Source organism: Castor canadensis, chromosome 14 (genome assembly GCF_047511655.1).
Source record: "Castor canadensis chromosome 14, mCasCan1.hap1v2, whole genome shotgun sequence".
Taxonomy (NCBI): Eukaryota; Metazoa; Chordata; class Mammalia; order Rodentia; family Castoridae; genus Castor; species Castor canadensis.
Window position 1 is genome coordinate 50,146,451 of NC_133399.1, and position 141,072 is coordinate 50,287,522.

The 141,072-nt window shown below is 49.1% G+C and overlaps 5 protein-coding genes across 8 annotated transcripts in view; 3 read left to right on the forward strand and 2 right to left on the reverse strand.

Moving 5' to 3' along the window:
- Positions 1-7,897: 7,897 nt before the first annotated feature.
- On the forward strand, positions 7,898-14,392 carry Adat3 (adenosine deaminase tRNA specific 3). Its single transcript, XM_020183287.2, has 2 exons — positions 7,898-7,993; positions 13,043-14,392. The coding sequence occupies exon 2, from the start codon at positions 13,060-13,062 to the stop codon at positions 14,113-14,115; it is 1,056 nt and encodes a 351-aa protein (XP_020038876.2). The 5' UTR covers positions 7,898-7,993; positions 13,043-13,059; the 3' UTR covers positions 14,116-14,392.
- On the forward strand, positions 7,904-37,345 carry Scamp4 (secretory carrier membrane protein 4). Of its 2 annotated transcripts, none has more exons than XM_020183288.2 (7): positions 7,904-7,993; positions 15,878-15,929; positions 17,721-17,852; positions 18,277-18,433; positions 19,996-20,097; positions 34,096-34,213; positions 35,786-37,345. In XM_020183288.2, the coding sequence occupies exons 2-7, from the start codon at positions 15,923-15,925 to the stop codon at positions 35,963-35,965; spliced, it is 696 nt and encodes a 231-aa protein (XP_020038877.1). In that variant the 5' UTR covers positions 7,904-7,993; positions 15,878-15,922; the 3' UTR covers positions 35,966-37,345. The 2 variants fall into 2 exon arrangements, with proteins under 2 accessions (XP_020038877.1, XP_020038879.1); XM_020183290.2 differs by having other exon boundaries at positions 17,724-17,852.
- Positions 37,346-47,926: 10,581 nt separating this feature from the next.
- Positions 47,927-75,599, forward strand: Csnk1g2 (casein kinase 1 gamma 2). Of its 2 annotated transcripts, none has more exons than XR_012441427.1 (12): positions 47,927-48,153; positions 67,455-67,895; positions 72,448-72,488; positions 72,579-72,648; positions 72,732-72,880; positions 72,989-73,223; positions 73,297-73,382; positions 73,458-73,542; positions 73,649-73,772; positions 74,010-74,093; positions 74,222-74,328; positions 74,434-74,476. XR_012441427.1 is itself a non-coding variant. In XM_020183292.2 (12 exons), the coding sequence occupies exons 2-12, from the start codon at positions 67,709-67,711 to the stop codon at positions 74,486-74,488; spliced, it is 1,248 nt and encodes a 415-aa protein (XP_020038881.1). In that variant the 5' UTR covers positions 47,931-48,153; positions 67,455-67,708; the 3' UTR covers positions 74,489-75,599. The 2 variants fall into 2 exon arrangements, 1 of the variants encoding a protein (XP_020038881.1); XM_020183292.2 differs by having other exon boundaries at positions 47,931-48,153; positions 73,649-73,797; positions 74,434-75,599.
- A 28,762-nt stretch (positions 75,600-104,361) lies between these two features.
- Btbd2 (BTB domain containing 2) lies at positions 104,362-126,348 on the reverse strand. Its single transcript, XM_020183293.2, has 9 exons — positions 125,972-126,348; positions 114,681-114,800; positions 112,336-112,492; positions 111,565-111,670; positions 110,794-110,991; positions 107,122-107,314; positions 106,764-106,851; positions 106,056-106,202; positions 104,362-105,886 (listed from the first exon to the last, which is right to left on the reverse strand). The coding sequence occupies exons 1-9, from the start codon at positions 126,346-126,348 to the stop codon at positions 105,725-105,727; spliced, it is 1,548 nt and encodes a 515-aa protein (XP_020038882.2). The 3' UTR covers positions 104,362-105,724.
- Positions 126,349-141,030: 14,682 nt separating this feature from the next.
- The window catches only part of Mknk2 (MAPK interacting serine/threonine kinase 2), a 13,699-nt gene continuing 13,657 nt past the window's right edge, over positions 141,031-141,072 (reverse strand). For both annotated transcript variants that reach the window (XM_074054551.1, XM_074054550.1), the window contains one exon: positions 141,031-141,072. This exon is cut by the window's right edge and continues 2,378 nt beyond it. The gene's annotated coding sequence lies outside the window, so the exon portion shown is untranslated.

Genomic DNA, 141,072 nt, shown 5'->3' on the forward strand with positions numbered 1-141,072 from the left:
CAAAAAGGGCTAGGGATGTGGCTCAAGAGGTAGAGCCCCTTCCTACCAAGCTTAAGGCCCTTCAGTTCAATCCCCAGTACCAAAACTAACAAAAAAAAGAGGCCATTTAGGTAAACTGAGACCATCGGCATGGGCACTAATCCAACCTGAAGGATGCCTTTATGAAAATATTATGGCTAGAGGTAGATCATGTACTGCTTAATACATGACAGGCCCTGGGTTCTATCCCTAGCAACAAAAAAAAAAAAAAGAAAAAAAAACAAGCCAGTTAAATGGTGCATGCCTGTAATCCCAGCACTCAGGAGGCTGAAGCAGGAGGCTCACTTGAGCAGAGGAGTTCAGGGCCAGTCTGGATTCTGCCTCAAACAATAAAATAATTTTTTTCAGAGAAAAAAAAAAAGCCGGTGGAGTGGCTCAAGTGGTAAGAATGCATGCTTAGGTGTCAATATGCTTTCCTTATTTTTATTTTTACCATCCCTCTCCCGTTAGTGACCTCCCCTTAGGGTGACCTATTTAATATGCTTTTAATGTGTCCCTTTGTTCCAGAAAAACCTGGTCACTGTGTATGAGGACCAATGTCAAGGTGACAAGAGACAGAAGGGAGGGGTAACAATATATTGGGAATTTACTGACACAAGCGTGGGTCACAAAGCCAAACAGATCCCTGTAATTTGGGTTACAAAGAGGGGCACATGTATTGGTTAGGACGAAAGTGACTTCCTTCTGGCAGGAATGTTGATTTATCTCAGGATGATATCAGAGTGCAATGTCCCTGAAGCCAGGCCTGCCCAGTTGTAAAGCTCCACAAGCCACATTCATGGCTTTGCCTATTTATAGCTTTCTGGGAAACCATGCAGGAAAACAGGGTCACTCTGGGGCAATCACGATGACTCAAGATGACCGTGGTTATGAGTCTCCACACCCAAAAAGTTCACATGCTGAAAGTCTGGTCCACAGGTGGTGGTCCTGAGGTGTGACCCTTTCAGAGAGGAAACCAAGTGGAAGGTTATTATGTCACAGGGGCCCCCCTGAATGGATTAGTGCATGTGTTTTGAAAAGGGTTGAGTCTCACAGGAGTGAATTAGTCCTGGAGAGAGCAGGCTGACATAAAGCAAAGCCACTACAACCAAGTGCTTGGTTCCATCTGCATGTAGCACTTTCTGCCTCTCTGTCATATTGGGGACCCTCACTACAATGCTAGTGCCATATTTTTTGTTCCTTTCAGTCACCAGAATCATATACCAAATAAATCTGGGTATGTATAAATTTACCCAGCCTTGGGTAAATTATTATGGCACCAGAAAATGGTCTAAGGCAATTCGCACACAGGAGTGTGCACAAGTCTTAACTGTGCACCTCACTTCAATTACACACACATATGTACCCACATCTTAATATTGTCCCAATTTCCAGTGCCCCAGGAGGCTCCCACTGAGCCTTTTTGTCAGCAAATGGACTCACTATGAAATGTTCTTTCTTTTTATTTTTGGTGGTACTGGGATTTGAGAAACTTTTTTGGTGGTAGTGGAATTTGAACTCAAGGCCTCACGCTTGCTAAGCAGGCACTCTACCACTTGAGTCACTCTGCCAGCCCTTTTTTTGTGTTGGGTATTTCAAGATAGAGAACTATTTCGAGAACTATTTGCCCTGGCTGACTTTGAACTTCAATCTTCTGATTGCTTCCTCCTGAATAGCTAGGATTATAGGCATGAGCCATCAGCGCCAGCCAGTGTGTTCTTGTGTACTGACTATGATACTCCAATCCACTTGTGAGAGTCATCCAAATGGTTGTGTGTGGCAGTTGACTAGATCCTTTTTCATTGCTGCATACTATTTCACCATAGACCCAAATTATTTTCTTTTTTTGGTGGTACTGGGGTTTGAACTCAGAGCTGTGCCTTGTGGTAGGCAGGTACTTTACCACTTGAGCCACATTCTCAGCCATTTATTCTTATTTTTTTGAGACAGGATTTGTTATGTGTCCCAGTCTAGCATGGCACACAAACTTGAGGGCCTCCTGAGTGCTGGGATTACAGACATGCCCCACCATACCTGGTTCCTTTTTTTTTTTTTTTTTTTTTTGCAGTACTGGGGTTTGAACTCAGGGACTCTTGAGCCACTCCACTAATCCTTTTTTTGTGATGGGCTTTTTAGAGATAGGGTCTCATGAACTATTTGCCCAGGCTGGCCTCAAACCTCGATCCTCCTGATCTCTGCCTTCTTAGTAGCTAGGATTCCAGGCATGAACCACCGGCACCCAGCTCTGGCTCCTTTTTTTTTTGGGTGCTAGGGACGGAACCCAGGGCCTTGAATATATTAAGCAACAAAATTCTACCACTGAGCTACACACAGCAATAATCTTTTCATAAAGACAGTCATCAGGTTGAATTAGAACCCACACTAATAACCTCAGTTTACCTTATGACCTCTTTAAAGACCCTGCTTCCAAATATAATAATATCCTTAGGTCATGAGGGTTAGGGTTTCAACGTGGGAATTTTTCAGGGAAGGGCATAATTCACTCCCACACACTATCAAAAAGCTCAATCGAGCCAGGTCTGGTAGCGTAGGTCCTGATCCCAACACTTAGAGGCTAAAACAGGAGGACTACAAGTTCAAGGCCAGCCTGGGCTACACAGAGAGACCCTGTCTCAAAACAAACAAACAAGCCAGGCACTGGTGGCTCATGCCTGTAATCTTAGGTACTCAGGAGGCAGAGATCAGGAGGATTTCCAGCCCAGGTAAAATAGTTCCGCAAGACCCTATCTCAAAAAAATCCTTCGCAAAAAAGGGGCTGGCGGAGTGGCTCAAGGTATAGGCCCTGAGTTCAAGCTCCAGTACTAAAAAAAAAAAAAAAAAAGGCTGGGCATAGTGGCTCAGGCCTGTAGTCCTAGCTACTTGGGAGGCTGAGATCAGAAGGATCACAGTTTGAAGCCAGTTGGAGGGGGATAGTTCTGGAGACTCCATCTCCAAAATAACCAGACCAAAATGGACTATAGGTGTGGCTCAAGTGGTAAAATGCCTGCTTTGCAAGAGCAAGGCTCTGAGTTCAAATCCCAGTACTGGAAAAAAAAGGGGGGGTGCTAAATGACTTTCCAAAGTGGCTGTAGCATTTGCATTTCTGCCTGCTGCCTGATATTGAATGAGGTTCTCCCATATTCACTTTGGGGACCCAGAGCTGCAGGCACTTGCAGCAAACCAGAACAACAGTGAGATAATACTTTGCATCTAGGACCACTGTATCCAAAATGTGTGAGAACCCATGAAAGTCCATTATTGCATTATTTTTTTTCCAAATAATTATTGTAAGATCTTCCCTGGGCACTTTGGACACTGGGCCATGTCATAATCTGGGGTGGGCCTTGTGACCTGGGTGTAGGGTGAGCAGGGTCCCTGGACTCCATCCATTCCATGCCACAAGCTCTCCAGTTGTGACAGCCACCCTACTTATCACTCAGGGTTCTCTGGGGGGCAGAATCACTCTAGTTGAGACCCCTTGAGTCAGGGGATGTCATGAACCCCAGGAGACTGCACCCATGACTTTCTGCTCTGCTTAGGCCACACTGATGCCCACATGCTAAGTGGGAGGAAAGAGGGGGTCAGCCTCAGAAGCTGGGGTCCCCTGGCTCTCAGTTTCTGCTCCTCAGGACTGTGTTCTGTAGTCTGATGGGATCTGAAGCACTAACTCCATATTGACCCCCAAATAGGGAGCACAAAGTCTTTCAATTCTGACACCAGTGACATATGGCACAGCGTTCTTTTTTGGGGCTGTAGGCGGGAATGTTCTAGAAGGGCACAAATCATTGCAACTGCTTCTCTATAGGTGACAACAGCGTCATTTGAACCTTGGAAAGCTGAGCAGGCTGATGGAGGCCCCCAGGAGGCTCACAACACCCCCATTTATATTGATAAACATTGAGGAACATTGTTCTGGGAGAGTGGGGACACTGCAGTGACAAGTCCACCTGGTGGAGCAGATGTCCTCCATCAACTTACCATTGCAGACAATGAAATAAGGGATGGGTCAGGATTGATAAAAACTGCTTGATACAGGCTCCCCACACTCAGGCTCATGAAACCAGGGCTTCACAATAAAAATCACTTCAGCCTCACAGCTGGGATGAGTCCTTGCCACGGCTGCAGCTCTCAGGGATTGTATCTGTATATTTTATTTTATTATTTAATTTTATTTCTTGATGTTGGGGATCAAAACCAGGGCCTCATGCATGCTAAGTACATGCTTTCTTCCACTGAGCTAAACACCATCTTTTGTGTGTGTGGTACTGGAGTTTGAACTCAGGGCTTACACCTTGAGTCAATCCACCAGGCTTTTTTTTTTTTCAAGATAGGGTCTCTCAAACTATTTACTCAGGGCTGGCTTTAAACCGCAATCCTCCTGATTGCTGCCTCCTGAACAGCTGGGATTAAGGCGTGAGCCACCAGCACCAGGCATACACCCCATCTTTAAAATGGGACTCACAATAAGGCGTAGTGGCAAGGCCTATGATCACATCTCTTGGGAGGCACAGGCAGGATGATCTCAAGTTCAAGTGGAATGGGTCTAGTTAAGTGGCTCAAGTGGTAGAGCACCTGCCTAGTAAGCCTGAGGCTCTGAGTTCAAACCCAATACAGCAAAAAAAAAAAAAAAATCCAGGACTAGGGGTGTGGCTCAAATGGTAGAGTGCCTGCCTAGCCTAGCAAACCCCAATACCTCAAAACAAACACACAAACAACAAAAACAATAACAACAACATGGAAATAATTGTAGATTTACTGTGACATTATGATATGTGGTTCTTGGTTTTTATTCACTGTTCCTGGTTTATAGCTGCCCTCTTTCCCAAAGACAGGCCAGAACAAGTAGGATTTTTCTTTTCTTTTTTCATTTTTTGATGTTACTGGGCTTAGACCTCAGGGACTCACACTTGCTAGGCAGATACTCTACCACTTGAGCCACTCTTCTAGTCTTTTTCTATGTGTATTGGGTATTTTTGAGATAGGGTCTCACTTTTTGCCAGGGCTAGCCTCAAACTACAATCCTCTTGATCCTGAGTAGCTAGGATTAAAGATATGAGCCACCTGTCTTTCAGGATTCTCTTTTCCAAGGCAGGTTATATAAAGTCCAGTCTTTCTCTGTCTATCTGCCTTACGGCCAGTCATAAAGAACTTCCTTGACCTCCCTGTCTGATTTGGTTTCAGAGGGTCCTGGCCCCCTCAGGCCGAGAAAATCTGGACAGGCCTGGCTGGCTTCTCCAGTTTATTGGCATCACAATCTCTCGGTCCACTCATGTTTCAAAGTGGCCATACATGCTTCAATTGTGTCTGTGCCCAAATGACAGGGAGAGCAGGGAAACCACAACCCTTCCTCAAATTAGGTATGTCTAAATCCTTTACAACACTTTCTTTTTTTTTTTTGCATATGGAATTTGAACTCAGGTCCTCACTCCATGCTTGCTATACCACTTGAGCTACTCTGCCAGACCTTTTTTGTGTCAGGTACTGGGGGTTGAACTCAGGCCCTACACCTTGAGCAACTCCAGCAGCCCTCTTTTTGTGTGAATTTTTTCTGGATAGGGTCTCTTGTACTATTTCTCAGAGCTGGCTTTGGACCTCAATCCTCCCAATCTTTGCCTCTTCAGCAGCTAGAAATATAGGCGTGAGCAACCGGCACCCAGCTGCAACACCATTTTTTTTGTGATGGGTTTTTTCGAGATATTTGCCTGAGCTGGCTTTGAAACTCGATCCTCCTGCTCTCTGCCTCCTGAGTAACTAGGATTATAGATGTGAGCCACCAGTGCCTGGCCTGTGTTGGATATTTTTAAGACAGGGTCTTGCTTTCATTTTGTCTGAGCTGGCCTTGAACCGCAATCCTCCAGATCTCTGCCTCCTGAATAGCGAGAATTACAGGCACCTGGATGCTTCTGAAGGTTTTTGACACTTCAGCTTTCTTTTTTTTGTTACTGGGGCTTGGACTCAGAGTCTCATGTACACCATCACTTGGGACACACCCCCAATCCTTTTGCTTCTTAGTATTTTTGTGGGTTTTGCCCAGGCTGGGTTTGGACAACAATCCTTCTACCTTTTCCTACTAAGTAGCCGGTACTACAGGTGTGTGCCACCATACTCAAACTGTGAGTTTGTCTTTCATTTTTTTTGGGGGGGGGGAGGAAGGGCAATGCTAAGGTTTGAATTCAGGGTCAGCAGGCACTCTACCACTTGAGACCCTCCAGCAGCCCTTTTTGCTTTAGTTTTTCAAATAAGGTCATGCTTTTCTGCCCAGGGCTGGTTTTGAACTGGGAGGCCTACATAAACCTCTTGTGTAGATAGAACCACAAGTTTGTGATACCGGGACTACCTTGTTGGTTGAGATGGGGGTCTAACTTTTTCCCCAATATAGCCTTGAAGAGCAATTCTCCTGATCTTCACCTCCCCATTAGCTGGAATTACAAGGGTAAGCTTCTGCACCTGGTCTGAGTTTCCTTTTCATAAACTCATGTTTTCTATGCTGGGGAAAGTGACAGATGGTTGGTAGTTGCTGTGTGTGAGATATGGTTGTGAAGTTGGGTGGGTAGGCAGGACTCATCTTTGGCAGACCTACTAAGGGAGGTAAAACTCCCTGCAGACCGACCCTGAGACAAACACAGCAACATTATCCCTTCCTGTGTCAGGGTCTAGTAGGGTTTGAATTCAGGAACTCTAGTTTGCTAGGCAGGCACTCTACCACTTGAGCCACACCCCAACCAAATTCTTTTGTTTTTGAGATAGGTTCTTGCTATGTAGCTCCATGACCTCAAACTCAGGATTTTCCTGACTCAGCCTCCCAAGAGCTAGGATTATAGGTTCTTGCCCTGAGTCCTATGCCTGGCCTTGTTACTTTTTTTACTTTTGAAAGGTACTGGATAATGAGTAATGTCAATAAAAAGGAACCCTAAGCCGGTGCCAGTGGCTCATGCCTGTTATCTTAGCTACTTAGGAGGCAGAGATCAGAAAAGATCACTGTTTGAAGCCAGCACAGGCAACTAGCTCATGAGATCCTATCTCCATGAGTTCAAACTCCAGTACCGCCAAAAAAATAAAGAACTCTAGAGTGACTTAAGTGATAGAGCGCCTATTTAGCAAACATGAGGCCAAGTTCAAACCTCAGTACCGCCAAAAAAAAAAAAGAAAAAAAGACTATCAACAATTGAGATTCTTGAATTGAAATCATAGCCAGGCGCCAGTGGCTCATGCCTGTTAATCCTAGCTCCTCAGGAGGTAGAGATTAGAATGGATGGAGGTTCGAAACCAGTCCAGGCAAATAGTTCATGATACCCTATCTTGAAAAAATTCAACAGAGGGCTAGCAGAATGGTTCAAGTGGTGGAGCGCCTGCCTAGCAAGTGTGAGGCTCTGAGTTCAAACCCCAGTAACATCAATAATATAAAGATAAAATAAATGTGCATGTTGCCCAGAAGAGTCAAGGCATCCCCTTCGCCCACTGTACAGACGTGGAAACTGAGGCCTGGAGTGGGCCCAGTGCCCGTAGACCGTGGTCACCTCTATGCAGTGAAGAGCACTACAACATGGGTCCATGAAGGTATTCAGGGGCTAGGGCTTTCAGAGTGAATGAAGACGGCTGTCGGGACCCACGTTTTCCTCAGGCTCCCCACTTCGCTGATTTCCCAAAGGCCTTCAGGTTCCGAGTTTCCGCCAGTCGCTGGATAAGCCTCGAATCCACAACTCCGAGATTGCCTGCGGGTAGCACAGCTGGTCACGTGAACGCCTTCATGAATGCCTGCGGGTAGCACAGCTGGTCACGTGAACGCCTTCATGAAGAGGGGCGGGGCCAGGAGGCCGCGCGAGTGGCTATCTGGAGATTGTAGTCCCAGCTCTGCATCCGTCGTACGCACGCTCCGCCCCCGGAACTACGTTCCCATCGTGCTCCGCGGCGACAGGCGGGGCGGGCCGGTTGGTAGGACTTGGCGAAGTGGGTCGCACGGACGGATGTCCCTGAGGTGAGCTGCCGCCCGGGGGTTCAGGATCTCTTGGCCCAAGCTCCCACGAAGGGTGGTTAGGGGGAAGGCGCCAGGGATCTGGACGATAAGCGGAGAATGGGGTGTACGGGGTCTTGGGGATGAGCCTGACTAGGCTCGCGCGCGTCCCTGGCGGGCGTGTGGGCGTGCGCGTGCGGGAGCAGGAAGCGCTATTGGGAGTGTGCGCAAGGCCGCGAGACGCTGCTCCCTTGCCGGTTGCTTTTCTGCGCATGCATAAGTGCGCTGTGGCGGAATTCGAAGACCCGTGTGGCCCAGCTGTTTCCGGTGTGCCCTGCTGTTTCCAGTGTGCCCTGCTTCGGGTCATCACAGGAAGTCCCCTCCGGCCTAGCTGCCTGTTTACTAGCTTCCCGAAGCTGTTTTCGCTCCTTATTTCCAGCTTGCCTTTAGACGAAGGTCCTACCATCCTTTTATACAGTGTTAGAAATTGACTGTCTTTGCCAGTAGTTATCGGAAGTCTGAAGTTGTGAGGCCTTTTTATAAATTGGCTCCATTCTCTCCCATATCCCTCCCCATGGCCTGAGGTTCTCCACCTTGTTGGGTGGGCAGGACACTGCGAAGTTCGAATTCTGTTTAAACATACTTTTGGTGGCGTCAGTACTAGGATTTGAACTTAGGAAGGACCTGGCGCTTGTGTCTTACCATGCCCCCAGCCCTTTTTACTTTATTTTTCGGGCCAGGCTCTGAACTGAATCCTATCTCTGCCTTCCTAATAACTGGAATTACACCACACCTGGCCCGACAAATACTTTTAAGCAGAAGTATATCCCAAAGACTGCATGGGACATATTTACACTAAAAAAAAAAATTACTTCACTTATCGGAAATTCATGTTCATCAGGGCAGCCTGTTTTATATGGTGACCCTACTCACTTGGGCAGTAGCCCCCCTCATATACACAGTGAACCCTGAAAACTACATTTAAAACCAGCATCCCCCCTCCTAGGGTGAGGTGTGTTCTAAGACTAAGCATTGGCCATTCCCTCTGTTCAGGGCCTTCCATACCCACGTGTGGGTCACTACCTTGGAGAAGGTCTCCTGAACTCCACCATGGATGGTCTTGTGGAGCATCGTGTCCCATGACAGTGCTTGAGCTGTCATGCATTTTTTATTTTCTGCTTATGGTCCCATGCCTAACAGTGGTTCATTTCGCACTGCACAGGGGTAGATGCTGAGGCTGGAGGGCTTATTACCAGCTGGGGGCCATCTGTGTTGGGCTGAGATCCTCTGAGGCCCAGCCAGCACCCTGAGTGCTTCCTAGCCAGGCATTCTTGGGCCAAGCCCTGACTGCTTTGGCTTTGGCTTTGGCTTCCTCATCCCTGGGGTAAGATGAGGCCTCTCAGCTTAGGTGTGCTATCACCAGGCAGGCTCACCCACCCTGAATAAGCACCATTTTCTGTCCCTTCTGTAGCCAAACCAGGCTGGGGTACTAATCCACTCTTGTTGGATCCCAGGCCCCCAGCCCATTGTCTACAGGGTCTTTGCTTAAGGGAGTGGCTGTCAGGTCCTAGCTCTGTGTCTAACCAGACCTTCTGGGGATTGTGGCAGGTGGAGAAGGAGCTGCTGTTGGGCCCATTCCGCCTCACCCTGGACAGCTCTCATGGGATAGCAGTAAACCTAAAGGGACCTTTCTCCCCTGTGGTCATTGCTAGCATGCCATGACTCTTTCAACTGCCCTTGCCAGGGGCTGGCAAGCCTAGACAGCTGTATCCCCATGCAGCCTCCTTTCTTTGTCATTTGTTTTGTGTTTCCTCAGACAAAGGTTGTAGTCTTGGGGTGGGGATAGAGACAAATGAGACTCTGTTTCTGTTTGTCTTTTTCCCTGGAGACAGTGAAGCTTTTGTGGCCCAGCCAGGCTGTATGGGCCAGAAGAATTGGTGCGTGGGCCAGGGGGATCCAGAGGGCAGTGCGAACCCTCCTGTGGGCCCTGCCTGCCATGACACCAGGCCTTCAAGGCATGCTAAGTATCACTCTCATTTCCTGGTCTCACCACCCATCTGCATGTTTTGTTCTGTGTGGTCACCAGCATGCAGAGTAGAGGTGAGCTGTCCCACAGAAGGCCTCAGTGTGTCTGCCCAGGACTGGGGTTGGTCACATCTGCCAGGGGTGGTGGAGGCTGCGTGGGTGCTATGTTTGAGACCATCCAGAAAACTTTAATACCGTCTGTATTTAATGTCATCTAAGGTAGCAGTATCTGATAGAAGAATAACAGCAAAAGAACCACATAGATAACCTTTCTTTTTTCTACTGGGGACAGAACTGAGGGCCTAGCATATTAAGTTTTTTAGAAGCCACATTTTAAAAAAAAAGTAAAACAAAAAGTGTTGAAATTCACCTTAATAATATACTTTAATTTAAAACATGCATAGTGTTATTCTCTCTCTCTCTCTCTCTTCCCCATCCCCCACAACTGGGGATGGACCTCAGAGCCTTGTGTATACTTGGTAGCACTCTGCCACTACTGAGCTACAACCTCATTTCAACGTGTGATCGACGTATACAGAAAACTTAACAGAAATGTTTACCTTCTTTCATCTTAAGTTTCTGAAATCCAGTGTGTGTTTACACTTATGGACCAGTGCGGATGGGACCAGGAGGGTCCTGGAAGGACATTCGTTTTCTTCTTTCTGTCAGTTTATTCTGTGTGTATTCCCAGCCTGTTTCCCTTCCCAGGCCCTGGTCTTTGTCCAAGCCCTGTCCTGATCTCAGGTCCAACACATGGGAAGTGTCTCAGGCCCCACCTCCCCCAGCTCCTGGGGTATAAACTGAGGCAATTTTTTCTTCCTTCCTTCCTTTCAGAACTGGGTTTTGAACTCAGGGCTTTGTACTTACAAAGCAGGTGCTCTGTTCTGTTTATTTTGAAGGTGGGGGATCTCATAAACTATTTACCCATGTTGGCCTTGAATGTGATCCTTCTGATTTCAGCTTCCCAAATAGGATTGTAGGCGTGAGCCACTGACACATTTTTATTTATTTTTTAAGACTATGTCTTGCCCAGGCTTGTCTTTAATGCCGTGGTCAAGCAGTCTTTCTACCTCAACCTTTGAGACTAATGGGCTTCTGGAGGGGGGTGAGCTGATTGAGGGCAGATGTGGGCCTGGGAGTTTGGGGCAGAGTGCAGTCTGCCAAGTTGGTGGCTTCAGGGTGGCAAGATTCAAGAGCCAGAAGTGCCATCTTCCTGTGTTGCCTGTGTGTGAAGCCTCTGGTGGAACTTCCCATCCCCCACAGGCCTGAGTTCCTGGCACCTGGCTTTAGTGCCCTGGCTGGTTGTGACCCTAGAAAGTGATGGAGGAGGTTTCAGGTTCTGAGAGCCAAGAACCAGGGACAACTGGCCAGTGCTGCTCCTTTCCTTCGAGTGACTCGTACAACTTCACTTTCCTCATCCATACTGTGGGGATAATGATGCCCCTGGCAATGTCACGTCAGGCTTTAATAAGTGCTTGGTGTGGCAGGGCACAAGCTTTGGCAGAAGGTGCTGGTGGAGTGGGTGGGTGGGCTCCTAGGTTAGCCCAGGTCACAGTAGTCGTGTCTTTCAGGTCCTCTCCTGTGACCACAGCAAGAGATAGGGAAAACTTGGGGGCAAGTTTTACTGAAGGCCAGAGTCTACCATGGCTGCAAAGATGTGTGGAAGGACAGGAAGCCTGGGCCCATTATAGGGTGCATTTGGGGTTCATGTTTCATGGACTTTCCTTTGTCCAGCCCTTTACAGACTCACCTGAAAAGTCTTTTATAGAAACAGCCTGGAAGTGGATGTTCTTTGTCAGCACAAGGCTGTGCAGTGTTCTGGGAGGTGGGCCCAGATCTCCTAGACCTGGTATGTTCATTTTCTGTGACTGCATAGGAGACTTTTGCAAATTTAGCAGCTTATAAGTGATGCCCACTGGTAAGCCCCCCCAGATATGTGGTCAGGAACCTGGATATAGCATGGTAGGGTCCTCTGCACAGGTCTCTCCTGACTGGAGGCTAGGGGTTGGCCTGGGCTGCATTCTTACTGGAGGCTTGACTGGGAATGGGTCCATTCCAATACTTTGGTCAGAATTTGGTTCCACCCAGCTAGAGGACTGAGGTCGCTATAGCTAGCCTTCGCATGTCAGCAACTCATGCTTCCAACCTCTTGATTTCTGGATGTACAGATGGCAGAAGTGGTTACCTAAGGCTGATGTGTGTGCAGGATGATTATGGGCTTGTTCTGGGGGTAATGGAAGTATTCTGTGATTTGATAGTGAGTTTGGTTGCACATCCCCAAACATACTGAGCTGCACCCTAAAAAGTGATGTTACGGCTGAGCGCTAGTGGCTCATGCCTGTAATCTTGCTACTTGGGAGGCTGAGTTCAGGAGGATTGCGGTTCCTGGCCAGCTCAGGTAAAAATGTTTGCAAGGCTCCATTTCAACAGAAAAAGCTAGGTGTGTTGGTGTGTGCCTGTCATCCCAGCTATGGTGAGAAGCATAAAATAGGAGGATTGAAGTCCAGGTCAACCTGGGCAAAAAGTGAGACCCTATCAAAAGTAACCAGGGCTGGAGGTGTGACCCAAGGAGTAGAGTGCCTACCAGCAAGTATGAAGTCCTGAGTTCAAACCCTGGAACCGCCAAAAAAGAAAAAAAAAAAAAAAGTAATGTTACTGTTCTGGGTGTGTGGTACACATCTGTTATCCTAGCACTTGGGAGGCTGAGATAGGAGGAGTCACAAGTTCCAGGCCAGCCTGGGCTGCACAGCAAGAAAGAACCTGCTTCAACATAAAACAAACTAAAGCAGTGATGTTATTTACAATACATAAATTTCAGTTCAATTTTTTTAAAGAGCCAATGGATTAGACTGTACAAGCCCACAGTTAGTAGGACAGGAGCGAGAATGTGACTAATGGTGCATGGTACCTGGGCTGGAGCTCTTGGATGAGCCTCCAGATTCAGCATGCTCAACCTTATAGAGCCCTCAGCCTCCTGGGACTCCTGTAGCTCACCCAGCTCGGCCAAAGCTGACGGATGGTGCTCTGCTCCGATCTCTGTCTCCACAGTCGAAGCCTTGTCGAGGATGGAGCCTACCCTGGGCCTTGTGGAACAGCATGGGCATAAGAAGGCCAAGAGCCCAGAGCGTGAGCCGGTGCCGTGGCAAGCCTTCCCAGTCCTGTCTGAGCAGCAGTCTGGGGATGTGGAGCTGGTGCTGGCCTACGCTGCCCCTGTCCTTGACAAGCGCCAGACTTCACGCCTCCTCAAAGAGGTGTCAGCTGTCTATCCGCTACCTGCCCAGCCTCACCTCAAGCGGGTGCGGCCCAACCATGATGTCAGCAGTCCCCATGCCCTGGAAATGCTGCTATGCCTGGCAGGGCCAGCTGCAGGCATGTGCTCACTGACTGAGCTCCTTCCGAGGCCTGCAGTGGACCCTCATGGCCTGGGGCCACCCTTCCTGGTGCCTGTGCCTGCCCGGCCACCCCTAACCAGGAGCCAGTTTGAGAAAGCTCGGACCCACTGGCCCACGTCCTTCCATGAGGACAAGCAGGTGACCACTGCCCTGTCTGGGCAGCTCTTCTCAACACAGGAGTGGGCTGTGATGCAGAGCCACATGGAGCGAGCTGTGCAGGCAGCCCAGCGCGCAGCAGCTAAGGGCCTGCGGGCTGTGGGTGCTGTTGTGGTAGATCCGACCTCAGGCCATGTGCTGGCCACAGGCCATGACTGCAGCCATGTGGCCAGCCCCCTGCTGCATGCTGTCATGGTGTGCATTGACCTTGTGGCCCAGAGCCAGGGCCGTGGCACCTATGACTTCAGGCCCCATCCAGCCTGCTCCTTCACCCTGGTCACTGGTCCCCAGGGTGCTCGAGCTGGCAGTGTGCGCAAGCTGGATGAGGACGAGGATGGCTTGCCCTATGTGTGCACCGGCTATGACCTCTACATCACCCGTGAGCCCTGTGCCATGTGTGCCATGGCCCTCGTGCATTCCCGCATCCAGCGGGTCTTCTATGGGGCACCCTCTCCTGATGGTGCCCTGGGCACACGCTTCCGCATCCATGCCCGGCCCGACCTCAACCACCGTTTCCAGGTGTTCCGTGGTGTCCTTGAGGATCAGTGCCACCAGCTAGACCCTGACACATAGGCCTGGCGCCCTCCCACTTCCAGAACTTTCTCCATTCCTAGTCAGTCAGCCATCATCTGCCCTCATCTCCTGTGTGCTTCGTCCCGTCTCTGTTCAAGGACGTTTACTGCCTGCCCACGTGTGGCACCTTCCAGTTGCTGCCATTCCACTACCTGGTGGGAGCCCTTGGGGGCTCAGATCTGCTTTGGATGAGTGACTGTTTCATAGTCCCTGTGGTCTTCAAGGTCATATCAGGAAATAGTTTCTGTCATGTGAAAATAAATCATCTCAAAACCAAGCTCTTGTCTGGATAGAAGTGCCTGTCATAGCAGCTGGGGTCTGTATTTCCGGCTGGGCAGCTTGTTACAGGAAGCTAAGTGCACTCAGCACTGGTGTGTGTTCAGGGACAGAGGAGACCCACATGACACCTCTGCTTGCTGAGTGTGGAAAGTTCTAAGTGTGTCTGGACACAGGCCAGTCTGGGGTCAGTTTACCCAAAGACTCCTTCAAAGCCATTCTGTTTACGTCTTTTACGGGTAGCTAGGGGGAACCCTAGAAGGGACTAGCACAAGTGTTGTAGGTTGGTTAGTTCAGTTGGCCTTGGAGCAAATGCCTGCTGTCTGACCACTCTGCTGCTGGTGTCCTCAGATATACTTCCCTTGAGGAGTCTCAGCCTGGGAGTAGGCCACACACTAGACAGGACACCAGGGCTGGCCATGAACCCACTGAAACCAGGAAAGAGGGGCCAGGCTGGGGATGGATGGCAGGCCTGTGGGGCCATGGAGTGGATGTAACCTGAAGGAGGCAGGAACCACAGGCCCAGCCATGGAGGAGGATGGGGGCTGAGGACTCATTGGTCTTAACGGGCCTTTTCTGTGTGAGGCAGGTCAGGGTCCCTCCTGAAGGAGATGCCTGCCGTCCTGGATAGGCAACTGGACCAGGGAGTGGCAGAGGGACAGAATGTTCAGGGTCCCATCCTGAGATCCTGGGGAACTGCCACCTGCCTGGTGGCACCTGGTTGAGCAGGGAGAAACTTGGCATCCCTGAAACCTTCCCACTTGGACTGGTGAGAGCCAAGTCCCTGCCTCTGCCTTAGTGCCTGCACCCATGTTACTCCTGGGCCAGGCTCCTTAGGGTACCATGCATAGACACTCTGGCCTGACCACTTCCTGAAGGTGGCATATCTACCCCACTGGCTTCACAGAGCTGGCTTGGGAGCATGGCTTCTTTGGGACATGAACTGTGTGAGAAGTGGCTCCAGGTGTTAGCTGTGTCACGTCTGTGATAGGAGTCCTTTGCCCTGTGAGAACCAGGGGCTAGAACTGCAGCCCACAGGGGTGGTGTGACTTGCCTAAGGTCCCATTGTAGTGTGTTTGAGCTCTGTTCTCAGTGATTCAGTGGGAGGTAGGGCTTCGCAGGGGTCAGGAGGTGCTTGGAGCCATATGGGCTCATAGGCAGAAATTGCGTAGGAGTAAATACTAGGACATCCTGGCTCCTGGGTCATGAGAGTGGCCTGCAGCCTGACCCATCCCCTCCCTCTAGTACTCATGGTACATCTTGGCTTTGAGGGGAAGTGACTACTGGTGGCCCCACATCTGGTCTGAAACACCACCTGAGGCAACAGCCAAGTGGCCAGCCTTTCTGTCAGAATGCAGAACACTGGGCACTGTTTGTGGTTTTTGATTATAGTGGACACCCCCCACCCCCAGGATGGCTCAGGCCTGCAGGTGCGCATTGGATCACCAGTGGCCATGGGGGTCCCTGACGTCCTGTCTCCTTTCAGGTGGCTGCAGGCTTCAGCCCGGGCACCAGGTCAGCCAGAGCAAAAATGTCAGGTGAGTTCCACCAGGAGAGCAGTGGCAGCAGGAGGTCTATTCTGTTCCCCAGGAAGTGGCCTCAGGTGGTAGGGACATCAGCAGAAGGCTGACGTGTTCTCCCCAATCCTGAAGCCAGGTTCTGCCTTGTTACGCTTTGGGTGCTCATGTGGCGCAGATACGTTCACTTGCAGTTACTGGTGGCAGACCCACAGATTGACCTGTTCTTTCTGGTTGGGAAATGAGAGGGTGCAAGTGAAGCAGGCCAGGCCTTGGAGGAGGACTTGGGATCCAGGGCTATGGAGGCTTCTGTGCAGCTGCCCCACCTCTTTCCATACCACCCCCTCCACCCACCTCCCTCCCCATGGGTCTTCTCACCACTCCTAGACCTGCCCCAAGGCCTTGTACGGCTGTGTCCCTCACCTGAATGCCCTCATCTCCAACCCACAGTGCACACAAGCCTGGAGTCTCCTGAGCTGATGTCTCATGCTCTGCATCTTTTTAGCTGCTTAGCTGCTAGCTTGCTGCTATGCTGTCTGCTCCCCACCTTAGTGGGAACCCTGGGGATGGGTTCTCATCATCTGACCCTCCTGGGTGCTTGGAGTGTGTCCTGGGGAGTGTCACTGAGCAGAAACTGCTAGAAGTCTGTTTGCAGATGCAGTGGAGTGTCCCCCAAAAGGTCCATGTCCAGACTTCCAGTACCTGGCAATGGGACTTCACTTGTGAATAGGTCTTTGAAGATGTCATTAGTTTAGGTCACCTGCGGTAGACTGGGCCTTAATCCAATGACAGGTTCTTATAAATAGGGAAGCTTGGGCCAGGCGCTGTGGCTCATGCCTATAATTCTAGTTAGGAGGCAAAGATCAGGAGGATCATGGTTTGAAGTTAGTGTGGGCAAATAGTTCGTGAGACCCTATCTTGAAAAAACCATCACAAAAAAGGGCTGGTGGAGGCTAGGCACTGGTGGCTCACGCCTGTAATCCTAGTTACTCAGGAGGCAGAGATCAGGAGGATTGTGGTTCAAAGCCAGCCTGGGCAAATAGTTTGTGAGACCCTATCTCAAAAATACCCATCACTAAAAGGGCTGGTGGGTGGCTTAAGATGAAGGCCCTGAGTTCAAGCCCCAGTACCGCAAAGAAAAAAAAAGAAAAAAGGAAACTTGGACACAGGCACACAGGATTGTATGAAAATGGAAGCAGAGACTGGAGTGGCATAATCCCTGGGATGCTTGGGGTCCGAGATGCTAGCATAGGCAGGAAGGACCTCATTAGAGCCTGGGAAGGAGTATGACCCTGAGGCCTGGCCCTCGCCTCTGGCCTGGAACTGGGAGAATAAGTTCCTGTGGTTTCAAGTTACCCAGATTTTGTGAACTTAGAGAAGCCCAGGTTCCACTTTCTGGAACCTTCCCTGGTGTCATAGACACTGTGCCTGTTGAGCATGCGTGAGTGTCTGTGACCATCATGAGTTTTTTGTTGTTGTTTCTTGGTGGTATTGGGGTTTGAACTCAGGGCCTCATGCTTGCTAGGCAGGTGTTCTACCACTTGAGACATTCAGACCAGCCCCAGTCATAAGAAACTTTAAACAAAATTTGCTCCTCACTTTCTGGGGTCAGGAGAATGACATGGGCCTTCTGGACTCCAGTCCAGGGTGGGGCAGAGCTGTTCCCTTCTGGAGGCTCCAGGGAGAATCTGCATCTTGGCTTTTGCAGCTTTTAGAGGTCTCGTATTCCTGGGCTTCAGGGAGGAGGACGGGGGTGACTTGGGGCTGCTTCAGGCAAATTGTAGTTGAGGTGTTCTGTGGGTTTCCTTCCAGCAGGGAAGGAGAACAACTTCCCGCCCCTGCCCAAATTCATCCCGCTGAAGCCCTGCTTCTATCAGGACTTTTCCGACGAGATCCCCATTGAGCACCAGGTGCTGGTGAAGAGGATCTACCGACTGTGGATGTGTGAGCTCTGGGCCAGGGGCAGCAGGGTCTGGGTGGGGCTGACAACCAGGGAGCAGAGGCCCACTTGTCCTCAGGTTGCAGGAACCTGAGCTGTGTCCTGTCTGAAATAAGGTTGTCTTCAGGCAGCATCATACAGTGTACAGAGAATTAGGGTGGCCCAACTTGGCTCTCCCTGAGGGATCAAGTGGCCCAGCAGGAGTTCTCTGTCTACCTTGGGTTCTTTCTGAGACCCGTGGTCCCTATGGTGAATGGGGCCCTTGTTCTGAGCCTGGCCTGTTGATGTGGCTCTCTCAGCTCATCCTTAAGAGGTCATGAGGCCAGGGAGGTGGGTGTTTGACCTAGGAGGTTACATGCCCACCAGGGGTTCCCAGTAGTCCTTGCCCTCCCACTCGAAGCTCAGCTCCCCCCAACCCCCCTTTCCCAGTTTACTGTGCCACCCTTGGGGTCAACCTCATCGCCTGCCTGGTCTGGTGGATTGCTGGTGGTTTGGGAGCCAACTTCGGCCTGGCCTTCGTCTGGCTGCTGCTCTTCACCCCTTGTGGCTATGTGTGCTGGTTCCGACCTGCCTACAAGGCCTTCCGGTGAGTAGGGGCTGAGTAAAAGGAGCCAGTTCCTGCCTCAGAGTTTGTCACACCTGCTCCTTGTGGGGCTTTCTGGACACCTCTGGTGCTGATGATCTGTTCAGAATTGGGGGTGACTGAGACACCCACCCATGTGAGTTCTGTCTCTAGTCCCCTCACATTAGAGGGAACCTGGTCCTGGCTGCCTGGGATGGGCCTGGTCTACAATGAGCTTTGGCTCAGTTATTAGCAACTCTCCCTTCTTCTCATTTGGGTGGCAGTTTATATTGGGGTTGGCAAGCCACAGCCCACAAGGCAAATCCAACTGCTGCCTGCACTGTGTGCTTTTCTCCCTGGTACTGGGGATGGAACCCCGAGCCTCATTATTGCTAGGCAAACACTCACCCAGTTAGCTATGTCCTTGCCCTCCCACTCCAAGCTCAGCTCCCCCATGCCCCTCTCCTGCCCCCTACCCCTGTTTACTGTACCACCCTTGGGGTCAACCTTGTCGCGTGCCTGAGGCTACTGAAACTCATGATCCTCTTGCCTCAGCCTCCTGAGTTCTGAGTTCTGAAATTATAGGTGGGCCCTGTCAGAACCCCATCCTTATCAGCAGTTACCCTATACCCTCTTCAGCTCCTGGCACACATAAGTCAACTTCCTATCACTGAATTCACCTGTTTCTGGATGTTTCCTATTAATGGAGTCTACACTGAGGTCTTATGTGCCTCGTTCTGGGCATGGTGTCCTCAGTGTCCCTCCATGTGTGTCACAGTTTCATTCTTTTTCATGACCGAGTGATGTTTCCATGCATGGAGAGACTATGCTGTGTGTATCCATTCATCCACAATGGACACTGGGCGGTTTCCACTCTTGCCCATTGTGAATCATGCTGCCGTGAACATCTGCCGGCTCATCTCCCATTACCAGGCATGTGTCATGGTCATCCCTAGATGGTCCTTGAGCCCCAGACTCTGAAAGTGAGTCAGGAAGGTCCTAAGGCTCTCATTGAAGACAAGACAAGACACATCAGTAGAGGCTACAGGGATGACTTGCACAGTTGAACAAGAGCATAGGTAGGGCAAGAAGGAGCAGGTCTACTGGTCTACTAGAATCTTCTCTGCCTCCCATACTGTTCCCCAGAGCCTGTTCTTCGCTCCGCTGAATGGGAGCTATGTAGGTGAGGTCCCTGCAGCTAGCACAGCCCATGGCTGAATGCAGCAGCATCTCCAGGGTGCGGGGGACTGCAAGGTCTTTTCACTGATGACCCCATGAGGCTGTGGTGTGCTTTCAAAGCTACAGTGTTTTGGCCCTCTGGTTAGAGCTCAGTCAGCCCAAGCACATGTGGGGTGAATTCAGAAGTGTCAGTGCCTCTCTCTCTGTCTAGAAAAGTAGGACACTTCGAATTAGAGGTGTGGCTCAAGTGGTAGGATGCTCACCTAGCAAGCATGAGGCCCTGACTTTAATCTCCAGTACCACCAAAAAAAGAAAAGTAGGACACCCCTTTTGCTTTCTTGGCCTTGCTTCTTCCTGTCTGGGAGTGTCCAGGGCCATGATCACAGCTGTTTTCTGTTTCCTTGTAGAGCTGACAGTTCCTTTAACTTCATGGTGTTTTTCTTCATCTTTGGAGCCCAGTTTGTCCTGACTGTCATCCAGGCGATCGGCTTCTCAGGATGGGGCGTATGGTAAGCTCTGTTGACCAATGCCATGTGGTACATATTGCCTATACACGTGTGCATGTGTCTGTCAGTATGACTGGGTGCTGTTACAAAGAGAACCCAAGCTTACAATGACTCAGAGGGAACAGAAGTTTGCATCCTGCACTTGTCAACAGTCTCCCTGACTGGCTGTGGTCTAGGTTAAGGCGGAGTGTCTGCTCCCAGTGGTGACTGTGGCTCCTGGTAGATTGCTCTACCTGCTCTGCAGGCATCTGGCCCATGTTCTGTTGGCTGGAACTGACCACAGAGGAGGAGGAGGGTCATGGTGAGGTGTGATCCAGCCATGTGCCATGAGAAAGGGTTGAGGAGAGTTGGCAGGCTTTGCACAAGAAGCAAGTCCTCCTGTTAAACCACCTTTCACCCTTGAGAGAGGTGCTCCATAGAGCATCACTATGCCTATGCCCAGCTTCTGTCCATTTGTTTCCGGCATATTGTGTGAGGTCTCAGTGGCTGCTGTTAAAAATGCCCATAGACTTAATGGATGACACCAAAACATAATCTCACAGTCTGGAGGTTAAAATTATAAACTGGTCCATAAGACTGGTCCCTTTCTGTGGCTTCAGGGAAGATCTATGTCCTGCCTGTTCCAATTTCTAAAGGCCCTGCACCCCTTGGGCACAAGGCCCCTTCCTCCCTTTCAGAGCAACATAACATCTCCTAGTCTCTCTCTGCCTCTGATTTCTTATGAGGACCTTGGGGTGACTCTGGGTCATGGATGATCCAAGAAGATCCACAGCTCAGGATCCTGCAGGGTCCCTTTTGCCCTAGCAGATGACTTGTCCTCAGGCTACAGTCACGAGGACAGATAGGCCTTTTGGGAACTAACCCAGCTAGCCACAGTTGTCTCTTCTTCTCTTCTCTTCTTTTTTCTTTTTTTTTCAGTACTGGGACTTGAACTCAGGTTTCACCTTGAGCCATTCCACCTGCCCTATTTTTGTAAAGGGTTTTTCAAGATAGGATCTTGCAAACTATTTGCCTGTGGGAGGAGGGAGGCTGGGCAAGTGCATGGCACGTTTGTGGGCTCTTGGCCACTTTTTTGTAAATCTCAATTTATTCTAAAATAGATTTGTTTTTGTTCTTTTTGGCACTACTGAGGTTTGAACTCAGGGCCTCATGCTTGCTAGATGACAGGTGCTCTACCACTTGAACCACTCCACCAGCACCTAAAAATAGTGTTTGTTTTAATTTTCTTTTTTAATTAGGGAGGCAGATTTGAGATGTTTGTTTGTTTATTTATTTATTTATGTTTTGTAGTACTGGGGTTAAACTCAGGGCCTACACCTTGAGCCACTCCACCAGCCCTTTTTTGTGAAGGTTTTTTTTGAAATAGGGTCCCATGAATTATTTGTCTGGGCTGGCTTCAAATCGTGATCCTCCTGATCTCTGCCTCCTGAGTGAATAAGATTACTGGCATGAACCACCAGCACCCGACTGAGATATTTATTTATTTATTTAATTTTTTTGCGCTGGGGTTTGAACTCAGGGCCTACCCCTTGAGCCACTCTACTAGCCCTTTTTTGTGATGGGCTTTTTTTGAGATAAGGTTTCATGAACTATTGCTTCAAATTGCAATCCTTCTGATCTCTGCTTCTTGAGAAGCTGAGATTATGGGTGTGAGCCACCAGTGCCCAGCTGAGATGTTTATTTTTTAAAAAAAAAAAAAAAGAAATGGCCAGGAGACATGGCTTTAAGTAGTAGGGTGCCTCCCTATCAAGTGCAAGGCCCTAAGTTCAAACCTCAATATTACCAAAAAAAAAAAAAGAAAAAAAAAACCACACAAAAAAAAAAACAGCCCTGGAAACCTGAGATGCTGTGCTGTGGAAGGCTCTGAGCAACATGATGGGGAGGCCAATGGACAGGAGCTGGGAGGATGTGCATCCTCTTCACAACTCTCTGGGACAGCCATAGCAGTTGGATAACATTGACTTACTGCAGGACAGAGAGGTACAGGACAGAGACCAGTGCTTGTATGTTCTAAATTTCCTGAGGATTTTTTTGTTCTGTTTTATGCTCCGGTGCTGGGAAATGGTGCAGGGCTTCAGGTATGCTGGATCTGTGCTCACCACTGTGCCACATTCCCAGACTTAAGTTTCTTCAGCTTTGACAGTGGTTCCAACTGTTTAGAAAACATTTTTTAGAATTGGCTGCCTCCCTCTCCAGAGGCAAGAATGGCAGGCAGCTGGATGTCATTCCATGCACAGGCCAGGGTAGCAGCAGCTCTTCTCAAATCCTGCTGTGCTGGCTTACTCATGTTTCTCTCCCCTTCTGATTTTTTTCCCAAATTCCTTTTTTTTTTTTTTCCTTGCAGTACTAGGGTTTGAATTTAGGGCCTCCCACTTGCTAGGCAGGCAATCTACCACTTGACCCACCCTGCCAGCTCCCCCCTTGATTTTTTAATGTCTCAGTTGTGTTCTGTGTGATAGCAGCATTGTCTGTGTTTACATCATTCCCAGCTGTTGGGCATTTAGTAATTCTCAGTTTTCCGTGATTGTAACAGCTGCTTCAAGATAAGTTCATAGAAGTTGCTGGGCGCTGGTGGCTTATGCCTGAAATCCTAGCTACTCAGGAAGCAGAGATCAGGAGGATCGTAGTTTGAAGCTAGCTGGGGCAAATAGTTCTCAAGATGTTATCTTGAAAAAAAATCCATCACAAAAAAAACGGCTCCAGGTGTAGGCCCTTAGTTCAACCCCCAGAACCACAAGTAAATAAATAAATAAAATAAGAAGTAGTGTAGTAGGGAGGAGGGGATAGCATGGCAGAAAACAGAAACTGAATCTGAAAATGGTCATGTAGCACTGAGAATGAAGTAACAAATGAAATTATGAGTAACTATATATGGGTTAGAGTTTGCTTTTTGCTTCTGTAACCTGCTTGCAAGAGTATATAAGGCAAGGCCCCTTTGTTCTTGGGTTCAGCTTTTGGATGTGAATCCGCTGAGTCACTGCCAGTACTCTAATAAACATTGCTTCCCAAAAAGCCTTGATGTCCCGTTTCCCTGCTTGAATATCCCACACCATTTCTGGGGGCTCAGTCTGGGATTCGGAGATGGTGTCTTTTACCTCCTTGTTGCTGGGACTCGGCATCCCCGGCTCGTCAGGAGAGCTGTTCCCACCAGGCACCAGTGGACTTGTTGATCTGATGGAGGGAGTCACTTCTCCAGGCGCACCGGGGAGCGAGTCTTGGTTGCACAAAGGAACCCGGAAAAGGCTTGAGAACCAATTGGGATCTCTGCCTGTCAGACTGGTAAGAACCCAGGTTCAAATGATAGGCCTGAGGCAGAAGACATGTCTCCTGATCACCTCCCAGAGACACCCAAGTAGCCCTCTCTAGGTGAAACCACCGTGTCTTTCAGGTTAAGGGAGCAGGGCGGAAGTGTGTGTGTGAGTGTTAGTCTGAGACATGGCCTGGCTGCGAAGTGAGTGAGGACCCTGTGTAGATGCAGTTCCTGTCTGGGCGACCACATCCAGGTCACCGATAAGGGGCGCATGTTGTTCTTCCCTGTGTGTCAGAAAAGGGAACACCTTACCTTTCCTCCAAAACCACTACTCCTCCATGTCTGTCTTGATGTCTGGTAACGGAAGGAAATGGGTGGAAATCAGAGTAAGAGCACCCCTTGGAGACTATGCTTAAAAACTTTACAAAGGGATTTAATGGAAACTATGGAGTCAAGTTAACTCCTAAAAAGTTTAGGACTCTTTGTGAATTAAATTGGCCTGCTTTTGGTGTAGAGTGGCCCCTGGAATGGTCGATAGACAAAATTGTAGTCAATGAAGTTTATAGGGTAATTGTAGGGAAAACTGGGCACCCAGATCAGTTTGCTGATCTGACAGGATGCAATTCTCAGCTGGCCTGCATGGCTAAGACCTTGTCTGGAAGAAACCTGTAGGATCATGGTAGCTAGTGTGACTGCAACTTCCAAGTGTAGGGAAAAATCAAAGGAACCTATACTGGCCTAGGAGCCCTAGAAAACGCCACCACCCTATGTGTCACTTTTGCACTCAGCACTCAGTTCCATACCCTCACCTTCGATGTCAGATGGGAAAGCTCAAGGAACAGTCACACCTGTAAAATCTGGCCTTGAAGGCTTCTGGGACCTCAACTCCCCTGACCTCCCCATGTCCTGTGGACCTCATGCCCTCTCCAAGTCTGCCAGTTCTCATCCCACATCCCCCAGTTAATTGGGGGCATCCAACCAGTCCCCATGAGGACCCCTCTGTTAGGTCCCTGGCATCCATGGGGCGAGTGAGGGGTTCAGGGGCTGCAAGTGAAACCTGGCCCCCTGACTTAGGACTGCTTGTAAAACTCCCCTGCTTGTTTCCTTGCTTGTAAAACCGCAGGAACTTCCTGCTTCTCAACTAGCTAGGCATGTCCACCTATTCTATCTGGTGATCACAGATAAGCAGGGACCAGTGGCCCAGCTGTTCTCTGGGAGAAACACCCTCCCTCCCTTGCGGTGCAGCCCCTCCTATAAGGCCCACTACTCATTCCAGCCAAGCTGTTGCATTTGGAACTTGAGAGTCAGCACAGCAGTCTGTGCTTCCAATAAATTCTTTTCTACACGTGGCATGGTCTTTGTTCAGCAGTTCCTTACACCCTCCCCTCCTCAGATTCCCACCACCCTGCAGATGCACCTGAGGGAGGTCCGAGGTCCAGTGTATTATGACCAGCATGATCAAATACGAGGAGGGTGGACATTCATCTACCAGCCCTTTACCATCATAGAGCTCCTAAACTGAAAACATCATACTCCCTCCATGGAAAAATCCCAAGCTCTGACTGATTTAATGTAGTCCATAATCCAAACCCGCAGACCCACCTGGACAGGCTGCTGACAGCTTCTTCTAACTCTAGTCAATACTGAAGAGCGACGCCATATAACGTCGGCAGCACTGAAGTGGTTGGAAGATCATGCCCTGAGGGTACCTTAAATGCCCAAGCCTGTGCTCAGGCTCAGTTCTCCAAGGAGGACCCTTAGTGGGACCTTAACAATGACTAAGACTACCAGCGGCTTGATCAATATCAGGAGGCACTGTTGGGAGGCATGAAGGAAGGAAGGCAAAAGGCCATGAACATGAACACAAGCCTTCTGCATGTACACCCCCTTTGACCCAGAAACTGCTGAAAACCAGAGGATGATTAATGCTGCTTTTGTTGGCCAGGACTAGGGTCTGTGCAAAAATTGCAGAAACTGGAGGGATTCGCTGGAATGAACACCGGACAGCTCTTGGAGGTGGCCACAAAGGTTTTTGTCAGTCAAGATCAGGAGGCAAAATGGGAGGCTAACAGGAAGATGAAAAAGAAAATGGACCTCCTTGCTGCAGCCCTCGTTGAATATTTGTCCTGGCCCTGCCGGGCTGGTCTGAGCAGAAGCAGGGGCAATCACTGTGGATGGCAACAAGTGCTCCTTGAACATCCCAGCCCTAGGAAAGAACCGGGGCGAGATCAATGTGCCTATTGTCACCAGGACAGACACTGAAAGAATGAATGTCCCCAATGGGCCAGGAACTCTAAGCAGGCCCCTCAGACCAGAGACAGAAGACAGTTGTTGAGGGGAAGTACCAGCCCACCTGCGGGGACGCCACCCACTGAGAGGAAAACATTGTCAGACAAGCAGCTCTTTAAGGCTATGAGGAAGAATAAGAAACCGGGCTCCATTTTACTGGGCCCTGGGAGCCTATGGTCTGAATGAGGATAGGAAGCCATCCTGTTGACCTCATGGTGGATACGGATGTAGAACACTCAGTTGTGACCCAACCAGTGGGCCCCCTTTCACAAAAACATACAATTAGTATCAGGGCTACAGGGAACCAGCCTGCCATCCCTTCTTAGTGTCTAGACAATGCAATCTTGGGAGCCATGAAGTAAGGTATGAATTTCTCTTTCTCTCCGATTGCCCAGTGGCCCTGATGGGCAGGGGCTTATGCATACTGAGGGCACAGATAACCTTTGATTCTGACTGCACATCAGCCTTAAAACTGAGAGAACCTGAGACAAAGACTGTAACTCTCATGTTTGCACAAGAAGAGGAATGGTAGCTTTATGCTCCTGAGGAAAGGCTTCCTGAGATTCCTGAGCTCCTCTCAAGATTCCAGGTGTATGTGCTGACGACAACCCCCCAGAGCTGGTCTGAAACATGTCCCCAGTAGTGGTGGAATTAAAGCTGGGAGCCACCCCCATCAGCCAAAAGCAATATGTCATTCCCCACAAGGCCCAAGTTGGAAATCAAAAACGTCTTGACAAAATCCTAAAGTATGGGATCCTTCATCCATGCCATTCATCCTGGAACACCCCCTTATTAACCATCCAAAAGCCAGGGACCAAGGATTTTAGGCTGGTTCAGAACCTCCGGGTGGTAAATTCAGCAACTGTCACTCTGCACCCCATGGTCCCAAATCCCTACACACTCAGGCCTTATCCTGGCGAAGGCAAAGTTTTTTACCTGCCTAGATCTTAAAGACATTTTTCTGCATCCACCTACCCCTACAGAGCCAGCCTATTTTTGTCTTCCAGTGGGAAAATCCCAGTACTGAGGAAAAGGGGCAGCTAACCTGGACTCGGCTGCCTCAAGATTTCAAAAATTCCCCCCCACTATCTTTGGAACTGCCTTGGCATCCGACCTTAAAGAATTCTCAGTCGCCCAGTCCAGCTGCACACTCCTCCAGTAGTGGATGACCTCCTGCTGGCTGGACCAACTCAGGAAGACTGTATGGAAGGGACTCCTCTCTCTTTTATGGGAGGCAGAGTACAAAGTTTCTCGGAAGAAGGCCCAGACTTGCCAAAACACCATCAAATATTTCGGCTTCCACCTGTCACAGGGGCAAGGCGGGCTTGGCTCTGACAGGAAACAAGCTGTCTGTTCCATTCTGGCCCCCAAGACCCACCAGCAAATCAGAGTTTTTGGGAGCCGCGGGTCTCTACCAAATCTGGATCCCTAACTCCTCCCTCTTAGCTAAGACCCTCTATGAAGCCACAGAGGAGGGAGAATGGGAACCCTTGGTATAGGAACCATACCAAGGTAGAGGAACAAGGGAAAGCCTTTAGAGAAATCAAGAGGACACTCACAAATGCCCATGCCCTAGGCCTGCCGGATGTGATGAAGCCCTTTTTCTTGTATGTCCATTAGCGAAAGGGGACAGCTGTTGGGGTCCTGACTTAGCTACTAAGCTCTTGGCATTGTCTGGTAGCTTACTTGTCAAAACAACTTGATGCCGTTTCCCAAGGCTGGCCACCTTGCTTGCGTGCCCTGGCAGCCACTGCTGTCCTAGTGGCAGAAGCAGACAGGCTCACCCTAGGACAAGAACTCACTGTCTGGGTTCCCCACTTTGTCCTGACTCTCCTGGAATATAAGGGAAATTATTGGCTGGCCAACTCTCAGATGATCAAATACCAGGGTATACTATGTGAAAACTCACACATCCAGCTGGAGGTTGTTGAGACTCTAAATCTAGCCACCCTATTGCCAGTTGATGCGGGCCCCCCGGAACATGATTGCTTAGAGGTTATAGATGAAGTTTTCTCAAGCCAGCCAGATCTAACCGATCAGTCTATCGGCCACCTAGACATTGAATATTTCACAAATGGGAGCAGCTTTGCCTATGACGGCATGGGCTTTGCTGGGTATGTGGTGATAACTCTGGACTCAGTTATTGAAGGGACTCATTAACTTAGGAGGAAAAAGTATTAAGTATGGGCAAGAGAGCCTCGAACTACTAGATGCTATATGGGCCCCTAAACAGGTGGCAGTTATACGCTGCTGAAGACACCAAAGGGGAGATGCAATAATTGCTTGAGGAAACTGGAGAGCCAACAGAGAGACCAAACAGGCAGCCCTCGGGTACTGGCCCCAACTAACCCTGACAGCTGCCTTGTTCCCATGTCCTTTAGCCAAATGGGACCCACGGTACACACCACAAAAACAGGCCTGGTTCAAGACTGAGAAGGAAAGCTTTCTACTGGATGGATGGTGGAAAGTTTGCTGATGGTTGCATCGCCATCCCTGAGTCACTGGCTCCCATGCTTGTTTAGCAGTTCCATGAAGGAACCCATTCAGGGCGAATGACCCTCGAGACCACCCTGGCCCAATATTTCTATGTCCCCAGGCTCTCCAGCATAAGTAAGGCAGTGTGTGAAAGATGTAGCTTGTGTGCAACAAATAATCGCTGGCAAGGGCCAAGGGCACCACCCCAGATGTAGAGCGTTCGCAGAACTCTTGAGCTTGATTGTGGACTAGACTGAAATGCCACGAGCTTGAGGATGCAAGTATCGGTGTTTTTCTGTACTTTCTCAGGATAGGTGGAAGCCTTCCCCATGTGGACTGAGAATCCTGGGAGGTGGCCAGATGCCTGCTGAAGGAGATCATCTCTCAGTTTGGGATACCCGCATCTGTCGGGTCAGATAATGGGCCAGTCTTTGTGGCTGAGGTAGTTTAGCAGGTATCTAAGGGCTTAGGAATCATCTGGAAGTTGCATATGGCCTACTGCCCCCAAAGTTCAGGAAAAGTAGAATAATTTTAGATGTAATTTCAATTTAATAATTTATTAAATTTAATATTTAATTTAATAATTGTAGATGTAATTTTAGGTATAGGACCCTAAAATTACATCTGGGAAAACTTTGTAAAGAAGCCCATCTACAGTGGGATCAGTTACTACCTATAGCATTACTGAGGATCAGGTCAAGTCCCATGAAGTAGACAGGGCTTTCACCCTTTGAAGTCCTTCATGGATGCCCACTCCCTGTAATCAAGGGTATATGAAGGGACCTCAAAGAAATAGGTGATCTCACCTTGAGACAACAGATGCAGGTTCTTGGGTTGACTCTCTCAAAAGTGAATGACTGGGTCTGGGAGAGACTTCCCTTTAGCCTGACAACCCTCACACACCCTTGCAAACCAGGGGGTGCCATCTGGGTGAAAGAATGGATTGTCCAACCATTAAAACCCCATTGGAGGGGCCATTTTTTAAAATCTTGTCTACCCCCACCACTGTTAAGGTAGCAGAAATTGCTCCCTGGATCCATCACAGCTGGCTGAAGCCATCCTTTCTCAAGTAGGAGTGTGTCCCTGTCCCAATCTCACTGTGCAAGATCACCCTGTGGAACACCCACGCCCTTCCTCAGCAGGACCCTTCAGAATCTTCAGCTACTTCCAGGCAGCCTTGCTGTAGTCACTCCGGAAGATCACTAATCTACGCACGGTGGAAGATTGAGGAATCGCCTCCCTCTCCTAAACGATGGGTCCTTTCTGTGTTTTCCTCTTGTTAAACTTAATTAGTTTTCTGCTCAGAGAGCCTCAAACCTCAAACTGTGAGTTATGTATACTTACTACCCGGGCAGGAAATGTCACCAGGACTTTGCTTTTTCACACCGACTACTCTTATGCAGGCACTGTCATTGGGTCATGCACCTACAACCATACCATCTATTCGGTGTGCTCCCATGGTAATCAGCATATCCGCTTCAACCCCACCTGCTGCCCTCAGGAGCAATGGTCGGAGGCCTGGAGATGTGATGGTGCTATGGGGGGCGGGGAATTTAGGGATGGCATTAACTGTCCACAGGTGTTCAACCCTAATAAGCCAGTGTTGGTGTTTTTTGACATATGTTTGGCCATAGGCCAAGATAGTGGGGGGATGTGGAGACCCAACCTGGGAGAGAGCCTCCATGTCAAATGATAAGTATATGTGCCAGGGTGGCTGGTCCTGTCCTGTGATGATGCGGGCTGGCATTATTGCCCTTACTGGAGCTGTGTTTCATGGGCTACCTGGCAGATGGCAGAACACTCAGCCCTCCTTTGCAAGGGCATGACTACCCCTGATTGTACCCTTGGCACCTTAAACCTGTAAATTTTACAATACTTAAGCCCTTAGATTGGGGACAGGGACATACAGTTGGTATAATGATAAATGGAAAGGGGTCTGATCCCGGTATGTTGCTACACTCCAAGCTCATCACAATCACCCATGAGAGTTCTTCACACCAAGTCTTTCATCCTTTCTATGAGGAGATGCAGAATGAGTTTCCTGTTTCTGTTAGGACCAAAAACCTGTTCCTCTCACTAGCCAAGTCCATAGCCCAGACACTAAATGTCACCTCTTGTTATGTTTGTGGAGGAACTAGTCTGGGAGGCCACTGGCCATGGGAAGCTAAGGAGCTGGACCCACAGGAGCCCTTTAATGAGACTGCCTTCCCCAATCACAGGAAAAGCATTTGGCTCCTGAAAAATGTCTATCATTGGGAATTACTGTATCTCCCGCACAAAAGGCCAGTTCTCCACACTGGTAGGGGATTTAACTTGTTTAGGGTAGAAGTATTACCATGACACCACCCAAGAAACCCAATGGTGGGGAACTCCAAACCACATGGAACCACATCCTGACCCGTTGGCTAACTTCTGTGTTCTCCAAGAAGCTTGGAATAGTTTCACCGCAAACATAGATTGACAGGTGCCCAGGGGACTATATTTGATCTATGGGAAGCAAGCTTATATGGTGCTACCCAGAAGGTGGTTCAGGTCCTGTGTACTGGGCACAATCTGGCCATCGTTTTTCTTGCTCCCCCTCACACAAGGGGAAAAATTTGGAGTTTCCATATATGAGAAAAGAGCATGCAGAAAGAGATGGGGTAACTTACAAATTGGAAACTAGAAAGATGATGAGTGGCCTCCCAAGGGAATCATTCAGTATTATGATCCTGCCACTTGGGCATAAGATGGATCTTGGTTGGGGCTTTTGCACCCTGTTTTATGTGCTACACCTCATTATTTGGCTCCAGGTGGTAGTTGAAATTATAACTAGTGGAACTACCAGAGCCCTTGATATAACTGGCCAAGCAGCACACAAAAGTACGTAATGGAATGTACCAAAACCGCCCAGCCTTAGACTATCTACTTGCCTCTGAAGGAGGTGTATGTGGAAAATTCAGTCTAAGTAACTGCTGTTTACAAATTGGTGATGAAGAAAAGGTCATAGAAGAAATCACAGACAGAATGGGGAAGATTGTCCATGTCCCCTAACAGACTTGGAGAGGGTGGAATCCTGATGATCTGTTTTGGAGGTTGGTTCCCTGCCTTGGGCAGGTTCAAGACCCTGAGAGGGGCGGTGGGTCTTGTCTTGGGAACATGTTTAATACTACACTGCCTCGCTCCCTTGGTATTGTGGTCTATCAGGACCATTATGGAGGCCACTATAGAAAGGAAAACAGCCGCCCATGTAGTGATGCTGTGGAAATACAAACCTCTAAATCAGGATGATGCTCTTTGAATCTAGATGGATCTGAGCATCTAAGGAGGGAATTATGTAGTAGGGAGGAGGGGACAGTATGGCAGGAAACAGAAACTTAAATTGAACCTGAAAACACTCATGTAGTACCGAGGATGGAGTAGCCAACAAAATTACAAATAACCATATATGAGTTAGACTTTGTTTCTTGTTTCTGAAACCTGCTTGCAAGGGTATATAAGCAAGGCCCCTTTGTGGCTCAGCCTTTGGATGTGAATCCGCTAAGTCGCTGCCAGCATGCTAATAAACATTGCTTCCCAAAAAGCCTTGGTGTCCCGTTTTCCTGCATGAATATCCTGCAACAGTAGAGTCTACAGGGGAAGAGGAATGAGAGTTCACTTCTATCATAGCTAGTGCTGCTCCACCCTCCACCATGGTGACTGACTAGCAAGGCAGTGCTTATGTCAGTGAGCTTTTGTGCACTCAAAGCTCAGTCTTTGTGACTGCAGGAGTTCACTGTGAAGGCCCAATGAAGCACTGAAGAGAATAGGCCACAAGTGTGGCCAAGAGATTAGAGTAGGCAGGACAGCTGGAGCCCACCTCTAAAGTTTATGTATGGCAAACTGGCAAGAGCCTAGAGGTGCCTTGACATCAAGAGGCAGGCAGGCCTGGAGAAAAGAGGTCAGATGCCTACACGCAATCTGTGGGACTACATGAGGTCAAATGGCCTCAGCTTCACCACACCCCCAACTGCTGTGTTGGCGTGCTCCAACACAGAGAGTCACTGGCCACTGTGTCCATATGAGGGGGTGCCCTAGAAGGACTGAGCTTCCCTCCCCTTAGCCCCGTGAGAGCTCATATGGAGATAGGCCCTGACAAAAGGGGGATGGGCAAAGCTGATGAGTGCCACCCACAAAGAAGCTGTGATGGGCTCTGTCAAAGACAGGACCAGCTTGCAGTGCAGGCCCCCGCAGCTCTTCCTGAGGTTGGCAGTGCAGGCCTGTGGATGGCTGTTTACATGCTGGCCTCAGTGGTCAGAGCAGCATGGGTGAGTGTGATAGCTACTTCAGTCATGTTTCCACAGGCAGGGGAGAGCAATTTGTAAGTAGGGGAAGCATGGGGTGCATTTTGTAACGGAGTTTGTGTCAGATCTGCATTAAAAAATTACCATTTCAGTGCTTTCTCATGCATACTTTCCTTCTGGCCTGTATACTGGGCAAACTAAAATGGCTTTCTTCACTTCCTGTTTTGGTAGCTTATGGCAGAGTGGTGTTGTCTGAGTAAAACTAGTTTAAGTATGTTAAATGTGCATGTTTGCCAGGTGAGGTGGTGCACACATGTAGTCCCAGCACTCAGGATGCTGAGGCAGGAGGATGGTGAGTTCTAGGGATACAGCAAGTTTTTTTTTTTTTTTTTGAGGTACTGGTGCTTAAACTCAGGAACTACAACTTGAGCCACTCCACCAACCTTTTTTGTGATAGGTTTTTTTGTGATAAGATCATACAAAGTGGTGTTTGCCTGACCTGGTTTCAAACCAAGGTCCTCCTGAGTAGCTAGGATTATAGGCGTGAGTCATCAGTGCCCAGCTAGTTTTTTTTTTTTTTAGATGTGGTACTGAGTATTGAACCCATGGCCTTGTATATGCTATACAAGTGTTCTACCACTTGAACCATGCCCCCAGTTCTTGATTTAGTTTGTTTTGAGATAGGGTCTCACACATTATCCTGAGCCAAGCTGGGATGGTGAGCCTCCCACCTCTGCCTCCTGAGTCCCTGGGATTACAAGTGTGTGCCACCACACCTGATCCAAAATGTGGATCACCACACATATCACAGTGAGAACAGTGGAGAGATAACTTCTTTGGAGAACTCCAAGGTGCTATGTCCGTAATTCTGATTTCTCATGTTTATTCATTCTAGTTTATATTTTCATTTAAAGATTTCATTTAAATCTTTTAGGTTAAGATTAATCTTTTTAATAGTTAATTTTGAGAATTAAGACCCAATATGAACACTGTTGGACTTGGTGAAGCCTTAATGTAAAGCTGTCTTGTACTATTATTTCCTTTGGCGTGTATTTTGCTAGGTGAAACTTGTTAAACTATTTTTGTTCTTAAAAACTTTTTCATTATGAAAAAACAAAAACAAACAAACAAACAAAAACTGCTCTAGCATGGCAGTAGGAAGTGGACAACCTGTTCTGACTTACACGTTCATTGATGGTTCCAGCATCATTTTCTGTGGTTTTAGGTCATCTGGTAGTCCTTGAATGACTGCCCATTCTTCAAAGAGTTACCGTTTTCTTGTTGATTTGTCAGAGTTCTTTGCATAGGAAGGACAGCTGTTCCTTATCTGGTGGGTGTGCTAGAGTGTTTCGAGATATTTAAACAGGGAAACGGGACACTAACACTTTTCGAGAAGCAATATTTATTAGCATGCTGACAGCAGCTCAGTGGATTCACATCCAAAGGCTGAGCCCCAAGAACAAAGGGGCCTCACCTTATATACCTTTGCAAGCAGGTTACAAAAGCAAGAAGCAAGGTTTAACCCATACATGGTTGTATGTAGCTTTATTGGCTATTTTGTCCCCAGTGTTGTGTGACCTTTTTTGTGTTAAGATTTTTTAAGTTTATCTCCCTTTTATGTCACTCCTTCCTCCCTGTTACATTATCAGAACACAGACTTGTTTGCTTCTTTTCTGGCCCTCCTTCCTGCTACATGAGTCCACTCTTTCTCTCTTGCTCCTGCAGTGGCTGGCTGGCAGCAGTCAGGTACTTCCAGACCAGTGTTGGGGCTGCTGTGGTCATGCTGATTCCAGCTATCATGTTCTCCTTATCAGCCGCCATGATGGCAATTGCGATCATGAAGGTAAGGCCTAGGGTCCTGTGATACCCAGCCCTCACTGTTCTCTTCTCACCATCCCAGGTATGTGAAGTCTAGAAGACCAGACAGGGCTTCCAGAATCCTTTCCCTGAGGGTCACTCAGAATGTGCTTTGTCCTTAACAGAAAGCTGTGAGATATGTGGAATACTGCCACCAGGAGCGCATACAGACCACATGCCCAGGGTTTTTAGGGGAACATGTGGCCCTTTTGTCTGGCACGTGCCAACATCCCAAACTCTGAAGGAGAGTGGGACTGAGTAAACAGCATTGTTTAGTGGTTTAGGCCAAGGAGCCCCTCCTGCCAGGGAGGGTGTCCCCCTCCCAGGCCAGGTCCCCAGATGCCCGGAGGGCCAGGGCCAGCGTGGCAGCCACCTTCTCAGGATGTGGCCTTATGCCTGTGGGGGCTTTGTGCTGCACCCTCCCACTCAAAGACAGAAGCTGATCCTTAGGCTGTTCCATAGAAAGAGAGGGCACATCCCACTGGAAGGTAACAAGTGTGCAACTGGGCTGATACCTAAGAATGTTAAGTTAAAACAACAAAAATTCTGTTTTTTTGCAGTGCTGGGGACAAACCCAGGGCTTGATACATGCTAGGCAAGCACTCTACCACTGAGCCACACCTCAGCCTCAAAAGTTGTTTTTTTCATTATTGAAATTACTGTTTCTAGAAATGTAAAGCACAGGGTTCCCAGAGGCATGGCCAGGGGATAGCCTGACATAGCCTCTGGTCAGTGAGGAGCCCAATGTCTCCAGTAGATTGTCACAGCTTTGCCCAGAGACAAGTGGAACCCACAGCCTGATGCTTCCGAGTTAGGCAGCCAGTGTGTCATAGGAGCATATCACTTACTTCCTGTGCTGGGCCTTTTTCAGGGTACCACTCTCCCCAAAGTGCCTAGAGCCACCCTGTGAGACTTGTAGTGCAAGGTGAGGGTCATGGCCCAGGCTCTTGCTCTACAGAGCCCTGGCATGTGGCTACCTACCACCTTACGACAGAGCCTGAATGTGGTGGTGGCTTGGTGGTGACAGAGGAAAAGTATTGGGATGGTTCTCAACAGGAATGTGCCCTAATACCTGCCTAAGGAACGAGCCCACGCCCCAAAAGCGAAACCTGTACCAAAGCCTGGGACTTGACAGACACAAAAGGCTTCCAAGTCCCACTCTGGCTTCTCTGCCTTAAAAATATATTAGCAAAAATTAATGGTACAAAGGAGTTTCACTGTGGTATTTGTAGCAAGTATATAATATACTTTGATCAGACTCACCCCATCTACCTTACTCTTCTTAACCACTCTCCCTCTTTCCCCTCCTGCATCTTCTAAAAAATTCCTACTGGAGCATTTGTGATTAGCTAGTGTCACTGCCAGCTGCAAGCCACTGGTTTCTTCTCTCTGGACCATTGCAGCGTGGAGCGAGACCACTGCTCTGTTGTCACTGTGAGGCCATGTGGACACTTACAAGGAGGAATAGGGAAGCCTTCCTCTGCTATGGTGAGTCCCTGCCACATGCACAAAACTGCTGATCTTTCTGTCTTCTGTCCACTGTCCTCCCACCCTGCAGGTACACAGGATCTACCATGGGGCTGGTGGAAGCTTCCAGAAGGCACAGACAGAGTGGAGCACAGGTGTGTGGCGAAACCCACCATCAAGGGAGGCTCAGTATAACAACTTCTCAGGGAACAGCTTGCCTGAGTACCCCACTGTTCCCAACTACCCAGCCAGTGGCAGCCAGTGGCCTTAGAGGAAGCAGGTGGCACTGCCACCCATCTACCCTCCTTCCCCACATCCACTAACTGCTGCCGCCCTTGGACCCATGAGCCTGAATACTCGCCCTGCCACAGTCTGTGGACCTGTGTTCATCTCACTCCTGCGTTGAGCCCCCTCACAAGCACTGCCAAACAGACGTTGGCCTATTGTCCAGCATAAGGACTCTCTTGCTCCTAAAAGTATGCGCCCACTTGACACCCATTGTTCATCAGCCATGGCCCTTGTCTCCAGGTCATGTAGGGCCAACCCGCAGAAACCCAGGGAGAAGGCTGCAATAGGTTGGCCACCCCATTCCTCTATTCATGCAGTGGTCCTGGGCCCAGGCTCCATGTCTCACCATCTACCCACTTCGCAGGCACCCTTGGCCTGCCAGGAAAAGGTCTCAAGGGCCAGGTTTCAGGTCCCATGTGGCAGCCTCAGGACTTAAGGCTGAGCCATGTCCTCCATGTTGTCCTTCTGAGTTCTAGCACAGCTGCAGCCGGCACCCACCTGTGTGGATGAGGCCCCTACTCACCAGGGACCTGTGCTTCTCCCTGTCTGTCTGTCTATCCAGCCTTCCTCCCCACACTCTTCCCCTTGAACAGGGACCCTAGAAGTCCATTGTCCCATGTGGTTAGGGCAGATGGCCTTCCCCTCCTTGAATCAGGGGCCTTGGGCAAGACTTCTGTCTGCATTCCCTGGGGGAAGGAAAGCTGTGCCTCAGTCACCAGCCTGGAAGGTGGCCAGAACTAGAAGCCAGGACCAAGGACCTCTCCAGGTGTGCATCTGTAGGCAGCAGGGCCTGGCTTTGAGGAGGCACCCTGCCCAGGACAGCTCTGTGCCTTAGGAATCTAGCAACTGACACTACTTTCTTCTCCCCATCCTTCTGACTCCTGGACAATCTTGTCCTCATCAGAAGAGCTGATATATATGTTGCAGGAGTGTTCACAGCACCTTTGATTATATTGGGCCAAATCCTCTTTCTTGGTGACCCTTCTGCACTGTTGGCCAAACCTTTATGACACCTAGGCCACTTCCCTCAGCTTCTAGTTGCACCCCCTGACCCAGCCAGGGCCAAGGCCTGGCCTCCTGCGAAAACACCCAGGCACTAGGCCTATGTTCTCCACCCCAGTATACCCCGAGGCGCTGTGGTCGAAACTAGACTGCAAGTGCTGGCATCAGATGGTATCTAGTGAGCTTCTGCCACAGAGTTGTTGCCCTGCATCTGAGACCTGACTTCACTGCAGTAAGCTAGTTGTAGGGGAAGAGCCTTTGGGCACCAGCAGCACCCATCCATCTCCTGCATATGCATCTTCACATGGGGTGGGTTTTGTTATGTGAGAATATTCGGGAAATAAATCCTCTTTCTGCATCAGTCCAAGCAGGGAATTGCATTTGTGGTGCATGAGCATGAGTGTGTGTGTTGTATGTCTTTCCCCATCCCCAGGTCTGTCCCATCCATCAAAGGATTCCAGAGCACATGGCCAGGATGTACCTAGCTAGCCTGTGTCTGCTCATCAAAGTGGCCTTGCCATGCCCCCTTTCATGTCCCTCAGACAACTTCCCTGATGGGCGTTCCACCAAGGATTCCGCCTGAAGGATCCAGAGACTGGATCTTCAAATGCTTAGGGTCCAGATATGTACCTGACAGCCTTTCCCACACTTCATCCATCCATGAAGTTTCCCTTCATGCTTGCTTTTTAAATTGGCTTATTTTCTCCATGTTCCACTGGCGCAAAGAATCTTGTGGACAATAGAGAAAAAGTGACTGTTACAGAGCTGGAATAACGCCAGTGGCTCACACCAGTAATCCTAGCTACTCAGGAGGCAGAGATCAGGTGGATTGCAGTTTGATTCCAGCCTGGGAAAATAGTTCAAGAGACCCTATCTCAAAAAACCCATTACAAAAAAGGGCTGGTGGATTGGCTTGAGGTGTCAGTCTTGAGTTCAAGCCCCAGTACTACAAAAAAAAAACCACAAAAAACAGAGCTGGAACAAGAAGATGGCCAGGAGGAGGGATGCCTGGAGTTGTGAGGATTGTTCCTATTAGTTACCAGAAGGACCAAAAGAGCAGGCAGGTCTTGCTCCACTGTTGCTCTTTGGGAATGAGTTCAGACCATGGAGAAACAGCCCCAAAGCAGATGATATGGGCTGCATCGTGTCCCTCAATCACATGCTGAAATCAGTCAGGGTGACCTTACTTGGAAATGGGGTCTCTGTAGATGAAATTAGTTTAGCTAAAGTCACTAGGGTGGGGCCTGGGACATCCAGTGTGACCAGTGTCCATACAAAAGGTAAGGTTTGGACACAGACATGTGCACAAGAAGGAGGCCCTGTGAAGATGGAGGCAGAGATGGGGTGATGCTTCTGTAGGCCAAGGACACCAAGGATCACTGGTCACCTGCAGGTGGTGGGGACAGGCCTAGGTAGGAGTCTCCCTAGTGGCCTTGGAAGGACCAGCCCTGCCTACACCTTGGCCTCAAACTTCTGACCTTCAGAACCAAAATAAATGTTTTTGAGCCACTCAGCCTGGACACCTTGTCAGCAGCCCAAGCTCACTGGTGGACGCTTGCATGTGGGTGCATGCGCATGTTTGCATTTGCACATTCAGGAATGACAAATCTTGTAGGGATGCAGATGGAGCTCCCACAGCTCTGCTGTGATATGCCTCCCTCTCCCAAACAGTGGCCTTCCTACCCCCATATTCCCTTCCACCATCTCTGCTACCACCCCATACTCAGCAGTCAGGGGCACTCTTAGCTTCCATCAGATCCTGGGCTGAATGCCCTAGGGCTCTCTAGTGCTTCAGCATAGACTCCAAACTGTGGCTGTGCTCCCACTCTGCTCCATATACACCCATTTCCCCATGGGCCCTTGTCCCCAACACCTGTTCCTCCAAAGCCCCACCTGAAACCCTTATCACAAGCCTCCCATCAGTCCCTAAATTGAAGTCACATTCTGTAATCATTTCTTAATGCTCCATGTCTCTCCTCAGAGGCTCGAACCTGTTTGCCCATTCTGCTTCTGCTAAAGAGCTTGGGGATGGATGAATGGTAGAAGTCATTATTGCTCCATGCTTCGTAGATGTGGAAACCAAGACAGGGCAGTGCCCCCTGCCCAAGATCATGTGGAGTGGCACAGCTGGTCTGCTAGCCCTTAGAGTTGGAGATCTGATCCTCAGCTGTCCCACTCCAAGGGAGATGCCAATTCTCTCCCTTCCTCCCTAACTCCAAGACCCCCAAAATCCCCCTTGGACCTGGCGACACCTGAGCAGCACCATTCTGCTTTCCTCTTGCCTCCACATTGAAGGCTGAGTTATGCTGCTGCCCCACACATGAGGCCATCCACTCTCTACTAACAACCATCCCCCCATTTGTTTTGTTCATACAAAGACCTCTGCAGGACACCTCACTCCAATGTGGATTTATGCCTGAGTCTGATTTCCTGCTGCCAGTGGTCATCCAGAGGAGAGCATGGGGTCTCCTCCCACTGGACACATCCATTAGGGTCCCAGGAGTGGTTCAGGGAATGAACAAAGGGAAAGCAAACTTCAATGATGGAGGACAAGGGCCCAGTGGGCAGCTGGGGCATCCCCAGGACTTTCCTATGGCCACTGGTCCTGGTGGAAACGCTTGGGGAACAAGAGTAACTATCCTGTCTTGCTGTTTCCTCCAGATCCACTGGGGTTAGTGTACACAGAACCCTGGGCTTCCAGCAGGCCCTATGGGGACTTGTACCTGAAGAGAGAGGGTGGGCCTGGGTCCCTCCCTGTGGAAGGCAACTGTCTTTCTCCAGTGGCCCCATCATCTGGGTCTCCTGCATTCTGCCCCTTTAGGCTGAGGGAGGTTGAGCTCCTACTCTTGCTGACCTTGGTGTTTCCACTCTCATGTTGATGTCCCTTCTCCCATCCTTGCCTTTGTAAATCTCTCTCCATGTAAGGGATCTGAGCGAACTGATGTCCACTGGTGAGAGCATTGTAGGCGGTCACATGCATGCAAGAGGAAGCACATTTAGTGGTTTGTGGATGCACTTCCTTCACAATCTTAGGAGGGCATGTGAGAGGCTTTAGGTGTGCAGAGAGTGAACTTGGCTTTCAAGCTCTTTCCACATTGCTTTCCCCAAATGGGTTCTGGACCCAGGAGTGCTGGGGCCCACAGCTTCATGCAGCAATTGCAGCCTTCCCCATGGCATGAGAGGAAACTGAGGCATAGCAGGTGACAGTCCCCAGCCAAGAAGTTGGGAATCAGGATCAAGGGTCTGGCAGCTGGATGCCATACCTCTATCCCACCATTGGTCACCCTCCCGTGACTGGTCCCCCAGAGGGTGTGTAAGACCTCCTGCCAGGAAAGACAGTGAAATTTTTCACTGGCTCAAACCCACGTGTCCATAAATGTTGGGCAAATTGGAGTGCAGGGAACACTGCATCCTGACCAGCTTTGCTCTCCTTCCTGAAGCATCTCTGTGGCTCTTCCATGCTGATGGACCTTGGTGCTGTCTGCTGTATGCCAGAGGATATCCCCATGTCCAGGTTGCTGTGTCCCTGTGGGAGGTTACCTGGAGATAATCAATCCAGCACCTGTCTTGGTTATCAGCTTCTTGCTGTCACTATAGACAAAACTTCAAGGACAATTCTTAGAAGGATATTTTGAGAAACACTCTCAAGGTCATCCATAAACTCAGGGTGACAGGTCAGGCGTTAGGTGGATGTGGCTTGTGGACAGACCTGGAAAGGCCCCCATGACTCATTTCCTGATGGTTGTCCCCTTCTGGATGCCTCCCCCCAGGAGCACACACAGCCTCTGACCTGCATCCAGCTGTTAATGGCAAAAGGTATTTCTAGAAGATTTCAGTCCTTGTGCTCTGCTGTGGAGGAATCCAAGCAGAACATGTGGGTGTGATTGGGGTTTATTAAAAGTTAGGGAAGGTAAATACAGGTGGAAGCTGGGAAGCAGAGAGTGTGCTTCTTTTCTCCACATGCTTTTAAAACTTACATTAATCTATGGGAAGGGAGGAACCAGGTGAATTCCCATCCAATAATGAGTGGGGAGGAGCATGGGTGGTTCCTGAGCCAGGTGAAGGATGTCCCTGAGCCTGAGCTTGATCAATCTGAACTTTCCTTATTTTTGTCTGCCTCAGAGCCACTGGAATGTGGCAGAGGTGATGGACACTCCAACAGACAACTGGTGTCTGCTATTCTGCTATATCTCCTGCTGACTTTGAGACACCAGATGCCTTGAGTTCTTCAGCCACAAGAAATGAATCCTGCTGGCAGCTCTGAGAACCAGAAATTTGCTGGTGTTATATTAGTCCTTTTTATTTATTCTTCTTTTTGTGGTGCAGGGGATGGAACCCAGGTCTTGCTAGGCAAGCACTTACCACTGAGCCACATGCCAGTCCTGGTAATATCCTTCTTGTCAGAGTCCCAAGGTGGCACAGGACACAGGGAGTGTGCATGTGTATTCATGTCTTTTTTTTTTGTGTGTGGTACTGGGGCTTGAACTCATGGCCTCATGCTTGCTAGACTTGCTAGGCAGGCACTCTACCACTTGAGCCATTAAGCCAGTTGTTTTTTATTGGGTATTTCAAGTTAGGGTCTTGTGAACTATTTGCCTCAGGCTGGCTTCAAACCTTGATCCTCCTGATCTCTCCCCTCCTGAGTAGCTAGGGTTACAGGTGTGATCCACCAGTACCCAGCTCATGTGTTTCTTCTGGTCTCTTGCCTTCTTGTTTTGTCCCCCTGGTCTTTGTTATGGAACCTCGAGTCCTCACACCTAGTAAGCACTCAGCACTGAGCAGCAAAATTTTGTCTTTTCATGGGAGGAGCAGCAGAGTCTATGACCATCACATCCAGCTTTTTTTCTTTTTCTCCTTGGCACTGGGGATTAAATTCAGGGTCTTGTGCTTGTTGCTAGGCAGGTGCTTTACCATTGGAGCTACACTCCAGATCTTTTGCTTTTTTGTTTTTCAGATAGGGTTTTATGCTTTTTGTTCAGGCTGGCCTTGGACCTTGATCCTTCTACCTCCATCTCCTGAGTAGCTGGCCTACTTTTTATTTATTTGCAGCACTAGAGTTTAAGTCATAGCTTTATAGTTGCTAGGCAGGCATGCTACCATTTGAGTCACACTTCTAGCCCTTTTTCCTCTGGTTCTTTCTTTCTTTTTTTTTTTTTTTTGGTGATACTGGGGTTTGAACTCATGGCCTCGTTCTACAGCTTGAATCACTCTGCCCTTTTTTTATGTTGGGTATTTTCAAGATAGTCTTCCAAATGTTTTGCCGGTGCTGGCCTAGAATGGTGATCCTTCTGAACTCAGCTTCCCGTGTAGCTATGATTAGAGGTGTGAGCCATAGTTGCCCAGCTTGGTCTGCTTTGTGTGTGTGTGTGTATGGCATGGGGGTTTGGATTCAGGGCCTCAGCTTACTAGGCAGGTGCTCTTACTGTTTGAGCCACTTCACCAGTCCTTTTTGTGATAGGTTTTTCGAGATAGGATCTTGTGAACTATTTGCCCAGGGCTGACTTCAAACCGCAATCCTCCTGATCTCTCCCTCCTGAGTAGCTAGAATTACAGGCATGAAGCTTGGTCTGGTTTTTGAGGTAGAGTCTCACTGACTTTTTGCCACGGCTGGCCTTGAACTTTGATCCTTCTATCTCCACATACCCAGCTTTTAAAAGACTGCCTTTTCCTTCATATTTTAGTGCTGGTAACATGCAGTGATCTTGCCTGAGTCTGTAATGTCACTCTCTATGGAGCTGGGCTGAGGTCTGGGAGCCCTGGGTAGGAGACAATTGGAGGAGCCAAGAGCTCCATGGTCAGTTTCCCCATGTTCTGAGCACTGTGTCCCTGTGTGCTGCCCTCCACAACTGGCCTCAATGAGGAGATGTGAGATATAGTTCAATCACCTCCTGCAATTCCCTATTGGCATTGTGCAACACTACAGGTCACTGAACAAATGACCAGCAGGAGGCCCACTGGAGGTGAAATATAACAAAGGGAAGTTAAATTCTGGTGTGTGGCTGCTTCCACAGGGAGTACCCAGCCTTCCAGAAAAAGCCCAGAATCTTGAGCAAGCCACATTCTCAAGGTCACTTGATGCCATTTAGAGCATTCCCAAATTTACCCCATGCACACATGAACACACACCACACAAAGGCACACTCATACAAAGCACAACACTCACAAACACATGGATGGTCCACACCACTGTGCTGTACACACACACACAAAACACTATAATGAAATAACACAGTCTGGTTATGAAGCAAAGAGAGGTTTATGTTTGCTTATGGTTCTAGAGGCTCAAGGCCATGATCAGGCAGTCCTGTGTATTTGAGTCTCTGGCGAGGTCAGGACATTATGCTGAAAGCATAGAAAGGAGAGAGAGAGAGAGAGAGAGAGAGAGAGAGAGAGAGAGAGAGAGAGAGAGGAGAGTGTGTATGTGTTTGTGTTGGGCTTGGGGGTGTCCCCAGTGACCTAACTGCCTCCCATTAGACCTCACCTCCCAAAGGGACCACCTCCCCATAACTCCACCCTGGGGACTAAGCCTTAAACACATGAAATTTTGGAGTTGATTCAACATACAAATTAAGCACACATTTAACAGTCACAAACAATACACTAAAGGACACTGGAGGATAAGTATACATCTTTGAGGACACAGAGATGTTATGAAGGTCTTCTGCCCATGTGAAGATACAGGTCCCAGGGCCCCAAGCCTGGCTCTCCAGGCCACACCCTCCTCCAGGCTCTGTTTCCACAGAAGCTGGGCCCAGCTAAGACTCATTCTGGGTGATGTAGAGATAGATGAGGGCAGCTCCTGCTCTTTATGGACCCCCTCTTTTCTGTTGTGGGCTGGACACAAAACACAGCCCTGGACTGACTCAACCTCCCAGCTGGGAAAGGGTACCACTGCTAGCTGCAAACTTAGACTCTTCTCTTCCCACAGTTCATGTTTATTTCCTAGCAGGACTGTTTTTGTAATCTCCAAAAAGATCCAGAATGATTTGAAATGGGGTAACAGAGGAAGATTCTGCAACTGCTGAATCACTGCAGTCATAATGCAGGGGCTGGAGGAGTCATCAGAACCACCGCCCCCCAGCCTCAGGATGGCAAGTGACTCAACTGTGCTGCCCACTCCCTCCCTTGTACAGGGCAGTCAGTCAGTCAATGATGCCCTCTTCCATTCTGTGCACAGGACAGACATTGGCAATCAATCAATCAGTGATGCTCTCCCCGTCCTGTGCACGGGGAAGAACAACAATCATGTGGCATAAGAGGAAACCATTTTGGCAGTTCAGTTATGTCCAATTCCATCCTTTTACAGATGAGGCTAAGGTCCAGGGACTTGCTCAAGGACAACTATAGGGAAGATCTCCCCTTCTCCTTCTGCCCCTCCTAAGAACTAGTGTGTTCTCTTGTCACTGGAGCAAATTCAGAAAATCAGCAGGGTTATATGTCCTGAGCTGATTCCTACTTGATTTGGGCCATGAGGTGATCCTTAAAAGGATGGCTGCTGGGACTGGTGAGTAAGACTGAGTGCCTGACCACTTCAGGTTGGGAAAGCTCTTCGTAATTGGAGCTGCTCAGAATGTCACAGCCCAGGATGTCACTGTCCAGTGTCCTCCCCTCTTGCACTGGCAATGTCAGGTTGTCAGCAGAAGTAGAAAAGTATTTACAGGGCCATACTCCCTCCTCTCAGGGGAGGGTCCTTCCTGTCCTTCCAGCTTCTGAGGGTTCCGGGCATCCCTTGGCTTGTGGCTACATTGCTTCAGTCTCTGCCTCCATTGTTACATAGCTGTCTCCTCTGTGTCATCCCATAAGAAAGCTTGTCATTGAATTTAGGACTCACTGAAATTCAATGACAACATCCTAATTTAAGAAATTATAACTGTGACAACCCTATTTCCAAGGTGAACATGTTCTGAGGTTCCAGGTGAACATGAATTTTGGGAGAACACCATTCAGCTCTGTACTAGCCATTTCACTTTTAATATTAAACAGAGATCATTGTCTCCTCTATGTGCAGATCCTGGGAGAGGATCTGATTGGCTCACCCTGGGCCAATCAGAGATGAGGGTCACATGGTACAGAACTCGTGTCTGTGTCAGGGGATGGAAGACCTGGGATGTGGACAGTTCACCCAAATTTTTCTTCACTTTTGCTGCCCATCATGGCCTCTCATGTGTCTTCTGCCCTCATTTCCCCCTCTGTACCTCACAACTTCCAAAGAGATCTTTGACTTGCCCCAGTCATGCACATTCTCTGCCCTGAGTAGAGTCCAGAAAAGGCTGCTTGGGTAGGGAAACTGGGTTCCACTCTACCTGACTCTAGATAGTAGTGTTGTGCACTGATTAAGGGCAGCAGTGTTGGAGGCTCACATCAGAATGGGAATATGCAAATCAGAGCGGAGGAGAAGGTCTTAGAAGTGACCCAAGGCCCCTGGGGTCCATAGCCTGAAATGGATTGCCTGGGGCAGTCAACTGCACTATTGACCTCCCATGGTAAGCACAAGCTCTGCACCCAGTTGAGAGAGAGGCCTGGCTGTAGGGAGTAATAATTTGATTTGGTAGCTGCACAACTACATGTGCCTGGGTTGGTGCTGGACACCTAAACATAGCCTGTAGCCTTGACCTGGTGGTGGGGTGGTCTCTTCAAGGGGAAGGATGGAAGGACACGAATTTCATACAAGTATAGGCACAGAAAGGAAGGGGCACATCCTACTAGGCTCCTTGACCAGATCCACAGCTGTTTGGAAGTCACCAGGAGGTACAATGTTGTTTTCATTTCTTGGGGTTGGGGTGGAGGTGGGTAGCTCATCATCTTTATAATGTTCTGAGATCCCTAAAGGAGCTGTTTCCCACCCACCAGTTTTCCCAAACAACCCTGTGATGAATGTAGAAAGGAATCAGAAATATGTGGAGCAAGTGAAGTATGGAAAACCATTCACTTTTTTAAAGATCTCAGGGTGTTTAGAAATACATTTTTCGGAGGCTGAAGGTTGTACACTAGCAGTTTTTTGATCATTGATTTGTGGATTCCCATAATATACCCATAGGCCCCATCATTAGCTCCAAGTTACAAGGAAGCTGAAGATCAGAGGTGACTACCCACAGTCACACAGCTTCTCCTCCAGCCCCAGCCTCACTCCCTGCAGCTGGACAAACCACCCTTTTGCAGAAGCAAGGCCAGAGCTCAGGCTTAAGGTGCAAATATCCCCGCCTCCACCAGAGGAAAGGCCACATATCCACCCTTTTGGGAGTTGAGTGTCTGGAAAGTAAGAGGGCAGATGGGGCCAGTAACTCTGGGAAAATAAAAGCCTGACCTCCTCAACTTCTGAGATGGCTAGGGTGTTTATTCATTCATTCATTCGTTTATCCACCCATCCATTCACACATGCAGTCACCACACACAGACTGAACATCTACGGTGTGCATGCCCCTGTGCTGACTCCTGCCAGCAAGATGGAGGAGACTGACATTAGATAAACTCACCCCTTCACACTGCAGTCCAGAGGAGAATCAGATGCAGTGAGAAAGAGTAACTTGGCTCTGGCTTGGGCTTCCCCAAGAGTGACATTTAGCGTGGCATAGGACAAGGGTTGGGTTGGGGCCAACACTGCCTGCCTGTCATTTTGCTGCAGAACACCTAGCACCTGTATCTCCTAAGCTGGGCTTGGGCCTTAAAGGCCTTTCCCAACTGGGTTGAATTCTCTCCTGAATCTTGTTTGCAGCTCTAAGTGGCTCCAGCCCTGCAGGGGAGCATGGAATCCTCTCTTATCTTAAATCAGGCTCTTAGCCTTTAGAGTCAGCCCCAGGCACCCTGCCATATACCACCGCAGAACATGATCTGAAACCACTCGCCCATTTCCCTCCCCCCAAGCTGAGGGCTCCCTGGGCCAGGAACCTACTTCCCCCTTCTATTCTGAGCCATTGGCAGGTACTTAATACATATTTGAATGGATGTGTCTCTTCTGATTTTTACAAATGCCCGCACCTGGGAAGTACTAAGGTACTTAGGGCAAGAATTATTTCTGCTGCTGCCTTCTCCCTGCCAGGCCCTGTCCTTTGGTAGAATGGGGCTTTACTTGGAAGCCTTGGCCAGTCACCCCCTCTCCAAGTTTCTTCCTCAGTGCAGGAGGCAGACAGACAACGCATGAGCAAACATTTTGAAAGCTGCATGAATTCAATGTCAACTGGATGAGGGGCCTGTGCTTGGCACGGGAGGCCCAGGACGGTACTTGACCAGCTGCCCCAGGTGCCCCGCTGCAAGTTGGGGGCACCGGAGAGTGGGGCACGCCCGGGCTGATACCCTTTATTCCGTCCCTCGTTGATGTTACCAAAAAGCCCAGGCCTGATCCTCCGCCCAAGGGGAATTTATTACTGTTTTATAAACATTACTTTTTTTTTGGTGGTGCTTGACCAACTATTCTATTTCCTTCAAGTCCAGGAAACCCAATGGAAGCACCCACCAGCCCCTAAACCCACTTACTCCCTGAAGCCGGGGCTGCCCGACCACCCGCCGCCGCCCGCGCAAGCCACTCCCCACGGCGCCGCCCGCCGTGACGTAAGGTGGCGAGACCGTGACGACACAGACTCGGCGGCCGAGTGGCGCCAGCGCGACCGGCCACGCGTCGCCATAGCGACAGCGGGGCGGTGCCCGTCAGGGGTTGGAAGCCCGCCCTCTGGAATGAGGAGAGCCACCCAGCACCTTCCAAGATCGCGTGCGTCTCCGAGGCTGCGCACCTCCGGCTTCCCGGGTACTGCGGTCGGGAGGCCTCGGAACAGCCGCAAAGTAACGACGACCGTTATGCGTCGCCCTCCACTGTCGCAAAGTGGCGCGCCTGCCGCCCGGCTGGGCCCAGGCCCCGCCCCGCGCTGTGACGTATACAGCGCGCGCGCCCCGCGGCCCGGCTGCGCCTGCGTAGTGGCGCCCGCAGGCCACCGCCCCCCGCTGGCCGACGCTGGCGGCGTAAGGCGCGCGGGCCCTGGAGCGGGCGCGGCGGAGTGGTGAGCCCGGCCCTCCCGCCGAACATGCCGAGGCCAGCTCCGGCGGCGCGGGAGCCGGAGCAGGGGCCCGATCGGGCGCCGGAGTCCGAGCCGAAGCGCGAGCTCGTGCGGGGCCCGGAGCGGAGAACGCCGCGCTGCTGAGGCCGGCTACCGCCGCCCGCGGGCCCCAGGCAGAGCGCAGGTAACAACGCGCGTGCCCGCCAGGGCTGGGACCCCACCCCCACCGCGCCCCGACTCCAGTGACTTGCCCCGCGTTCGGGACCCTCCACCCTGGGCCCAGCCTCTTCTACAGCTCGCGGAACCCGAGACCCCCGCCCCCACGCTTGGGACTCCATAGTTCCCTACATCCTACAAAACCTCAACCTCAGACCTCGGTGGCCCCCAGCGACCCTCTGTACCTGCGTTCGACACCCCCACCGACTCCCAGTTCCGGACCCTGGCGCCCTCCCACCCCCCAGTGATCCCCACCCCCGCGCTGGGACCCTATCGCCTCTTACACTTTTCTGAGTCCGCGTTCTGGACCCTGGCGCCCCTCACTCCCGCTCACCATTTGCTTTGGACCTCCAGGCCCTGTCCCAGTGTTCACGACACTTAAAGACCCCACCCCGTTGATCTCCACACTCTGACTCCACTGCCTTCCGCTGATCCCTAGTCTCCAGCCCTCTTGTCCCTTGGTTTCCTGCTCCCCCAGTGCTCAAGATCACTTCCCACCTACATGTGTCCCCACACTTTACGCTGTCGTGTCTTGAGGCCCTCTGCCCACCTGGTCCCATGGCTTCTTTCTGGCTGTCTGGCTCCTTGTTCCTTCTCCTGGCCCTTCCTCACTGTGGTGTATTCCCTCCCTACGTTGTAGATCTGCAGCTTCTGAGGGGCAGAGTTGAGGGACTTGGGGCTAGGAAGGGGGTCAGATGTTGGGGGAACCTGTTGCCGGTGCTGCTTGAGAACTCGCTGGGTTGACTGCGCCCTCCCCCTTCCGCTCTGGCTACAGGCTTTGTTTTCCGGAAACACACGGATCAGGGAGGGAGGGGTGAGATGTCTGAGCTGGCGACCGATCCCAGCCTGGCCTCTTTGTCCCAACTTTGGGGGATGACTTTGCCATTAGGAGGTGGAGGCAGACAAGCCATTCAGAGACTGTCAGGTGTGGATAAGGCCGGCTTTGGGAGCAGTTGGTTCTTATACCCTTGGCCTCGGGATGGCATTTTGCGGGAAGCAGCCTGGAGGGTGGTCTGTAGGTGGAGGCTAGTATTTTCTCCCCATCCCCTCCTTGGAAGAGCCCAGGCCTGTGCAGCTGTCTGCAGGTCTGTCGCTGGGACCCTGGCTGCTGGGGTCTATTGTCCCCATCCCCCAGAGCATTGTCTGGTGTCTTTGGCCTGAGGTTCTGAGAGCTGGTGGGTGTGAGACTGGTGGGAAGGTACAAAGGCCTCACCAGTCTAGGGGAAAACCCAGCGACCCACAGAGCAGGGGAGCTCGCTGATCAGAAATGGGGTGGCTGTAGGGGAGGGGGCTACCTTGCTCATTCCAGGGGCCTAAGGAAGAGAGCAGATTGTGCTCAAGGCCCACAGGCTTGAAAGGAGGAAGTTCTACGTTTTCATAGGTAGTTTGTTTTTGTTCTCAACTGTGTCTTCACAGAGCTGGGCGGTGCTGGTTGATGACTTTTCCATGGAGCACCCAGGGTGCTCACAGGCACAAGGCAGGGCAGCCTGCTTTGGGTCTCCAGTGCCCAGATGTGTTCAGCCCCCCACCTGGAGCTGTAGCCCACCTGGAGTCAGTGGGAGGGAAAGGGAGGGCCAGATGGAGGGACTCAGGCCAGTTGAGCTTCTGTGTTACAAGTGGGTGGGGTGAAATCTGCAATGATCATATCCTCCCCCCACACACAGGGTGGATGAAACCCCAGTGGGTTTGCTGTGGCCAGTATGCCACAGGTCTGGTTCAAACATGACCTGTTTGCACCTGGACCTGCTTGTATCATGCAGCCTCCTGTCTGATTTGATCCCTCTGGTTCCTCTGGGGCAAAAGAGGGCAGATTGTTCCTATGGGCTCTGTACATGTCCCAGAAGCCAGCTCACCCTGGCGCTGTCAATGACAGAGCGGAACTTTGTGCAGAGATTTCTTTGAATTACTGATTACTTTTTTCCTCCTCCTCCTTTTTAATTATACAGTAATTACTTCTGGAGTACAAAAGGAAGTACGTGAGGTTTTCTTGGTATTTGAGAGCCTTCCCTGCTCATCCTAGGCTTTGGGAAAGCCAGTATGCTAGCCATTAATTTGGGAATTAGGACAGGCATTTGGTGTGCCAGCTGGATGTGGAGCCACTCTTGTTTGTGGGATTGTGCAGGTACAGGGGTGCCCACCTGAAAGGTCCTGGGGTCTGGACAGCCTTTTGCTGGACACATGTCCACACAGCCACTTGGGACAGAGGCTGTGCTTAGGGATAGTAGGCATTTCCCCCGGGAGCTTCCATGCAGGGACATGAGAGTGACTTTGCTGTCCCTTTTGAGGTCCCCAGGTCCTCACATGAACAGCCAGCAGCCCTCCATCTGCCATTGTGGTCCCTACCTGGGCTGTGGGGTGGGGAAGACGAGAGGCAGGGTCCTATTGGGGCCAAGTGCAGTGTAGTCTTCAGTGTCCACGTGGGCAGGTCCACTTCTGCAGGTTAATGTCTTTCGTGTAACACGGAGGGCCCAGAGGGCCCATGTGAAGGAAGCGCTGGGCTAGAAGACCTGGGCAGGGTTGTGGGGGCGGGGGGCAGTAGCTGGATCCTTGTCCACTCTTGATGAAGCCTAGTGGAGGCTTGGTGACCGTGCACATACTAGATTGAGACCTTCTCCTTGTGAGCTGGGACATCCAGCTATCTGGATTGACAAGCTGACAGGCTTGACTCAGGTCTAGGCCCAGGGCTGGCAGCAGGAACCACACAGACATCTCCACACTCAGTGACTTGTTGAGCAATAGATTGTCTGAGCCAAGACTGGGGTTCTGGAGGGCACCCTTAATCTGCACCTCATCCCAGTGCCTTTGTGCGACCTGTGCTGTGTGGTTTCCATGAAGTAGTTGCCCTTCCCCATTTACATCACTGGCCCATATGATAGAGGAGGACCTGGAATTAGATGAGGGCTGACTTCAGTAACCCACCAGGACCTGGCTGAAGCCAGGAGGGCCCTGTCCTGAGGAAACCCAGCAGAGTCCTGGGTGGCCCCTTGAGGCTGTAAAGACATGTTACCTCACCCTCTTGGTGTCTCCTTTGCTCCCTTCCTCTCTTTGTGCCCCCCAGCAACTGGGCCAGGCCAGCCCCACCTTGCTGTGCAGGTAGACCTTCAGGAACAGCTTTGGCCTTATGAGGTGGGGGCAGGCCCCATTCTGGTGCCCTGGCAGGGCTCACTCAGTAGGCCCAAAGCTGGGCTGGACCTCAGAGTGAGGTGTTTGGTTGGGCCTTAACAGATCCTCATTTGGCTCCTGAATTGCAGAAATGCATACTCAAAGTGGCAGGGACTGCCATCTGATTGTGTGGGCTTCTTGGTGCTGGTTACCTGGAGTAACAAGACCTCTGACTGTGACATTCAGGTGCAGGCAGGACCCTGAGGCCATCTTGCTCACCTCTGAGCAGGGCTTGGTGTGGCTCCCTCATGCCTGTTTTCTCTTGACCCTCCTATGGAGGTATAGGGCCATCGTAACACACCCACATGCTCCTCCCTTTTCTGTCCTCTGTTATATCCACTGTGTTGTTACCAGGTGGCTCCTGGATATGTGAAGGGCTCAGGATGTCATAGAAGGTGGCTTTGGGGGTAGGGGGAAGTCAGAACTGAGTCTGGAAACCCACAGCCATGGGATTTGCCCCTGCTGCCCCAGGTCCATTGCTGCCCCTCACAAGACCCTGTGGGTTTCTAAGGAAATCAGGCTCCTTTGAGCACCTTTTCTTCTTGCTGGCATCTGGTCACTGCCACTGCTTCTTAGATTTTGTGCCAGTCTTGTCTTTGCAGTTGGGTGGCTGAGGGAGGGGCCATGTGGCCTGAGCCTCTTCTCATACCTGTTAGATGGCTCCAGTATGGCATGATGCCTTGGCTCCTCAGTGCAGCTGCTAACAAGAAGCCCCCCCCGGGGCTGCATTCCTGGGGTGGGGAGCTCCCTCAGAGGCTCTGAGGAACTCTCAGGTGGTGTATAAATAGTGCCACATTTTCTTTATCTGAATATCTCAAGTATCTCCCTTGCACATGAGAATAAGCCATAATTTGAGCCCAGGGATCAAGGAGCAGCCCCCACCAGCCTGCCTTGGGTCCCTTCCTCTGGAAATCCCTCAGAGGGCAGCTTAGGGCCTCCTCAGGACAGTTCAGTACCACAAAGCTGAGACAGTTTTAGTTCTTTTAAGATCCTTTCCACATGTGTCAGGGGCAGGCAAACCTGTGATGCAGTCGGCTATTAAAGTTCATCCACATAAGTTCCAGGAGTGGGTTGGAGGTGTTGCATGAGTCCCTTGATTTCCCCATGAGGGTTCTGTGCATGATCCTCAGCAGTGGGGCAGAAACACTGTCCTTGGCCAGCCTTGAGAATGCCTCTGTGGATAGGGTCATGGGACCCAACCCAAGAGACTTCTATGTAGAAGGGGAGTGAGAGATCCTTGGTCTCTAACTGTGCCTGACCTGAGGGTATAGTGATAATCATTGCCAAACTTCCCTGCCTGGGAGCCTGCCGGCACCCTGGAACCAAAAACCACCAGAGTCTCTTGAAAAGGTAGAGAAGAGCTGAGACCTGCCAGAGGGAGAACTCAGTGCTTGTTGCTCACTGGCTTAGCCTCTGCTTCCCTGAGCCCTTACAGGAGAGGCAAGTGTGAGGACCGTGGATCCTTAGAGACCAGGTCAAGTGCTGTCTCACCTGATGGTTCTGGGTCACTCTGGGTTTCCATGGGATTTGATGATAGGATGGAAGGAGTTGGGGTTGACAGCTGACTAAAAAGGCAGTTTATATGTAATTTACTTTTGAGTCCTGAAAAAGTTGTCCTTAAAGGAAAACCAGTTATTTGGAAATTTTTGCTTCTCAGAATGCAGCCTCGCCACTCCTGGTTTGGACCCATCCGGGATCCTGGTCTTTGAGATCAGGTAAGGACATGGCCTAGAGGCAGTGTTACCTGCAGGACTCATCTTCCCCAGGGACCTTGTTTCTGAGGTGACCTGTGGTGACCTCTGCTTTTTTCCATCTGACTTTTCCCAATCCCCAGGTGAGGTGGTAAGTGTGTGAGATCATACCCACCAGATCCCGGGTGGTTGTGTTTGTAGGGTCCCTGGATGTCACTGGAGGATGTGTTGCTGTGTGTTGCTGTGTGTGTGTGTGTGTGTGTGTGTGTGTGTGTGTGTGTTTAGAAGTACTGGGGGTTTGAACTCAGGGCCTCATGTTTACTAAGCAGGCACTCTACCGGGTGAGCCACTCTGCCAGTCCCTTTCTTTGTTGGGTATTTTCAAGATGGGGTCTTACAAATACAAGCTAGCCTTGGTTTTGCCTGGGCTGGCTTTGAATCACGATCCTCCTAATCTCTGTCTCCTAAGTAGTTAGGATTATGGGTGTGAGTTACCGGTGCCCAGCTTTGAGCTCTTCTGTTTACATGAGGTGAAGTCCAGTCAGGCCTTGGGGTGGCTGACTATGGGGCAGGGCAAAGGCAAAGCCAGGCACATTCCTGGGGACTGCAGCTTAGTGCAGGTGGTTGCAGGGGCCTCCAGTGCCATTCCTCGGCCTGATCAGAGCTGTCTAGCCTTTCTAGTAGGGAGCATCTGCTCTATGAATCTTAGTTTTTGCAGGTTAACCTAGGCCCTGGGGACCAGCAAGCCAAGGCTGAGAAGTCCTGGATTTATTCATTCTGGGAAAGGCTGAGGTGGTTTCCAGAGGCAGATGGTGCTAGGGGAAACCTTCTTCATTGCTGGTAGAAAAGGTCTTGGGACTGTGAGGGCCCAGATGTGCAATGAGGGTGTGTCGGCATCTCTCTGATCCAGTCTAAACTGAGGGGCATCCTGTGCCAGGAGCCCCTGGGGCTTGTGGCTGCCCCATGTGGTTAAGGTACCTACCTGCCCTTTCCCTACCTTCTTAGGGGCCCCTCCCTAGACAACTGGAGCCAGGACTGGGGTGGCAGGTGGCTTGTCAGTTCTGCTTCTCCCGCAGCCCCAGGGATCAGCCCTGCCCCCTCCTCTCCATCTCACTGGTTGCTGTGGCTTGGTACTTCCTGTGGGTACACACCCCTGCATTCTTCTGAAATAAAAACCACATGGTTGAAGATGAACCCCAGGTATGGGTCTGCAGGATCCGGTGGTGTGGGTTGGACTCTTACTCTGCACAGAAAGGAGCCAGTTCCTGAACCTCTCCCTGGTTGTGCAGCCCCACCTCTCCTGGGCACCAGTCAGTGCGAGGCCCACTGCTTGCAGCAGCTTAATTCACAGTCCATGTGTCACACAACCACTTTCCCCAAGTAGAGGCCTGGCATTTTTGCTCTGGCCCTCTGTGCTGCCCCTGCTATGGTCAGCCCTGGGCATAGGCTTGTCCTGGCCCTGCCACACACTGGGCTGATGGGAAACCTCCGGGGCAGGTGATGCCTCAAAATGAAATTTTGTATTTATCTTGGTCTTGATAAAAATAGCCTTTGTGGATTTTTTTTAATTTTATCAACTTCACATATATTATTATTAAATGTGGAACCGGGGTTATAGCCCAGTGGTAGATCACTAGGCCCTAGGTTAAGTAAATACAAAAAAAGTCAGTCCATCACAGGTTTTCATGGCTGTTTGTTCATGATTACACTTCCAGAAGGATTCCTGTTGGATACACTCCCATCTTCAACCTCAAAATCCTACTGGGCTGGGACTAGTAGCTGGGAGTCATACTTGTCTGCTGACTCTTGTCTAACTGCCCCAGGAGACTTGTTCCCACCTGTGGCCAGCTGGACAGGTGTTCCCTAACTACCTCCATCAGCCACAAAAACTTATGTCTACATTTTGATGAACATCTGTGTGGATTGTTTTCTACTGCAAGAGTAATTCATGTTGTATGTATTGTGGAAAATAACGAAAAGCACAAAGAAGGTGAAAACCGCTTATGCATGGACCCTAGTTACTCTCTTTTCCTGCCTGCATGTCTGTTTATGTCCATCTACAGTTCTCACAATGATGTGTTTTAGTGTCTCCCTGCTAGTCTTTGTGGGGCATTCTGAGCCACTTGTATGAGTTTGTGAGTGTGTCACCTTAACCTGTGGTCCCCCTTCACATTGGTCCAAGTCACTGTCTGGTGGGGCTGGGTGCTAAGTAGTGTCATTGGCCTCCATTCACTCCATGCCAGAAGCAGCCCCAGTCCTGACAACCACAAATGTCCACGGACATTGCCCAGTATCTCCTGGGAGGCAGAATCACCCAGTCGAAATCTCCTGGGTTGGGGTCACATGGACCCCAAGAGACTCTGTTCATGTCATCTGCCCTGCTGAAGTCCTAGAACGCTGTCCACATTGACACTCACATGCTGAGTGTCAGAAGCTGGGGTTCCCTGGTTCACAGCGTCTGCCCTGTCAGGGAATATGTTCTAACTAGTGGGAGCAGGGAACAGATCCAGTTTTCTTTCGTTCTTCCTCCTGTGTCCCCCATGGGGTTAGTGTCATTCACCCTAGGTTCTGCCTCCTTTTTTCTTTTTCACTATGGAAATTTTCAAGTGTTCTTAGATGCAGAGAACAGCACAGTGGGCTCCTCTGTCACCAGCCCCCATAGTTGCATCTCATTTTCCCTTTCCTGTACAGCAAAGGACTCCTGAAGGGAGGCAGTTTCTGACAGATCCATGATGTCTGCGGTGTGTCCCACAACATTCAGAGTCAGCATGTGATTCCATCTGTCCTATGGTCCTGAATGTTTGATTGATGTCTGAGTGGTACAGAGCCATCTCTGCATGCGGCTGGCCTGACCAGGCTTGGAGTCAGTAACACCTCCTCTTCATCAGTCTTTCGAACTTTGAAGTAGTTGCACATCTGTTAAAAGAGGCCACATTTGGTGGTCTTGGACCCCTGCCCAACAGAGCCCTCAGCAGGTTCACCTGCCACACCAGCTATATGTGTGCATCTCTTTCCAGAATAATGGCCAGGCACAGGACCTCCCTGTGTATCTTCAGCTCCACTGCTGAAAGCAAAATGTCCCCATGTAATGCAAGGGTCCCGGCATTGGCCATGTCCAGGAATCCCACCCTCCCCCTGTCATCTGGAGGCCAGCTTTGCTGCTCCATTGCAATGGGACTCTCCTTGCCTTGGTCAACCTGTATCCAGCCTGGTCTGCCTCTTTGCCTTTGAGAGCAGTGTCACTGTGGCAGTAAGTCCTGTGTTTGGGAACTACTTTTTCATACAGCTTCTGTTTCCCTAGGCAGGATTGGGGTGAGGTGTGTTAGTACTTTTTGGGGCATGGTGTTGGCTGGATTCTGGACTTCTCTTTCCTCTGGGGACAAGGGCCCTTTCCTTGTGGGAACTGACATGTACCCCTGAGGCCATTCTGTGGGCTTGTGTAAGAGTCCCGCTTAGCAGAACTTTGTCCCCCAGGACCTCACCCTTGCCACCTCCCTTCTGCTCCAATTATTCTTGGTACACTCCTATGAGGTGGGGCTTGTATTTTTTTCTCTCCCAGGCTGACTCCCTACTCGGCCTGTGAAAATCTGCTCCTGGCTTAAAGCACCCTGACATTGGGCTTGCCTAGGTTTGCCACCGGGCTGTGGGTGGGGCCAGCTCTGTCCTGGTTGGAGCCCTTCCTTCCTGTCTGCCAAGATGCTCCCAGTTGGCTGGCTTGTCTGCTGCAGCCTTGAGTTGACAGCATCTTCAGCCAGGGTCACAGTGCAGAAGCCACAGCTGGACCTAGGGCTTGCTCATGTGGGGCCTATGGAGTTGTAGCATGGGTCCTGCTGGCTTGGGCATAAGGAATGGAGAGAAGGCCCGTACGTGTCTTTTAGTGCAGAGGTGACTGGGCCAGAGTGGAAGGGCGGCAGACTGGATTCACACGAGTCTAGGTGCTTTCAGGCTGGGTATTGTCCTAGTCTGTACCCCTCAGATTGACACTAGTTCTGGGCTGGGGTCTAGGCTGGTGACGTCAGCCCAGGGACTGTGACATCACTGAGTGGAGACACAGAGAAGGGGCTCCAGGGCCTCTGGCGGGGGCGCAGCCTGGGCCCTGGCAAGATGGAGGACCCCAAAAAGAACAGGGCAGGTAATGTGCCCTGGGGCTGGGAGTATGCCCCGCCCCCAGAGCTGTCTTGGTCCCTGGTTTTGAGCCCATTCCCTGCCCAGGCTAGGCCAGGCCAGTGGGTACCCTGAGCCCAGGCTCACCTTGTAGGGTAAGAACTTAGGCTATGGGCGTTGTGGGTCAGGCCAAGACTGGGTTTATTTAGAGCCAGGTGAAGCCTGGGTAGCCCCACCTCCTTTATCCCCTCTGGGGTATTTTTAGTTTTAAGCATCAATCTGGGCCAGGACTGAAGGTGGCATTTCCGGGACCCATTCCCCAGGGCAGAGCAGGCCTGGCGGGTGAACGTGCATGTGTTAGGCTCCAGTCTCCACATCCCTTCTTCCAGGGTGTCTTCTTCATTCCTCTGGCTTCCTGCTGGCAGGGTTTGCTGAGCTCCTAGTGATGGAGGCTCTGCAGAATTTGCCAGAGGTCTAAGGCTGGGAGTGGCAGCTCTATTTGCAGAGGAGGAACAGTGTGGTTTCAGGTCTAGAACACCTGCGGTGTCTTTGAGGCCGTGCCCTCCATCTCCCAGAGTGGTGACCCCTCGGCCTACAAGCCCCTGGCCTACTTGTCTTTCCCTGACCCAGTAGGGCTTAGGCAGATTGGGCAGTAACCATTAGGGTGTCCTTGGTTATACTCAGGGATGCATGAGACAAGGAGACCCACCTTGTGTGTAGGTGTATCCCATTTCTCCTGGCTGCTGTGTCCACTCAGGCCATGGCCAGCATGCCCACTGGCCCTGGGGAGGCAGTAGTTGAGAGGTACACTATGCAGTAAGCACAGTGCTGGGTAGGGTTCCCCCTCCACATCTTTGGCTCACGGTGGGTGTGGTCAGTGCCCCATGCAGAGAGTCTTCTCAGACCCCTTGTCCAGCTGGTACCACCTGATGCCATATCCACAGAATGTGTCCTGGCTGGTCTAAGTTCCCAGGATGGGATTATATGTGTTGTCTGCTGCTGTGCTGCATGGCAGGACAGTGGCAAGGGTGTCCTGGGTCAGCCCAGCTTACTGCTGATCCTGGCTGTGAGTGAGGTGCTTGCTGTACCTGGCCTTGCCTTACCTTGGAGTGCCAGGTGCAGGGTCTCTCTTAGCAGGCTAGTATGAGAGTGTGGACCTGACTTGGTGTGTTGGTGTAGCCTGCCGCTGCCAGTGCTCAGCAAGTGCCAGATCTGCCACCACAGAGGACAACCCATTGTGTGGCCCCTCTCACACAGAATTGGGTGAGGATTAGCCTTGGGGGACCCCAAACCAGCCATGGACATGTGGGTCTCAGTAGGCAGCTTTATAGGCACATGAGTTTGCAGCCAGACCATGAGGTTGAACAAAGGGAAGGCAGTGGAGAACAAGGTGGCCCCTACGCTGCTAAAACCAGGGCTGTGTGAAGTTGCCGTAGCAGTAGAGCAGACCCCACTGACAGGGCCTAGGGGGCAGGGTGGGATGGGAACAACTGAATTAAAATGGGCCTTGCACCCAGCCCAGAAGCAGTGGCCTCCCTCAGCCTGGTACCACCTGGAAGAGGAAAACCACTTGACTGAAGGCCTAGTTTTGTCTACCTGATGCATCAGCAGGCTGACAGTGGCTCACTTAGGTCCTCTCCAAGCACTGGCAGCAGGGCCTTTTGCCCTGAAAGACTGGACACATAGAAGGGGATGACCTGGGGAGGGCCTTGAGGCTCCATGACAGGATAGCTACGCCCTGGGCCTGGAGCTACCTCTGACCTTGGGAGGGACCTTGGGTTGGCACAGTGAGGCCAGAACTAAATGGATATGAAGCCTCATAGAGATCACACACCTTCCCAGGACAAGGTGTAGGAACTTCTTTGCTCAGCTGGAAGTTGGACACAGTCTGGATGTCCTCCCACTTGCGCTGGATTTGGATGTATGGCATGCCTGCCTGCCTGCCCTGTTGATCCTATACTGCGGGCCCACAGCTCTCACTTACCATCTGGACACAACCCTGGGAAGTACCCCTGTCACCAGCTTCCCTACATGAAAATTTCAGGACCTTGAGGTTTTTGGTTTTTTTTTTTTTTTTTGGGGATACTGGGGCTTGAACTCAGGGCTTCATGCTCACAAAGCAAAGTTCTACTGCTTGAACCACACCTCCAGTCCATTTTGCTCTAGTTATTTTGGCAGTTAGGGTCTCAAACTGTTTTCGTGGGCTGGCCTTGAACATGATCATCCTGATCTCAGCTTCCCAGATAGCTAGAATTACAGGAATGAGCCACTGATGTCCAGCTTCAAGTATTCTTGCTTTAAAAAAGTGTGCCTAAGCCCAGCACCAGTGGCTCACACCTATAATCCTAGCTACTTAGGAGGCAGAGATCAGAAGGGTCACGGTTCAAAGCCAGCCCACGCAAATAGTTCCCAAGACCTAGTCTTGAAAAATCCCATCACAAAAAAAAGGGTTGGCATGGAGAGGTTCAAGATGTAGGCCCTGTGTTCAAACCCAGTACTCAAAAAAAAAAAAAAAAAAAAAAAGCGTGCCCAGAAATAATTTACATAGAGTAAAATCCACCCTTGGTTGCAGTGTGGCCATTATAGTCAAAGTGGAGAATCTTGTTTCCACAGAAACCCTTCAGATGGTTCTGTGTGGCTGGCCTCTGGCAACCACAAATGGGTAGGTTCTTGCAGGTTTGGCTTTTCCAGAAAGTGGCAGGAACAGGGTCATGCTGAGCCCAGCATTCAGGCATGGCTTGTGGTTCCTTCATATCCCTGCACCACTTTCTGTCTTTCCATCGACTAATGGACACTTTGGTTATTACCAGATTTGGGTGACTTTGAGGAAAGTGGGAAATTGTGTTTGTTGCTCTCAGTCACTTTTGGCTTTTGGTGGTGACAGATCTCATGTGCCTCTGAAGGTACTGAGAGGGAGGGCTGTTTTCCCTGAAGTTCTAGCATCCTACGTACGACCTCTGTATGTGTCCTCACATCTCCTGGGCTGTACCATTTCTCAGACTGCCTTTCATTAGCAGGTTTCTGTTTTATTTGGAATTTCAGGACTGACTGCCACCTTCAGGACCAGCTCCTCAAACTCAGCAGAGCTGGGACTTCCTTGTTTAGGACTGTGCAGTCAACTGTGTTATATCCATCCATTGATCACTCCATCCCAGGGCTCCACTGGTCCCCCAGGTTCTGTGGGGAGGACGTCCTGCTGGTCCTGTGATGCTGGCCAGAGATATTCTTGCCTCCTTCAAGGACCTGTTTTTTTCTTCTAAGCTCCCAGCTTTTTCTTCCCTGGAATACAGTTTATGTTTCTTTGTCCAAAGCTACTTACTTGGTCTAGAGTGGCACATTCTGTGTAAAGCTCAACAACCTTATGTACACAGCAACCTCCCTCCTGACACAGGAGGCCCCAGGGTCGTCTGAGTGGCTTCTGGCAGTGGGTGTCATTTGTTATGTGGCCCCCTCCCGCCTGCCATGTGGTGTGAGTTGGTTTTAATGTAGTATTCTGCACCCCACACAGGTGGCCCTTGGGAGGAAGCAGCTCGCTGCTTCAGTGTTCTCACAAGGTAGCAGACCCATTTCTACACTCTAGTTCAGGACTTCTTATCACCCCAGAAAGAGATTGCCATCTTCCCAAGAAGAAAGGATTAGATTTAGGTCCTTTACTCTGGAGCCTCTCTGCCCATTCTGTTTCTTCCAGTCTCCTGCTGAAGAATCCTGGACCATTTCAAGAAATCTCTTTCCCATTTAATGTGTGTGTGTGTGTATATGTGGCTTCCCACAGCTCTGCTGCCTCTGGTGGCCTGCATGTGCTCCCATGGCACACATCTCTCCCTTGTGGGTACCACATACAGGGTGGGGATGCCATGTCTTATGCTGAAAGTGTTTGATTCTGACACCTGCTGGATGGCCACGATCCAGTCCCCCTCCTGACTCTTGACTGCAAGTCAGAGCAGATGCTGCAGATGGGAAGGCCTTGTCTCCCAATATCCCAGCTCAGGTGCTAGCCTGGGGCCCAGTCCCTGGACCACATGTCAGAAAGCCCCTCCTCAGCTTCTATGATTATCAGTGTTGTAAAGGATGCAAATCCAGGAACAACCAAAGGGAGTGATGCTGGGACTGGGGATAGTTGTGAGCTCCCCAGGTCCCCTCAAGGAGCCTGCCACAAAGACACTCTCATCTGAGGAGCTTCCAAGAATGGCAGGGGCTCTGTGGCAGAAATGGACAAAATCCAGATATCCATTCTTACCACAGGGTGTGCTGTTTGTATTGGGTGGGGGAACTTCTGGCTGGCTTCCTGTGGACCTACATACCCTTCTTGAAGGTCCCCTCCCTGTGTCTGTGTGCAGTCCCTGAGGTGATGGCTCTACCAGGGGACCATGACCTGTTTGTCCCCTGGTAGGCCAGAGTTGTGGCTTGTATCTGGGAAAGCCAGACAACCTCCTCTGGTTGTCTGGACACACAACAATGGGACATGAGTGTTGGCCTCTCAGGGTGGCTGTGTGTATTTTATTTCCTGATGGGGAAGCAGGCCCACTGCCATAAGCAGCATCTGTGCATCTGCTGAAGTGCATAGGTCTCCATGACTCCACCCTGTGGGAATCCAGATGCTTTCTGAGGAAGGTAGTTGCCTATGCTGGCTTGTCCAGTTGTGCTGGGATGGGCAAAAGTGAAGGGCATGGCCAGGCACCAGTGGCTTACGCCTGTAATCCTAGCTACTCAGGAAGCAAAAGGATCACGATTTGAAGCCAGCCCAGACAAATAGTTTGAGAGACCTTATCTCGAAAATATCCAATACAAAAAAAGGGCAGAGGGCTGATGGTGGAGTGGCTCAACTGGCAGAGTGCCTGCCTAGCAAGCATGAAACCCTGTGCCGCCAATAAAAAAGAAAAAAAAGTGAAGGGCATGAGGGCATGGCCATGTAGACATTGGTTGATGGACTTCAGTTTTTCTGCCCCATGGCAGCCTTCACCGTTACAGGCATTCTTGGTTGAAGCACGGACTGCTGTTGACTAGGTCCCCATCTCCTGGTTTGTCCACAAGACCCTCTCAGTGCAGAACCTTCCTCACAGCACCAGCCTCCTGTGTGTCAACTCCCCTCCTCTCCACTTCTGTGCTGTTAGCAGCACAACCCCACAGTGGAAAGGCAGATCGATCGGGAGGTGCCACTTCTCAATGGAGGGACAGAAAAATAGCTATGGCCAGTTCAGTGGCATTAAAGGGGCTGGTCTCACTCATGGCCTTAATGTATGGGGGAATGTGGTAGGAGTGGAGGCAGTAAGTTGCTGTGGCTGTCCCTAGAGTCAGAATCTGAGCTGGGTTCAGCCTGCAGCTGCTGTCTGTGACCTCTGGTGCTGGATAGGGTATGGAATCTAGTATCCTGTGGAGTAGCCTCTGGGGCAGGATGTTCCTGCTCTCTACTCCTGGTTGTACCACTTCGATTTTTCCTCATGAAGGCCCTGTGTCAGTCAGCCAGTGACACATGGAGGTACTGCCAGAATTGGTCTCCTAACTCCAAATGATTGTTCCCCCTAGTGCAAATGCCCTTTGCCAAGGTGCAGAGATGAGCTTCATAGGGAGAGGAGGTCCCTGTCTCTTGGATAAATGGAAAGTACAATTGATGGCAGGAAAAGAAGCCCCCCAAAGTGCCCAGGGAGGAAGCTGACCTTTAGCAGCTGGTTGGTTGGGGAAGCTAGGCTGACTTCCTGGGGTTCCTTTCCACTTGAGCAGCAAGGAGAATAACCATTTCTAGAAAAGTGGTAGCATTGAGGAGGGAGGAGATGTTCCCATTGCTGTTGTGTACTCAGTGGTTGGTCACCTGCATCAGTGGTTCCTGCCACCCTCTCTCTGTCCAGCGTAGGTTTAAATAGGGATGCCTGCCTGCTACAGTTCAGTAGAGGAAATGCAAATAAACCCCACAGTGCAGCATTGTCTTCCACCAAGATGACCATGAGCAGGAGAGCAGCAGTTCCTGAGCCCTTGCTTGCTGCCAAGGGGACAGGATCTGGTACAGCTGCTGTGGAAAACAGGCCAGCAGTTCCTAAAGTGATGAAAATAGAGGTTCCAGGTTATCTGGAAATAACACTTATGTGTGTGCCTAAGAAAAATGAAAACATCCACCCAGAAATGCACACCTGCGTTCACAGACAGATGGACACAGTGTGGTCGTTCCACACTGGAGCAACACTCAGCCATGAACAAGATGAAGCAGTGACACACACACAATATAAGAATGATGCTTTATATGAATCTTGTGGCCCAGTATTTACAAGTAATGAAACATGATACTGTGTTGGGAGGTCCATAGAGCTATTGATTTTTCACAGAATGTCTTGATGATTTTGCCAAGTTTTGTATATCAGCAGCAGGCCTGTGGCTACTTTTAGTGAGGATGTAGTGCCACATGCCCTGCTTCTCCATTTGGGAGGAGGACCTCAGGTGTAGCAGAGGTGGCTACAATACTGAGGGTTGAACTCAGGTCCTCCTTACTAGGTAGGCTCTCTACCACTTAAGCCATGCTTCCAGCCCTGCCCTCTTTACTTTATTTTTCAAATAGGGTCTTGCTGTTTTGTTTTGTTTTGTTTTCCCAGACCGACCTGATCTGGCTCCCCCATAGCTGGGATTGCAATTTTGAGCCACCTGGGACCATTTTTGAATCCATCCTGTGTTACAGTTCCCACATCAGATGTCTGACATCTGGGAGTCTTATTGTTCTCCCTGAGGCTGATGCCCTTGCCCACAAGTGGGAAGCAGAGTTGCTTCCATATAGCCTTTCTCCACTCAGATGCTGGAGGCAACCCTAGAACACAGATGAGAACACAGTTCAGTAAGTGTGTATTCTGAGTACTGATGGCCTTTGTGATGTATCTTATGCAAGTATACACATTGTGATTTTCAGTAGTGGCTTTGCACAGGTAGCTCTTACATCCTTGCTGTTTAGAGGCATCCCTGCAGCCCTTCAGGTGCACAGAGTGGCTGGTGTGGCTTACCTGATGCATGAAGGCAAGGGCTAGAGTCTGCTTTTCAGGCCTAGCTGCCCCACTAGAAGAAGCTAGTGTCTTGGTTGAGGACAGGAGACCATAAGAAAATGTGTTGGACAAATGGGCAGCACAGGGTGAGTGGGGGCTCCTGGGGATATGGGGGCATCTAGGGTGGTGTTAACCTTGTCCCTTAGTTTCAGACTTTGATAGCCAATTGAATCCCTAACAGCTGCAGTGATGGTGGCCACCCTTGAAGCCTGGGTGTGGCCTGCTCACCAGCTCTCCTGGGTAGAGCTGTCTGCCAGGCCTGGGCCTCCCCAATCATGTTGTACTCGTCTGACCTTCTAAGGAGCCCATTCCAGAGTGGCTTCTGCCCAGGCCAGCACCCACTGGCCCCCTTGCTCTGGAGAGGTGGACCCTGTCCCATTCCCTTGGCCACAGCTGGCCATGCTCTGATGGCCCAGTGAGGAGCATATTGTCACTTGGCATTGGTGAAATGGCCAAGTGTTGGACAGATACTCCACAACTGGGCTGGATGGTGACAGCCAAAAGGAGGGTCACTGACCATGTCTTGATGAGTTAGTGCTCTGTGAAGCCTGCATGCGGCTATTCTTCCCCATGGCCTAGCAAGGACCTGGCAGTATGGTTCCTGTCAACTGTGTGTAATCCTTGTTGGTAGATCACCAGGAAGGGGGCCACCAGGAACATGGCAGCAGGTGACCAGAACCTGGGGTCCTGGTATTGTGAGTCAGTGACTGATGTTTAAGTATTTCTAGGTTTTGTGTAGAACACAGGTGTTCTGCTGGCTGGGGAGTTCATGTGGTTTGAACAGCCAAGTGGTAGTGTTTCTATGTGTATGAGTATACTTCCAAGTGTGCACGTGTAAGCACTCACAGCGCCAGTGCTCTGCCACCTGTGGTCCCGTCCTCTTTTGTGAATGTGGCTTGGATGCTGTATCCTGTTTGGTCCTGAGCCCTCCAGCAGGATCCAGCCCAGGGCCAGGCTAGCCTTTGTCTTTGCCCTGGTTCCAAGTGGACCTTGCATTATGGCCCTTTCTTGCTCTCCTAGGTGGGAGCTGGGAGTGTCTCAGCTGCACAGGTGGTGAGTCCAAACCTCTTTTCCCTGGCCATCCTTGACCCCAAACTGTCCCTGCCACAGAGGTGGGGTGGCCTCAAGGTGGGTTTAGTCCGATGGGCCTGGGCCCCAGACCTCACATCTCTGCAGTTATGTCACCATCATATCTAGGTCACAGTCCTCATCTGTGGTCACCAACCCTTGGGACCACCTGCAACTGGCCAGGCCCCCAAGTGTGGACACTGAACACTTTGAGGGCAACCCAGATGGGGGGTTAGGCACAGTGAGGTTCAGATGGTACTGTCCACCCCCAGATCTGGGCAGCCATAGGAGTTCTGCCACACCACTTGGGCAAGCCCTTTGGACAGTAGGCTAGGAGGACCTTTGGAGGAGTTTGGGGCATCCCACCTGCACCTCTTGCCCTTGCTGGGTAAGGATACCTTTCTCCCCAGAGCATCATGCCCACTCTGGTCCAGGCCTGTGCCTGGCATGGCATCAATCTCTTTCAGACACTCATTGGTCACCTCCCCCAGTGAGGGCCTTCAGTGCCCAGGCCTCCATTTCTTTTGTTTTTCTTTCTTTTTTATTTAGTTATTTATTTTTTGGAGGTATTGGAGTCTGAACGCAGGGCTTCACACCTACTAAGATCTACTACTTAAGCCATGCATCCAGCCCTTTTGTCTCTGGGTATTTTGGAGATAGGGTCTCACTTTGTGCCTAGTCCACCCTGGACCACAATCTTATTTTATTTAGGCTTCCTGCCATACCTGGGATGACAGTCATGTGCCACCATCCCAAGTTTGTTTGTTTGTTTGTTTGTTTTCTGTTGAAATGGAGTCTCCTGAACTTTTTTGCCCTGGCTTGACTCGGAATCGCCATCCTCCCTATCTCAACCTCTGGCACAGCTGGGATGACAAGTACGTGCCACCATGCCCAGCTATCTCCTGCATCTTTTCCTAACTATTTAGAGTCACTCAGCCCCAGTGAGTAGGATCAATGTGGGGTGGGGCAGCAGAAAGGATGACCCACCAGGAATCTGTGCTGTGGGCCAATCCAGTGTGTCAGGCAGGGCCCTCACCTCATGTGCAATGCAATTCAGGACTGCAAAACCTGGAGAAGCAGAGGAATTTGTTTTGTGGTTTTGGTCCTGGGGATTGAACCTGAACCTGGGTCTCATGTGTTTTCATGTAGGTTTTGCAGATAAGATTTTTTTTTTTTTCTTTAAAGACAGGGTCTCTGTAGCCTAGCCTGGCCTGGAACTCGTGATCTTGTTTCAGTCTCTCCAGTGCTGAGATTACAGGTGTGTACCAGCACACAAAGCACTCTAGAGCAGATAAGTTCTTAAAGTGGTTCCTTTGGCTTCAACTTAAGAACCGGATGGTCTAGAGGCAGGTGGTTTTGGCTGGTTGCAGCAGAAGCTTGCAGTGGGAAGGCTGGGACCTGAACTTAGCAGGAAGGGGCATGGGGTAGTGGCACATGTCAGGGAAAGTTCCATGGTACTGATGCCTGTAACAGGGTTCTGGGGGAGTCTGGAGGGAATACTACTATGGGTGGGGCCTTCTGGGCAGCTGTGCTGTGCTAGTGGGTTCTCAGGGTGGGAGGTTTCTGCCCCCTCCCCACTTGGACCCTGCCTCAGGCTGTGCCTCAGGTTACACTGAGCCCTCCCCGCCCCACCTGCAAGGCCAAGCACTGACCAGCCCACCTGCCACTCAGACCCTCATGGATAGCCCCTGGAGAATTAACATGAGGACCTTAAGTCCCCTCCCCCACCCCCTGCCACCCATCTGCTTGGGATGGGAAGACCTTGGAGGCCTGTGTGATGTTAGGTAATAAGCACCTATACCAGCCCAGGCCCCGTCTACTCTTGTCATCTGTCATCTTTCCACCTAGAGGTTTTCTGCTGTGGGAGTTTGAGAACTTTTGCCAGACTTTAAACCCTTCCAGGGACCCTGACACTCGATGGGCTACTCAGCCCAAGCCACCCACCTCCATCTTCCCTTGCAAATTCCACGAGTGTCCTGGTCATGCCCCAACAGCCTTCACTGTGACCTCTGACCTCTTCTGTCAGTGTTGGGGTGGGTGTTGCCCACACGAGATCTGGGTTGGGGTTGTTGCCTGCTTTGCCCAGACCTTCACATATCTTTCTAGAACAACAGCCACTTGGGAGGCCTCTCCTGGAGCTGTGCTCAGTTAGCCTGCTTGCCCCATCTACCCCATTGTGGGCCATGGTGTCTTCAAGACCTCCTAACCTGTGCTTCTATCTCTCTATAGCTGGGCGCCACAAGATTTGAGGCGGTGGGACCTGTCCGCAGAATGTCTCCTCTCCCTGCAAGAGACCCCAAGGCCACCAAGATGAGCACTGCGACTGGGCCCGCAAGTGTGGCCAAGTGTCACTAGCCGGGAGCCGGGAGGCCACCCACCGCTGGCGCAATGGTGTACTAGCGCAGAGCGGTGACCTCAGGTTTTGCAGACTCAGGATTGAACGGAGCAGAGTCACCGTGGAGAGGCCAGGGTACCACAAACTTATGGATTTTGACAAGAAAGGAGGGAAAGGGGAGTTGGAGGAGGGCCGGAGAATGTCCAAGACTGGTGGGGGCCGGAGCAGCCATGGCGTTCGGAGCTCAGGGACCAGCTCGGGGGTCCTGATGGTGGGCCCCAACTTCCGAGTCGGCAAGAAGATAGGCTGTGGCAACTTCGGGGAGCTTCGCCTAGGTGAGCCCTCAACTTGTGTGGTGGCATGGAGAGGGGATGGGTAGCTTCTCCTAGGCAAGTTGGGCCAGTATTGCTGTCTCCCACCATTGGTGGATACCCCACAAACTGTCAGGGATCACTAGTGAGGTTTGGAGGAGGGATCCTCAGCCTGGCCCTTCCTGGGGTCAGCCTTGTGGTGGGGGAAAAGGCCAGCCAGGCATTTGAAGTTGTTAGTTCCTTACCTAGGTTCTTTTTTGAGGGATGGGGAGGACTGGGGTTTGAACTCAGGGCCTCATGCTAGGCAGATGATTTACCACTCTAAACTGGAGGTTCTAAACTGGACAAAGCGTGGCTCAGTTTTCAGGCCCAGCTATCATCAGCTGGGGGAGCTCTGGCCAAACCCTGGTCACATCCAGCACAAAGCTTGGCCTGCCTGAGCCTCCAGAGTATCTGCTTAAAGCCTAGTGTGCTGCCTCAGCAGATGTGGGCAAGCAGAGCCCCAGCACTGAACCCCTCACTGGCAGGGGTGACTGCCCTGCAGAGGCAGGAGGTCAGCACCCCAGCCTTTGGCCTTGTTCAACATGTTGGGTTCAGCCCACTCTCAGGTCATTGTGTTGAGAAGGCTGATTGTCCTTAAAATCAAGCAATCTGTTCCTGGTGCTACTGGAATTCCCAGCTTTGCTGCAGACTTTTAACCCTGTGGGAAAGCGTGTGGTCCCCAGATTTGAGGCAGCCGCCACTGTCGTTAGGACATGTTGGGGTCCTGAGTGTACAAGCTTGGTGCCCATCAGTACCTGTCGTGGTAAGAGTCAGTATTTCCGAGAAGGAGCAGAGACAGGCAGGAGTAGCAGGAGACCAGACTCATGTGCATGCCTCATGCCAGGCAGTGCCACATTGGGCCCCAAATCACCCTCTTGGGTGGTCAGATGAGAATGTGTATGAAACTTGGCTGTACCTTCAGCAACCTGGCCCCACCTTGAATTCTACACATATTCATTACCCCATGTTTGGATCTGTGAGCCCCTGCCTACCTGTTAATGGGGTGGTTGACCACCATAGGGATTCTGGGAATTGATCAGCGTGATAAGCACTTAGCCAGCTCTGAGAAGTTTTTGAATGTCTGGTTTAGCAGCTCCTTCCTGTCCTAAGAGGTGGTTTTTGGAGGAACACTGTTATTGACAGCTGCACTGAGTGACCCTACAAGGCTGGCCTGCCATTCATTCCTGAGCCTGTGTGGCCCTTACAGAGGCCCCTAGCCTCCAGCTCTGTGTATAATAAGATCTCTGCTCTCGCCTAGTCTCTGCCAAGAGGCAGCTTTCTGCTTGCAGCCTTGGGAGGTCTTAGCTTCTGGTTTCTCAGCTGAGAGATGGGAGCCTGCCTGAATGGGGACTACCTGATTCCAGTCCCCTGCTGCCCCTGGGATGTGCATCTGTGTGCACACACTCAGTCACATGCAGACAGGCAGGTGCAGGGTGCATACACACAGACACAAATACAAATGCACATAGATGAACAAATACAAGCATGGATGTGTGTACATATATGCACATGCACAGATGTCCACACAGGCCTGCACAGACAGAATAGACATACTTACATATAGTCACACACCTGGTGTGACTGTTTTCTGGCCAGTAGCCTAGAGGGTGGCTCTTTTTGTCTTTGGGGATACAGCTCACCACCATAGCTTCTGTTATTAGGCAGTGGGAGCAGCAGCTAAATAGCACCGGTCCTTTTACGGATGGAGCTCACAGGGGCTGTGGGTGGGTGGCTTTTATTTTTAGAAGTTTTGTAAATTGCAGTCTGTGTTGTTTTTAGCCCAGCCTCTGATTCTGCATGTTCCTGAGAGCCATTCACTGTTGTGACTATCTGTTGGTCATTGCCTGCTGCTGTGAGCATGTCTGTTTATAGGATGCACCTGTGTGTTGTTTTGTCCTGCTAAGGGACACTTGTCTGTTAGAAATAGGACTGTCCCGGGTATCCTTTCATGAGGATGTCAGGGAGATTGGGAAGGTGTCCATGCCCTGGGTGGTGGGACTCCAGCACCTTCTAGCCTGTGTGGCCCTGGAAACTTCCTTTGGCCTACAGCCACCAGAATTGTTCTTTGTCAGGCCTTGCAATCTGTGCTGCCTTTTGTGTGTGTGGTCAGTACCAGTACAGTGGCCTCAGAAGACCATCCAGGCCAAAGCACCTGAGCTTTTCCAGTCTTAAGTCCACAAAGACCTCATGTGCCTTCAAGCATGCTCACCTCGAACACAAGTCTCACTCTGGACTGAAGGTGTGGCTCACATGGTAGAGAGTTTGCTTTGCAAGTGCAAAGCCTTGAGTTCAAACCCCAGCCTCACAAAAAAAAAAAGTACAGGTCTCACTCTAAGGACCCAGCTTTTTCAGGTCTTAGGCAGAATATGAGGGCTGGGTCAGCTGAAAATGTCTTCAACAAAGCCTAGTAGAAATTGTCATGAAACAAAAGATTGACCAGTGAGGTGTCATCACAATTGGAAATGCCTGCTCGGGGGAAGGCATTGCTGGGATCACGAGAAATGTTCTCAGAGCATCCACCTGACAAAGTACCATTTTCAGGGGTGCATAAAAGAGCCACATCCCTGGAATAAAGAGACAAGTGAGCCAATGAATAGTGGGCAAAGTATGTGGACACTGTGTAAAAGAAGACAGATGAAAAGCCATAGCCCAGAGGCAAAAGGCCCCTACCTCCCCTCCATGTCACATACCACATGGGCCCCATGGCAGCAGCTCTGCAGGGAAGCAGTCCCGCATAAGCCTGTGTGGGAATGTTCATTGCAGCACCATGCATGAGAGCTCCAACTTGGAAACAGCTCAGGCATCTGTCAGGGCTGAGTGGGATATGAGTTGGGGATTCACAGGATGCTGCAGCAGGAAGCAGGAGCATGGCACTTGCAGCTCCATGGAGTAGCTGGAATACTTTGCCAGTAGAGCCACCTGCAAGGGAGCGTGCTGAGCTATCCCATGGCTTCTGCCTCTCAGAACTTCTCTCCAGTACCGTGAGCACCCTGTCTAGGTAGTGGGGTCACCTCCACCTCCAGTACAGTGTGTTCCTCTATAAATCTCACCTCTGAAAGGAAATGAGAACTGGAAGTGTATACTGAACTTGACCACAGGTGACACAGGTAGGGGCAGTGTCTATGACTTGGAAATGCCTCTACAAATAAGGAAGTTGGAAGGATGGTAGGGCATAGGTGCTGGCAGAACAAACACAGCCATTATCAGTATGGTCTCCTGGGCTAGCAGATGGTGGCCACGGTGCATTTCTGCTGCTCACATTTCTCTGTACATCAGGAACTGCTGACAGAGGCAGAGTAACCATTACCAGCACTCGGGGACCAGGTTGCAGTTGTGTGCTCAGCCAGCATGAGGGACATTCCTGGCTCACAGATGGGACAATTCTGTGTTCTCAATATGACACCTTCTTGAGTGCTTCTGGAGGCTTGATGAGGTTCTGCAGGCCACTGGGGGACATGAACAAGTTGGAGGTGGAGGTTAGTTGTGGTTGGAAAAGGGCCTGGAAACAGTGTTGAAGAGCACAGCAAGTCCAGAGGAGGCTGAAGCGGTGTGGCTGCCACCCATGGGCATGCCAGGACAGTGAGGACAAGCTGCCAGCTTCAAGGCCAATGGGGTCATGACCACCATGGGGGCATCAGCCACCAAGTTCTCAGTGGGGGTTCAATCCCACCTCAGCAGGGTACCCATGGCTTCTGTCTTAAGAGCCCTTAGCTGGACAGCTGCAGTGAGGTTGAGAGGACACGAAGGCACTTCCTGCAGTAGGTGGTAGGTAGGATGAAGGTGGCACACCATAGGCCCAGAGGCACAGGACCTAGCATGGACGCAGTTAGAGGGTCATGGATACAGGGGGCAGATATGGCATTCCGTGTGGACAACACTGTATGTGGGTGTGGGGGGGCACATGTAAATATGCCACATGATATGTGTGCCCTATGCTGCAAGGTGAGCATACACAGGGGCCTGAGGAGCTAGGGTAGGTCCACAAAGCACATCCAGTGTCCACCTATTTGGGAGGCAGGGTCCCATGAACCTCATGGGCCCAGAGGCCTGACAGTGTTAATGGCTGAAAGCTGTCTCCCTCTCAGCCAGTTCAGGTGCCCCCCCACTTGCCCTACCCCAATCTTTGTGGAGCTTGGGTGGTGTGCATGCAGCAGTATGAAGTGAAGGGGCTCCATCCTAGCCAACCTGAGTGTGGGCAGGCCCTTCTGCCTAGCTCTGGGCCAGCTGATGGGCTACCTGAAGTGGGAGGCTTTGGTTCATCCTTGGCTTCCCTGGGCCCAGGACTCAGGAAGAGCTCACAGCTGGGACTTCCTGAGCAGGAGGAACTTTGGGCAATGGGGTGGGCAGGTGGCCAGGGTTAGGACATGGGAGTGGATCCTGGCCCAGCACTGCCCTTTTCTACTTTTAGCACCAGGAGGCTGGCTGGCAGGTGCCTGTTAGAGGGTGTATCACATCTGTGGGGTGTGAATTCTAGTGGGGAAGTTGTGGGAGCAGTGGACAGGCCCTGCAATCCTTATGGCCTCTATTCCCACAGGAAAGAACCTCTATACAAACGAGTACGTGGCAATCAAACTGGTAAGTATATCCTCTTCCTGTCCTCCCAGCTAGTATGAGGGATGAGTGCCAGAGCACAGGGGGTTGGGTAACTTTCCTCTGTCCCCCCAGGAGCCCATAAAGTCCCGGGCCCCACAGCTGCACCTGGAGTACCGGTTCTACAAGCAGCTCAGCACTGCAGGTAAGTGACAGGAAGGGAGGGACACCTCCTGGGCCAGGGAGGACAGGGACAGACTCCCAACACAGGCACACCTCTCGCTGCAGAGGGCGTCCCTCAGGTCTACTACTTTGGCCCGTGCGGAAAGTACAACGCCATGGTGCTGGAGCTGCTGGGTCCCAGCCTGGAGGACCTGTTCGACCTATGCGACCGCACCTTCACACTGAAGACGGTGCTCATGATCGCCATCCAGCTGGTGCGGGTCAGGGTGGGGTCGGGAGGGGCAGGGTCTGGCCTAGGAGGGTGGGTAGGTGAATGTGAGCCTGGGGACAACCCCCATCCGCTGAGGTCTGCCCCCCCCCAGATCACTCGTATGGAGTATGTGCATACTAAGAGCCTCATCTACCGTGATGTGAAGCCTGAGAACTTTCTGGTGGGGCGCCCAGGAACCAAGCGGCAGCACGCCATCCACATCATCGACTTTGGGCTGGCCAAGGAGTACATCGATCCTGAGACCAAGAAGCACATCCCGTACCGGGAGCACAAGAGCCTGACGGGCACTGCACGTTACATGAGCATCAACACGCACCTGGGCAAGGGTGAGCTGTGTGCGCGGGAGGGGGGTGGGTGCGTGGGCTGCGCCGAGCCTGCTGTCTCCACTCTTCTCCACAGAGCAGAGTCGCCGTGACGACCTAGAGGCACTGGGCCACATGTTCATGTACTTCCTGCGTGGCAGCCTGCCCTGGCAGGGGCTCAAGGTGAACCAGGACACGGGAGAGGTAAGGGAAAACAGGGCTGGGCAAGGCATGGTGCACTGACTGAGGTTCCTGCAGGCCGACACGCTCAAGGAGCGGTACCAGAAGATTGGGGACACCAAGCGGGCCACACCCATCGAGGTGTTGTGCGAGAGCTTCCCAGGTAAGGTGCCTGCCCCTGCTCCCTACTCACAAACCGCCAACCTGTCCTGGTGTCCTGCCTCTAAATCCACCCAGCTCCATTTTCCACGCAATCACTCTCTCCCCAGAGGAGATGGCCACATATCTGCGTTATGTGCGCCGCCTGGACTTCTTTGAGAAGCCGGACTATGACTACCTGCGGAAGCTCTTCACTGACCTTTTCGACCGCAGCGGTTTTGTGTTCGACTATGAGTATGACTGGGCTGGGAAGCCCTTGGTAGGTGGTTTGGAAAGCCCATGATAATGGGTGGGGAAGTGTGTGGGAACTCCTCGGTAGGTGCTGGGTGCTGGCCTGAAGCCCTGGTAGGTGAGGACCAGCTCCTGGGCCCTAAGGTACTGGGAGGCACCTGTATATGCTGGGTGGTGGGCTGGAACTTTCCTGGGGCTTCAGCTCTGCCTCAGAGCCCATCCTGACACCTGTTCCTGCAGCCTACACCCATTGGTACAGTCCACACCGACCTGCCCACCCAGCCTCAGCATCGGGACAAAGCCCAGCCACACAGTAAAAACCAGGTGAGGATACTTCTCTACCTTTTGGCTAAGATCATATATTAAAAAAACAGATGAGGGCTGGGCCAAGGACACCCACGTCCCAAGGACTGGCCAGAGGTATGACTCCCCCATGTCCCCTGCCTACCCAGGCGCTGAACTCCACCAACGGAGAGCTGAATGCAGATGACCCCACAGCTGGTCACTCCAATGCCCCCATCACGGCCCCTGCAGAGGTGGAAGTGGCCGATGATACCAAGTATGACTCTGGGCAGAACTCTAGGAGGTGGGGATGTCCTGGGCAGGAATGTCAGTGGGGCCCTGCCACCTGCCCGTCCTCTGCACAGCTCCACTGCCTCCACAGGTGCTGCTGTTTTTTCAAGAGGACGAAGAGAAAATCGCTGCAGCGGCACAAGTGACCTGGGCTCACACAGTTGTGAACCTTCTCCATGCAGGCCCTGGGGGCGTGCTTGACCAGGAGACTTGCAGGGCCATTCTCAGTGGCCTAGGGCCAGAGCCTGGCTGAAGCCAGGGTACTGACAGAGGAGCCACAGGGGCCCAGAGGGACCCACAGGCTCCCACCCCCTGGACGTGGGGTCACTTCCTTCACGTAAGACTTTGGCCGAAATTTCTACACCTGTGTTTAGTCCTCCCCTCCGAGAGCATTAACTATTTAAAACAAGGAAAAAGGAACAAAGCAGAGGCCCGCCCTGTGCCCGCCCCTCCCGCCCATCTGTGCTGAAGTGCGTAGTGTGGCCCCAGAGGCGCCCAGGCTGTGGCCCGCTCCATTAGCCTCATAAAGTCCAGCTTGTCTCCCTCGATCCAAAGGCCGTTTTCTCGAGGGGGGGCAGGCCCAGCCCTGGAGGGGCTCTGGGGCCATCTTGTGGCATCCAGGAGGGGTTCAAGCATTGCTGCCAGGGTGAGGCCAACTCTGGCCTCCCCGAAACCAAAGGGGAAGGTGGGGTAAGGCCATAGCCGTGGCTGAAACCAGCCCCGCAACCAAAATGCTGCACCAAAGCTTGACGCTGGGCGCAGCCACCACAGTCCTTCCCAGCCTGGCCTGCAGAGTGGGTGCACCTACTAGATGGGTGCTTCTTGACCCACCTGCTCCTGGAGGCTGTGCCCAGGCATCTTGGACCATGGGGATAGTCACTGTACCCCTGCTGGGCACATGGGCCGCCTGGGCCCCTGCCTCACCCTTGTGGCCGTAGCCTCTGGTCTCCATGCCTGCCTAGGAAATGCTGGAGACAAATCGCCTTAACGCCTCCGCCCAGCCCCGCAGGTGTGTGTGCGGGGCAGAGGGTAGTGGCATGGTGGTGTACCTCACAGTGTGGTGGGGTGCCCTCTGGTTCCTCCAAAGGCGGGTGGGACAAAGGCACCTGGGTGTCCCCAGGGCAGTGGTCGTTGGAGCATAGTTTTTGCTTTACAAAGTGTACAGAAATGGCATTTACGTTTCTCTGACGCTTCCTTGAAGCCATAGAATTTAGGGGCTTTTTTTAAAAAAAAAAAAAATTAAAAAAACGAAATCACTCCCGAGTGTGGCATCTCGTCTTTTTAAGGGGTGCAGCCTGTGCTTGCCTCTTGTAAGGTATGGCCAGGCTCTGTGGGGTGTGGAGAAAGGATCACATGAGGATCAGAGAGTACACAGACCCAAGGTAAGTGTGGGGCTGCATTCTGTTGCTTTGGAGTCAAGAACAGAAAGTGTGTATGCTACCTAACCTATAAGAGAGAGAGAACTGGCAACCATGTGACCAAGACACAGGCCTCCACAGCATTGTGTCTGGAAACCTAAGTGGTACCCAAAGAGATGCTTTGCTCTTAACTGATCTAAGTGGTGCTGATGGCTCAGGACAGTTTGGTCCTGGCGATCTGAGTATGAGGCAGGAATCCCAGTGAGGTCCCTGAAAATCACACTGTTCGTGGAGCAAAGAGAACACGGATCTCTTTAGGAGCAGGGAAGTCAAGGATTAGACTCAGCCATGGTTCCTGAAAAGGAGAGTAGGAGGCCTGGGCCCAAGGGCAAAGTAGCTCCCTCTCCTGCACAAAGTTTTCTCCCCACCAACCAGAAGAGAAGAGGGAGCCCACCCAAAAAACATGCTCACAGTTCAGTGGGTCTCAACCTCCTGCAGGGTGAACCTTTTGCTGGCCCTGTGGGAATGAGCAGGAGAGGGAGGAGCGAATTCTCCCATACCCACCTTGAAGCCCAGGGACAAGCAAGATTCCCTGCAAGAAGCACTAGAAAATGAGAAAACCATCTTGAGTCAAACGTAAAAGTGCAGGGCAGAACTGGACTGCCAGTTGCCAGAATGGCAAACTGCTAATGAAATTCAAGAAGGAAATGTAAGAAAAAAGACTTTTTTGCAATACCCTAGGGATAGAATCTGGGACCTCACACTTATGTGCTCTGCCACAGAGCTGCACCTTCCAACCCCTGAAAAACAGTTTTAGAAACAGTAAGTTGCAAGGTGCCAGAGATTCCTTTAAGAATCCAAGAAAGGATCCTAGAGGCAAGAAAACAACCAAGAGGATGAAAAGAAAGTGAATGCTGAGTGTGGTGGTTCATCCCTATGATCCCAGCCCTCAGAAGGCTGAGACAGAATCAAGGTACATAATCTCAAAAAATCCCCAAACTGTTAAACCAAAACAAATATCTGTCAGAACAGTGGTGGCAACAAGACAGGGCAGGAAAGATCAATGTTCCTGTTAGTCACCAAAGTGGTAAAACAGCTAGTGTCCTCCAAGGCAGCTCCCAGAAAGAGGAAAGAGGACCAGAAGCTCTACACTGAATGGGCACTGGAGAAGTTAGAGTCAGCAACTATAAGACAGACCCACAGAAACAATTTGGTTTAAAAAAAAAAATGAGGGTGATTCTTGCTAGGGGACCAGCAGGCACTTCGATCAAATGATTTGCAAAGGCAAACCAGGTGTCAGACTTGTGAGATAGCACACAGCCGCCTCCCCAAAGCTCCATGAGGCCAAGCATGAGCCGTGTTAAGGAGTCCCACCATCAAGTCTGCAGAAAGCCAGGCACAGAGGAATGTGCAGAAAGTGGCGGACCTGTGGCCTTGACAGGGACCCTGTTCCACATGAGCGGAGCTAGTTACCACAGAGTGCACCTCTAAGACTACAGGGGGACATGTAGGTGGAGACCAGTGTGCACAGTCAAATGTGTAAACAGTAGTGGTGGCTGGTATGTCCTCTAATTGTATCCACTTTCCTTCAAATCATATGGTGTCATTCTTTCTTATGGCTGGGTAAAATTCCAGATGAATCAGTTGTGGGGCATCTGGGTTGTTTCCATACTTGGCTATTGTGAATAATGCTGCGATGAACATCAGTGTATAGGTGTCTGTCTTGTATCCTGACTTACTTTCCTTTGGGTATTTACTCAGGAGTGGTATCACTGGATCATATGGCAATTCTATCTTTAGTTTTTTGAGGAGCTTCCATACTGTTTTCCATAGTGGTTGTGTTAATTTATATTCCCAACAACATCCATACCAACATTTGTTATTTTTGTTCTTGAAGATGGCCATTCTAACTGGGGTAAGATGAAATCTTGTTGTAATTTTGATTTGCATCTCTTTTATAGTCAAGGAAGTTGAATACTTTTTTTTTTTTTTTGTGGTATGGGGGTTTGAACTCATGGCCTACACCTTGAGCTACTTCACCAGCCCTTTTTTGTTACGGGTTTTTTCAAGATAGGGTCTTGCAAACTATTTGCCCATCTGTCTTCAAACCATGATCCTTCTGATCTCTGCCTCCTGAGTAGCTAGGATTATAGGTGTGAACCACTGGTGCCCAACAGTTGAACACTTCTTCATGTATTTATTGGCCATTTGTACCTCTTCCTCTGAAAATTCCCTATTCAATTCATGTGCCCATTTCTTCATTGGGATGTTGATTCCTGAGGATTGAGTTTTTTGAGTTCCCTGTAGATTCTGGATTTTAGTCCCTTATCAGATGAATAGCTGGTAAAGATTTTCTCCATTCTATGGGCTATCTCTTAAGTCTAGTGACTGTTTCTTTTGCTGTGCAGAAGCTTTTTAGTTTGATGTGGTCCCATTTGTCCATTCTTTCTCTTAGATGCTGAGCTGTTGGAGTTCTATTTAGGAAGTCACTGCCTATATCTACATTTTTCAGCATAATTCCTACTGTTTCTGCTTCTTGGAATTGTTTTAAAGTTCTATGTTTTATATTAAGGTCTTTGATCCACTTTGAGTTGATATTGGTGCAGGGTGAGAGATAGGGATGTAATTTCAGTCTTCTGCATGTGGATACCTAGTTTTCCCAGCAACATTTTTTTTCTTTTTTTTTTTTGCAGTACAGGGGTTTAAACTCAAGGCCTACACCTTGAGCCACTCCACCAAGTCTTTTTTGTGATTTTTATTTTTTTGAGATAGGGTCTCATGAACTATTTTCCCAGGCTGGCTTCAAACTGCTATTCTCCTAAGTATCTAGGATTATACACACCACTGGCACTTGGCCTCCCAGCAGACTGTCTTCCCATCGTGTGTTTTGGGCTCCTTTGTAAAAAACCAGTTGGCTGTGGGTTCACGTCTGAGTCTTCTGTTCTATTCCATTGATCTTTTATGTCTGTTTTTGTGGAGTACCATGTCATTTTTTATTGTCATGGCTCTAGTGTAGTTTGAAGTCGTGTGTTGTGATTCCTACAGCATTGAACTTTTTTGCTCAGAATTGGCTATTTGAGGTCTTTTGTGTTTCCATTTGTATTTTAGGATTGTTTTTTTTCTGTCTCTGAAGAATGTCATTGAAGTTTTGATAGGGATTGTGTTGAACTTGTAGATTGCTTTTGATAGTATGGCCATTTTCACGATGTTGATTCTACCAAGCTGTGAGCATGGGAGATCTTTCCATTTTCTGATGTCTTCTTTGACTATTCTCTTCAGTGATTTATAGTTTTCATTGAAAATGTCTTTGGTTTCCTTCATTAAATTTATTCCTATGTATTTTTTTTTGAGGCTATTGTAAATGGGATTGTTTCCTTGATTTTTTTTCTCAGTCTGTCCATTGTTCGTTTATAGGTAAGGCTACTGATTTCTGTATGTTAATTTTGTATCCTGCTACTCTGCCAAAAGAGTTTATGATTTCCAAGAGTTTTTTTGGTAGAGGTTTTAGAGTCTTTTAGGTATAAGATCATGTCATCTACAAATAGGGATAGTTTGACTTCTTCCTAATTTCTTTTATTTCTTGTTCTTGTTGTATTGTTCTGGCTAGGAATTACTAAACTATATTGAATAGGAGTCGGGAAAGTGGGCATCCCTGTCTGGTTCCTGACTTTAGTGGGAATGGTTTCAGTTCTCCATTTTTGTATAATGTTGGCTATAGGTTTGTTGTATATAGTTGAGAAACATACCTTCTATTTCTAGGTTGTTCAGTGCTTCTATTATGAATGGTGCTGAATTTTGTCAAAGCCTTTTTCTGTATCTATTGAGCTGATACCCTCACTTTTTTTGGTGGGGCTGGGGCTTGCAAAGCAGATGCTCTACTGCTTGAGCCATGCCTCCAATCCCCATTTCCTCCTTTTTGTGGTATTTTTATTTCTACACATTATAAGCTCACAGTTTCCTGCTGTTGTTTTTGCTCTATAGTCTTGAAAATGCATTTTATATAGTGTTAACCCTTTTTTTAATTTTTGGCTTTACTCTGGCTTGAACTCAGGGCCTTCACCTTGAGTCACTCCACCCGCCCTATTTTTGTGAAGGGTTTTTTGAGATAGGGTCTCATGAACTTTTTTTTGCCCGGGCTGGACTCGAACCATGGACCTCCTGATCTCTGCCTCCTGAGTAGCTGGATTACAGGCATGAGCCACCAGCACCCAGCAAGTGTTAACCCTTTCTGATGCTCATCTCTTCCTATCTGTCCAAGACTCCACTGGGGTCTTCTTAGCCTGAACAATGTGCTTTGTCTTATAGTGTTTGTACATTGGCAACAAGCTCAGTGTGAATTGTCTGAAAAATCTTTATTTCACTTTCACAAGTGAAAGACTTCTGCTGGGAATAAAATTCTATGTCAATGAGTTTTATTTGTTTTTCAGTATTTTAAATATCCCATTAATCTGTTGCAAAGCTAGTTGTCATTAGCATTCCCTTCAAAGTAATGTCATTAGCATTCCCTTCAAAGTAATGTACCATTTGAGTCATGCCCCCAGTTTTTTGAGACAGGGTTTCCCTAACTTTGCCCAGACCAACCTGGAACTCAAGATCCTTCTGCCACTGCCTTCTGGCTAATGTACCTGTTTTGTTTGACTGTTTAGGAAAATATTTCTCTTTACCTTTGGTTTTATGTTATCTGACTGGTGATGGGGGTTCGTCCTTGCCCCTACTCTGCTTGCCATTTACAGAGCTCATTGGATCTGGGGATTCATGTCTTTCATCAGTCTGGAAATCTTTCAGCTAGTTGGTCTTCAAACATTTCTTCCACCCCAGTTCTCGCTTCCTACAGACCATTCCATATTATCTCATAGGTCTCTGATACTATATTCTGGCTTTGCTTTTACTTTTCTTTCTGTACTTTAATTTGTACAATTTCTTTTGACCTATCTGCTAGTCTGTGTTTTGTCTGGCCATACAAAAAGTCTTTTCAGGTATGTGTATATTTTTATTATTATATATATAATTAATATAAATTATATACATATATACATTTTGGTGGCACTGGGGACTCATGCATGCTAGGCTAAGCAAGCGCTCTTACCACTTGAGCCACTCTGCCAGCCTTCTTTTCAGATTTTTTTTTTTTTGTGGAACTGGGATTTGAATTCAGGGTTTCATGCTTGCAGAGCAGGCACTCTTCCATTTGAGCCATACTTCCTCCTCTTTTTTTTTTTTTTTTTTTTTGGTAAGATATTTTTATTTAATTATTTTCTGTGGTGCTGGGGAGCAAACCCAGGACATTGTGTGTGCTAGACAAGCACTCATCACGTATCCCAGTCCCAGCCCATTCATTTATTTTTCAGTTTGGATATGGTTTGTCACCAAGAAAACTTATGTTGAAATTTGATACCCAATGTCACATGTTGAGAGGTGGTGGGGCCTTTAAGAGCCATTGTTAGAGGTTGCAGGGCTCCACCCTTGTGAGTCAATTACCATCTCTTCCCAAAAGGCTGGGTCACGTCTCTTGGGAGTGAGTTGGGTCCTGAGAGACTTGTCAGTCACTGCTTGAGTGATTGTTAAAAAAGCAAGGTCACCACTGATGTTTTGCCCTCTCCTGAATGGCTGCTTGCCATTCTCAAACTCTGCTGCCATGTGGCTCCGTGGTCAGGAGAGAAGCCTGTCCTTTTGCTCTATGATCCTGATGAGCATCCAATTTCAAACACATCTTCATGGGAGCATGCGGAAACAATTTCATATGAAGTGACATGAGCTGTTATCATCCCAACTGCTCTGGCAATAAATGGATCCTTATGACCTGTACACTCGTTTCAACCAGTGGCCCCTTGACACGATGTGATCTATTTCAACTCTAGCAGAAAGTATCCTAGCTCCATCTAATCTAACTGAAGGTGGAACTGAACTACTTTCAGGATTTAACATAAAATATACTGCAGGCCATTTCACACTTTTTCATAGCAGAATATATAAATATCATTGTAATAAATGCACTAACAACCATTCTTTTCCTAGGAGCATTACATCTGCTTATAGCAGAATCATATACATTTAACTTCATCATCAAAACCCTGTGTTTTTTTTTTTTTTTATTTTTAGCAGTACTGGAGTTTGAACTTTATGCTTGTGAGGCAGGTGCTCCCCCACTTGATCCACTCCATCAGATCCAACATCAACATATGATAAATCTCCCCCCTCATTATTACATCAAGTATTTCACCGCAGACATAGAAATATGTCGGATAAATATTACTTGATAGAATAAGTTACAGAGGTTTAAAGAAGAGGACTTAAACCCTTTTATTTCTAGAACTATAAGACTTGAACCTAACCTTACAATACAGAAAACTTTGTGCTAACACTATAAACTTGATAGTAAGGTCATCTAAATAAGGTACTGGGTCCACACCCTGAAAACATTGGTTTATACCCTTCCTGTGCTAATTAGTCCACATATTTCCTTTATTATTTCGCTGACATATTTCAGAAACCATATTGTAATGTTTAGCTCTCACTGACTACTAACATGAGTAGGAGTGGAAATTAGCATACTAGCTATTATTCTCTTATTACAGGAAGTTGCTACCAAATATTTCCTTACACAAGCTACAGCATCCATACTACTAGTTATACCAATCATGACTGGTGTATTAGACTCAGGACAGTTGCCACTCATATATGTACAAAACCCTCAATTTATCACTTACAGCACTTACTGTAAATTCCTGTGAGTATCAGAAGTACCACAAGGAGTATTCCTAACTTCAGGTATAATCTTACTAGACAAAAGTTGGCACCTGTCTCTATCTTGTACCAAGTAGCCCCATCAATTAATTCTAACCTCAGGCACCACCCCTTGGGACCCCTCCCAATGCTGGGAGCTCTACTCTTTGCTATTTTTCTATCTCAATAAACTCCTGCTTAAAAATAATTCCAACCTCATTTTATTCATAGCCATTCTTTCAATTATTCTTGGAGGCTGAGGGGGCCTTAATCAAATTCAACTTGTAAACACTGTAGACTATTCCATCAATTGTCCAGAAGGGATGAGCAACAGGTACCATTACTTATAGGCCATTAGCTCTGTCCCTAATTTTTTATTTTATTTTTGTGGTACTAGGTTTGAACTTGGTCTCATGCTTGCTAGGCATGCACTCTACCCCTTGAGCCACCCCACCAGCCCTCTGTCTTTAAATCTTATCTATGTCCACTTACATTTCCATATTTACTATACTTTAACACTAACTCATACAACACTACTTTATCATTAGCTTGCTCTAATAATCCCCATCTCCATACTGTTGCTAGGAGGACTTTTTCCCTAAGTGAATTCATGACATAAATAAAACCCTATTTTAATCCCAATCATTATATTTCTACACATGACTAATTTACTTACATCCCTGACACTAGTCCCAACACTAATACTCTAAAAACAATACCAAAAATCACAAGCATCTAATACGTTTGGTTTTTGTCTCCACTTCTAGTCACTACAACCTTATCCCTCCCTTTAGCACTTACAATATTTATCATAAACTAGGAACTTAGGTTAACAAGACTAACGACCTTCAAAGCCTTAAGTTACTACAACTGAATTCCTACTGTAATGACTGTAAGACTTTATCTTATATCTTTCTTTTTTTTTCTGGTACTGGGGTTTGAACTCAGGGGCTACACCTTGAGCCACTCCACCAGCCTTTTTTTTTTTTTTGGTGATGGGTTTTTTGAGATAAGCTCTCACGAGCTATTTACTCAGGCTGGCTTTGAACCATGATCCTCCTTGATCTCTGCCTCCTGAGTAGCTAAGATTACAGGCATGAACCATTGGCACCCATCTTATTTTATGAGCTAAACTCTTCCTAGACTGATAAGATCTGAACCCATGAAATTTTAGTTAACAACTAAACACCATAGTTGATTGGAGTGGTTTAAGTGGTAGAGCACCTGCCTAGCAAGTGTGAGGGCCTGAGTTCAAACCCCAGTACCAACAACAACAACAACAACAACAAATCATAATTAAATGACTTCAATCTACTCTGCTGTTTAGGGAATAAAACAGGCCAGTTGCCGGTGGCTCACGCCTGTAATCCTAGCTACTCAGGAGGCTGAGATCAGAAGGATCACAGTTTGAAGCCAGTCCAGGCAAATAGTTTGAAAGACCCTACCTTTTTTTTTTTTCATTTTTCTTTTATTATTCATATGTGCATACAAGGCTTGGTTCATTTCTCCCCCCTGCCCCCACCCCTCCCTTACCACCCAATCCGCCTCCTCCCTCTCCCCCCCACTCAATACCCAGCAGAAACTATTTTGCCCTTATTTCTAATTTTGTTGTAGAGAGAGTATAAGCAATAATAGGAAGGAACAAGGGTTTTTGCTGGTTGAGATAAGGATAGCTATACAGGGCATTGACTCACATTGATTTCCTGTGCGTGGGTGTTACCTTCTATGTTAATTCTTTTTGATCTCACCTTTTCTCTAGTACCTGTTCCCCTTTTCCTATTGGCCTCAGTTGCTTTAAAGTATCTGCTTTAGTTTCTCTGCGTTAAGGGCAACAAATGCTAGCTAGTTTTTTAGGTGTCTTACCTATCCTCACCCCTCCCTTGTGTGCTCTCGCTTTTATCATGTGCTCATAGTCCAATCCCCTTGTTGTGTTTGCCCTTGATCTAATGTCCACATATGAGGAGAACATACGATTTTTGGTTTTTTGAGCCAGGCTAACCTCACTCAGAATGATGTTCTCCAATTCCATCCATTTACCAGCGAATGATAACATTTCGTTCTTCTTCATGGCTGCATAAAATTCCATTGTGTATAGATACCACATTTTCTTAATCCATTCGTCAGTGGTGGGACATCTTGGCTGTTTCCATAACTTGGCTATTGTGAATAGTGCCGCAATAAACATGGGTGTGCAGGTGCCTCTGGAGTAACAGTCTTTTGGGTATATCCCCAAGAGTGGTATTGCTGGATCAAATGGTAGATCGATGTCCAGCTTTTTAAGTAGCCTCCAAATTTTTTTTCCAGAGTGGTTGTACTAGTCTACATTCCCACCAACAGTGTAAGAGGGTTCCTTTTTCCCCACATCCTCGCCAACACCTGTTGGTGGTGGTGTTGCTGATGATGGCTATTCTAACAGGGCTGAGCTGGAATCTTAGCGTGGTTTTAATTTGCATTTCCTTTATTGCTAGAGATGGTGAGCATTTTTTCATGTGTTTTCTGGCCATTTGAATTTCTTCTTTTGAGAAAGTTCTGTTTAGTCCACATGCCCATTTCTTTATTGGTTCATTAGTTTTGGGAGAATTTAGTTTTTTAAGTTCCCTGTGTATTCTGGTTATCAGTCCTTTGTCTGATGTATAGTTGGCAAATATTTTCTCCCACTCTGTGGGTGTTCTCTTCAGTTTAGAGACCATTTCTTTTGATGAACAGAAGCTTTTTAGTTTTATGAGGTCCCATTTATCTATGCTATCTCTTAGTTGCTGTGCTGCTGGGGTTTCATTGAGAAAGTTCTTACCTATACCTACTAACTCCAGAGTATTTCCTACTCTTTCTTGTATCAACTTAAGAGTTTGGGGTCTGATATTAAGATCCTTGATCCATTTTGAGTTAATCTTGGTATAGGGTGATATACATGGATCTAGTTTCAGTTTTTTGCAGACTGCTAACCAGTTTTCCCAGTAGTTTTTGTTGAAGAGGCTGCTATTTCTCCATCGTATATTTTTAGCTCCTTTGTCAAAGATAAGTTGCTTATAGTTGTGTGGCTTCATATCTGGATCCTCTATCCTGTTCCACTGGTCTTCATGTCTGTTTTTGTGCCAGTACCATGCTGTTTTTATTGTTACTGCTTTGTAATATAGTTTGAAGTCAGGTATTGTGATACCTCCTGCATTGTTCTTTTGACTGAGTATTGCCTTGGCTATTCGTGGCCTCTTGTGTTTCCATATAAATTTAACAGTAGATTTTTCAGTCTCTTTAATGAATGTCATTGGAATTTTGATGGGAATTGCATTAAACATGTAGATTACTTTTGGGAGTATCGACATTTTTACTATGTTGATTCTACCAATCCATGAGCATGGGAGATCTCTCCACTTTCTATAGTCTTCCTCAATCTCTTTCTTCAGAAGTATATAGTTTTCCTTGTAGAGGTCTTTCACATCTTTTGTTAGGTTTACACCTAGGTATTTGATTTTTTTTGAGGCTATTGTAAATGGAATTGTTTTCATATATTCTTTTTCAGTTTGTTCATTATTAGTGTATAGAAATGCTAATGATTTTTCTATGTTGATTTTATATCCTGCTACCTTGCTATAGCTATTGATGATGTCTAGAAGCTTCTGAGTAGAGTTTTTTGGGTCTTTAAGGTATAGGATCATGTCGTCTGCAAATAGGGATATTTTGACAGTTTCTTTACCTATTTGTATTCCTTTTATTCCTTCTTCTTGCCTAATTGCTCTGTCTAGGAATTCCAGTACTATGTTGAATAGGAGTGGAGATAGTGGGCATCCTTGTCTGGTTCCTGATTTTAGAGGGAATGGTTTTAATTTTTCTCCGTTAAGTATAATGCTGGCTGTAGGTTTGTCATATATAGCTTTTATAATGTTGAGGAACTTTCCTTCTATTCCTAGTTTTCTTAGAGCTTTTATCATGAAATGATGTTGGATCTTATTGAAGGCTTTTTCTGCATCTATTGAGATGATCAAGTGGTTTTTGTCTTTGCTTCTGTTAATGTGGTTTATTACGTTTATTGATTTTCGTATGTTGAACCACCCCTGCATCCCTGGGATGAAGCCTACTTGGTTGTGGTGAATAATCTTTTTGATGTGTTGCTGAATTCGGTTTGCCATTATTTTGTTGAGGATTTTTGCATCAATGTTCATTAAGGAGATTGGCCTATAGTTCTCCTTTTTGGAGGTGTCTTTGCCTGGTTTTGGGATAAGTGTAATACTGGCTTCATAAAATGTGTTTGGCAGTTTTCCTTCCCTTTCTATTTCATGGAACAGTTTAAGGAGGGTTGGTATTAGTTCTTCTTTAAAGGTCTGATAGAATTCAGCAGAGAATCCATCAGGTCCTGGACTTTTCTTTTTGGGGAGAGTCTTGATTGCTGCTTCAATTTCATTTTGTGTTATAGGTCTATTCAGGTGATTAATTTCCTCTTGGTTCAGTTTTGGATGATCATATGCATCTAGAAATCTGTCCTTTTCTTTAAGATTTTCAAATTTATTTGAATATAGGTTCTCAAAGTAGTCTCTGATGATTTCCTGGACTTCCATGGTGTTTGTTGTTATCTCCCCTTTTGCATTCCTAATTCTACTAATTTGGGTTTTTTCTCTCCTCATTTTAGTCAGGTTTGCCAGGGGTCTATCGATCTTGTTTATTTTTTCAAAGAACCAACTTTTTGTTTCATTAATTCTTTGTATGATTTTTTTGGTTTCTATTTCGTTGATTTCAGCTCTTATTTTTATTATTTCTCTCCTTCTATTTGTTTTGGGATTTGCTTGTTCTTGTTTTTCTAGGAGTTTGAGATGTATCATTAGGTCATTGATTTGGGATCTTTCAATCTTTTTAATATATGCACTCATGGCTATAAACTTTCCTCTCAAGACTGCCTTAGCTGTGTCCCATAGGTTCCGGTAGGTTGTGTTTTCATTTTCATTGACTTCCAGGAACTTTTTAATTTCCTCTTTTATTGCATCGATGATCCACTCTTCATTAAGTAATGAGTTATTTAGTTTCCAGCTGTTTGCATGTTTTTTGTCTTTACTTTTGTTGTTGAGTTCTACTTTTACTGCATTGTGGTCAGATAGTATGCACGGTATTATTTCTGTTTTCTTATATTTGCTGAGGCTTGCTTTGTGCCCTAGGATATGATCTATTTTGGAGAAGGTTCCATGGGCTGCTGAGAAGAATGTATATTGTGAGGAGGTTGGATGAAATGTTCTGTAGACATCTACTAGGTCCACTTGATCTATTGCATATTTTAGATCTTGGATTTCTTTATTGAGTTTTTGTTTGGATGACCTATCTATTGATGATAATGGGGTGTTAAAGTCTCCCACAACCACTGTGTTGGCGTTTATATATGCTTTTAGGTCTTTCAGGGTATGTTTGATGAAATTGGGTGCGTTGACATTGGGTGCATACAGATTGATGATTATTATTTCCTTTTGGTCTATTTCCCCTTTTATTAGTATGGAATGTCCTTTTTTATCTCGTTTGATCAATGTAGGTTTGAAGTCTACTTTGTCAGAGATAAGTATTGCTACTCCTGCTTGTTTTCAGGGGCCATTGGCTTGGTAAATCTTCTTCCAGCCTTTCATCCTAAGCATATGCTATTTCTGTCGGTGAGATGAGTCTCCTGTAAGCAACAAATTGTTGGATCTTCTTTTTTAATCCATTTTGTCAAACGGTGTCTTTTGATGGGTGAATTAAGTCCATTAACATTAAGCGTTAGTACTGATAGGTATGTGGTGATTCCTGCCATTTAGTTGTCTTAGTTATTTGAAGGTTTGATTGTGTGTACCTAACTTGATGTTACTCTCTCCTGTCTTGCTTTTTCTTATCCTGTGGTTTGGTGCTGCCTGCCTTTTCATGGTTAAGTTGGGTGTCACTTTCTGTGTGCAGGATCCCTTGCAGAATCTTTTGTAATGGTGGCTTTGTGGTCACATATTGTTTTAGTTTCTGCTTATCATGGAAGACTTTTATTGCTCCATCTATTTTGAATGATAGCTTTGCTGGGTAGAGTATCCTGGGGTTGAAGTTATTTTCATTCAGTGCCCGGAAGATCTCACCCCACGCTCTTCTTGCTTTTAATGTTTCTGTTGAGAAGTCTGCTGTGATTTTGATGGGTTTACCTTTGTATGTTACTTGTTTTTTCTCTCTTACAGCCTTCAATATTCTTTCCTTAGTTTCTGAACTTGTTGTTTTAATGATGATATGTTGTGGAGTAGTTCTATTTTGATCTGGTCTGTTTGGTGTCCTGGAGGCCTCTTGCATCTGTATGGGAATATCTTTCTCTAGATTTGGGAAATCTTCCGTTATTATTTTGTTGAATATATTACGCATTCCCTTCGCTTGCACCTCTTCTCCTTCTTCGATGCCCATGATTCTCAAGTTTGGTCTTTTGATGGAGTCAGTGAGTTCTTGCATTTTCTTTTCACAGGTCTTGAGTTGTTTAATTAATAGTTCTTCGGTTTTTCCTTTAATTACCATTTCATCTTCAAGTTCTGAGATTCTGTCTTCTGTTTGTTCTATTCTGCTGGATTGGCCTTCCATTTTGTTTTGCAGTTCTGTTTCATTCTTTTTTCTGAGGTTTTCCATATCCTGGCAGTTTTCTTCTTTATTGTTGTCTATTTTTGTCCTGAGTTCATTTATCCATTTATTCATTGTGTTCTCTCTTTCACTTTGGTGTTTATACAGTGCTTCTATGGTTTCCTTTATTTCTTCTTTTGCTTTTTCAAATTCTCTATTTTTATTGTCTTGGAATTTCTTGAGTGTCTCCTGTACATTTTGGTTGACCCTATCCAGTATCATCTCTATAAAATTCTCATTGAGTACTTGTAGTATGTCTTCTTTTAAATTATTCTTGTGGGCTTCATTAGGTCCTTTGGCATAGTATATCTTCATTTTGTTGGAGTCTGGATCTGAGTTTCTGTTCTCTTCATTCCCCTCTGGTTCCTGTACTAATTTTTTGCTGTGGGGAAACTGGTTTCCCTGTTTTTTCTGTCTTCCCGTCATTGTCCTTGGTGTTGTTACTGTCCCTGTACTGTGTGTAATTAAGTATTTTCTAGCTTGTAATAATAACAATGGTAATATTTAGAATGGAAGAGTGAGCTGAGATGGAAAGCAAGAAGTTAAAGAAAAGGGGAAAACAAATATACAGACAAGAGTGAGAAAGCAGAACAAGGTATCATACAAGAGAGTTTCAAAGGTATAAACAGGGAGTGTTAGTGTACTAATCGACAGTAAGCTGAACAGACATTAGAGAGACAGAGAGAGGATTGAAAATCAAAGATAAAAAAAATAAAAAGTATATGAAAGTAATATCTATATATAAAAATGAATTAAAATAAAATGGAAAATAGAAAAAAAACTTCCAAGTTTATATGCAATGCAGTTTCAGTCTTAATTATTTGGGTGTCCGTCTCAATCTCCAGTCCTGGAGTTGGTGCCTCAGATGTTGTTCTGTAGTTGTCTCATCAAAGGGGATGCATAAAGTAGAACAAAACTACACACTCACACACACACACACACACACACACAAAAACAAAACAAACAAAAAAAAAGCCCCACCAAGTGTCCCCAGTTCAAATGCAATACAGTTTCAGTAAGTTTTTTGGCTTTCAGGTGTAATTCGGTTGTTCTCTCATCAAAGGTAGGGAGAAAAAGAAAAAAAAGCATCTGGAGACAGTTCTGAGGGTGGTATCTGCAACTGTGGCTTGCCTGCCTGCTGCTCTCAGCCTGTAGCTGGCGGCGTTATTTATGCTGATCTCTGGGGTGAGCTAGCACTCACCTGGTCCCACAGGCTTTGTTTTCTCAGAGTTCTCCTGTGCGGGAGCCTCTGCTACAGGCTTTCCCCTTTCCAAGCACTGGTAAAGGTGACACTGCCCCGTGTTGTCAGGCCTGCGTGTTTATTTACAGTTCATGTAGGAGGTGGGTCTTCCCCCCTCTCCTCTGAAGTTTTCCTCCCACTGCCACTTTCAGAAGCTTTCCTGCTCCTGCTTACTGGGTGGTGCTGCTGCTCCTGCTGGCCGCCATGTTTGTTCACAGTTCGCGTGGGAAGTGGGTCTTCCCTCCTCTCACAAGCTTCCCCACTCCTGGTTGCTGGGCGCGCGCCCCGCTCCCGCCAGAGGCTCTCCGGCCCGCCCGGCTTGTTTATTTACAGTCCCGGGAAGGATTCCCTTCCCCCAATCTTCAGCGCTCAGGGCGCCCCACCCTCTTTCCAGTGTGTCTTAACTGTTCTTATTGCTTATTACTCAGTTTCTCTTTTTTTCCCGGGTGGAGGTCGGTCTGTCCAGGGGGCTATGCTGCTCTGGCCCAGGCTTGTCTGTGGGGCTACCGCGGTACCGCGAAGCTCACCTGGTCCGCGTCTTCCCACGCCGTATGGGCGCCGGTCACTGGCGGCCCCGGGGGCCCTCCTCGTTTCTCCGTTTAACATGAAGTGGAGATTCTCTGCACCGGCTGGAGATGTGGAGGGGTCAAAGTTATGCCTTTTCTCAGTGATTATGCCTGCAAAGTGTGTCTCCAGTGTCTCTCCAAGATTTCACTATAGGAGGGTCGCTTTCTGCTTCCTACCTCTAGCCGCCATCTTGGAATCTCACCTAGGTTAATTCTTTTTGATCTAACCTTTTCTCTAGTTCCTGGTCCCCTTTTCCTATTGGCCTCAGTTGCTTTAAGGTATCTGCTTTAGTTTCTCTGCGTTAAGGGAAGAAATGCTAGCTAGTTTTTTAGGTGTCTTTCCTATCCTCACCCCTTCCTTGTGTGCTCTCGCTTTTATCATGTGCTCATAGTCCAATCCCCTTGTTGTGTTTGCCCTTGATCTAATGTCCACATATGAGGGAGAACATATGACTTTCGTCTTTTGGGCCAGGCTAACCTCACTCAGAATGATGTTCTCCAATTCCATTCATTTACCAGCTAATGATAACATTTCGTTCTTCTTCATGGTTGCATAGAATTCCATTGTGTATAGATACCACATTTTCTTAATCCATTCGTCAGTGGTGGGGCATCTTGGCTGTTTCCATAACTTGGCTATTGTGAATAGTGCCGCAATAAACATGGGTGTGCAGGTGCCTCTGGAGTAACCTGTGTCACAGTCTTTTGGGTATATCCCCAAGAGTGGTATTGCTGGATCAAATGGTAGATCGATGTCCATCTTTTTAAGTAGCCTCCAAATTTTTTTCCAGAGTGGTTGTACTAGTCTACATTCCCACCAACAGTGTAAGAGGGTTCCTGAAATACCCTACCTTGAAAATACCCATCACCAAAAGGGCTGGTGGAGTGGCTCAAAGTGAAGGCCTTGAGTTCAAACTCTAATACCGCAAATGAACAAATAAATAAATGGGATAAATGGGGTGGGGGAAGCCCCAGTAGAAGTAAAGCAGCTCCTTTGAATTTGAAATTCAATTTCTTTTGCCACTGCGAAGCTTGGTTAAAAGAGGGGCCAACATTTGTCTTTGGGTTTATAGTCTAATGCTTGCTCAGCCATTGTACCACATACCTATGTTCATTAACATTAATTATTTTCAAGTAATCACAAAGATAGGAGGAGCCTATATCATTTAGTGCCTGAGTGGAGATAGTAGGAAACACCTTGAGCTGAACTAGGCTAACCAGGAGCATTACTAAGAGATGATCAAATCTTATGTCATTGTCACTGCTCATGCATTTGTAATATATACATTTTTTGCAAATATATATATTTGTTTTATATATATATATATTGGTATTTGAAATCAGGGCCTCATGCTTGCTAGGCAGGCGCTCTACCACTTGAGCCACTCCACCAGCCCTGTTTTTTGTTGGGTATTTTTGAGATAAGGTATCACAAACTATTTGCCCAGGCTGGCTTCGAACCTTGATCTTCCTGATCTCTGCCTCTAGAGTAGCTAGGATTACAGGTGTGAGCCACCAGCACTCAGCATAATAATCTTCTTTATAGAAGACTCTTCTAACTGGAGGGTCAGGCAACTGATTAGTCCTTCTAATAACTGGAGCCTCTGGTGTAGCTTTCCCTCGAATGAATAATATAAACTTCTGAGTGCTGCTTCCCTGGTTTCTGCTGCTTTTAGCTGCTATAGTAGAAGTAGGGGCAGGAACTAGATGGAAACCCAGCCACACAGGAGCATATATATACACCTAACCATTTTCTAGTTACATTTAGCCAGTGTTTCATCTAGCCTAGGAGCTATTAATCTTACTACAACAATTATTAGTAAGAAAAAAATCCACTATATCTAAATATCAAACCCTTTATTTATCTGACCTGTCCTAGTTTCAGTAGTCTGCTGTTCTAGGTGCATACATTGCTGTGTTGCTCTTGACAGACCCCACTGGAGGAGGAGACCCCATCCTGTGTCAACACTTGGTTCCATTCTTCAGCCACCCAGAAATCTACATCTAATCTTACCTGGGTGTGGCATAATCTTTCGTATTGTAACCTATTATATTGGGAAAAAGAGCCATTTGGTTACATACAACAATAGTATTGGATTCCTAGGCTTCATCCTACTAGCTCATCACAGTTCTACAGTAGGCACAGCTGAAGATGCCGGAGCCTGCTTCATGTACAGCTGTAATCATTGTTATTTCAACAGGAGTAAAAGTGTTTAGCTGCCTGGCCACCCACATGATCACCACCTATGTTTTGAACTTTGGGTTCTATTTCCCTTTTTACAGTATATTTAACAGGAATTCCCTAGTTAATCCCTTGATATTGTTCTTCACAACACACATCATGTAGCAGCCCATTCTCATTACATCCTATCAACAGGCACAGTATTCACAATCATAGGAGGACCTGTGCACTGATTTTCACTATTCTTTGGTTACCCCCAGGTTCAACATGAGCAAAATCCATGTCAGTACTCCATTTGTAAGTGTTAACCTCAGTTTCTTACCTCAGCACTTCTTGGGGCTATTAGGTTTGCCACAATATCGCTGCCTAAGCTATGTGAACATAGTGTCAATTACAGGATCTCTTTAACAGCTGTAATTGTTATACTTTTCATAATCTGAGGCACATTCATCTCTAAAGGAAGTAAACACCATTGAACCAGCAAGTACTAAATTAGAATGGCTTCACAGGTGTCCTCCATCCCATTGCACAATTGAAGAACCTATCTGTATTTAATCCCATTAAGAAAGGGGCTGGCAGAGTAGCTCAAGTGGTAAAAGCGCCAGCCTAGCAAGTGTCAGGCTCTGAGTTCAAAACCTACTGCTGTTAAAAAAAAAGCAAAGAAATGAAAAAAAAAAAAGAAGGAATTGCTGGATGCTGGTGGATCACACCTGTAATTCTAGCTACTTGGGAGATTGAGATTGGGAAGACTGCGGTTTGAGGCCAGTGTGGGAAAATAGTTCATGACACTCCATCTCTAATAACCAGAGCAAAGTGGACTGGAGGGCTGTACACCAGTGGCTCACGCCTGTAATCCTAGCCACTCAGGAGTCAGAGATCAGGAGGATCAGGGCTCAAAGCCAGTCCTAGCAGTTTCTGAGATCCTATCTTCAAAAAACCCATCCCAAAAACAGGCTGGTGGAGTGGCTCAAGTGATACAGTGCCTGCCTAGCAAGCCCAGCAAGTGTGAGGCCCTGAGTTTAAGCCCCACTGTGGCAGGAAGGTAGGGAGAGAGAAGGGAGATAATGAGAGACAATGAGGGAGATGAGAGATGACTGCAATAGTGAAACAAAAAAAAATGGATTTTAGGCATGTCACATAGCACCTGGAGCAAGACCAGAGGAGGGTCACCTTGCCCTGGAGGTTAAAATGGCCAATGAAATAGTATATGACCATGTATGGGACAAGCTGTACCCCCCATTTCTGTAACTGGCTCTAAATGGCATATAAGGAAAGCCCTCTTTGTTCTCAGGGCTCAGCCTTTGGATTCGAATCCACTGAGTTGCTGCCAGCCTGCTTAATAAACTTGTTTCCTGAAAGCATGGTGCCCCATCTCTCGGTCTGAGCCTTCCTACAATATTTCTGGGGGCTTGTCTGGGATCCAGAGTGGTGTTTTCACCACCTTGTTGCTGGCTCAGTGTCCATGGCCACTGGGAGTGCCGCCCCTGCCAGGAGCCTCAGATGTGTTGATCTGAGGGGAGGGAGTCTCTCTCCTGGTGAACCGAGGAGGAGAGTTTTGGTTGCACAAAGGAACCTGGAACGACTCAAGAACCAACTTGGAGCCCTGCTCATCAGACTGGTAAGAACCTGGGTTCAAATTAAGGCCTGCCTTAGGAGGCAGAAGGGGAGTCTGATCAACTCCCAGCAGGGACACCCGAGCAACCACCTTTTGGGGTGAAACTGTGTCTCTCTGTTCAGGGAGCAGGGTGGGAGTACTGTGCTGTGTGAGAGTGTGTGAAAGAGCAACCCTGAGATGCAGCCATCTATGAAGCAAGTGTGGAGTCCTAGTCTGCAGGTCCATGGTGAACTCATATGGTCTAGGGTGAGCCCTAACAGGGCCTCCAGTCCCAGGTTTATATGGACTCACTATGGCTAAGAGATGCCTAAGCCAGAGACAGACAAAGTGAGTGGTGTTATTTATTTTCCCCTGTGTGCCAGAAAGGAGGATCCCTTACTTCCTCTTCACAACCCTCATCCCTTCCATTTCTGTCTCTGTCTGGATGTATGGAATGGGGAAGGAATAGAAGGAGGTCAGAGTAAGAACACCTTCTTGGGGTACATGCTTAAGAACTTTAAAAAGGGATTTAATGGAGATTTTGGAGTCAAGCTGACTCCTGACAAGCTTAGGACCTTCTGTGAAATAGACTGGCCTACTTTTGGTGTAGGATGGCCCTAGGAGGGGTCATTGGATAAGGTCCTAGTCAATAGAGTTTTTGAAGTGGTTGTAGGGGAGCCTGGACACCCAGATCAGTTTCTTTATTTTTACTGCTGGCAGGATGCAGTCCTCAGTTGGCCCACATGGCTAAAGCCCCTCATAGAGAAGCACATAAGGGTCATGGTAGCCAGGATGGCAGTAGCTTTCAAGTGCAGGGAAAAATGTAAAAAGCCAGAGAAATCCATATTAGCAGGGAACCCCAAGGAGACCCTGCCCCCTTATGTGCCACTGTACCCATCACCTTCCGTCCCTTCACCTCCAACCTCAGAAGGGGAAGCAGCATCAGATGGGGAAGCCACAGCAGCAAATATGCCTACAAGTCTGGGCCCAGGAGTCCTTGAGACTGTAACAACCCTACCTTCCTCAGTCCCACCTCATGCTCACTCCAGGCCCACCAGTCCTCACTCCACAGCTCCCTGGGAGATTGTTCCCTAGGTCCAACCAGGAGCATTTGAACAGTCCCACTCCGGGCCTAGCCTCCTCCCCAGGACCCACCGCCCTGCAGATGCCCCTGAGAGAGGTCCAGGGCCCAATATAATATGACCAGCACAGTCAGATACAAGGAGGAAGGTGGACATTTCTCTACCAGCTCTTTACCACCACAGACCTCCTAAATTGGAAGCACCATATCCCCTTCCTTCATGGAAAAGCCTCAGGCTCTAGTTGATCTAATGCAGTCCATCATTCAAACTCATAAGCCCACCTGGACAGACTGCCAACAGCTTCTTCTCACTCTGTTTAATACTGAGCAGTGACACTGTAAAACCTTGGCGGCTCTAAAGTGACTGGAAGATCATGCCTCTGCAGGCACTTTAAATGCCCAACCCTATGCTCAGGGTCAGTTTCTCGAAAAGAACCACCACTGGAACACTAATGATGACCAAGACACCAGTGGCTTGAGAGGCATCAGGAGGCATTATTGGTAGGCGTGAAGGAAGGAGGCAAAAAGGCCGTGAGCATGAGTAAGACAACAGAAGTCCTCCAAGGACCAGATGATGGCCCCAGACAGTTTTATGAGCAGCTATGTGAGGCCTTCCGTCTACACAGCCCTTTTGGCCCAGAAGTGGCTGAAAACCAGCGGATGATTAATGTAGCCTTTGTCAGCCAGGCACAGGGGGACATAAGGCAAAAATTACAAAAGCTTGAGGGGTTTGCTGGTACAAACCCAAGCCAACTTCTGGAGGTGGCCACAAGTCTTTGTCAATCGAGATCGGGAGATAAAACGGGAGGTTGATAGAAAGATGAAGAGGAAAGTGAACCTCCTTGCTGTGGCTCTAGCTGAACTGTCAGGCAGGCCCTGGTGTGTAGGCCATGGCAGAAGAAGAGGCAATCCCTGTGGATGGCAGTTAGCACCCCCAGAACAGCCTCACCCTAGAAAGGAACTAAGGTGGTACCAGAGTGCCTACTGTCATCAGGAAGGACACTGGAAAAATGAATGTCCCCAATGCCCCAGGGACCCCTATAAGGCTCCCCAGACCAGAGGCAGAGGCTGAGTTGTTGATGGAAAGTATTGGCCTGTTCAGGGGAGAAGCAGCCCCTGGGAGGAAGACATCATTGGGTTGGCCACTTCTAAGAATTCTGAGGAGGACTAGGATGGACCGGGCGCCATCTACTGGGGCCCCAGGAGCCTATGGTCCAAATGAAGATAGGGAGCCACCCCATTGACCTTCTGGTGGACACTGTGGCACCACCCATTCTGTTGTAACCCAACCCATGGGCCCTCTCTCACAGAGACATGTGACCATTGTCAGGGCCATGGGAGATCAGACTTGCTGCCCCTTCCTTGTATCCAGAAAATGAGATCTTGAAAAACATGAAGTAAGGCATGAATTCCTCTACCTTCTTGATTGCTCTGTGGTCTTGATGGGCAGAGATTTGTGCAAACTAAGGGCACAGATAACTTTTGATTCTGATGGCATGGTGGCCTTAAAGCTGAGAGGGCCTGAGGCCAAGATTCTAGCTCTCATGGAGGAGGGATGGCAACTCTGTGCCTCTAAGAGATTCCAGAGATCTTAAAGCTTCCCTTTTAAGATTCCAGGAGTATGGGCTGAGGACCACCCTCCCCCCTGACTGGCTTGGAACATACCTCTGGTTGTGGTAGAATTAAAGCCAGAGGCAATACTACATTCCTTGCAAAGCCCAAATTGAGATCCAAAAGCATCTTGTCAGACTCCTAAAGTATGAGATTTTTTGGCTTTGTCAGTCTCCGTGGAACACTCCCTTACTGCTTGTCCAAAAACCAGGTACTAAAGACTTTAGGCCAGTTCAGGACCTTCCTGCAGTCAACTCACCAACTATTACTTTACACCCTGTGGTCCCAAACCTGTACATGCTTTTGGGCCTTATCCCAACTGAGGCAAGATTCTTTACCTACCTGGACCTTAAGATCCAATTGGCCCCACAAAGCCAACCCATTTTTGCCTTCTAATGGGAAAGTTCTAGTACTGGAGAGAAGGGACAATTGACTTGGACTTAGTTGCCACAAGGCTTCAAAAACTCTCTCACTCTCTTTGGGACTGCCTTGGTGTCCGAACTAAAGGCTTTCTTGGCTGACCAGCATGGGTGCACACTCCTCCAGTACATAGATGACTTTCTGTTGGCTGGACCAACTCAGGAGGGTTGTGTGGAAGGAACTCACCTTTTTCTCTCCTTTTTGTGGAAGGCCGACTATAAGGTTTCTGAAAAGAAAGCTCAGATTTGCCAGGATACTGTCAAATACCTCAGCTTTCACCTATCATGAGGACAATGTAGATTCGGCCCTGAGAGAAAACAGGCTTTCTGTTCCATTCTGGCCCCCAAGACACATCGATGGATTAGAGAATTTCTACAGGATGCAGGTTTTTGCCAGATCTGGATCCCCAATTACTCTCTCTTGGCAAATCCCCTTTATGAAGCCACAAGGTGTGTATGGGGGAACAGGAACCCATGGTATGGGAAGAGGAGCAAGAAAAGGCCTTAAAGTTAAGAGAGTACTCACAAAAACTCCTGCTCTGGGCTTGCCAGATGTGACGAAGCCCTTATTCCTATATGTACACGAGTGACTGGGGACAGCTGTAGGAGTCTTGACCCAGCTGCTAGGTTCCTGGCACTGCTGGGTGGCCTATTTATCAAAGCAACTTGATGTAGTTTCCCAAGGCTGGCCACCCTGGCTGTGTGCCCTGTCTGCCATTGCTGTCTTGGTGGCTGAAGCAGATGAACTTACTTTAGGACGAGAACTCACAGTCCGAGTTCCCTACTCTGTTTTGACTCTTATGGAACATAAAGGAAATTATTAGCTGACAAACTCCCCAATGGTCAGATATCAAAACACGTTATGTGAAAACCTGTGTATCTGAGTAGAGGTTGTTAAGATTCTAAACCCAGCCACCCTATTGCCGACTGATTCAGGCCCAACCCCCCAGCATGACCGTTTAGAGGTGATGGACAACGAGGTGTTCTCCAGCTGGCTAGACTTGACTGATCAGCTTATCAGGCATCTGGATGTTGAGAATTTCACAGATGGCAGCAGTTTTGTCTGGGATGGCACACATTTTGCTGGATATGCAATAGTGACTCTGGATGCGCTCTTAATCTGTTTTTACTGAAGCATGTCTGCTGCCTGTCGGGACCTCTGAACAAAAAGTTGAGCTCATTGCTCTCATATGGGCACTCCAGATCACTGCATGGGTATGAGCAAACATCTATATGGACTCTAAATATGCCTTTACTACTCTTCATGTCCACGGAGTGTATATAAAGAAAGGGGGCTCATTAACTCAGCAGGAAAAACGTTAAGTATGGACAAGAAATTCTGGAATTGCTAGAAGCTGTATGGGCTCCTAAGGAAGTAGTGGTTACGCATTGCCAAGGGCACCAGAAGCAGGAGCCAAAAGCTTTTGGGGAAACTGAAAAGCTGTTAGGGAAGCCATGTAAGCTGCCCTAACAGGAGGGCAAACCTCAGCCTCACTGACAAGTATCCTTATTCCCATGCCCTTTATGTGAAGGGGACCCACGGTACACACCACAAGAACAGGCTTGGTTAAAGACCAAGAAGGGAAATTCTCTACCAGGCAGATGGTGGAAATTTGCCAATGGCTGTACTGCAATCCCAAAGTCACTGGCACCTACATTTGTCAAGCAGTTTCATGAAGGAACTCACTCAGGGCTGACAGCTCTTGAGACCACCTTGGCCCAGCATTTTTATGTCCCCAAGCTCTCCGGAGTAAGTAAGATAGTATGTGAAAGGTGCAGTCTGTGTGCCAAAAACAATCCCCGATAAAGGCCAAGAGCGCCACCCCAAGTGCAAAGTGTTGGAGGAACTCCTTTTGATAACTTGATTGTGGACTTTACTGAGATGGCATGGACCAGAGGATGTAAATATTTGCTGATGTTTGTCTGCACCTTCTCAGGATGGGTGGAAGCCTTCCCTATTCAGACTGAGAAAGCCTGGGAAGTGGCCAGGTGAATGTTAAAGGAAATCATCCCTTGGTTTGGAATACTTGTGTTTATTGGATCAGATAATGGGCTGCCTTCGTGGCTGAGATGGTGGCTAAGGGCTCAGGAATAACTTGGAAGGTGCACATGGCCTACTGCCCCCAGAGTTCAGGGAATGTAGAACGTATGAATAGGACTGTAAAATTGCATTTGGGAAAACTATGCCAGGAGACCCACCTACATTGGGATCAGTTACTTCCTGAGCCTTGCTCAGGATTAGGTCTAGCCCCACCAAGCAGATGGGTCTCTTCTGTTTTGAAATTCTTTTTGGGTGCCCCTCTTTAGTCAAGAGCCTGCAAGGGAACCATAAGGTTCCCTGAGGCAGCAGATGCAGGCCCTCAGGCTGACTCAAAAATCAATGACTAGGTAAGAGAGAGCCTCCCTGTCAGCCTGACAACTCCCACACACGTTTATAATCCAGGGGATGCTGTTTGGGTAAAGGAATGGAATGTTAAACTGCTAAAGCCCCACTGGAGGGGCCCTTTTGTTGTTGCTTTGTCCACCCCGCCCCTCACAGTTAAGATAATAGAGATCATTCCCTAGATCCACCACAGCCGAGTGAAGCCAGCTTCCTCGAATGGGAGTGCATCCCTGACCCAGCCTCACCATGTAAGATCACCCTCTAAAATGCTCATACCCTTCCCAGCAGGATCCTTCTTCCTGGGAGACAACAGGCGACCACAAACGAGGAGCCATCAGCCCTGCTCTAGTCCTCTGGAAGGTGACTATTCTATGCACAGTGGAAGCTTGAGGAGTTGCCCATCTCACCTTTGAGGATGAGTCCCTTCCATGTTTTCTTCTTGCTAATCTTGGTCAGCTCGCTCTCTACCTAGAGACTCTCAGGCCTTGGACTGTGACTCATGTTTGCACACTACCCCAGTGGGAAGTGTGGTTACCAAAACTCTAATTTTCCATACTTATTATTCTTGTGCAGGCACAGTTGTTGGGTCATGCACCCACAGCCATACCACCTACTCTCTGCTTTCATTATGGTCAGTATATCTGTTTTAACCCCATCTATTGCTCTTGGGAGCAATGGCTAGAGTTCGGAAGCTTCACCAGCACTGGGGAGCTTATTAGCCGGACACAAGTTTACAACCTCAAAAAGCCAGTATCTATATATTTTGATGTGTGCACTGTAATAGTTAAAAACTCCATCTAATGACCTCAGGGTATTGGAAACACCTGGGGAGACCTAGCCTGGGAGAAAATTTATATGTCAAATGATAAGTATATGTGCCTGGAAGACAGCTGCTCATGTAATGATGCTGTGGAACCATAAACCCCTAGATCAAGATGATGCTCTTTGACCCAGAAGTGGGTCCAAGCATCAAAGATAGAGGGAGGGAGATAATGAGAGATGACTGCAACAGTGAAACAAAAACAAAAACAGAAAAAAACAAAACTGGGTTTGAATAATGTCACGTAGCACCTGGGGCGAGACCAGAGGAGGGTCACCTCACCCCAGAGTTTAAAATGGCCAATGAAATAACACGTGATTATGTATGGGACAAGCTGTACTCCCCATTTCTGTAACCCACTCTAAATGATGTATAGGAAAGCCCCCTTTGTTCGCGAGCTCACCCTTTGAATGAGAATCTGCTGAGTCACTGCCAGCCTGCTTACTAAACTTGCTTCCCAAAAAGCCTTGGTGCCCCTTCTCTGTCTGAGCCTTCCTACAACACCAGTACCACCAAAAAAAAAAAAAAAAAAAGGACTGGAGGTGTGGCTCAAGTAGTAGAGTGCTTTCCTAGCAAGCATAAGGCCCTATCCCACCAAAAAAAAAAAAAAAGGAATTTGAACCCTTAAAGCCAGTTTCAAGCTAGCCCCATAACCTGTCTTTCTCAAAAAGATTTTAGTAAAATCATAACTTTGACAAAGTTAAATTATACATGTAACTCCTTTGTATCTTTATGGTGTACCTCTTCTATTTTGGACTTTAAGATGCTACATCCCAGCCAGGTGCTGATGGCACACACCTGTAATCTTGGCTACTCAGGAAGATTGAAGTAGAAAGCCAGCCCAGGGCAAATAGTTTTGGAAACTCTATCACCAAAAACCCATCATAAAAAAGGGCTGGGAGAGTGGCTCAACCAGCAAGAGTGCCTGCCTAGCAAGTGTGAGACCCTGAGTTCTAACCCCAGGACCTCCAAAACAAAAAGATGCTGCATCCCCTATTGTAGAAAAATGATAAACTTTCATGACCACACTAATAATTGTCTTCCTTAGCTCTTTAGTATAACATAAAGCATAAACAAAATATAAGTAATATAAAGATACTGGGTTTGTGTTGTAGGTCAAGTGGTAGAGCACCTGCCTAGCAATTAAGAGACCCTGAATTCAAACCACAGTACCACAAAAACCTGTATTATTTCATTTATACTTACTCCTAAACCTACCCATAGTAACACTATAGGTGCATAGGAAAGTGAAACTATTCGAACAATTCTATCAGCTTTTATCTTAATTATAACTGCCTTCCATCACTCTGTGTTCTTTATATAATAGAATTCATCTCAATTTGTTTTTCCTCTTTTTTGTTTGTCTTTGGGATTTGTTGTTTTGTTGTTGGGATTTGAATACACTTGAGCCACTCCACCTATATATATATATACTCTGCCACTTGAGCCACTCCACCTATATATATATAGTCCATTATTAACTGTGAAAGCCACAGGACACCAATGACACTGAACTTTCACTGACTATGAAGATTTGATTTGTAACTCCTAGGTGACCGAGCATCAGATCTAAAGCCAGGAGAACAACGACTACTTGAGGCTGGTAACTGAGTAGCTCTACCTACCTAGACACACCTAGCCACATACTAACCTCATCTGAAGACGTGCCACCATCCCAAGTCACCTCAACATCCACTCAGCCAGGGTTAGTTTATGGTCAATGTTCCAAAATCTTCAGATCTGACCATAGCTTTATACATCTTACTTAAGAAACAGTCCCATTTAAACGCTTTGAAAACATCACTATCAATACTGTAACACTATGAAGCTAATGCAGCATCAATATATTATAAGTGAGATTATAGATACATACCACTATGCCTGGCTTGTCAAGGTGAGGTCTTGCTAAGGTTTTCCCTGGGCTGGCCTCTAATTTTTTTTTTTTTTTTTTTGAGATGGTCTCACTGTGTTTCCCAGGCAGGACTCAAATTTGTAATCTTCCTGCCCCATCCTCCCAAATACTGGAGTTACAGGTGTGTACCACCAGCCCTGATTATCTCTATCTATGAATCTCACTATTTATCTATCATCCATCTATCTATCTATCATCTATCTCATTTATCTATCATCTGTCTTGTGGCAGTACTCGGGATTGAACTAGTCAGGGCTTTGGCTTGTTAAGCAAGTGCTGAGCTGCATTTACCAGTTAAGGTGGGTCACCACTCCATTTGGTTTCACTCTGGCTCATGTGCCTCAAATAAGACGTGTTGTGGGGGAGAGGGAGGGGGCGGAGTGGGTAGTAAGGGAGGGGGTGGGGGCAGGGGGGAGAAATGACCCAAGCCTTGTATGCACATGTGAATAATAATAAAAAATACCTGTTGTGGTGTTTACTGCCAGCCCTGCACTCTGGCAGGACCCTAGTTTCTCAGTACTTCAGAGGCGCCATTCTGCCCTCCTTGCTCCGCCCCAACCTCACCATCCAAGCACTAGGCAAAAGTCCCAGGGAGAAAAACCTGTCTGACCCTGTACACCAGCTACATGGCCATCAACACCCCTGCTGTTGCTCTTCCCCCAGCTGCCTCTCTTTCTCCACCCAGCTCGCCCAGACTCCACCAGTGTCAACCCAGTGCAGGTACCAGGGGTGGTGCTTGCTGCTCTGCTAACCTGAGTGCTCTTTCCACTCTGGAATTTAGACCTTCAAATCTGTCTCCACCTCTCTTGTATAAGCATGATTTCTGGCCTTGTACTCACTGTTCTTTTACCAGCCAAAGTTATAACTGGTCATGACAGTCTTCATCCTAATCAGAAACTGAAGCACCTTCATTATTGCAAATGTCTGTAGGATCTCTTTAAAAAAAAAAAAAAAAAAAGTTTGGGCTTGAGATGTGGCTCAACTGGTACAGCGCCTGCTTTGAAAGTGCAAAACCCTGAGTTCAAACCCAGTATCACCAAAAAAGTTTTCTGGGATGGCTCAATCAGTAGAACATTCCCACACAACCCTGCCAAAAAAACAAAAAAATAAATAAATAAAAGAAGTTTTCTGGTTTATTGTTTCTATTTCTTTACTTCTCTTCAGGGGAGTTAAATTTACTGTTAATTTTCTAACTTCTTTTTGCTTCCTTCCTTCTTTTTTCCCAGCAGGTGAGTTTTTTTGAAACAGGAGCTTGCTATGCAGTCCAGCCTGGCCTTGAACTCTTCATCTTCCTGCCTCAGGAGGCAGATGGCACTACCTGGTGGCACTCCCATGCCTGGGCCTCTGCAGTTTCCTTTGTCTCTGGACATGTCTTTGTATCCCTAGTTACAAACCCTGAATTTTGCCCTTTTAGCTAGACACACTCTTGCTTTCTATTTGGCTCTTCCCTGGGATGATGCTGGGAAAATGCAGGGGTGGATGTGGAGACTGCCTCTGGGCCCAATGATGCCAGTTGGAAGCAGCACACGGTGGCTCATGGCAGATGTTTTTCTTTCCTTTATTTAAAAAAAAAATCACTTGGGGACATGGTGTGGAGGGCACACCTCCCATAGCTTTGGGGAGGATGTGGGTTCCAGGAGGAATCACAGGGGCAGACAATGGGGGTGGGATTATTGAGGCAGGGGAGGGTGGGTGCACTGTGTGGCACCTCTGGACAGGGTGTTTGGTAGCCATCAGGGCCAGGGCTGCAGTATATACCGGGGGCAATGGGTGGTACCCCCTAAGCCCCACAGCTATCCTGAGCCAGCTGGGGTCTTGTGGCATGTCAGTGGGGCCCAACCTATAGCAGTGCTGTCCCTCCTGGTATAGGCAGGGCTGAGGCCCTGCTGGCTGCTGGCCAAGCAGAATGGATAGGGCCTTCTAGAGAGGCCAGTGATGGCCCTTAGCTGCCCCACTGGTAGGATGAGCAGAAACAGACTGCTCACCACTGGGACCAGGGGCTTCAGGACAGCACAGGCCCTCCACCCTCTTGCTCCCTAGGGCTTAAGCCAGCATCCTGGAGGTGGGGATGTCCAACAGGCCCAGGGTCAGGGTGGTCTCAGGTGCATGGCAGGACACATCCCAGGGTCCCCAGAGAGCAAAGAAGAAGAGGAACACAAGACCCAGATCAATGGCTCTAGGAGCTCCTCACACACGTGGTCTCCGAGCAGAGAAGTAGGAATCTGAATGCATTGCAATGTGCAGTTAAAGCAAAACAGATGTGAGACAACGTCCTGGGTAAGTGGGTTGGTCATGTGGCCCTTGGCTGCAGGGATCAGGGTGGACACCCACACCCAGGGACCCCAGGCAGGCTAGGGGTAGAGCCAGGCACAGTCCTGCCTCCTGAGGCTGAGGGGCTGACTTGTCAGGGCCTCAGCACACAGCAGCCACCTCCCCAGGGCCTCTGAACAAGCAGCCACACTTATGACCTATATGGAGACAAGGAAGCCTCTTCTGGGATACTGTGAAAGGTGGTAGGGAGTGACATGTGGCTGAGGGAGGCCAGTTGGGAACATAGCATGGGATGGCCTTAAGTGTGGAAGATGACTTCAGGGGCTTTGCTGTCCTCCACAGACAGGCCATGGTGGGGACAGCCTAGGTGTAGAAGACCTCAGAGCCTGGCCGTCCTCATGAACAGAGATGGCCTAGGTGAAGAAGGTGGCCTTAGGGCCTGGCTGTCCTCCATGCACAGGCCGTGGCACGGTGGCCTAGGTTGGGAAGACCTTAGGGCCTGGCTGTGGCCATACTGTGTGTGGCCTAGGTGTAGATGACCTTGGGACTCTGGCTGTCCTCCATGGACAGGCCATGGCGGGATGGCCTAGGTGGAGAGGAACTCGGGGCCTGGCCATGCCATGCTATGGGCCACCTAGGTGTAGAAGATGACCTCGGGAATCTGGCCATCCTCCACAGACGTGCCATTGTTGTTCCCAGCCGCATAGCAAAAGGTGAAGCATGTCTTCGCCCCCGTTGTGGGTGACTCGTGGGTCACCTTGCGCAGGCCTTTGGTGCCATAGTGGGAGTCTGGGCCCTGCAGGAGGTGAAGACAGTTAGGTAAGGACCCCCCAGGCCCCAGGCCCACTTGGGCTTAGAGGACTCGGCCTGGGCTGGGGTGGCTGAGCCCCAACTAGAGGGAGTTCTGTGCCAGGGACCTTGAGACAAACCCAAGTCCAGCCTACTGGCAGGGCACCCAGACGTACCTTGAGCGTGGCACAGGCTGTGTAGTTGACGTTGGGGAGCACCTCCACTGGCTCCTTAAACATGACGCGGAAGGTACTAGCTGAGCCGTCACAGCTGAAGCCAGTATCATTCTGGCCCAGGACGGTGTTGCTGTCCGTGTGGATGATCTAGGGGTGAGAAGGCTAGTCAGTGCCTGTGGCTCAGATGTGGGCTACTCTGAGTCCTGCAGACTGGAAAACATTCCTTTTGCCATGGGGAGCCATGGAGATCCTGGGACAGGCCTGGGTGTGGCCTAGTCTAGGACAGATGTGGAGCCTGATGTGGGGATGGTCTGTGGTACAGGTGTGGTTTGGGGTTGGTCCTGAGGTACGGTGTGTGGAGATGGAGCCTAGTGTAGAAGTGGAGCTTGGGTGTGGGTGTGGCCTGGGTAGGGGAGAGCCTGGTATGGGCATGGTCTGAGTGTGGGGTGCATCCAGTATAGGCATTATCTACAATATAGGCAGAGCCTGGGGTGTGGGGTGGAGGTTGATGTGTGCATGGTCTGCGGTGTGGGAAGCATTTGCAGGTAGGGGTGGAGCCTGGTATGGGTATGTGCTGTGGCCTGTAATATGTGTGTGGTCTGGAGTGAGGCTTGGGAGGGCGTGTCTGGATGGGACAGAACTGGATCTGAGGGTGGGGGAAGGACTGGTGTTGGCATGGTCTGGGCATGGGTGGAACTGGTGGCATACCTGGATGTTCACTTGGTAGTCAGTGGGTCCGTGAATGGATCCATAGAGCCCAAAGCCTACCACGAAGATGCGCTTGTTGACTGAGAACCTGCAGACAAGTGTTGATAGTTGCTGATCGTCTCAATATCCATGGACAGACAAGGACCAACAGCCAACATGGGCCAAACAGAAGACCAGAAGGGAGCTGAGAGACAAGCTCCAGGGTGGGCGCAGACCTGCCCTACATCCAGCTGCCTAACCTGGTCCTGTCCCGGTACTCCCCACGCAGCCCCTAGAACCCCTGCCCCCAACCAAGTTCCCCAAGCTCCACCTGCTGCAGTCTGCCCTGGGGCCCCCAGCTCTGTGCCTTTGCCCCCACCTGATGCGGTCACTAGTGCCACTGTAGCCCCAGCGGCTCTCCACCTGCTGGAAGCGGTTGATACTGCATTCCTTGCCCCGCAGGCAGCAGCGCGGCCGATCAATGAACTCCACGCGGGGCTTGGGGTTGACAGTGAAGTGCAGGAAGAGGCTGACCACTTCACGGTCCACCAGGATGCCTGACTGAGCCGGGCCTGTGGACAGAGGGATTGCTGAATGCAGGAGATGTGAAATGTGAGGGGAACATGCTTCTTCCTCTCAAGGTGGCTACATCTGATTTTCAAAACCAGTGGACATGGGCATCTACTCTCTAGGCCCCCCACCACTGTGCCACCCTTTTGCCCTGGAGTTTGAGGCTGGTGGACCCCATTTCCTGCCATGTGGAACATGGTCCCACAGCCCTCAGTCCAGGACCACTGTGAACTCACAGGTGGAAGCTGTGCCATTTCCGTCCATGCACAGTGTCATCAGCTATGGAGGGGTCACTCCATAGCTGATAGCCCCAGGCTGTGGCCTGGGCTCCTGGCTCCAGGGAAATACTTGAACAGCTAGCTCCCAAAAGCTTGCACCCAGAGGAGACGGTGGCCAGTGACCTCAACAGGCCCAGAGTCATGGGAAGAGTCCCTAAGGTGGCTGGAATCCAGAGGCAGAGATGTGATGAGGTTGGGTAGCTGAACCACAAGCTGAACATCAATGGTCACATGATGGCCACATACATGGGGTCCAGAGGCCCCAGGGTATATATAGCCCTCCCACAACCATGTCCTTCAGTGGTCCATTCCAGGGAAGAGCAGGTCAAATGTGCCCAGCTTGTCTAACAACACAGGTTGGCTAGGCATCATCTTCCCACTGTAGGAGAACCCCTCATTTACCAGTTTTATGCTCACTCTGAAGGACTGGAGGTATGACTTAGTGGTGAGCTCTTGTTTACCACATGCAAGGCCCTAGGTCCACCCAGCATAGCAAAAGGAAAGACAATCCCAGCTTACTGCTCGGTTCACAGCTGCAAGACAACCCAACACCTAAACAGGTAATATGCTGGAAAAATAGGCTGCATGGGTTAAGTGAATCAGAAAGATCAGAGAATAAAGTGAAACGTCAACATTTAAAAAAGGTTTCTGCCTCAAAAAGCAGAAGAAAAACCCCAGGATGCTTGGTGGGCTGTGGTTGAGGGGAGGTGATCTCATCTGATTCCTGCTGTCTCTATTTCCCACTCAGGCTTGCTGAGCAGAGGGAACCCTCCCAACACATAGAGCCAAGGGGTGGGTAGTCCCTGTCGCCACCTCACCCTGTATAGACGTGGTCAAACTTGAAGGAGTACAATTGACTTTTTCCTGGCACCTTCTCTGGGCCCAGTGGTACCACAAGCATGATGTCCCTGCCCTAATGGGCACTAGCTGGGGAGAAAGCTCAGATAAACCAGCTGACACATGCCTAGCCATCACCCTGGGAGACTGAGCAGGGTGAGCGGCTAGGGCTGGGTAGGTGGACAGACCAGGGCCTCTGGGCTCAACTTGAGCACCATTACAGGGAAGGATGCCACTTTAGGACCCACCAGTGTGGTTCAGGGCTTAGGGAAATGGCAAAACCTTTGGCATGGGGGCTTAAGTGGATACCTGTGGACCTGTTGTGGGCTCCCAGGTGTCTGGCCATGAGGCCATTTCTGGAGACAGCTAGGGTATAAGGAAGATCAGGATGCTGGTGTGGTTGTGAGATGGACACAGGAGGTTCTGGAAGGTCTGGGTGACTCCAGGAAGGAGGCAGGGAGACAGAGTGACAAGAAGGACCCAGGGCTGTGTAGGCACAGCCTATCCTGGAGACTGCATGCAGCAGGTCAAGAAACCTGAGACCCCCCCCCAAGAGGCACAGAGGGAGCAGGTTTGGGGGAGCAGGCAGAGGAAGTGTGATGTTTAGGATGGGCGGTGCCAAGGTTGTCAGTCAATGCTCAAGCTGGAGCCAAGTCAGATCCTGGTCCACAGCTGGCACTCAATACATATCTGGTGAATGAGTGACCTCCACAATATGGAGACCTCTCAGGCCTTCACACTATTCTCAAAACACCCCAGTCCACACATTCCCAGTCCTGGGATGGGGTAGATGCCAGGCACAGAGGAGTCATCTGAGACCACCAGTCCCAGCCAAAGCTTGACAGGGAAGGGGGTCTCTAGGCAGGAATGTGAGCTCAGCCCAGGTAAGCTCCCACCGGTACAAATACACTGCCGGCTCACGCCAGGGGTCAGAGGCACAGCTTCTGACCTCCTGTGACCTCTGAGCCACAGTGTCACAGAAAGTTCTGGTCACCCATGCCCTAGTGGTACATCTACCAATCATTCCCTTCTGGCCCATTAGCAGCAACTGTTGTGAGGCCTGGTGCTGGACCCAGACAGCAGTGGCAGCCTCTGGGCAGGGCCACACCTCACTCCCTCCTCTGATCTTGATTTGCTCATCTGTAAAGTGAGTCTTTATTATTCTTTATTATTCTGAGTGGGGCAGGACATGGACCTGAGCCTTGAGGTGCAGCAGTGGGAAGGCACCAGGAACAGAGATTACACCAAGTGAGCGCTGTAGGACAGTTGGGGAACTTGTGGGAGTAGGGGGAGGGAATGGCACAGACCCTTCCACTGTCTTGAGGGATGCAACAGGCCACCCCAGGCTTTTCCCAACAGCATCCAGGCTGAAGGGTCCCCAGGAGACACAGCTGGGATCACTGGTACTGAGACAAGGACAGAGGGAGGGGGTAAAGTGGGACAGGTCTTGGTCAAGGGCCCCCAATGCCTCCTAGTGTTTTGCGACAGGTTCTACACCCTACCCTGGCCAAAAGACAAGGCATTGTGGTTCCTAAGAGGAGCCTTATTCTTGACAGGAAGCAGGAGGCACTGGCTGCACTCCATAGGGTGGGCTGGGTCCTCTAGAGCCACAGGCACACAGCAGGCACTGGTGTGACAAAGGACATATCACAGGTTGCATAAAGCCTATCTCGTGCACCCACAACCTAGGAGAGTTCCCAGATGAAATGTAGACTGGTTGCATGAATCTGAGCTTCAGACTAATAAGAAACAATTTTTAGGATAAGCATGTCCTGCACAGCGAGTGGAGAAACATACTAGAAAAGTAATTATCCTCCTCTTATTCACTAAGTCTGGCAGGAGCAGGTGTGTGGGCCTGGGAGACAGATGTCAGGTCTGCACAACCACAGGGGTATATCACAGAGCCCCTTTTGGAACCTGCCAGGATGAGGCCAGAGCCACATGGCCCCAGATATGAATGTCCACACAAAAGCAGAGATATGTCAGCCCCTTCCCCTTGCCATCTTCCTGTAGGAGGGGACCTGAAGCCTACCTGCTGTGCACAGTAACTGGCCCTGGCCACTCAGACACCTCATATGGGCTTGTGGTGATGCTAAAGCCTGAGCTTGCCCAAAATGTGGAAATCTCTGTCTCCTGAACCAGTATTCCCAAAACAGAGGGACAGACATTCAGGAACTGGTGGCCCCTGCTCCCATCCACAGTGGTGTGGTTCACAGAGAAGGCTTACTCTAGCCTTTGTACTTCATGCATCTCCAGCACTCCTACAATAAACATGGCATTGTGATTGTTGCAGGGTAGACAAGGGCAAGTCACTGAGGTTGGGCTCCTCCCAAGTCGACCATGGCCCAGCTCCCCAAGCTTGTTACCTGCTGCGAACTCCTCAATGGTCATCAGTGGGAAGCGGATGAGGCCCAGGGCCTTGCCCAGCACCTTCCGCTTGTTCTCAGGTGTCACTTGTAGCTGCTGTCGCTGACACTCAGCCTCAGACCAGCGGACAACTGCATTGAACAGCCGGACCTCGCGGATGCCCAGGGTGTCACGCTCCAGGACGGCTACCAGTGTGTCTGTGAGTAGAGGGAGAACATGAGCCTGGGCATGTGCTACCTCATATGGGCTTGGGCTGTGTGTGTGATACCATACATGGACCAGCCTCACAGCTGGAGCACAGCAACCACAGCCCTCTGCCTGTGTTTGTCAATAAAGTTTTATGAACATGTAGCCACTTCTACTCACTGTCCTCAGTGGCTTTAATCCTACAAGGGCAGACTCAAGTGTCTGACAGAAGTCATTTACAACAAGAGTCCTTTAGAGGAAAAGCAGACTGATCCTCTGCTAAGAGGAGCAAGTGGTCTCCCTGGGCAGAGATCATGGCAACCCCAGGACAGCAGTGCCTGTCCTCAGCCCACCAAGCCCTGCTACCAAAATCCTCCCAGTCTGTAAGAACCCCAAGCTCCCCCTCACCCCAGGTCATGGGTCCCCACTCATCTGAGTTTCCCTGAGGCCTCCAGACCAGCTCAGGCCCTGCTTTTTACCTATGACCCACCCATCAGGGCCCAACAGGATCCCTACATCTTGTGGTTTTGGTGGGGGTCAGGGGACAGGGGACAAACTCCATGCTCTGGCCCTGTCAAGCTCACCCAGGTCAATGTCAGTGAAGCCCTCAGCAGTGATGGCATCAGCTGTGTTCTTGTCGATGTTCTCTAGGCACAGGCTGGCCAGCTGCGGCTCATCGAAGAGCCGCGCCTAGAGACATGGGAGATATCAGCACCCAGCAGAACAGGACTGTGATAGATCTGCCACCACATGCCCAGCTGAAAACCTACTGCAGCTGGGTGTGGTGGAGGCACCTGTCATCCCAGCTACTCAGGAGGCTGAGGATCACTGGAGCAGAAGACCAGCCCGGAGAATGTAACAAGACCCCATCTCAGAAAAACAAAGCAAGCTACTACAATTTTAAGTTTTGGCCACAAAGCCTTGTCCCCAGGGCATCCTTAACAGGGAACCCGAGCAGTGAGTCTCACCCTACTCCTCTGGCTGCCTACTGGCCTTAGCCAGCTGTTCATTTCATGGCTCCCTCGCAGCTGCTTGCCTGCCGTTTCCAGCTTACACAGCCTCATCAGCAGCCCCAGTCCATCAGAATCCAGACAGCCCAACAAGGGGCCCCTGACCCCCACCACCTCCCTGCCTAGAAGCCAGGAGTGAAGACAGACTTGTGTAGAAACATCCTGGGAGTAAAAGGACATTCTCCAAGATGCTTCATGCACCATGACACCCTCCCCACAATGGTTGGGTTGAACAGGTGTGTGTGTGTATAGGAAAAACACCACACTCGCTTGACCTCAAGGCAGGACCAACCTTGGTCCCAGCTACGCCTGTCCCCCAGTGCCCCTAGCTGAACCTCTACCCACCTGTGTAAGCAACATGAATGCATTGTCTGCCCTCAGGTTCTTCTTGAGGAACTCCACGCAATGAGCCTCAAGTGCGGGCACCGCATACTTCTTAGCTGTGTACAGCGTGGTCATGACCGTCTCAGGTCCAATCTGCACCTCGTCTGAGTACAGGAACCTGAGTGGAGACATGGTAGCCATGAGGTGGGCAGTACCAGGCGACCCCTTGATGGACAGAACTGGCCACCCACCCTCAAGTCTCCAGGATACAGTCATACCATTTCACAATCCAGAAGATTCCCCCAGTCTTTCAGAATCAGCGTCTGTGGTACCCTCTGGCCTAGGACATAACTCAGTAGTATCTGTCACGCATGAGGCTAAACCCTTGTACAGATGTCGAAGTGTCTGGGAAACATCTACATTACATGGCTTGTCTGGGGAAGGGATGAGAGGGTGGGGCAGGAGGACCACGTGTTTGAGCCCCAAGGCCATCCACTTCCCCTAGTGGGACTCAGTCCCGTCTCAAATGTCAAGTACTTCTGGATGAAGTAGTTGCCCACCTCAGCCACAGTCCTAATGGACATTACAGCTGTCCGCTGTTCCCTAACAGTGAATGTGTATGAGTAGCTGATTAAGAAAGAAAGAAAAGAAAAAAAAAGCAGGGCTGGGGGCATGGCTCATGAACATCTGCCTATCAAGTAAGAGACCTTGAGTTCAAACCCCAGTACTGTCAATCAAAAAAAGAAAAAAAGAAACAAAAACCACATGAAAAAGGGCGAGGGTACTAGAATGGAGGGGCCCTGGTTCATTGCTGCAGGAGGGAAACTGGTGGGGCTACTGGGGAAGAGGTCATAGCTGTCAAAGGGTCAAAGGTAACAATTATCAAGAGTTTTAACTCCATGGGGGTAAACCTAACCAATGTTCAATGTAAGCATACTCAGAAATTCTCCAATGAATTCTCCCTGTACAATTAATGTATGCTAATAAAAGGAAGAAAAAAATTATTAAAGAAAAGAGTTGACCAGGTGCCAGTGGCTCATACCTGCAATCCTAGCTTCTTAGGAGGCAGAGATCAGGGTGATCATGGTTTGAAGCCAGCCTGGGCAAATAGTTCCCAAGACCCTATCTCAAAAAAACCCATCACAAAAAAAGGGCTGGTGGAGTATGTCAAGGTGTAGGCTCTGAGTTCAAGCCTCAATAGAGGAAAAAAAAGAAAGAGTTGGAATTCCTATTCTGACATAACAGAGTTTTATTTTATTATTATTTTTTTTTTTGGTGGGACTGGGGTTTGAACTCAGGGTTTTGCCCTTGCAAAGCAGATTCTCGACTGCTTGGGCCACACCTCTAGTCTATTTTGCTCTAGTTATTTTGGAGATGGAGGTCTCTATGCTATACTGGAGCAGCACACAGCCATAAACAGGGAGAGGGTCTGACATACACTATAATGCAAAGGGACCTTGAGGACACTTTGCTCAGTGAAAGAACCAGACACAAAATGTCCAAGTGTGTGACTCCATTGATAGGAAATGTCCAGAAAAGGCAAATCCAGGCATGGGAAGTAGACTCATAGGTGATGGTGATGGGTTTCCTTTTGAGTGATGGAATGTTCTGAAACTCAATAGAGACAATGGTTGCACAACTTTGAATATACATTTGACCCTGGAACAATGTGGAGGTCAGAGGCACTGACGCCACACAGTCAAAAAGCCAAGTATAACTTCTTTATTTATTATTTTTTTTTGGTGGTACTGGGGTTTGAACTCAGGGCCTCCCACTTGTTAGGCAGGCACTCTACAACTTGAGCCACTCCACCAGTCCTGGTTTGTGTTGGGTATTTTCAAGACAGGATCTTGTGAACTGAACCCCGATCTTCCTGATCTCTGCCTTGCCAGAAGTTAGAATTACAGGCGTGAGCCACCAGCATCTAGCACAAGTGTAACTTCTGACTCTCCAAAATTTAACTATAGTGTTAGGGTATAGCCCAGCAGTAAGCAGTTGCTTAGCACGCATGAGGTCCTGGGTTTAGCTCCAGCACCACAAAGAAAAAAGTAAAAGAGGGTTGGGGGGAAAGAAAGGGGTGGGTGGTAAGGGAGGGGGTGGGGGCAGGGGGAGAAATGACCCAAGCATTGTATGCACATATGAATAATAAAAAATAAATTAAAAAAAAGAAAAAAGTAAAAGAAAAAATTAGTCAGTTTAAGAGATGGGTCTCAAAAACCACCTCTCCTTTCCAGTATTCTAGAACTCTCCATTGAGCTGTGGGCTCCAGAGCAAATGAAACCAGGGGTCAGAAATCACTAGGGGTCTGTCTTCTGACTTGTACACATTCATGCCTTACCCCATGGTTGGAACATCTGGAAGCTTACTTGAGCAGTGCCAAGAAGGCAGCAGGTTCCACGTCAGGCAGCTCAATCTCAGTGGATGTGGTGGCCATTCCACCATTGAACATGGCATCAAAGACAGCACTGCCCACGGCCAGCACAAACCTGTGGCAGGAGAGAGAACATCTGTGAGCCTCACTTGTGGCCCTGAGGCAGCCCAGGACAGCATCTCTAGTCACCCACCTCCCCTGGGGACCTCTGCCAGTCCCAGAAGATGCCTGTCCTTACAGAACACTGTGGCAGATGCTTCTAGAAGGAGGGCAACAGGAGGAGGGAGGAGGCAACCAGAGGGGTCAACACAACACAGCAGGACAGCCCACGCAACGGTGCTGCTTCATCCATGTGTCCATCCATCCATTCATTCACCCACTCATTCACTATTTCACTCCCTCACTCACCACATTCACTCATTCGCTCATTCACTTTCTCATTCATTTGTTCACTCATTCACTAACTCACTTACTGGTTTGCTCCCCCTCTCCCTGCAGGCACAATTCTCGAGGATGGGACCACAGGACCCAGACACAGCTGGACAGTCTGAGCCTGAGCTGGGGTGAGAGGATGCAGCCCCGTGGAGCGGAGCAGAGACTTAGGAAGGCTGGTGGTTATTAAATCTAGGCTGAGTTCTTGGGGCTTGGGAAAGCACTGTGAGGCAGGAAGGGATTGGTGAGCCAGACTGCCAGAAACCAGCCTGGCTACTGAGAGGAAAGGGCACCTAAGCCCTAACTGTGAGCTCTCTAGCAGATCTGCCGGGTGACCTGACACAGAGACCTGGCTCAGGACACAACTCCTATTCGGCACTGTGCACAGGGCCCCCAGGGCCAGCCCACCTGGTCTCCCAGGGGCCACAGGCATGCAGCTTACCCACTGCAGAAAACCTGGCCCTCGGAATTGGAAAGCTTCTATGTTACCTCCTCCCTGGACCCCACACCAAAGTCTCCACAATGAAAAACTCAGGCTCAGAGCAGTCTCCCCACCCAGAAACTTCCATAGAGGGCTGATGGGCCTTACACCTTCTGGCAGGGCACAGTCCACCAGCCCAATGGTGCTACCTCTTGGACTGGGCTGGGTACCCAGCAGCTCCTTGAAAGTCTAGTCCTGGGAGCCCTTCCCTACTCAGGGGAGGGGAAGCCCTACCATCCTGGGTGAGCCCGTGTCCTCAGGGAAGTCCCTGTCATCGTTATTCTGCTCTCTCTGGGTCTATCTTGCTGGTTTCATCTTGAGGGCCCTCTCAGGCCCTAACATGTTCACTCTGGCCCAGGGCCTGACCACACTTAGGGTCAGGCTAGAGACAGGAGCAGTCAGAAACTGAGTGTGGTGGGATTACTTAAACAGTAACTATGCCCACCCAGAACCTCACTTGGAAATAGGTCTTTGCAGATGGAATGAGTTAAGATGAGGCCACACAGAAGTTGGGTGACCAAAGATGGAGACTAGTGTGATGTGGCTATAGCCCATGAACGCAGGAATGTGGGGGAGCTTCAGCTGCTGGCAGAGGCAAGAAAGACCTCCCTGGAGCCTGGGAGGGAGTGTGGCCCTGCAGCCTACAGAGCCAAGGAGGATGACACTCAGTTGTTCTGGCCAGCTCCCTGTCCCTATCCTTGTGGGACCAGGTACCCTGACTGCACATCACTGTGCAGTGGCTCCCCAGCATGGATTCGATAATACAAGACTGTGTTCCAGAAGTAGTCTCTTCATGAGTCTTCCCTTGCTTAAGAAGCCATCTTGACCCCTGCACAAAGCCTCTGACCACTGTCCCCTCAAAGCTAAAAAGCAAAGTCCAACCACTCACTGTGGCTACAGCCCAGGCAGTTTTGCAGAGCCACCTCATGTGTGGCCAGGGCCTTGGGTCAGCACCTCATGCTGCCCACAGCACTCTTGTAGCCATCTCAGGCATCTCCAAAGCAGGAGCTCCACTGCTGCCCCCTCCAGACATCCCAGCAACCTTCAGCTCCAAGTAGTCAGTTGCTCCCCAAGCACATCTGTTTGTCCACCAGACCTTCAGCTCCTCCCACTAGCCTCCTCTGAAAAAAACATGAATGCATATGTGCCCATGAAGGAATGTACACACATGTTCACAGCAGCAAGATTTAAGACAAAAGGTAGGAGCAGTTGTGTCCGTGGATGCATGGGTGGATACACATGGTGTAGTCCATACACACACTAAATGTCATGCAGCCATGAAAAGGAAGGACATTCTGGTACCTGCTACAATGTAGATGGACCTTGAGGACACGATGTTCAGTAAAGAAGCCAGACATGGAAGGACACATACTCAGGATTCCACTCTCAGAAGGTCCCTACAGTCAACAGATCCACAGAGACAGGAAGTAGGATAGTGGGTGCTGGGGAGGGGATGGGAGTTAGTGTTTCATGGGGGTAGAGTTTCATTTTCGGAAGGTGGAAAGTTCTGGAGTTAGATGGAGGGAGCAGTTGCACAATCATGCAAATGTGCCTAATGCCACCAAACTATGCACTTGAACAGTTAGGATGGTACACTTTATGTTATCACAATTTAAAAAACAAAAGAAAAAAAAAGAATGTCAAAGTAGTGTGAAGGAACAGAGAATACAAACTACCTTGGTGTTTTTGGAAACCAAATCAAGTACTAAAACACTCATACTGCACACAAATGGCTACAAATCCATCTTAACCATGGAACCTCTGTGAAACCCCAAAACTCAAGAGTGTGGGCACATCCAGAGTGGAGAACTCATCTTTATGCAGCAGGGTGGTAAAACTCCACAGGCACAGAGTTCAGTGCTCAGGGCCCTTCTAGACCTCACCATACATCTCTTCCTCTGGCTGTTCTTGTGGATCTTTTATGTGTGTGTTGTGTGTGTGTGTGTGAGGTTGGCTTTGAATTCAAATCATCCTGCCTCAGCCTCCTGAGTGCTGGGATTACAGGATTGCACCACTAGGCCCAGTAAGACCAGCAATATAACCAGAAGGGAATATCTCATCATGAACAAAGGCTCTATGTGGCAGGAGTTTGTGGCAGTTACAAAGGCACACACTGTGTGAACACACAGCAAGGAACAGAGCTCAAAATCTATGAGGTGCACGCTAAGGTAAGTAAGGACAGAAACAGTTCAACAAGGATTGGTGGAGTGGCTAAAGCGGTGGAGCATCTGCCTAGCAAGTGTGAAACCCTGAGTCCAAACCCTAGTGCCACCAGAAACAACAAAAAAGACAGAGTTCAACAACTGCATAGGGAGTTTTCACACCCCACTGTCGGTCAACAGATTAACCAGATGGATAATCAGCAAGGATGTGGAAAAGCTGAACAACACCATCACCAGCTTGTTTGTTTTTGGCAAAACTGGGGATTGAACTCAGTGCTTCACACTTGCTAGGCACGTGGTCTACCACTTTAGCCACACCTCCAGCCCTACCATCACCAGCTTGACCACAAAGACATTTGTGGATTCTCAGCCTAAACTCAGCAGAATATGGTCTTCTCAGGTTCTCACACACAAAGAAATCCAATTAGAAATCAACACCAGCATTAGATAGGAGGATTAAGTCCTGGTACTCTATGGCACCACGGGGCAACTGGAGTTCACGATGATTTACTGCATATTTCGAAGACTGGCTATTGAATGTTCCCTGCGCAAAGACATGATAACTATTTGAGGTGATCCACAGGCTACTTTCCCTGATATGATAATTACACATTGTATATGTATATCAAAATATTACACTGTACCCATAAATATGTACAACTATTACGTGTCAATTAAAAAATGTTCTAAAGGGTTGGAGGAATGGATCAGCAGTAAAGGACTAGCCTAGTATGCTCGAGGCCCTGGGTTTGATTCCCAGCACTGCAAAATAAAATAAAATAAATCAGTAACAGAAAGGTATCTGGAAAATGCCCAACTATCTGGAAATTAAACAACACAATTCTAACTGACGCACAGGTCAAAGAAGCAGCACAAGGAAGTTGGGAAAGGCCGCTGATGGAATGCAGAAGGAAACACTACACATCAAATGGAAGGACCAGCCAAAAGTGAGCAGAGGCAAATCTGTCATTATATTATGTATCTATTGTCCCACACGGAAAGCAGTAAATCTAACAGCAATAAATTAAGCTTCTACCTCAAGAATCTAGAAAAATGGAGCAAGCCAAACACAAAGTACAAAGGAAATAATAAAGATCAGAGCAGAAGTTAAAGAAATAAGGAACAAGAGCTAGGCATCGTGGCATTGCCTATAATCCCAGTTACTCAGGAGGAGGCAGGAGAATGGTGAGTTCAAGGACAACCCAGGCAAAGTTAGCAAGATCCTGCCTCAAACACAAGATAAAAACAAAAGGGCTGGGGATGGAGCACTTGGCTTAGCATAGGCAAGGCCCTGGGTTCAATGCCTTAGCATTATAAAAAAAATAATAAAAAGTAAATAAATAAGGATGAAACATAGAGAAAAATCCATGAAATCAGGTTGCTTTTTGAAAAAAATTGCTAAAAATTTTAGCTAGACTGATCATGAGGGAAAAAAAAAAGCCACAAATTAGGAATAAAGAGGGAACACCTCTATAAACCCTAAAGAAATTTATATATATACATATATTAGCACTACTGGGATTTGAACTCAGAGTCTCACACTTGCTAGGCAGGCACTCTACCACTTGAGCTACTCCACCAACCAACCCTCTTTTGTGTTTTTTCAAGTTAAAAGAGTATCATGAACTATTTGCCCAGGTTGACTTGGAACCATGATCCTCCTGATCTCTGCATCACAAGTAGCTAGGATTACAGGTGTGAGCTACCTGAGCCTGGCAAGATACATTTTTTAAAGCGGTCTGGCCTATGTAGCTCAGGCTGGCCTTGAATTCAAAATCCTCCTCGATTCAGCCTCTCATGTGCTAGGATCACAGACAGTGGGAATTAAGAGAATTTGAAGGGAATATTATAAACATCTTTATGCCAACTAATGAAGGCAACTTTGGTAAAAGAGACTACTTCCCAGACAGACACAGATGGCCCTAACAGACTCAATGAAGAAAGAGAAATCTAGTGGTGAGCATGACCACTTACATAGTAGCATGATCAAGGCTCTGGGTTCCATCCCCAGACCTGCCCTCCCACCCCTCAAAAAATACACACACACACACAAAAGAGAAATCTGAGTAACTGTATTGCAAATCAAAGTGAATCAGTAGTTTAAAAATCTTCCCACAAGAGAAGCCCTGATGGCTACCCTGGAGAATTCACACTCACACTGTCAGCAACCCCATTTCCTGAGGCAGAATTCAGAGGTACCAAATGCTACCGGAACCCTAGTGCCTAGCTGGTGGGGATGTAAAACGTGTAGTTTGGAAAACGGTTGAATGGTTTCTTTTAAAATGTTCAACATAAGTTACCATGCTATCATTCTGCACTGAGGTGTCTATCCAAGAGAAAAAGAACACAAGGCCCACACAGACTTACACCAAATGTTTGCAGCAGTATTGCTCAGAACAGTTACAGGCTGGGAACACCCCTGCCTCAACTAGTTGCAATCCGTGGTCCATCCATTAGATGGAATTTCCCAGTAAAAAGATTTAATTCCAAGGGCTGGGGTATGGCTTAGTGGTAGATCACTTGCCTAGCCTGTGCAAGACCAGCTCCATAATTCAGCAATAAAAGGAAACTACTGATGCATAACGTGGAGGAACTTCCCCCAAAAGTTGACACCAAATGAAGGAAGTCAGATCAAAGACCACATAATGTATAATCCGAATTATATGAGGTTTCTATAAACAGTGGAACTACAGAGCCTGAAGTGGCTCAGTGATCTCTGGCGATCAGGAAGGAGCACCCATAAGCTGTAAATGGCAAGTCAGAATCTTTGGGGTCCCAGACTGTCACCCAACAGTGTACACTTTCTATGTAGACAATTGCCAGATTAAATAAACCAAAGCCAACAAACGTGCTTGATAATAAGCCACAGCCACACTTCACAGAAACTTAGTAAACAAGTAGACCTACACCTTGAGAAGAGAATTTGCCTGAAACCAGTATCAATGAGTACACTTAATTGTGGAAAACAAGACTTCTGTCATCCCCTAGCAGTTATCACGATGCTGGAGGGCAGAGAAAACAAGCAGTCGAAGGCTAGGTGTACTGTCTGGTGGTGAGGGATTGTCCAGCCACATGCCAGAACCTCCAAGTTCCATCCCCACCCCCCGCCACACAAACAAAAGAAAATTATTAGCTTCTTAGAAATAACCAAGTAGCAAAAATAGTGGAAAAAAGAACTTATCCACAATAAAGAAAAAAAATCCTTTAAAATAAGCAAATACTGAGCAATAAATGCATATGAAAATAATATGAAGAAATAAATATAATAAATAAGGAAAAACTGCCCATGTTGGTATTTTTGGAAAGACCAATGCCCCAGTAAACAACTTTAGAAGCTGAAAAATTAATTCTCAAGATCACAACAAACCACCAGGTAAACCGTGGCCCCGAGATCACATCCAGCCCACCACTTGCTTTTGTAAAGTTTTTTTTTTTTTTTTTTTTTTTGTGGTACTGGGGTTTGAACTCAGGGGCTATACCTTGAGCCACTACACCAACCCTTTTTTTGTGCTGGGTGTTTTTGAGATAGGATGTATTGAACTATTTGCCTGGGGCTGGCTTTGAACCAATCCTCTTGAACTGCCACCTGAGTAGCTAGGATAACAGGTGTGAGACACCCAGCAAACAAATTGTCATTCTTTTTTGACGGTACTGGTGTTTGAACTCAGGGCCTCACACTTGCTAAGGAAGGCGCTCTAGCACTGGATTTTATTTTTGTAGTGCTGGGGATGGAATCCAGGGCCTCAAGCATGCTAGGCAAGCATCTACCACCCAGTTCTGGTTGAACATTTACTACCTGGCCTTTCACGTGAATGGAGTGTGTGGCAGAACATAGGCACTGCAATGGAAGAGGTTATTCCTGCCCTGTATCCCCTGCATTCAACCCCTCATTCCAGCCAACATCCATAGGCTGGACCACAGGAGAATAAATGGGTGTGACTCACTGAAAAAATGTTGACAAAGAATAAAATCGGAAAGAACGTGTTCAGCCATTCTCAAAACACACTAGAAAGTGACAGTCACTGAATAATGTGTCATTGAGCTAGGAATCCACAAAGCCATCAATAAGACAGAAGAGACCCTGGAAAGAGATCCTTCCACCTTTTGTAGATTTCTCTGCCTCTCTCCATGTTCCAAGACAAATGGATAAAGGTATTTTCAGAGATTAATTTGATGGGGCTAGCCGATAAAGATGCTTATATATTAAGTCCTATGAGAAAACGTACCTATTTATTCCGGCAGGTCACTGGACATATTTACTGAGTGCCTACTGTATACCAGGCCACTGGGGATAGAAGGCTGGTCAGGGACTGGGAATGGGCCAGAAGCCACTACAATCACAGCCTTCCCCCTCACAAACCCAACCTCTATGTTGTGGTCCCAGGTACTAGGGCCACTGCCAAGGCCCCACCCCAGCTTGTCTGCCACACCTGTTCGGTCTGCACCCAGAGTTCCCATCCACACTGTAAGTCCAGACCACTAGAAGATCGGCTCTCCTTGAAATTAGCAGAGGCCTTTACTCCACTCTTTTTGCTTTTTTGCTATTTATTTTTTTGAGACAGTCTCCTTATGTAGCCCAGTTGGCATGGGCGTTGACATCGTCCTGCTTCCATTTCACAGTGCTGGGGTTACAGGCACATACCACCTTCCCCAGCCCTATTTTGCGTCTTTCTTGATTTTTCTTCCCCATCCATCTTTTGTGGGTTATTTATTTTTTGGTGGTACTGGCGTTTGAACTCAGGGCCTCATGCTTTCTAGACAAGCACACTAACACTTCAGTCACTCCACCAGCCCTTCCCACTCACTTTTTAAAAGAAACCTGTAGGGCCGGTGGAGTGGCTCAAGTGTCAGAGTGCTTACCTAACAAGTGTGAAGACTTGAGTTCAAATCCCAGTACCACCAAAAAAAAAGTAAATACCAGACTTTATTCTGATGCCATAGGTCCTTCCCCTAATGTCCTCTTTGTGCCTCAGGACCCTCTCCAGAATCCCATATGGTATTTAGTCTATGTGCCTCTCAGTCTCCTCTGGGCTGAGACAGATTCCCAGACATTCCTTCTCTTTGGTGACCATGACAGTCTGGAGCCAGCCAGATGTCCCACAATGCATTCCCAATCTGATATGCATGTGTCTGTTACCTCCTGATTACACCAGGGGTACTGTACTGGGTTTTTGCAGCCACTGTAGAAATGACCACACACAAGGCATCTGAAAACCACAGGAATTCAGGGGCTGGGTGCAGCTCAGTGGTGAGTGCTTGCCTAGTATGCACAAGGCCCTGGGCTCTATCCCAATACTGCAAAAAGAAAACAACAAAAACACTTGAATTTATTCCTTGATCCTGGAGTCCAGAGTCCAGGAATCCTTGGTCACAGGGCCACACTCCCTCCCAGATTCCAGGGAGGTCCTTCCTGCCTTTGCCAGTGTTAGGGGATTGGGGAGTCCCTGGGCTTGTAGCCGAGCCACCCCAGTCTCTGCTTCCATGTTCTCACAGCCATCTCTCTGTGTGTTTGTATCTTGTCTTCTATCTCTTATAAGGACACTGTCACTGGATTTAGGGTCACCTGGAATCCAGGAGGAGCTCACCTTCATACCATGACATATGCAAAGACCTTTTTACCAAATAAGGTCCTGGTCACAGGTTCTGGGGATTAGGTTGTGGGTGTTTGGGGTGGGGGTTAACCCACTGGGGTTATGGGTTTTGGGGAAGAACACTCAGATGTGAGGCATCCTTCTTGTCACACATCAGGGGCACCATATACCCACAGAATGTGACCCACGGTCTTGACCTTGACCAGCTTGTCCCCAGGTATCCTACAGTCAGTTACCATCCCCGCTTTTTCTTTTTTTTTGGCGGCAGTGGGGTTTGAACTCAGCGCCTCATGCTTACTAGGCAAGTGCTCTATCACTTGAGCCACTCCATTGCCCTACCATCTCCCTCCCTTTTCTTTTTGGTGGGACTGGAGTTTGAACTCAGGGCTCCCCACTTGCAAAACAGATTCTCTTCTGCTTAAGTCACACCTCCATTCCATTTTGCTCTGGTTATTTTGGAGACAAGGTCTCATGAACTATTTGCCCAGCCTGGCCTTGAACTGCCACCATCTTCCCAATCTCAGCCTCCCAAGTAGCTAGGATTATGGCTGTGAGCTACCAGCACCTGCTCTATTCTAGTCTTGACAGTTGAGTCCCTTAAGCCTCGGGAAGTGGGAATCCAGGGCCAGAAAGCAGGCCCCACAGCAGCAGGTCTTGGTAGGGGTCAAGTCTCCAGCTCACAGCAGGTCAACTTCGGCCTTGGGTAAGACCCACTTTTGTTTATGCCTTCCTTCTGAGGACATGCCCTGGGCCACTATGACAATCACTTTGTGGGGTCGAAAAGTCCAGATGGGCGTATCCGAGTGACCAACCCCATTTCACAGGTGTGCAATGAGGCACAGTGAGCTCAGGATGCATCACTCTGCTATTGCCATTTGACGAATCCAAGCCAACATGCATCCCTCCCAAACCTATCCTTGCCTGCGACACCCAAACCCAAAGTCAAGACCACTGCCAAGCCTCTTTCTCCTCCTTGTTCCCTCACTAACCACACCACTCCCAGGCTCCAGGAAGGTCCCTCCTGCCTCTACCAGCATCTGGGGTCTGAGAAGCTCCCTGGGCTTGTGGCCATTGACACCCCAGTCTCTGCCTCCATCTTCTCACAACTGTCTCCTCACACCACATAGGGATATGCCTCCTCCACAGAGAAGATGAATCTTCCACTTCCCCTTTCCACCACCCTGCCAAGCCCCCATGGCCTCTGCAAGCCCCACTATACACCTCAAAGCAATCCCAGCACTCCAGTCCACAGAGCCCCCTCACTTCTCCTGCTCTGGCCTTGCAGTGGATCCCACCTGTCCAACTCCTCTGGCCTCTTGGCCTGCCCATCTTTTGAGCCTGGGGTCCTGAAATCTGTCCCCACTTCGACAACATCCCTGACAAAAACATACCCCTCCCCAGCTTCTCTCCAGAGCGCTTCAGAAAACCTCTATGATACCTACTTTGCCACCTTTCACGTAACCAAGTACTTGTGTCAAGAACTGCAGGGGGAGCGTACATCTGCCCCTCACATAGAAGCCTGGAGAGTCTCCAATTTCTGGTGCAGCTGGGCAGGATCCCAGCCCACCCTCAAAGAGCTTGGGGTCAGGTGGGAGAAGGGAGCATCTTTTAAAAAACAAAGGTTCAGAATTCCAGAGGACAGGACAGGTTCCAGGAGGGCAGGGAACTTGGATGTGACCATCTCACATCCAAGGGGCAGAAGTCTGGCCCCACCAACAACAGAGTAGAGGTTGCAATATAGACAAGGCAGGATCTGGGACTCTCCATGAACACTCCTATGGGAAAAGCCACAGGAGACCCGCTACACTGAATACCAAGAAGGAAGTACGCAGGAAGGTCCCAGGACACAGGCACAGTAGGAGCCACAGAGGGGAGGAGGGGCTTCACGGCAGTGGGGTAACATTCCAGGCCAATCAGCAACAACACCCGAGCCCTCTCCCTGATAAGTTCTCCCCCCTCACCCCCGCCCAGCCCGCAAAGTGGTAAGGGACCAAGGAATGGTTTCGGGCTACTCCCGAAACCAACAACCCCCTTTTCCAGAGAGATGGTATGGGACACAGGGGTCTAGGAGGGGGCTTGGGAGCTGAGGGGTCTCTGGCAGGGATAGTGAAGTCTCGGGTTGATGGGATGGGGACACAAGGAGCAAAGATCTTTCTGATGAAGACCGCAGGGCCAGGGGTCCTGAGGTCCCTGTCAGGAATACAGGGAGGTAGCAGGGCGTGTCTAGAGGATAGTTAGATGGGTCGCTGGCAGGAAGACAAGAGTCTGGAGATGGCAGGATTAAAAAGGGTCTGAGGGTCCTAAGCCAGAGTAGAGACAGTAATTCCGCCCAGGATGGGAGGCCTGGGGATGGAGAGTGGAGAGGGTCCCCAGGATTCCAAGGGGCAGATCCTGGAACATCAGGTACTGGGGTGGAAGGGCCTCAGAGTGGAGGGTCCCGGGAGCAGGGCCTGGGGATCAAGAGGGTAAGGGCCCCAGGGCCGGGTTCAGGTGAAGGCCCGGGCGGAGGTCTGCAGGGCCTGGCCAGGGATGGAGGGGTCCTGGGTGCAGGGGGGTCCCCGTGCAGGGCCCGGGGCTCCCGCGCAGGCCGGCGGGGCGGGGCGCGGCCGCGGCGGCCCACCTGTGCGCCGGGATGCGCTGCGAGCTGAGCCCCTTGCCCACCAGGAAGTGCACGTCGCACAGCACCTCGTTGTTGAAGAGGAAGGCGAAGCGCTCCTGCACGGTGGGCTTGGTGGCCTGCCAGTTGTACACGGGCTCGCGCAGCAACGCGGCCCCCGCGCCCGGGCCAGCCGCCTCCTCGCGCTCGGCGCCCGCGGCCTGCGCGTCCGCCCCGGGGCCTGGCGGGGACGGTGCGGGAGGCCCGGGCAGCGCGGCGGCGGCTGCGGCGTTACCGGGGGCCGGGGCCGCCGCGTTGGCGCTCGGCCCGGGGCAGCCCCCCGCACCAGGGCCGACCCCCGGCGGGCACGACGCGCGCCCGCCGCTGCCACCCGCCGCCATCTTGTCGCTGCGGCGCGGGGGAGGGGCGGAGGGAGGAGGGGGAGGAGCGTGGGGGAAGGGGGAGGGGAGGGGGCTGGGGAGGCTATTGGGGCCGGACCTGGGAGGGACATGAGCAGGGGAGGGGTGTGGTGTGAGCAACGAGGAGGGAGGGAGCAAGGGAAGAGAGGGATCAGGGAGTAGCAGGGAGGGGGGAGTAGCGGGGAGCGGGGGAGAGGGCGGGAGAGGTTCAGAGTGGGCGGGGCCCAGGGCCGTGGTGGGGTAGTGGGGTGGGAAGAGGGGGCGTTGGGAAGCGGACAGTAGGGCTCAGGGACCAAAAATCCCCCAAGCTACGCTCAGAGCCAAAAGTTGTGACCTCAGATTCTCGACCCTAAACCCCAGACACTGGATCCCAGACCCCAGATATTGGACCCCAGACTCCATACTCAGATCCTGAGTCAGGGGCTTGAGTCTCAAATCGTAAACACTGGCCCACTGCCCCCAAATTCTGAACCCCAGACATTCAGACTTCCAGACTGAAATTCTAGATCCCATTGCATAGACCCCAGACAAAATCCCAGTCCCTGGACTCCACACCCCAATCCCTGATTCTGGACCCCAGTCCAAACTCGTTTGCCTGTCCAGTGGAGGGGCTCCATGCCCAGAGGAGGAAACTGAGGCTTGGGGAAGCTGCTGCTGTGATTCAAGACTCAAGGGATACGCAAGGGACCTCCTCCTGCCCAGGTCTGGCAGGACAGTTGCAATTGCAACATATTAGCGACATCCACAGATTTAAAGTGGTCAAATTTTGCCATCAGGCACTAGTGCTCAGAGAGCTTAAAACAGGGACAGCAAGCTGGGAGTGCAGCCATGGAGGGCTTCCTGGAGGAAGGGTTTCAGGAGGAGCCACTACCAGCAAGGAGAGCTGCTGGAGTCATCAGGAACCCCTGCAAAGGCCTTGAGCAGCCTCAGATGGCCTGAACTTGTCCATGGATAGAGGGTGGTCAGCACCGCTCAGACCCCTATAAGGTTGTAGGGCCAACTCTACCTGCCGGATGTTTGAATACACTTTGATCATTTGGAAATGCATGAACAGGTAGAAGACCCCACCCTCCAGTCTCTTAGGCCTGCCCACTCACATGGAGAGGGCACCTTAGCCAGTAAACCCAGGGGAGTCACCAGCTGACATGCCAGCCTAGTGTCCATTCTCTGTCCGACTGTTCTTTACCAAGCAGATCTGGATTGGCTCACCAGGGCCAGCTTCCCTCCCCGCTCTGGCTCTGCTGCCCCCATCTTTAAATTCTCCGTGGTGTTCCTGTTTGTTTTGGTTTTGGAGACAGGGTCCCACTATTATAGCCCAGATTGGTCTTGAACTTTTGATCCTCTTGCCTCTGCCTCCTAAATACTGGGATTTCAGATAGTTCTTTAATAAGGAACCCCACATTTTCATTTGCACTGTCCCCATGACCCCTGTAGGACTTGCTAATCTTCTTCCTCCACCTCTGTTGAACATGGATTCCCTCTCTTCATGACAACCCTGGCCTCTTGCCTTTCTCTCTCTCTCTCTTTTTTTTTTTTTTCTGGCAGTAATGGGTTTGAACTCAGAGCCTTGAGCTTGCTAGGCAGGTGCTCTGCCACTTTAGCCATCCTGCCAGCCCTCTCAATTTATTTATCTTTATACAGTCTGTTCTCCTCCAGATTTCAATCAGATTTCTTGGAACATCTGTTTAAAGCCCTCCAGAGAGTTCCTTTGGTCGCCTTGGACTGGGGACACCCTCTGCCACATAGCCCTTGTCCATTAATGCTGAACTCCAAACAGTCTACCTGCTCAATCTCACTGTCTCTGGTCTTTGGAGCAGGAAATTTAAATTTAAACCACACCTTAAAACTTTACAACCATGGACAAAGGCATTCCAAACCTTGGGGTAGAATGTAATTTTTTAAATTTCACTTTTATTTATTTATTTATTAGGGCTGGGGATGGAACCCAGGACCTGGAGCATGCTCGGTAGGTGCTCCATCACTGAGCTATATCCCCAGTGGAAAAAAAAATCAGTTTTATTTTATTCACTCTAAATATATTAAAAATAAAACTATGGGGCTGGTGGAGTGGTAAAGTGCCTTCCTAGCAAGTGTGAGGGCCTGACTTCAAAGCCCAGTACTGCCAAATATATATATATATACAACAGACATTTTGATTTTAGCCAGGTGCCAGTGGCTCATGCCTGTAATCCTAGCTACTCTGGAGGCATAGATCAGGAGGATCGCAATTTGAAGCCAGCCCAGGCAAATAGTTTGGGAGACCCTATCTCAAAAAACCCATCACAAAAAAGGACTGGTGAAGTGGCTAAAGGCTTAGGTACTGTGTTCAAGCCCCAGTACTAAATGAATGAATGAATGAATGAATGAATAAATGCAACTGTGGAAAAGCCAGAAAAGAGTCAGAACTGATAGGGAAGATGTAGATTAGAGCACCAGAAGTCAGAAGATTTATTTATTTTTCTGATGGTATTAGGGTTTGAACTCAGGACCTTGTGCTTGCCAGGGAGAACTCTATTATTTGAGCCACACCCCAGCCCTTTTTGCTTTTTCGACATTTTTCTAATAGTATCTCATGTTTGCACCTGGGCTGACCTGACCATGATCCTCCTATGTTATGCTTTCCATTGTTGCTGGAATGACAGCTATTGTTTGAGATGGGGGTCTCGCAAACTTTTGGCTCAGGCTGGCCTAGAACTAAGGTTCATCCTGATCTGAGCATCCCAAGTAGCTAGGATTACAGGACAGAGCCAGTGGTCCCTGGCTTGATTCCTTCTCTATATTCCTCTGTTTAGATCATGAGTTCATATTGCTGTTTCTAACTTAGTTCTAATAATGTGCCATAACAGAATCTTCAGCAGCTCCTTATAACCGCTTCCCTGTTCTCTGCATCTGGCCCACTGCCTGTAGTTGTAAATAAAGTTTTATTGATACACAGCCACGCCTACTCATTGATACATCTGCTGTGCCTTCTTCCCCCCATGAATGACAGAGTTGAGTACTGATAAGGACAGAAGAATTTACTCTCTGATCCTTTATGGAAAATCTTTGCCCTGTTAAGTGCCTATTTCAACTTTTAGCCCCCTCCAAAATTACCACTTTACCCTTTCCTTCCATCATTTTTTTTGGACAGTACCGGGGTTTGAACTCAGGGCTTCACACTTGATAAGCACGTGCTCAGCTGCTTGAGCCACGCCTCCAAGTCTTTCCTTTCATCATTTGGTGAACCATGTGAGTTTCTGAGAATTTTGATTATAATTTGTGTCACTTCTTATCCGTTTTTATCTGTCAACATGAAGTCTAAGTCCAGATCATCCTGAAAAGTCAGACCTAAGCCATGGCAGCTCAAATAGGGAGTGTGAGCTCTCCCCAGCTGATTGGGGGACAAGAACCCAACCAGTCCTGGCCAGTGAGGTGAATCTCACTGCATGAATGCACAGGGTGTTCTGGAAACAGGTTCTATGGAGTGAACAGAATCTAGATCTGGGCTGATGTGGCTGAACTGTCTTGATCATTCCATGCCTGCAGGATGCTCTAGCTCTTTTCTGAGAGCTAATAAATACCTTTACTGTGTTCAACAAGTTGAGTCAGGTTTTCTGTTACTTGTGGCCAAAGGCATGTGATTGCCCCTGCTAGCTCTGGTGGCTCTCATTAATGACTTTGTTCTTGCAATTCTTATAATAAACTTTGCACTTTTACACAATACAAAGTATTTATATAAAGCTATAAATACTCTGTATAAAGTTGCCTGACCAAATAGTTTCTATGACTTATTACTACATAATGTACCACTGAGAGGCTCAAAGGGCTTCACTGATGGTCAGGGAGAAAAAAATCGACTGGAAAGGATGTGAAGGAAATTTCTAGAAGTGTGCATGAGTTTCCCTGGGGCTGCTGTAACACATTGTCACAAATATAAACTGAAAACAATCATAGATGTGTTCCACCATGGTTCTGGGGTCAGGAGGCAGACATGGGTCCCACTGAGCTACACTCTGTGTGGCAGGGCTTGTCCCTCCCTGTAGCTCTGCCTGTCACGGTTTCTAGATGCTGCATCCCTTGGCTTGCAGCCCCTTCCTCCCTCCTGAGAACAACAGCATGGAATGTCTCCCATTCTCTCCCTGCCTCTGACCTCCTGCTCCCTCTTCTGAGGACCCCTGGAGACCCCAGGGCCAGATGATCCAGGGTGATCCCCAGCTTAAGGTCATTAGCTTGATCCCATCTGCAGGGTCCCTTCTGTTATGTCAAGGAGCATATTCACAGGTTCTGGTATCAGCTATGGACATCTTTAGGGGCTGTTACTCTGCGCACCACAGCATGGATGGAATGTCCCATGTCTTAGTAGAGATGTCACCACTGTGCAAATGTATACTTAAGAGCCGTATAAGTCACTGTATGAAAATTTTACTTTCAGAGAAAATAAAAATATAGCCCACAGCTATATTGCATACTGCTTTTAAAGATGATTTTATCAGTATAAAAGCTCTTTCTTTTTTCTTCCATTTTCTGTTGGGAAAAAATTTAGATTGTTTAAAAGATACTTGAATAACAACCTGATTTATGGCTCACTATTCTTTTCTTCCATTCTTTTTGTCCTTCTTTTTAAAGAACTGCTTGCCTTTCTTCTTTATTTTTAGAATTTTTTCTGCTGTGCTGGGGATGGGAGTTGTAGGATGATTATTTAAGAAAGGAATAGAGGAGCTGAGGGTGTGGCTGAAGTTGTAGAGCACTGGGCACAAGGTCTGGGGATTAACTCTCCAAGACAGGGAGGAGGAAGAACAAAAAGGAGAAAAGACTTGTGCAATATAATTCATTTGTTTTGCAGTCCTGGAACCTAGCATCTCACACATGCTAGGCAAGTGCTCTATCACTGAGCTGCATCAAGCCTACCCCCTGTCTTTCTTCCCCTCCACTTTTTTTTGGTGGGACTGGGATTTGAACTCAGGGCTTCATGCTTGCAAAGCAGGTGCTCTACCACTTGAGTCATGCCTCCAGATCACTTTTCTCTCTTTTTTTTTTTTCCTCTCTTTCTTTTGGAGTGGAGGGTCTTGAACCAAAATCCTCCCAAATAACTAGGATTAAAGATATGAATCACCAGCGCCTGGCACCTTTCTCCTTTTCTTTGCACAGAAATCATTCAAGAACTCAGAGTATGTCTCAAGTGGTAGAGTGCTTGCGTCGCATGTGCCAGGCCCCTGACTCAATCTCTAGCTCTGAAAAAAAAAAAATCAGGGAGCAATGGACTGATGTCTGCAACTTTGAAATCCATTAAAAAATGAGATAGGAGCTGGGGATGTGGCTAAGTGATAGAGCAATTGCTTATGCCCTTGATTCCATCTCCAGCAAAGGGGAAGGGGAGGGGAAAGGGGAGAGGGGGAGTGGGAGGAGAAGGGGAAGGGGAAGGGGAAGAAGGAGGAGGAGGAGGAGGAGGAGGAGGAGGAGGAGGAGGAGGAAGAAGAAGAAGAAGAAGAAGAAGAAGAAGAAGAAGAAGAAGAAGAAGAAGGGGAGGGGGAGGAGGGGGAGGGGGAGGGGGGGAGGAGGAGGGGAGGAGGAGGGGGAGGAGAAGAAGAAGAGAGAAGAAAGAGGTAAAAATGGAGTGACGAAGGGAGGGAGAGATGAGCAATACAGTAAAATGGCAAAGGTAGCATTTGGATGTTAGGTATATGGTATTCACAATAAAATTATTTGAGGACTGGAGGAGTGGGTCAAGCAGTAGAATACCTGCCGAGCAAGTGTGAGGCCCTGAGTTCAAAGCTCAGTACTGCCAAAAAAAAAAAAAATTGAGCTTTGTTCTATGTTTGGAAATTTTCCTAATAAAATGTTGGGGGCTAGAATTGCTTGTCTTCCACCCTGTTTGGTTAGTGGAATGTTCTGTGCTGCCTCACCTGGGCTAATGCAAGAGGCCACAGACACCTATGGGGGTGCTGGGGGAAGAGCCTAGTAGCTTCATTCCCAGGCTGAGCATCCAGGCTGGCTGTTGGCTTTGAGGCCTCAGATCGCTGTCCTGGCCTCCCAGTCTCCCCTTGCCACATTGGAGCAAGCAACATGGCCAAGTCTAGGCTCAAATTCAGTCCTCCTGCCTCAGCGTCCTGAAGTGTTAGGACTATAGGTTTGCACCACCACAGGTGGCTCAGAGGAAAAAAGTTTCCTCTAGTCTCTTAAATTCACTTCCTGAGGACCTGTGAACTAAAGTGGCAAATAGACACAGCTAGGCCTAAGAAACAGTCTCAGAGCATTAAGACATCATCAGAGCCCCCTCAAGGCATGGACAGTGGGACAGCAAGAGCCTCTGACCCTTGCACAGACACCCCAGTCTGTCATTCCAGTTTAAGTTCATGTTCCGTCAAAAGGTACATGTTCTGACTTGGTCACTTTTTTGGTGGTACTCAGGTTTGAACTCAGGGCATCAGACTTGCTAGGCAGGCGCTCTGCCACTTGAGCCACTCCGCCAGTTTGAGATTTTTTTTTGAGATAGGGTCTCTCGAACTGTTTGCCTGGGCTGGTTTTGAACTACCATCTTCCTGATCTCTGCCTCCGAAGTAGTTAGGATTACAGGTGTGAGGCACTGGCACCCAGTCACTTTTTTTCTTTTTCTTTTTTTTTTTTTTTTTTATGTTGGGAATGGGACCTAGAGCCTCTGGTATACTAGGCAAGCACTTACCACTGAGCCACTGCCCAGCCCTCATTACAGTGATTTTCTAAGAGCATTTTTAAGTTTCTTGACCAAGCTCCTGTAAGCAAGCCCATCCATGGACTCTAGAGGGCACACGTCACAAGGCAGCTCCCTGGGCTCTTAATTAATTTCTGCAGATCTACAATTTTTCCCAAACCTGCACTGGCTAACAGGGTGGGATGGCACTTTCTGCAATCACCGTTCTTTGGACTGAAGCACATTCCTGGGCTATCACACAGGAATGCCATACACCCAAAATGCCTGCACTGAAGAAAATAAATTGGAGGATCAGAAAAATATACCACCCAGAGATTAGGATGTCATCCCCAAATATGCCACCTTGGCATAAGAATGAGCTGAGGCATTAGAGTTCCTGAAATCCCATATTTGCCTAGAAGCAGAGCCTCCCAAGAAAAATCAGTTGCTGTCAACCCCTAATCTTAGAGACAGAAGTCAGATATTAGGACCTATCACATCCCCACCTACGCCTCACGGCTGCTTGTCTTTGCTTTCCCACAGTGCCCCTTCCCTCTTCCTTCTTCCCTATTATTGTGGAATGTAAGCGCTCCAGTCTTGCCATCCCTGCAGAGCCTTATTCCTGAGGACAGGAAAATGTAATCCAGTGAGCTGCAACCCCAACTCAGATATTCACTTCCTTCTGTGGTGCCCTGTGCATGCAGAATTAAAAATAAGGAGCTGGGTAGTTGGAGGTATGGCTCAAACATTAGAGCACCTGCCTGGCAAATCTTAAGTCCTGAGTTCAAACCCCAGTACTGAAAAATAAATTAGTAGCTGGAGATATAACTCAGTGGTAGTGGCCTTACCTAACATGCAGAAGGTCCTGGATTTGATCTCTAGCACCTGTTAATATAGAGATATCCTGTTAATACTGCTTTTCCCCCTGTGATTGATTGATCAATCCATCTACTGATTGGTGGTACTAGGGTTTGAGCCTGGGAGCTCATGCTTGCTAGGCAGACACTGTATGACTTGAGCCATACCCTCAGCTTAATTTTTTAATTCATTTATTTTTTGTCAGTACTGAGGGTTGAACCTCACCACTTTCTTTCTTTCTTTTTTTTTGTACTTGGGTTTGAGCTCAGGGCCTACACCTTGAACCATTCCACCAGCCCTTTGTTGTGAAGGTAGGATCTCATAAACTATTTGCCTGGGCTGGCTTCCAAATGTGATCCTCCTGATCTCTGCCTCCTGAGTAGCTAGAATTACAAGTGTGAGCCACCCATGCCTGGCTGGGCCTCACCACTTTCCAGGTAGGCACTCTGCTACTTGAGCCACATCTCCAATTCTAATAAGTCTTTTTATCAGTTTAATTCCCAGACCCCCAGGAATTGAACCCAAGACTATAGAGGGAAAGTTTTTCCTCTGAGTTAGGCGTGGTGGTGTAATCCCAGCACTTGAAAGGCTGAGGCAAAAGGATCTGTGTTCAAGGCCAGTCTGGGCTCCATTGCAGGACCCTGTCTCAAAAACAAAACAAAACCAGGACTGGGGTCATGGCTCCAGTGATAGAAAGCCTACCTGGCAAGCATGAGACTTTTAATTCAAACCCCAATACCACCAAAAATAAATCTTTTCCCCTCACCTACATAACAGGAGTTTGCAGTGGGGCCTGCTGTGAGGCTGTGCTTCTTCATTCCATTTGGCCCTGGGTGACTTGCTCCTGGCAGCCAGAGGCTCCTCTGTGGGAGGTCAGTAACCCTACACAGCAGAGGTCTGGCCAGGCCAGGAACCTGATGCCAGGTAGGACTTAATCTCTGACTGTTTGTGCTTTCACATTCGCTCACTCAGACTGTGGGATTTGCCTGGCCACAGGCAGGAATATTGGCCTTTGGAGAAAAAAATGAGGTAAAGGACCCTACATGCAAGCCACTGAGCTCAGTCGCAGCAGGGCATCTGGCCACAGGGAAGAGCAAGCTGTCCTCAGGTGGAGGTGGGTGCCTTTGCTCCTCCTGTGTGGGTGGCCTGTGGGTTCTCATAGCCATGTGTTCTCATAGAGCAGGCCATCCAAGGAACAAAGGAAGAAGAAAGTAGAAGCCATGGTGTCTTTTATCCCTGACTTCAGAAGTCATGCTCTGTGGTTTCTCCAACATCCCATAGGTTACTCTGCATGGCCCTGTGCAATGTGAGTAATGAATGATTCCACCTGGCAAGGGTATGGAAAGTGGATAGGAGGGTTACTGTGGAGGGCAGGAGCAAGAGCTTCAGTTTAGCCTATTGCCATAAGTTGGTAGTCACCACTCCACTTAGGAGACAGGTGTGGAGTTGGATTTGTGTTGACTATGTCACAACCACCATTCCTATTTGGCTAAAGTGGCAAGAGACCACACCCCTCGGGTCCTGTTACTCACTCCTGGCTTGCTTCTTGTCCAGCTGCTAACACCAGTTTCTCTCTTCTGGGAACAGTCCTGGGATGCTGGAACCTACTTCACCTGGATGTGGGCAACCCTGGGAGTCCCTGGGAGTCAGGCCTCTGTGGGGGGTAGCTCTTCACCGGGGACTGCAGTGGTGTCATGGTACAGAGTCCCTTGTTCCAGCTGAGCCATGCTGAGGTGTGACTGTGTCCTTCCCAGATCTCCTCTGGGGGATGGCGGCAGGGCTTCACTGCAGGGATGGTGACATTCTTCTCCTGCATAACTTCCTTTCCCTCTGAGTCCCCTGACTTTACCATAGGGGCCCCCTCAGCACTGTGAACATTGGGGTCAGATCCTCTGTAGTGGACGTCCTGGGGCCTGCTGGGTGCTGAGAAGCATCCGTGGCCTGCACCCATTCCATGCCAGGAGCTCCACAACCCTGATGACCATAATGTCCCCAGACATGGGGCAGAGTCATCCCTGGTTGAGTGTCATTGTCTAGCTGGATTTCTCAAAAGGATCAGAAACCTCATGCCTTCCTATAGACCCTTGCCTCAGTGTTGTCTTCTGAGAAACATGGCCCCAGATGGTGAGGGCAGGCAAATGCTAGAATTCAGGAGTCTCAAGTTATTTGTACAGCCAAGTATGGTGACCACACCAGTCATACAGTACTCAGAAGGTTGGGGCTGGAGGACTGAGAGTTCAAGGCCAGCCTGGGCTGCATAAGGAGACCCTGTATTGAAAAGACAAATTTTAAAAAAGGTGTTCAAACAAACAGAAGGATCCATGAGATTCATAGGATGATGGGTTTACTTAATTATTTTCTTTTTTACAACTCACGTGAACAAATTCTGCTCCTCACTTCAAACGTATTGTAGCTATTGACTGACCAATTCCACATTTTGAGGCTGACTATTCTACTCCAGGAATTGTGGACCAGGAATTTGTGTTTAACTGCTCAGGACCTGCAGCTCTCAGGTTACTTCTTCTCAAACAAATTGTGGCCCTTTAGCCAAAGTGAGGGAATTGCTCTGCTTGTCCTTCTAAGCCCTTCTTCTCTTGTCTGATTGATGAAGGGACATGTCTGGTCTAGCCCTTGGAAAAGCAAATTCTTTGGCAGGTGAAGGGTTTATGAAATTTGGCATTGAGGTTTTCTTTTCCCTACTGTTTAACTGAACTTGCACTGAAGGGTTTGAGGGCAGAAAGCCCATGTCCCGGAGGCAACAATGGAAAGAGGGTATTGCTGTCATGCCGTAGGACCAGGCAGCAGACAGAAGGACAGCTTCCCCTGGTGCAGACTTGGCCAAGCACCACAGGAAGTGCTCCCCTTTTCCCAGAAGGGGTTGGGGTGAGGTCACAACTCAGCAGGAATAAAGGAGGAGTTTGTTGATTGCCTCAGGACCAGGACTACAGGGGACCTCAGGTGCTGCTTCTGTCAAATGTGGGTGCAGCTCAGTGATTGAAGCACAAGCTTAGCATGCGGGAGTCCCAGGCTCCATCCCATAACTGAAATAAATCATCAGGATGGTCATGTGCTGAGTGAGTCTGCTCCTCACCTCCCCTGGGGTGACTGTGAACATGGAGGTGGAGGAAGTGATTTTGCTCCAGACCCAGCTCCAAAGTCTCAGCATCCCTTCCTTCCAATGAAAAAATTTGGTGCCCCGCCCCAAGGATCTTTGGCACAGATATCCAGGGGGCCCTAAGACCTCATGAGTCAGGGTGCAGGACTAGATAAACCCCTACTGTGGGAATCCAGGCCTTTGCCTTCTTACGAAAGCCACCCACCAAAGAGAAACCAAGGTAGGAGAGAGATGAACTGTTGTTCTCACATTCTACATGGGGAAACTGAGTCTCTGGGAGCAGAGGTGAGGGGTGGGGAAATGGATGTAACAGAAACCCCACAGCAACCTCCAGAGGTTGATATGAACCCTACTTGGTGAGGAGTGGAATATGTATTTGATAGAGGTACTGAATGTAGCCTAGAGAAAGAGCAGAGAACCAACAACCCATGACAAATCAGTGTGAACTTGAACCCAGGGTTGCTGGGCTACACCATCCATCCAAATCCCAGATGAGATGGAGGCTGGCACCCTAACCAAGGAATCTGACCCTCCTGGCCTTGCCCAAGCTCAATCTGTCCCAGCTTTGATGAATGAGGTGGGTGCTTCCTCACAACTGACTTGTTCCCATCACACTATAAACCAGTTTCTCCTACTTTGGGGTGAGTCAAAGGCCAGGATGGCCCTGGGGTTTCCTGTGAAGACAAGATAATTAAAAGAAGAGGAAGAAGATGTATGGAAGCTGGGAGGGGTGGCTCACACCTGTAATCCTAGCCACTCAGGAGTCTGAGATCAAGAGGATGGAGGTTCTAGCCCAGACAGGACAAAAAGTTCAGAAGACCCCATCTCATCCAATAAAAAGCTGGGCACAGTGATGCATGCTATAAGGGAAGCATAAATAGGAGGACTGAAATCCAGGCCAACCTGTGCATAAATATGAGACCCTATTTGAAAAATCACTAACAAAGAAGGGGGTGGGTGCCTGGCTCAAGTGTGTAGCCTAGACTGGACCCTCCTGGCTCCACCTCAGGAGTGCTGGGATTATAGGTGGGCACCACCACACCTGGCTGCTAAAGTGAACAATCCAGTGGTATCAGGCATGCTCTTAACATCTCACTCTGTGGCTGTGAGCATTTGGGCACATGTTTTCTTATGGTTGTAGATTTTAGCTCTGCAACCCCACCAAAAAAATTCCCCCAAAAGGACTGAAGCAGGGTGCAGAATGATCAGAGACTCAGGTTTCTTCATCTAGCCGGTCTGCTGGGTGGGGGTGGCTCTCCATCTTGATCCCCAACTTAAGATTTCTCTCCTCTCCATGTGTCTTCCTTACCATTTTCTCCTCTCTTGCCCTCACATCCTTTGGATTTTGCTTCACAAGCATGCCTTTGAAGATCCACATCTTCTCTGTCCCATCACCACCACAACTCCAGGCTAGGGCCACCACTTCTTTTCTTTTAATGACTTAAAACCAACCATGCCCCTCCTCATTGCCCACAGCACAGAGATGAGGACCACGGCTGGGCCCACAGGCTCTGGCATGCAGTGGTGCTGCCTAGGCCTCCAGAGTTTCCTTCCTAAGCCCCGCTCTCCTCTCAATTGCTCTTCTGGGTGCAAGCCTTTGCAGAGCTGTACCCTCTGCTTGCCTGGGGTTCCTCTACCACCCCTGCACCTGATCTCTGCATCCACCAATGCTCACAGGTCACTTCTTCAGGTGGCCCTCTGGACCTCAGTCCTCTGTTCCTGTTGTGGTAGGCTGTGAGCATGCCCCACCTGGGGTACTCACTGGCCCACTGTGGAGGGAGGCAGCCAGGTGGCAGTGTTTCTCCTACCTCTGACTTTGCATGTAGCATTGGCTTAACAGATACTGAAGAAATGAGTGAATGAATGAGTGGTGAAGGAATGAATGTCTGAAGGCCAGCTGGGCTCTTCTGTTCAGCCCCCACCCTCCTGTCAACTCCAGGGCTCCCTAGAAGCTTCTTGCCCTCAGCCTGGCAGTGACTGTGTGTGTGTGTGGGGGGGGGGAGGGCGCTTGCGGGAGCAGGAAGGGTGCTGCAGGCCAAGTCTCCCTTCTCAGGTGGCATCCCGTCCTACCCCACCCTTCCAGGCCACACAGTGACCGCTCCCTGCCCTCTGCTGCCTGCCAGGAACAGCTTGTCCTATGAACCATTGCTCTAGATTTTATTTTTGTGGTTTTCTCTCAGCCCGCTGAGCTTGCCCTGTCTTCCTGTAGAGTGGCAGGAAAATCCCAGAGCTGGAGAAACCTAGAGCCTTTCACAGACCTTGTGACTGTGACTGGGGCCATCCTAGTGTCCTCAGCCAGTTTCCACCGGGTGCTCTCCTGCATGTCCCAGCCAGCTAAGAGGCACATGCATGCTGGATCTTGTCACATCAAAATCATGCTGTGATCTGGGCAGTGTTTTGAAAAGACAGTAAGACATTTCAGTATGCGAGGCTAAGAACAGGGGTCACTGGGTGTGTGACATATGGAAACTCTTCTGTGATCCTCACAATTTTTCTGTAAAACCTAAAAACTGTTTTCTTTTCCTTTTTTAAAATAAAAAAATATTTTGGGGGGCAGTTCTGGGGTTTGAACTCAGGGCCTCATGCTTGCTAGGCAGATATTCTACTGCTTAAGCCACTCCACCAGTCCTAATTTTTCTTTTTTTTAAGTTTTAGCCAGGTGTGGGGTGTGTATGCCTGTCATCTTAGCATTCAGGAGGCTGAGGCATGAGGATGGAGAGTTCAAGGCCAAAACAGTGAGACCCTGTCTCGAAAATAACAATAAAAGACTGGAGGTGTGACTTGGCTCAAGCAGTAGAGTGCCTGCTTTCCAAATGTGAAGCCAAGTTCAAACCCCAGTCCACCAAAAAGAAAAGAAACAAAACAAAACAAAAACCCAAATAATATGGTATGATATGATGTAATATAATGCAACATAATATAATAATAAAGTGAGAGAACCAGATACAAAATGTCTCATAGTATGTGACTCTATTGTTAGGAAACATCCAGAGCAGGTGAACCCACAGAGACAAGAAGTGGAGTGGTGGGTGCCAGGGGATGGGGTGATGAATGTTCTGGAATTAGAGACGGTGGTTGCATAACCTTTTGAATGTACTAAAAGTCACTGAAGAGTACACTTTAAATGGGCGAGGTATGGCATGTGAATTTTATCTCAAAAAACTGTTGTGTAAAAAAATCAAATCCCCACCGTCCTTGGGAGTACATTCCCCACGTTGTCTGCACGTCCCCAACACCATGCTAATTTCTGCCCGACGGTTTGCGGGAGTTTTCTTTCTTCTGCCTCTCGCGCAGCTGCTGGGCCTCTCCCCCCACTCTCGCCCCCACCTCAAACAAAGCCGCACCTCCGAGGACCACGCTCCTCCTGCGAGGAGCCACGCCCTTCCAGGAACCAAACTCCAACCCTTCGGGCAACAAGCCCTCGCCCTTTCGGACCCTGCAGTGGTAACGTGGTCTGCTTTGTTCTTGCTGATCTTCTCCTGCACCATTCTACCTGCTTGTGACCTTGCCTGGCTCCTCAGATCCCCTCAGGGTAGTTTAGCGCAGGAGGCGCGCAGCGGCGCGGATGCAACTGGGATTCCAGTCACCGGCTGCCGACCTTCATCACTGGGCAGTCTCTCTGCCCTTCCTCTCCTGCCCTCAGGATGTGAAGCCTGCCCTCGGCATAGCTCCCCGCCCTGTTCAGAAGCCTGCATACAGTAAGAAGTTTATGGCTGAGGGGATAGACCCCAGAGGAAGGAGGGAGATGACCAGGCCTGGAAGGTTTGAATCCTTTGTGTCAATAGCATTGGCCCATGGTAGCTGCAAGTGTCCACCTCCGCAAGGGCACTGTGTGCAGTCAGTCCCCTCCCTTAGGATCTCGGCATGCCCCTGCCGGATGCAAAGCAGGAGGTGATCCCGTTTACAAGAACGCCCAAGTGGCATGTTGTCAGGAAGCCCAATTCACACAGGAAGATTTCTTCCCAGCTCCGAGAATGCAACTGTCCCAGTGCAGAATCCCTATCTCACCATCCTGCACAGTAATGACACAAAAGCAGGGCACAGGCAAGTTTTTTTTGACTTTTATTAAATCCTTACAAAACAGAAT

Excerpts from the sequence above, each read along its gene's own strand:
- Adat3 (XM_020183287.2), top strand. The coding sequence starts at position 13,060 with ATGGAGCCTACCCTGGGCCTTGTGGAACAGCATGGGCATAAGAAGGCC.
- Scamp4 (XM_020183288.2), top strand. Across the intron at positions 17,853-18,276 it reads GATCTACCGACTGTGGATGT|TTTACTGTGCCACCCTTGGG; the intron begins GTGAGCTCTGGG and ends CCCCTTTCCCAG. Across the intron at positions 18,434-19,995 it reads CCTGCCTACAAGGCCTTCCG|AGCTGACAGTTCCTTTAACT; the intron begins GTGAGTAGGGGC and ends GTTTCCTTGTAG.
- Csnk1g2 (XM_020183292.2), top strand. The coding sequence starts at position 67,709 with ATGGATTTTGACAAGAAAGGAGGGAAAGGGGAGTTGGAGGAGGGCCGG. Across the intron at positions 72,881-72,988 it reads TCATGATCGCCATCCAGCTG|ATCACTCGTATGGAGTATGT; the intron begins GTGCGGGTCAGG and ends GCCCCCCCCCAG. Across the intron at positions 73,543-73,648 it reads GTTGTGCGAGAGCTTCCCAG|AGGAGATGGCCACATATCTG; the intron begins GTAAGGTGCCTG and ends CTCTCTCCCCAG.
- Btbd2 (XM_020183293.2), bottom strand. The coding sequence starts at position 126,348 with ATGGCGGCGGGTGGCAGCGGCGGGCGCGCGTCGTGCCCGCCGGGGGTC. Across the intron at positions 110,992-111,564 it reads CTTCACTGACATTGACCTGG|ACACACTGGTAGCCGTCCTG; the intron begins GTGAGCTTGACA and ends CTCTACTCACAG. Across the intron at positions 107,315-110,793 it reads CATTGAGGAGTTCGCAGCAG|GCCCGGCTCAGTCAGGCATC; the intron begins GTAACAAGCTTG and ends CTCTGTCCACAG.